General features: G+C 45.1%; 1 protein-coding gene across 3 annotated transcripts; it reads left to right on the top strand.

The window, feature by feature from the left end:
- The first annotated feature begins 39,716 nt into the window (after window positions 1–39,716).
- Window positions 39,717–143,229, top strand: ARID1A (AT-rich interaction domain 1A). Of its 3 annotated transcripts, none has more exons than XM_056557415.1 (20): window positions 39,717–39,792; window positions 123,037–123,237; window positions 125,174–125,578; window positions 125,659–125,775; window positions 127,469–127,709; window positions 128,827–128,916; window positions 129,074–129,241; window positions 129,386–129,668; window positions 129,956–130,095; window positions 130,210–130,319; window positions 134,934–135,143; window positions 135,232–135,436; window positions 135,535–135,667; window positions 136,174–136,328; window positions 136,425–136,560; window positions 136,656–136,772; window positions 136,898–136,985; window positions 137,404–138,295; window positions 138,671–138,801; window positions 138,891–143,229. In XM_056557415.1, exons 2-20 carry the CDS (start codon window positions 123,049–123,051, stop codon window positions 140,547–140,549), a joined length of 5,469 nt encoding a protein of 1,822 aa, XP_056413390.1. In that variant the 5' UTR covers window positions 39,717–39,792; window positions 123,037–123,048; the 3' UTR covers window positions 140,550–143,229. The 3 variants fall into 3 exon arrangements, with proteins under 3 accessions (XP_056413390.1, XP_056413388.1, XP_056413389.1); XM_056557413.1 differs by lacking the exon at window positions 39,717–39,792 and adding an exon at window positions 81,303–82,882; XM_056557414.1 differs by lacking the exon at window positions 39,717–39,792 and adding an exon at window positions 81,304–82,882 and having other exon boundaries at window positions 125,662–125,775.
- The last annotated feature ends 950 nt before the right edge of the window (window positions 143,230–144,179 follow it).

The raw sequence follows: 144,179 nt of genomic DNA, 5'->3' as shown, positions 1-144,179 counted from the left end.
GACGGAGACGGGGATAATATGGATCTATCTGAATCAAAAAAAAAGATCCAAGAGTGGTCCTGCCCTCTCGTCTTCTTCGGGGGATGAGGGGGCAAAAAAGAAGGGAAAACAAAAGTAAAGGGTGTGGCCGTCTAATTTAATCACCCTGTATGGCGGCACTCACCCCATTGACGCTGGCATCTATTAATTGTGCCAGCATAAAGTCGGATACGGCTAGATTCGCAGCCTTTGATTTTCTCGGCCGCGTTGAAGCCGACATTTTCTTTTTACAGGAGACCAGGTTGTCAGATCTAGCCTCTCTGGTAAAAGCCAGAAGAGAGTGGAGGTGCGGGCCCTCCCACTGGTCTCTTGCGGCTGAGCCGTATAGTGGGGTGGCGGTCCTTTTTACCGCTCCTGTTGAATGCTGACGGGTTATTGAATTAGAAATGGGGAAGTGCCTGATCTTAGATGTCTTCATGAAGGGACAAGAGCTCCGGCTCATTAACATCTACGCCCACCGCAAACTAAGCGGGGCCGTAAAGATCTCTTTATGAGGATTAAGCCCTTTCTTTTTACGAGTCGGCAGGTGATCTTTGGAGGGGACTTCAATAATGTCACGAGGTCCCAAGATAGGAGAGGCTCCAATAGTCCGCTGACTTGCGATAGTGTGGCGCTGATTAGCATAGCTAGAGAAGCTCGCCTAGAGGATGCCCACATCCGGAGCCCCTCAGGCCACGCGGGTTTCACCTATCATCAAGGTAGTCGCAGGTCTAGAATAGATAGGTTTTATTTAAAGGAGGAAGCCGTCTCTTCCGCAGTGTCCGTGGTTGAGGTGGAGTTCTCCGATCACTGTATGATTTTGTTTTCCCTGAATGTTTCAGAAACCCCCCGGATGGGAAAAGGTTATTGGAAGCTGAATTCGTCCCTCCTGGAGGAAGCGGAGATAAGACAGTCCTTTGAGGATTTTCTTCAGGGTCAGGTACCTTTACTGGGCCTATGTAGTAGTAAGTCAAAGTGGTGGGAGATATTCAAGAAGCGGGTTGCGGGGTTCTTCCGCCAGCTCTCGAGCCTCAGGTCCCTGAACAGGTATCGCCTGTATCAGGGTCTAAGGAGGAAACTTGAGCTTCTCGTCTCGACTGGAGGTAGCCGAGAGGATATCTCCAGAGTGAAATCCTTGCTGATGAGGTGTCAGTACGATAGGCACGCATCTTTGGTTTTTGAGAGGGATTACGGGAGGTACCGCTCGCCCGACCCTTACAGAAACTGTAAGATGTCAGTGAGTAGTAAAGTCATTTCAGGACTGATTGATAGTACAGGATCTCTGAATCGGTCCAGATCAGGGATCTTGGAGATCGTCAGATCCTTCTACTCTCACCTCTTGGGAAGGAAGGATCTGGATCGGGATGTGATGTCGGGTTTCCCGGCTGAAACCATTCCTGAGCCAGGGGTAGACCCCTCTCTTGGCGTTTTGGCAGAAGAGATCAGAGAAGCGGAAGTGAGACTGGCGATCGAGGGGCTTGCCCCCAAGAAGTCGCCAGGTCCGGATGGCTTAACATCTGAGTGGTACAGGACCTTTAAGGAGTCTTTAGCTCCCCTCTTGACTGAGGTATTCAATGAGTGTCTCTCCTCGGGCACTCTGCCGAAGTCAATGAGGAGGTCAGCCCTGATTCTTCTCTCAAAGGGTTAAGATCCCAGCCGTATTGAGAATTGGAGACCCATAGCTCTTCTCAATACGGACAGGAAGCTTCTGGCCAAGATACTGTTTGATCGGCTGGTGAAGTTTGCACCCCGGCTCCTTTCGGAGGCCCAGCACTGCACTGTTCCAGGCCGAAGCACCTTAAGTGCTGTCCTTAGTGTCAGGGAGGCAGTGGAGCGGAGTAGTGCGGGTTTCTGGAAGGGGTACTTGCTGTCCTTGGATCAGGCCAAAGCATTTGATCGGGTGAACCAGGAGTACCTCTGGTCCGTCCTCCTGAGATATGGCTTACCGAGTACTTTTGTTAATTGGCTTAAGATCTTGTATGCAGGGGCAGAGAGTTTCCCACTGGTGAACGGGTGGTCTGGCCACTCTTTTGGAGTGGGGTCTGGAGTCCGTCAGGGTTGTCCTTTGAGCCCGCTGTTATATGTGTTCGCGATCGATCCCTTCCTTAGGAGGGTGAGTTGCGGACCGTTGGCGGGAGTCGGGATGAGTTTGGAGTAGCCGGGGGCCATCCAGGGGGTAGTGGCGTACGTCGACGATGTCACTATTTTCGTCTCCTCGAGAGAGGGGGTTGATGTGGTGATGTCGGAGGTGGAACGCTACTCGGAGGCATCCGGGTCTAAGATCAACCGGGATAAGTGTGAGAGTCTCTGGCTGGGAGGGGGGATCCCACGTTTGATCTCCCGGACACCCTTCCAGGGCCCCAAGAATCAGCAAAAGTCTTAGGCATCACATTTGGCCAGGATGATTATCCCACCAAAAACTGGGATGGTAAGCTCCAGGATGCCACTCAGAAGGTGGACCAGTGGAAGGGTTGGTCTTTGACCCTCAGGGAAAGGGTACACCTGATCAAATCGTACCTGCTCCCCTTGTTTATCTATCTGGGCAGCGTATGTATCTTGCCAGAGGCTTACTACACTAGGATCTACAGCCTGTTTTTCCAACTGTTATGGGGGAACAGGATGAACCTAGTCAAGAGGGAGGTTACGTACCGCACGAGGAGACTAGGGGGGTTATCTATGGTAAACCCTGTGGTGTTCTTAACGAACACCTTTTTAAAAGCTAACATCTCAAACCTCTGGTCAGAGAGGGCTCCTCCGTGGGTACTCTCCTGCAGGGAATGGTTTCGGCCTTTCTTCCAGGAATGGGAGACAGGAGGGCAAGTGAAGGACCTCCGTACGCCCCATGGATATCTTCCGGCTTACGCTACCCCGACTCTGAAGGTGATACGTCGGTGGGGTCTTGGAGTGTGGGAGATCAGGACCCAGTCAAGGCAGTTCCTTGACAAACGGGTTCTGTTGACCCACTTCCAGAGGCCTCTGGCGCTCAGGGACTGCCCAGGTCGGGATCTGAGGGTGGGGTTGTACCTTTTAAACATGAAAAGGATCCCCCAGAAGTTTTGGGACTTGGCCTGGCGCTGCTTTCAGGGGAAGCTATATGTAAGGGACAACCTGAAGTGCAGGAACTCTGATGACCGGGGATGTCCCCGAGAAGAGTGTGGGGACACGCTGGAAGGCATGGACCACTTCCTGCTTCATTGTCCCTTTAATATAGGGGTTTACAACCGGGTGGGCGCTTCCATCGGCTGGAGTCAACTTGCCGGCCTTACCTATCCGGAGTGGGCTTATGGGGCATTCAGGACACTGGGTGGCCGAGACCGGGGCACTTTATTCTTAGTTAGTTTAGTGGTTAGGTACTACACGTGGAATGCACGGTGTTTAGTGTCGACCCAGCAGAAAATCCTTTCCGAGGTGGAGGTCTGTAGGAATATCACCGGTGACCTCGGGAAGATCAGGTCTTTGGAGTATGGCAGTCTTGGTACCAGTAGGGCTTCTCTCCTGTGGAGAGGGTTTTCTTTTGATGTGCCCTAGGTACTAGATCTTTTGGGTAGAGTACCTTTATTTTGGATAGGGGAAGTGTGATAGGGATAGAGATAGGGAGAATTGTAGGGGGAGTTAGGAAAAGAGTTAAAAATTATTTTGGTGTATCAAGTCTGCCATCCTTCTTCCTGGTGGTGGGCTAATGCATGTGCACGCTAGCTTATTTGTTTTGTTTTAAGCTGATATGGCATGAAGGGCTTACAGGCGACCAAACTTGGGCCTAAAGTGGGTTGTGGTTCAGTGTTGTTAGTTAGTATGTATAAGTTTGTGTATAAGTTTGTTGGGTGGAGTGCTTGGTGGGGAGGGTGTATTTGTGGGTGGTGGTGTGTTTTCGTGTTTTTGGGGGACCTGACATGGTTCAGTTAAGAACAGAACTTTGTAAACTGTAGAGGAACGGTATGGACTCTCACCCATGTGCAGGAGGGGTGGTGTGGGTGAGGGCACAGTTCTAGTGTAGGGATTTCCTGTTTTTTTTTTTTTTGTAGGTTTCTGTAAATAGGGTGCATATATTTATGTTTATATACTATATTTTATTAATTTCTATTAGTGATTTTGTATCTATTTGGTTTTGTATCTACATTGTTTTGTATTGTCTCATATTATAGTTATGGCAGTCGGACCAGTTGTTGTGTTATGTGTTTTTGTTTATTTATTTATATTTTTAATTTTTATATTTTTAATTTATTTATTTTCCCCTTTTGTTTTGTTTCCCGAGTATGGATGGTTTTGAGTCACAGCCGGGTAGTGCTAATTTTATGTTTATGTTTAAGCCAAATTGTGCTTTTATTTTTATTTATTTTTATAATTATTATTATTATTATTATTATTATTTTTTTTTTTTTTTTCTTTACCACGGAAATATATTGCTCCAGGATGACGACTCGGTTTACAGAGTACGACCGCTGTGGGAAAGAACTAAAGGCAGCCAGGGAGAATTTGCGCCTGGCCCTAAACCTGGCTGACAGGGGTCCCAAGAAAAAAACGACTCGAGCTGAGGGTGAGAATACAAGCCCGGAAAACAGAGATTAAGGCGTGGGAAGAAAGGAGAAAGGTCCTTTTGGAAGGCAGTGGACTCTTCCGAGAAAAATTGCTAAACAAGGACAGATTCACCGCCATGAAATCCCCAGGTAAGGAGGTGGTGGATGATGGGGAGAGTAGTGGCGGTGAGGAGGAGGAGGTGGAACAGTCAGAGATTGTCGGAGAGGCTGAGGGGAGGGTGGAGAGTGTGGTGTTGGATGGTGGGGCCCCTGCTGTCTGTGTCACCCCTAACCCCCCCCCCCCCCCCTCAGTGAAGACCACCTTGCTGCTGCTCAAATGGTGGCCTTACCTGTGTCATCTGCTGATGAGAGCGAGGAGGACAGTGATGGCGGGGTGCTCAGGGCCATCATCCTGCAGGAATCCCCCACTCACTTCCAGAACTTTTCTTTTGGTGATGATCTGGGCCCTGAAGGAGGGAAGAAGAAAGGGCAGAGGAGCAAAAAGAAGAGGAAAGTGGGAGAAGTCACCCGTTTTGTATTTAGTCCTTTCCAGCAGTCTGGGCCAGCTGAGAAGTCGGTACAGGCTGCTGGGCCCCCCACTCTGCAAGACCCCACTTCTGAGGTGGAGCGGGGCCAGCACGGGGGGTACAGTGTGAAATCCAAGATGGCGGAGGGAGATGCTGAGAAGCCCTCCTGTCCTGTCGGTAGGGAAGGGCAGGACAGGATTGCAGTGGGAGGCGGTCCCCTTTGCATTGCTGGTGCTGCAGGGCACTCCCCTGTGAGGGGGGGGGGAGTGTCCGGGCATCAGCTGGACAGTCCATGCGGTCGTTCAGTGCAAGTGCTGACATAATGGAAACTTCCCCTCTGAGGGAGGGGATTTCCTACACGTCACATGGTGAAGGAGGAGGGGCGGCCCTGCTCATGGAAGTGACGTCAGGAGATGGAACTAGTGACATCAGTGGCAGAGATGTGATGCCAGAGGCAGAGTTAGTGACATCGGCACCAGCAGTCTGTCTCAAGCCAGCAACATTACAGTCTATCCCGGCCAGCTCAGCCAAAAGTAAGAGTGAAAAAGTTACTGCACTAAAAGGGTTTAGTAATACCTGTGTGGATGAGAGTAGTGATAGTACTGTGGATGAGAGGAGTAGTGCCGTGAATGGGAAGAGTGGTAGTGCTGTGAATGGGAGGAGTGGAAGTACTGTGGATGAGAGGAGTAGTGGTGTGAATGGGAGGAGTGGTAGTGCTGTGAATGGGAGGAGTGGAAGTACTTTGGATGAGAGGAGTAGTGGTGTGAATGGGAGGAGTGGTAGTGCTGTGAATGGGAGGAGTGGGAGTACTGTGGATGAGAGGAGTAGTGGTGTGAATGGGAGGAGTGGTAGTGCTGTGAATGGGAGGAGTGGAAGTACTGTGGATGAGAGGGGTAGTGGTGTGAATGGGAGGAGTGGTAGTTCTGTGAATGGGAGGAGTGGAAGTACTGTGGATGAGAGGAGTAGTGGTGTGAATGGGAGGAGTGGTAGTGCTGTGGATGAGAGGAATGGGAGGAGTGGAAGTGCTGTGGATGAGAGGAGTGGTGCTGTGAATGGGAGGAGTGGTAGTGGTGCAGATGGGAGGAGTGGTAGTGCTTTGGATGAGAGGAATGGTAGTGGTATGAATAGGAGGAGTGTCATGGATGGGAGGAATGATTGTGGTGTAAGTGCTGGTGGCTCTGGTGTCTCGGGGTCTGGTCCGGCTGCCCCCCCAGTCGCCAGGAGTTATGCAAGTGTGGCGGCTGGGGGTTCGGGAGGTTCAGGGAGTACTTTACCTTTGGAATCTGGAAATGGTCACTTGCAGCGGCGCCTCCTGGAGGCGCTTAGGAGAGGAGAGAGGACGCTCCAGGTAGAGGGTAAGGAGGTGGACCTGTCTTTTTGGGTGGAGAGACATGGTCTTGGAGCGTTCCGAGAAAAAGATGGGGAGATCGTATGGTCCCTCCATACACCCGGGCAGGAGGCTGGCCGCAGGAATGTGGCCCGTTTGGTGTGGACTGGCAAAGATGCGTGCCCCCAAAGGGGCAAGGTGGTGGAGCTTCTGCTCCAGATGGGTTTCAGGGCTAGGGACATCTTTGCCCTGATTCACCCCTTCGGCTCCTCCGAGTTTGACGTCAGCTTTGTCAGGCCAGAGGGACTTGATCTTTTCTGGTCTAATTATGAGCTGATGAAGAACAAGCCCGGATGGCGTGATTTTGCTGCAAAAGCGGTATCCCGCCAAAGCATGCTGAAGAAGGTGACCGTATTAACCCGTAATGAGTCACTTTCATGCTACGATATCATGACCTGGCTGGGCAGGTACGGGGAGGTGACGGACGTCCCCCGAAAGAATTTTGATGAACACGGGATCTGGTCTGGGGCCTGGACGTTTTCCGTCCGTCTCAGGCGTTCAGGGAACACAGTCACCCACATCCCTTCGGCCACCTTCCTTGGACACGACAGGATTCAGGTCTTCTACCAAGGGCAGCCGAAGCTGTGTCACAGGTGTGGTGACCCCAACCATTTTAGTGCAAACTGCACTCAGCAGATATGCGCCCTCTGCTGTGGGGTGGGTCACCTGGCAGTCACCTGTGGGCAGATTAGGTGTAACTTGTGTGGTGACTTAGGTCACCCTTTCAGCCGGTGTCCGCGCTCCTTTTCCTATGCTGCGACCACTCCTGCTGGGGAGAGCCTGTCGGTTGCCTCAGTGGGGGAGGGGACCAGCCATGGAGAAGGGGCACCAAAACCAGTGAGGGAGAAGCACAAGACCTCCTCTCAGCTGAGGCGAGAGGAGAAGTGCAGGTTGGAGAGGGTCCAGGAGAATTCCCAGGTGCCAGGGGTAGCTCTGGGTCCCTCTCCAGGCACGGGCTCAGTTGGTCAGCAATCTGAGATTTTGGGTGAGACTGAGTTGGATGAGGAGGTCGGGAGAATTCGCAGAGAGGAGGGTGAGATTGCCCTCTCCTCCAGTTCTTCCCAATACGAAACAGTGGATGAGGAGGAGGAGGAGGGAGGGCAGAAACTAAATGGTGACCGTAAAAAGAAGAGGAGGAGGAAAAGGGGAAAAAGTAAGGAGGTTCTGTTCCCCTCTTCTGTTACAGCCCCAGACCTGAAAAGGAACATCCCAGTCTCCGACCCTCTGATCGTCCTCTCGAATCGGTATGAGGCCCTCGGGGATAATATCTCGCCTCCTCCTCTTGAGGGGGAGGAAGAGGGGCGGGAAGTGGTGCAGCCTCAAGGGGGCGCCGAGCCTTCCACCCCTGAGGTGGTTTCCTCAAGGGGAAAGGCAACTCTGGATTCCAAAGGTAAAGATCCTGGGATGGATTTATCCCACAGCCTTAAAAGGGGTAAGGGGTCTTCCTCTGACTCAGATGGGGGTGGGGGAAAGGAGAGGAAGAAGGTGTAAGGGATAGAAGGCCGTCTAACTCAATCACCCTGTATGGCGGCACTCACCCCATTGACGCTGGCATCTATTAATTGTGCCAGCATAAAGTCTGATACGGCTAGATTCGCAGCCTTTGATTTTCTCGGCCGTGTTGAAGCCGACATTTTCTTTTTACAGGAGACCAGGTTGTCAGATCTAGCCTCTCTGGTAAAAGCCAGGAGAGAGTGGAGGCGCGGTCCCTCCCACTGGTCTCTTGCGGCTGAGCCGTATAGTGGGGTGGCGGTCCTTTTTACCACTCCTGTTGAAAGCCGACGGGTTATTGAATTAGAAATGGGGAGGTGCCTGATCTTAGATGTCCTCATGAAGGGGCAGGAGCTCCGGCTCATTAACATCTACGCCCCGCAAACTAAGCAGGGCCGTAAAGATCTCTTTATGAGGATTAAGCCCTTTCTTTTTACGAGTTTGGCAGGTGATCTTTGGAGGGGACTTCAATAATGTCACGAGGTCCCAAGATAGGAGAGGCTCCAATAGTCCGCTGACTTGCGATAGTGTGGCACTGATTAGCATAGCTAGAGAAGCTAGAGGATGCCCACATCCGGAACCCCTCGGGCCACGCGGGTTTCACCTATCATCAAGGTAGTCACAGGTCTAGAATAGATAGGTTTTATTTAAAGGAGGAAGCCGTCTCTTCCACAGTGTCTGTGGTTGAGGTGGAGTTCTCCGATCACTGTATGATTTTGTTTTCCCTGAATGTTTCAGAGACCCCCCGGATGGGTAAAGGTTACTGGAAGCTGAATTCGTCCCTCCTGGAGGAAGCGGAGGTAAGACAGTCCTTTGAGGATTTTCTTCAGAGTCTGGTACCTTTACTGGGCCTATGTAGTAGTAAGTCAGAGTGGTGGGAGATATTCAAGAAGCGGGCTGCGAGGTTCTTCCGCCAGCTCTCGAGCCTCAGGTCCCTGAACAGGTATCGCTTGTATCAGGGTCTGAGGAGGAAACCCGAGCTTCTCGTCTCAACTGGAGGTAGACGAGAGGATATCTCAAGAGTGAAATCCTTGCTGATGAGGTGTCAGTATGATAGGCACGCATCTTTGGTTTTTGAGAGGGATTACGGGAGGTACCGCTCGCCTGACCCTTACAGAAACTGTAAGATGTCAGTGAGTAGTAAAGTCATTTCAGGACTGATTGATAGTACAGGATCTCTGAATCGGTCCAGATCAGGGATCTTGGAGGTCGTCAGATCCTTCTACTCGCACCTCTTGGGGAGGAAGGATCTAGATCGAGACAAGATGTCGGCTTTCCTGACTGAAACCATTCCTGAGCCAGGGGTAGACCCCTCTCTTGATGTTTTGGCAGAAGAAATCAGGGAAGAGGAAGTGAGACTGGCGATCGAGGGGCTTGCCCCCAAGAAGTCGCCAGGTCCGGATGGCTTAACATCCGAGTGGTACAGGACCTTTAAGGAGTCTTTAGCTCCCCTCTTGACTGAGGTATTCAATGAGTGTCTCCCCTCGGGCACTCTGCCGAAGTCAATGAGGAGGTCAGCCCTGATTCTTCTCTCAAAGGGTAAAGATCCTAGCCGTATTGAGAATTGGAGACCCATAGCTCTTCTCAATACGGACAGGAAGCTTCTGGCCAAGATACTGTTCAATCGGCTGGTGAAGTTTGCACCCCGGCTGCTTTCGGCAGCTCAGCACTGCTCTGTTCCAGGCCGAAGCACCTTAAGTGCGGTCCTTAGTGTCAGGGAGGCAGTGGAGCGGAGTAGTGCGGGTTTCTGGAAGGGGTACTTGCTGTCCCTGGATCAGGCCAAAGCGTTTGATCGGGTGAACCACGAGTACCTCTGGTCCGTCCTCCTGAGGTATGGCTTACCGAGTACTTTTGTTAATTGGCTTAAGATCTTGTATGCAGGGGCAGAGAGTTTCCCACTGGTGAACGGTTGGTCTGGCCGCTCTTTTGAGGTGGGGTCCGGAGTCCGTCAGGGTTGTCCTTTGAGCCCGCTTTTATACGTGTTCGCAATCGATCCCTTTGTCCGGAGGGTAGATTGTGGGCCGTTGGCGGGAGTCGGGATGAGTCTGGCGGAGCTGGATGTCGCCCAGAGAGTGGTGGCGTACGCTGACGATGTCACCATTTTCGTGTCCTCGCGAGAGGAGGTCGATGTGGTGATGTCGGAAGTGGACTGCTACTCTGAGGCATCCGGGTCTAAGATCAACCGGGATAAGTGTGAGAGTCTCTGGCTGGGAGGGGGAGATCCCACGTTTGATTTCCCGGACACCCTTCCAGGGCCCCAAGAGTCAGCAAAAGTTTTGGGCATCATATTCGGCCAGGATGATTATCCCACCAAAAACTGGGATGGTAAGCTCCAGGATGCCGCTCAGAAGGTGGACCAGTGGAAGGGTTGGTCTATGACCCTCAGGGAAAGGGTACACCTGATCAAATCATACCTGCTCCCTTGTTTATCTATCTGGGCAGTGTATGTATCTTGCCAGATGCTTACTACACTAGGGTCTACAGCCTGTTTTTCCAACTGTTATGGGGAAACAGGATGAACCTAGTCAAGAGGGAGGTTACGTACCGCACAAGGAGACTAGGGGGTTATCTATGGTAAACCCTGTGGTGTTCTTAACCAACACCTTCTTGGTTTCGGCCTTTCTTCCAGGAATGGGAGACAGGAGGGCAAGTGAAGGACCACCGTACGCCCCATGGATATCTTCCGGCTTACGCTACCCCGACTCTGAAGGCGATACGTCAGTGGGGTCTGGGAGTGTGGGAGATCAGGACCCAGTCAAGGCAGTTCCTTGACAAACGGGTTCTGTTGACCCACTTCCAGAAGCCTCTGGCTCTCAGGGACTGCCCAGATCGGGATCTGAGGGTGGGGTTGTACCTTTTAAACATGAAAAGGATCCCCCAGAAGTTTTGGGACTTGGCCTGGCGCTGCTTTCAGGGGAAGCTATATGTGAGGGACAATTTGAAGTGTAGGAACTCTGATGACCGGGGATGTCCCCGAGAAGAGTGCGGGGACACGCTGGAAAGCATGGACCATTTCCTGCTTCATTGTCCCTTTTAATATAGGGGTTTACAACAGGGTGGGTGCTTCCATCGGCTGGAGTCAACTTGCCGGCCTTACCTATCAGGAGTGGGCTTATGGGGCATTCAGGAACCTGGGTGGCCGAGATCGGGGCACTTTATTCTTAGTCAGTTTAGTGGTTAGGAACTACACGTGGAATGCACGGTGATTAGTGTCTACCCAACAGAAAATCCTCTCCGAGGTGGAGGTCTGTAGGAACATCACCGGTGACCTCGGGAAGATCAGGTCTTTGGAGTATGGCAGTCTTGGTAACAGTAGGACTTCTCTCCTATGGAGAGGGTTTTCTTTTGATGTGCCCTAGGTACTAGACCTTTTAGGTAGAGTACCTTTATTTTGGTTAGGGACAGTGTTATAGGGATAGAGAGAGGATGAGAACAGGGTTAGTTTGAATGGAGGGATAGGATTAGGGAGAATTGTAGGGGGAGTTAGGGAAAGAGTGTAAAATTATTTTGAATGTATCAAGTCTGCCATCCTTCTCCCTGGTGGTGGGCTGATGCATGTGCACGCTAGCTTTTTGTTTTGTTTTTAAGCTGATATGGTATGAAGGACTTACAGGCGACCAAACTTGGGCCTAAAGTGGTTTGTGGTTCAGTGTGTATAAGTTTGTGTATAAGTTGGTTGGGAGGAGTGCTAGGTGGGGAGGGTGTGCTTGTGGGTGGTGGTGTTCATCTTTGGGGGACCTGACATGGGTCAGTTAAAGACTGGACTTTGTGAACTGTAAGAACGGTATGGACTCTGACCCATGTACAGGAGGGGTGGTGTGGGTGAGGGTACAGTTTTAGTGTAGGGTTTTTCCTAGGGTTTTCTATTGATTTTGTAGGTGTTTTCTGTAGTGCATATATTTTGTTTATATTATATTTTATTTATATAGTATATTTAGTAATTTTGTACCTATATTGTGCTATATCTTTATTGTTTCATATTGTTTCATGTTATAGCGTTATGGTAGCTGGACCAGTTGTTGTGTTGATATGTGATTTATTTCGTTTATTTCAGTTATTTGGTCTGTTTTATGTTTTCTTTGGTATTTTCATTAGTCCCGGATAGAGGATCCAGTTAATTTGGACGTTTTATAAGTGAATGTATGTGTGATATGATTATTTTGATTACTATTATTACTATTTATAAAAAAAAAAATAATAATAATATTTTTATTTTTTTGTTTATAAAATATATATATATATATATATATATGTATATATATATATATTTATATATATAAAGATTAAAAAAATATAAAAAATGTAAAAAAAAAGAAAAATATATAAAAAAAATGTAAAAAAACATAAATTTTTTTTTTTTTTTAGGTGTTTTTTGAGGTTTCTGTTTAGTTTTCTTGTTGCGTGTTCCCAAGTATGGATGGTTTTGAGTTATAATCGAGTAATGATAACTTTTATGTTTATATTTTGACAAGCCAAGTTGTGCTATTTTATTTATTTTTCTTATGTTCATTTTCGGTAAGCATGTGAGTGTTTGATTAGATATTTTGGGCATATTTTAATATCTTAGTATTTTAGTATCTTAGTAAAGCTGGGCTGGCCGGTTAGGCAGGGTTTTGTTTATGAGGTTTTGTTTCTGGTTCTAGAGTATTTCTTATTTATGTTATAGCTGGTTAAGCTTGCTTTGTGTTTTGTATTTGATAAGTTTTGTATTTTTCTAATAAAAAGAGTGTCAGCAGAGAGTACCGTGGACAGACAGAAAATACGTTCAAAGTACTAGGATTAAGATTTTTTTATAGAAGTAATTTACAAATCTGTATAACTTTCTGGCACCAGTTGATTTTAAATAAATTATTTTCCACTGGAGTACCCCTTTAACAGCATCATGGGCCTGGTGCTGAGGATTTTGTTGAGCATTTTTATGAAAATATATATAAAATAATGAATAAATTCATACCCCAGACTTCTCAATAAATTGCAGATAGTCACAGCAGGTCTACAGCAATATCTAGAAGTCACAACAATACTACCCCCTAAGGCTAGAGTTACATATATAAGGCATCTGGCTCCGGCGAAACTTGTTACAACAGTAGGCATCAGTTGTGTATCATCCCGCATACATTGTTTGTGATCGCCGATGGGGGAAAGCAGCAAGATGCGTTCCCTTGTCTGTGCCAGTCCGGCGAGTCCAATAATCCGGTGTCCAAACTGAGATGCTGGATGATTGTGAACTGTCCCATTCAAATGAATTTTCCCTCTGGTGCATTTTCTGCAACTAAATTTTGCAGTCATCTCCAGTCTCTATAGCAACACTAATAAATACATACCACAGACCCCAATAAAAATTCATACCCCCAACCCCTAAATATATTTATATCCCCAAACCCCCAAATACATTTATATCCACAGACCCCCAAATACATTCATATCCCCAGACATCTATATACTTCTGCCTCCTTAATTTAGGACTCTGCTTAATCTCCATGCAGCCAGGGTTATTAACAAAATAACATTAATGCTTATGAAGAAATATAAAATCTCATCCCTTCCCCAATATCGCGCCACACCCCTACCCCTTAATTCCCTGGTTGAACTTGATGGACATATGTCTTTTTTCGACCGTACTAACTATGTAACTATGTAACTATGTTAGGCTCACTTTTTCCGTGGGACATTCCTGTTTTTGGGGTCATGTCCCGCCCTCCCGGAACGGCCCCCTCATGTCCCGTTTTTACTCACATAATGATTGTAAGGAGATCTGATCTTATCTAAGTACCCTGGTACCGAACTTCGGTGGTTAGCTTGATTTAAGTCTTTATCTGGATCCAGGAGAATGAATCTACCAGAAATAACACGTAACAACAGTTTGTCCGGTCAAATTCACTCTAGTTTATTCAGTAGTCCGTAAGCACATAATATAGGGGGGGGGTGCACCCCTCCTTCCGTCACTCAAATATTTGGTATAATCTCTAGCCTATAATATTAGGTATACGGAGGTTTCTGAGAGAATTCATGGGAGAGACAGATGATCGAGAAAGCCATAACACATGTAAGAATAGGAAGTCCTAATATGGTTAATTAACCTTCGCGGCTACATTCCTAGAAAAGAGATAACATTAAATGCTGACAGGATAAAGACACTGTGTGATGGATACATACAATACAGTAACCCCTTCAATGATGGCCAACGGGGGTCCGCTGGGGCTGGTGGTATGCCGGGATGTAGTGTAGTGGGACGTGCAGTGCGCAGGCACATCCCGTGCTATGTACAGAGGTGTCAGGAAAAGCAGCGGTGGGACAGCTGGAGGACGAGGAGTCTCGCCGGCCCTGCGCAGGCCCCAAAATAGATTTGGCCACCTCCCCACTAGGTAAAAAATGACATGGCAATCGGCAACATAAGAAGACAGTGTCGGCAGCAGCCACAGCAGGGTGGTCTGAGACTGCGGTTACTGGGTTATTAGGATTGCAGAGGATTCACGCTCACGTCACATCACTGACATGTGGCATCAGCTGCTCTCACTGCCTCCTCTACACCCTGTTCCAAATTATTATGCAAATGATATTTAAAGAGTACCTGTCACCAAATAAAACTTTTAATATAGTGTTCCTTGTGCCGACCGGACCAGCTTGGGTGTCATGACTTGGGAACGTTCCTGCTCCGCCCACCCCATTGTGCTTCCCCCGGGTGTGGAAGAATGGAGAGAGGAGAGCCTTGGTCCTGGGATCCTTGACAAGGGATAACCTTGCTGGCTGGGAGAAGACCTTCTTTGACACCAGGGGCCTGTGGAGTGGAAGACAGTTTCATAATCTATTCATGTTTCCTGGCTGCGGGGGCTGGAGCTCTGGAGGTCGGTGCTGTCTGTGTCCCGGGGCGGCTGGAATCTTGCGTTCGCAGCGGTGGGCAGTGAGACCCGCCCCAGGGGAGAAGCCTGAGAGATGACTTGTGACACGCGCCGGGAACTCCGTCACCTGACCTGCCATAGTGTGGCATGGCATGAGGGGATGCGGCTGGCTGTCGGGAGTGTGAGGTGGCCGGATCTTACACCTGACTGAGGAAGGAGACCCAGTGAAGGGAGGGAAATGCTTCATCCCCACAAGACCTCAAACATTTCGGATATTATAAATTGCTTCTGTAACTGTGTTGGGCTTAAATTCCCTATGTCCCTGTATAAAGCACCCTGTAGAGGCTCTCAGAAGTAATATGGCACGCAAACTCAATTCATGAAGATCCACTTTACCCAAAGCCCAAGGAGCAGCAAAAATAGAAAAATCCCTGAAACCTTCTCCTAATACTAATGCACGGGATCCCGTTTCTCTGTCCTGAAGGAGGATGCGAGGGCCGAGGAGGAAGACCCCTTACAACATGACCAGCAACTATTGGAGTCAATTCTATCAGCAATTAAAACATGTAATAAATCACATCATCAGATGGGAGGACTGTCATCAGATATGGCTATTTTTTAGGGAAGAGATGAGTAAAGTGTGGGAAAGGGTAGGAGTAACGGAGGTAAAATGAAATCTATGGATGAAAATGTTAACAGAATGGAAAAAGAAATGTTACTTTTGAAAGCTAAGACTTTAGAACTGGAAGATCGCTCCAGAAGAAACAATGATAGAATTTTGGGAATGCCAGAAGGGGTGGAGGGGGAAGATATGAGATCCTTTTGTCATAATTGGATTAGTGAGAACTTTGGGATAAAACATTTCTCATCATCCTTTGCTATAGAGAGGGCCCACAGAGTGCCAGGAAAGAAAAATCCCCGATGTGGCACCAAGAACTATAATACTGAAATTGTTATCATATATTGATCACAATATTTTATTAAGGAAAGCAAGGGAAGCTGGGAAAATTAAATATCAAGGCGAAAAAAATCGCATTATACTCAGATTATGTCAGGGACACTCGGCGGAAACATGCCTCTTTTCGGGAAGCTGAGAAAAAGCTGGCTGCTGTAAAAATCCAGTAATCGCTTCTTTTTCCTGCCAAATTAAGGGTGGTGTTTAAGGATCAGTGCTCTTTTTTACATACGTAGAAGCGATTTAGCATTGGTTAGAAAAGGAATCTATTGCATAATATAAGTTTACATGTTGAATTTCGGGGGGCGGTCATGAGGGGGTGGGGGGTCCTGTGATGCAGTTAGAGGTCAATTACAGGTTTGTTCCTTGGTGTTGCCCAAGATCGGGGTTGGAGGGGTCAGGTTTGAGGGGGTGTGGATGCAGACAGGAGAGGGGACTTCCTTCTTTTCTTTTTTTCCTTCCTTTAACCCCTTAAGGACCCAGCCATTTTACACCTTAGGACCCGGCCAATTTTTGAACATCTGACCACTGTCATCTGACCACTGTCAATATGTCACATTAATAACTCTGGAATGCTTTTAGTTATCATTCTGATTCCGAGATTGTTTTTTTGTGACATATTCTACTTTAACATAGTGGTAAGATTTTTTGGTAACTTGCATCCTTTCTTGGTGAAAAATCCCCAAATTTGATGAAAAATGTGAAGCTCTCTGCTTGTAAGGAAAATGGATATTCCAAATATTTTTTTTATTTTATTCACATATACAATATGTCTACTTTATGTTTGCATCATAAAATTGACGTGTTTTTACTTTTGGCCCAGAGGGCTTCAAAGTTCAGCAGCAATTTTCCAATTTTTCACAAAATTTTCAAACTCACTATTTTTAAGGGACCAGTTCAGGTTTGAAGTGGATTTGAAGGGTCTTCATATTAGAAATACCCCACAAAAGACCCCATTATAAAAACTGCACCCCCAAAGTATTCAAAATGACATTCAGTCAGCATTTTAACCGTTTAGGTGTTTCACAGGAATAGCAGCAAAGTGAAGGAGAAAATTCACAATCTTCATTTTTTACACTCGCATTTTCTTGTAGACCCAATTTTTGAATTTTTACAAGGGGTAAAAGGAGAAAATTTATACTTGTATTTGTAGCCCAACTTCTCTCGAGTAAGCACATACGTCATATGTCTATGTAAAGTGTTCGGCGGGCGCAGTAAAGGGCTCAGAAGCGAAGGAGCGACAAGGGGATTTTGGAGAGTACGTTTTTCAGAAATGGTTTTTGGGGGGCATGTTGCATTTAGGAAGCCCCTATGGTGTCAGAACAGCAAAAAACCCCACATGGCATACCATTTTGAAAACTAGACGCCTTGAGGAACGTAACAAGGAATTAAGTGAGCCTTAATACCCCAGAGGTGTTTCACGACTTTTGCATATGTAAAAAAAAAAATGTTTTCACTAAAATGTGTGTTTCCCCCCAAATTTCTAATTTTTGCAAGGGTTAATAGCAGAAAATACCCCCAAAAAATTGTAACCCCATCTCTTCTGAGTATGGAGGCACCCCATAAGTTGACCTGAAGTGCACTACGGGCGAACTACAATGCTCAGAAGAGAAGGAGTCATATTTGGCTTTTTGAGAGCAAATTTTGCTCGGGGGCATGTCGCATTTAGGAAGTCCCTCTGGTACCAGGACAGCAAAAAAAAAAACACATGGCATACCATTTTGGAAACTAGACCCCTTGAGGAACGTAACAAGGGGTACAGTGAGCATTTACCCCCACTGGTGTCTGTCAGATCTTTGGAACAGTGGGCTGTACAAAAATTTTTATTTGCACAGCCCATTGTTCCAAAGATCTGTCAGACACCAGTGGGGTGTAAATTCTCACTGCACCCCTCATTACATTCCGTGAGAGGTGTAGTTTCCAAAATGGGGTCACATGTGGGGTTTTGTTTTTTTTGCGTTTGTCAAAACCGCTGTAACAATCAGCCACCCCTGTGCAAATCACCTCAAATGTACATGGTGCACTCTCCCTTTTGGGCCTTGTTGTGTGCCCCCAGAGCACTTTGCGCCCACATATGGGGTATCTCCGTAGTCAGGAGAAACTGCATTACAAATTCTGGGGGGCTTTTTTCCCCTTTTACCTCTTGTCAAAATGAAAAGTATAGGGCAACACCAGCATGTTAGTGTAAAAATTTTTATTTTTTACACTAAGATGCTGGTGTAGACCCCAACCTCCCCTTTTTATAAGGGGTGAAAGGAGAAAAAGCCCCCCCAAACTTTGTTAGGCAATTTCTCCCGAGAACGGCGATACCCCATATGTGGCCCTAAACTGTTGCCTTGAAATACGACAGGACTCTGAAGTGAGTGAGTGCCATGCGCATTTGAGGCCTGAATTAGGGATTTGCATAGGAGTGGACATAGGGGTATTCTACGCCAGCGATTCCCAAACAGGGTGCCTCCAGCTGTTGCAAAACTCCCAGCATGCTTGGACAGTCAACGGCTGTCCGGCAATACTGGGAGTTGTTGTTTTGGAAACAGTGGCGTACCAGACGTTTTTCATTTTTATTGGGGAGGGGGGCTGTGTAGGGGTATGTGTATATGTAGTGTTTTTTACTTATTTTATTTTGTGGTAGTGTAGTGTAGTGTTTTTAGGGTACAGTCACACGGGCAGGGGATTACAGCGAGTTTCCCGCTGCGAGTTTGAGCTGCCGCGCAAAATTTGCTGCATCGCAAACTTGCAGCCTGATACTCACTGTAAGCCCCCTGCCCATTTGAATGTACCCTGTACATTCACAGGGGGGGGGAACCTCCAGCTGTTGCAAAACTACAACTCCCAGCATGCACAGTCTATCAGTGCATGCTGGTAGTTATAGTTCTGCAACAGCTGGAGGCACACGGGTTGGGAAACAATGTGTTAGGAAACAGACAATGTTTCCCAACCAGTGTGCCTCCAGTTGTTGCAAAACCACAACTCCATGCATGCCCAGGCAGCTGAAGGGCATATTGGGAGTAGTGGTTACACAACAGCTGGAGAACAGTTTGGGGACCACTGTGTAGTGGTGTCTAAGCTGTAGCCCTCAAGATGTTGCAAAACTACAACTCCCAGTATGCCAAAACTGTCCAGGCATGCTGGGAGTTGTAGTTCTGCAACATCTGAAAGGCCAGATGTTACAGAACTACAACTCCCAGCATGCCTGGACAGTAAGGGCATGCTGAAGATGTGTAGTTTTGCAACATCTGGAAGGGCACAGTGGTCTCCAAACTGTGGACCTCCAGATGTTGCAAAACTGCACCTCCCAGCATGCCCAGACGCCAAGGGCTGTCTGGGCATGCTGGGAGTTGTAGTTTACAGGGTCCCATTACAGCAATGCATGTCGCTTTACAGCGACGTGCATTGCTGTAAAGGGCCCGACCACGGCTGAAGATCCACTCACCTGTCGCTGCCGCCGCCGTCTTCATCGCAGGGATCCGGGTCTTCAGGGACGAGGTAAGTACTGGGGCCGGTCCCCAGCACTCCCCCGCCGCGTCCTCCGGTCTTCCTCCCGTCCTCTCCGGACTTCCAAGGGCCGGGCAGGAGGAAGTAACCCCCCCCCCCCCCCTGCGATTGGTCGGTTAACTAACCGACGGATCACAGGGAATAGGAGGAGGTGTCAGGTTTGCCACCTCGCTCCTATACTCCAGCATGGTCCTGGCTGTCTGTGACAACCGGAATCATGCAAAATTACCGGGCGGTCAGGTCCCAGAGACCCGATCAGCCCGGTATCGCCGCAGATCGCAAGGGCGATTTCCCTACATGGCCCCCCTCGGCGTTTGCCCTGGATGCCTGCTGAAGCATTTCAGCAGGCATCCGCTTCCAATCTCTGCCCGGGGCGCAGCCGAGACCGGAGAAACACCAGGACGTACTAGTACGTCCTGGGTCCTTAAAGCCCAGGGTGCCAGGACGTTCTAGTACGTCCTGGGTCCTTAAGGGGTTAATAGAAAACGATGGTTAAGATCATATGTTGGAACGTGAGGGGAATGGGGGAAAGGGAAAAGAGGTGCACTATTTTTTACCAAATTGGAAAGCATCTTCCAGCCATTGTTTGTCTTATAGAGACACATGCCAATAGTGGAAGCGTACATAGAATTAAAAAGAACTGGGCTGCACAACAGTTTCATGCAGCGTACTCTTCATATACATCGGGAGTATCTGTATATATACATGCAAGCGTAAACTTACAAAAAAAAAATCTACTATTAGAATCAATTTGCGATTTTATCACTTGTATGTACAAATTTACCAGATTAAGCTGGTTTTGGCTTTCCTCTATATCTGATCATACTCCTAACCAAAGTCACTGACGATCTTCTGACGGCCAAATCAAATGGCAATTTCTCTTTACTGATTCTCTTGGACCTGTCTGCGGCTTTTGACACTGTGGATCACCAACTCCTCCTCAGTCTCCGCTCCATCGGTCTCAAGGACTCTGCTCTCACCTGGTTTTCTTCCTATCTCTCTGGCTGCTCCTTTAGCGTCTCGTTTTCTGGCTCTACTTCTTCTCCTCTTCCCCTTTCTGTCGGGGTTCCCCAGGGATCGGTCCTGGGTCCTCTACTCTTTTTACTCTACACATCCCCCATTGGAAAAACAATCAGTAGATTTGGTTTCCAGTACCACCTCTATACTGATGACACCCAACTCTATACCTCTTCCTCCAACATCAACCCTGCATTCCTACAGAATACCAGTGACTGTCTCTCTGCCGTCTCAGACATCATGTCCTCTATATATCTGAAACCAAATCTTTCTAAAACAAAACTTCTTGTTTTTTCTCCATCAACTGATACTGTACCTAACCCTGACATTTCCATCTCGGTATGTGGCACTACCATAACTCCCGGGCAGCAGGCTTGCTGTCTTGGAGTTATACTTGACTCTGATCTGTCTTTCACTCCCCATATTCAGTCCCTTTCACATTCTTGTCACCTGCATCTCGAAAACATTTCCAGAATCCGCCCGTTTCTCACTACTGAAACTGCTAAAACTTAATTATTGCTTTGATTCACTCCCTCCTCGACTACTGTAACTCTTTACTAATAGGCCTTCCTTTCTCCAAACTCTCTCCCCTCCAGTCCATCCTTAATGCCGCAGCCAGACTAATCTTCCTCTCCAGCTGCTACACCGACGCCTCCTCCCTGTGCCAGTCACCACACTGGTTACCAATTCAGTCCAGAATACAGTACAAAATCCTCAGTCTCACACACAAAGCTCTCCACAATGCTGCACATCCCTACATCTCCTCTCTCATCTCTGTCTACCATCCTACACGTTCTTTCCGATCTGCTTATGATCTCACACTAACATCTTCTATAATCCGAACTTCTCACTCCCGTCTCCAAGACTTCACTCGTGCTGTACCGTTCTCTGGAATGCTATCCCTCAATCCCTCAGACTCAACAACAACATCCATAGTTTCAAACGTGGCCTAAAAACACATCTCTTCAGACAGGCCTATTGTTACGCCGAGCGCTCCGGGTCCCCGCTCCTCCCCGGAGCGCTCGCAACATCCTCGCTACGGCAGCGCCCCGGTCGGATCCACTGACCGGGTGCGCTGCGATACCGCCTCCAGCCGGGATGCGATTCGCGATGCGGGTGGCGCCCGCTCGCGATGCGCACCCCGGCTCCCGTACCTGACTCGCTCTCCGTCGGTCCTGTCCCGGCGCGCGCGGCCCCGCTCCCTAGGGCGCGCGCGCGCCGGGTCTCTGCGATTTAAAGGGCCACTGCGCCACTGATTGGCGCAGTGGTTCTAATTAGTGTGTTCACCTGTGCACTCCCTATGTCTACCTCACTTCCCCTGCACTCCCTCGCCGGATCTTGTTGCCATCGTGCCAGTGAAAGCGTTTCCTTGTGTGTTCCTAGCCTGTGTTCCAGACCTCCTGCCGTTGCCCCTGACTACGATCCTTGCTGCCTGCCCCGACCTTCTGCTACGTCAGACCTTGCTCTTGCCTACTCCCTTGTACCGCGCCTATCTTCAGCAGTCAGAGAGGTTGAGCCGTTGCTAGTGGATACGACCTGGTTACTACCGCCGCTGCAAGACCATCCCGCTTTGCGGCGGGCTCTGGTGAAAACCAGTAGTAACTTAGAACCGGTCCACTAGCACGGTCCACGCCAATCCCTCTCTGGCACAGAGGATCCACCTCTTGCCAGCCGAATCGTGACAGTAGATCCGGCCATGGATCCCGATGAAGTTCCTTTGCCAGTTGTCGCCGACCTCACCACGGTGGTCGCCCAGCAGTCACAACAGATAGCGCAACAAGGCCATCAGCTGTCTCAACTGACCGTGATGCTACAGCAGCTTCTACCACAGCTACAGCAATCATCTCCTCCGCCAGCTCCTGCACCTCCTCCGCAGCGAGTGGCCGCCTCCGGCCTACGACTATCCCTGCCGGATAAATTTGATGGGGACTCTAAGTTTTGCCGTGGCTTTCTTTCACAATGTTCCCTGCACTTGGAGATGATGTCGGACCAGTTTCCTACTGAAAGGTCTAAGGTGGCTTTCGTAGTCAGCCTTCTGTCTGGGAAAGCTCTGTCATGGGCCACACCGCTCTGGGACCGCAATGACCCCGTCACTGCCTCTGTACACTCCTTCTTCTCGGAAATTCGAAGTGTCTTTGAGGAACCTGCCCGAGCCTCTTCTGCTGAGACTGCCCTACTGAACCTGGTCCAGGGTAATTCTTCCGTTGGCAAGTACGCCATACAATTCCGTACTCTTGCTTACGAACTATCCTGGAATAATGAGGCCCTCTGCGCGACCTTTAAAAAAGGCCTATCCAGCAACATTAAAGATGTTCTGGCCGCACGAGAAATTCCTGCTAACCTACATGAACTCATTCATCTAGCCACTCGCATTGACATGCGTTTTTCCGAAAGGCGTCAGGAGCTCCGCCAGGATATGGACTTTGTTCGCACGAGGCGTTTTTTCTCCCCGGCTCCTCTCTCCTCTGGTCCTCTGCAATCCGTTCCTGTGCCTCCCGCCGTGGAGGCTATGCAAGTTGACCGGTCTCGCCTGACACCTCAAGAGAGGACACGACGCCGCATGGAGAATCTCTGCCTGTACTGTGCCGGTACCGAACACTTCCTGAAGGATTGTCCTATCCGTCCTCCCCACCTGGAAAGACGTACGCTGACTCCGCACAAAGGTGAGACAGTCCTTGATGTCAACTCTGCTTCTCCACGTCTTACTGTGCCTGTGCGGATATCGGCCTCTACCTTCTCCTTCTCTACTATGGCCTTCTTGGATTCCGGATCTGCAGGAAATTTTATTTTGGCCTCTCTCATCAACAGGTTCAACATCCCGGTGACCAGTCTCGCCAGACCCCTCTACATCAATTGTGTTAACAATGAAAGATTGGACTGTACCATACGTTTCCGCACGGAGCCCCTCCTAATGTGCATCGGTCCTCATCACGAAAAAATTGAGTTTTTGGTCCTCCCCAATTGCACTTCCGAAATTCTCCTTGGACTACCATGGCTTCAACACCATTCCCCAACCCTTGATTGGTCCACAGGGGAGATCAAGAGCTGGGGTACCTCTTGTTTCAAGGACTGCCTTAAACCGGTTCCCAGTACTCCCTGCCGTGACCCTGTGGTTCCCCCTGTAACCGGTCTCCCTAAGGCCTATATGGACTATGCTGACGTATTTTGCAAAAAACAAGCTGAGACTTTACCTCCTCACAGGCCTTATGACTGTCCTATTGACCTCCTCCCGGGCACTACTCCTCCCCGGGGCAGAATTTATCCTCTGTCCGCCCCAGAGACTCTTGCTATGTCCGAATACATCCAGGAAAATTTAAAAAAGGGGTTTATCCGCAAATCCTCCTCTCCTGCCGGAGCTGGATTTTTCTTTGAGTCCAAAAAAGATGGCTCCCTACGTCCTTGCATTGACTACCGCGGACTTAATAAAATCACGGTAAAGAACCGCTACCCCCTTCCTCTTATCTCTGAACTCTTTGATCGCCTTCAAGGTGCCCACATCTTTACCAAACTGGACTTAAGAGGTGCTTATAACCTCATCCGCATCAGGGAGGGGGACGAATGGAAAACTGCATTTAACACTAGAGATGGACACTTTGAGTATCTGGTCATGCCCTTTGGCCTGTGCAACGCCCCTGCCGTCTTCCAAGACTTTGTTAATGAAATTTTTCGTGATCTCTTATATTCCTGTGTTGTTGTGTATCTGGACGATATTCTGATTTTTTCTGCCAACTTAGAAGAACACCGCCAGCATGTCCGCATGGTTCTTCAGAGACTTCGAGACAATCAACTTTATGCCAAAATGGAGAAATGTCTGTTTGAATGTCAATCTCTTCCTTTCCTAGGATACTTGGTCTCTGGCCAGGGACTACAAATGGACCCAGATAAACTCTCTGCCGTCTTAGATTGGCCACGCCCCTCCGGACTCCGTGCTATCCAACGTTTTTTGGGGTTCGCCAATTATTACAGGCAATTTATTCCACATTTTTCCACCATTGTGGCTCCTATCGTGGCTTTAACCAAGAAGAATGCCAATCCTAAGTCATGGCCTCCTCAAGCGGAAGACGCTTTTAAACGGCTCAAGTCTGCCTTTTCTTCTGCCCCCGTGCTCTCCAGACCTGACCCATCTAAACCCTTACTATTGGAGGTTGATGCCTCCTCAGTGGGAGCTGGAGCGGTCCTTCTACAAAAAAATTCTTCCGGGCATGCTGTTACTTGTGGGTTTTTTTTCTAGGACCTTCTCTCCGGCGGAGAGGAACTACTCCATCGGGGATCGAGAGTTACTGGCCATTAAATTAGCACTTGAGGAATGGAGGCATCTGCTGGAGGGATCAAAATTTCCAGTTATTATTTACACCGATCACAAGAATCTCTCCTATCTCCAGTCTGCCCAACGGCTGAATCCTCGCCAGGCCAGGTGGTCTCTGTTCTTTGCCCGGTTTAATTTTGAAATTCATTTTCGCCCTGCCGACAAGAACATTAGGGCCGATGCTCTCTCTCGTTCCTCGGATGCCTCGGAAGTAGAGCTCTCTCCGCAACACATCATTCCTCCTGACTGCCTGATCTCCACTTCTCCAGCCTCCATCAGGCAAACTCCTCCAGGGAAGACCTTCATCTCTCCACGCCAACGCCTCGGAATCCTCAAATGGGGTCACTCCTCCCACCTCGCAGGCCATGCGGGCATCAAAAAATCCTTGCAACTCATCTCTCGTTTTTATTGGTGGCCGACTCTGGAGACGGATGTTGTTGATTTTGTGCGGGCCTGCACTGTCTGTGCCCGAGATAAGACTCCTCGCCAGAAGCCTGCTGGTCTCCTTCATCCTCTGCCTGTCCCCGAACAGCCTTGGTCTCTGATTGGTATGGACTTTATTACAGACTTACCCCCATCCCGTGGCAACACTGTTGTTTGGGTGGTCGTTGATCGATTTTCCAAGATGGCACATTTTATTCCTCTTCCTGGTCTTCCTTCAGCACCTCAGTTGGCAAAACAATTTTTTGTACACATTTTTCGTCTTCACGGTTTACCTACGCAGATCGTCTCGGATAGAGGCGTCCAATTCGTGTCAAAATTCTGGAGGGCTCTCTGTAAACAACTCAAGATTAAATTAAACTTTTCTTCTGCCTATCATCCTCAATCCAATGGGCAAGTAGAAAGAATTAACCAAGTCCTGGGTGACTATTTACGGCATTTTGTTTCCTCCCGCCAGGATGACTGGGCGGATCTTCTACCATGGGCCGAATTCTCGTACAACTTCAGAGTCTCTGAATCTTCTTCCAAATCCCCATTTTTCGTGGTGTACGGCCGTCACCCTCTTCCCCCCCCCTCCCTACTCCCTTGCCCTCTGGCTTGCCCGCTGTGGATGAAATAACTCGTGATCTTTCCACCATATGGAAAGAGACCCAAAATTCTCTCTTACAGGCATCTTCACGCATGAAAAAGTTTGCCGATAAGAAAAGAAGAGCTCCCACCATCTTCTCTCCCGGAGACAAGGTATGGCTCTCCGCTAAATATGTCCGCTTCCGTGTCCCCAGGTACAAATTGGGACCACGCTATCTTGGTCCTTTCAAAATCTTGTGCCAAATTAATCCTGTCTCTTACAAACTTCTTCTTCCTCCTTCTCTTCGTATTCCTAATGCCTTTCATGTCTCTCTTCTTAAACCACTCATCATCAACCGTTTCTCTCCCAAACTTGTTTCTCCCACTCCTGTTTCCGGTTCTTCTGACATCTTTTCTGTAAAGGAGATACTGGCCTCCAAAAAGGTCAGAGGAAAAACTTTTTTTTTGGTTGACTGGGAGGGCTGTGGTCCTGAAGAGAGATCCTGGGAACCTGAGGACAATATCCTAGATAAAAGTCTGGTCCTCAGGTTCTCCGGTTCCAAGAAGAGGGGGAGACCCAAGGGGGGGGGGTACTGTTACGCCGAGCGCTCCGGGTCCCCGCTCCTCCCCGGAGCGCTCGCAACATCCTCGCTACGGCAGCGCCCCGGTTGGATCCACTGACCGGGTGCGCTGCGATACCGCCTCCAGCCGGGATGCGATTCGCGATGCGGGTGGCGCCCGCTCGCGATGCGCACCCTGGCTCCCGTACCTGACTCGCTCTCCTTCGGTCCTGTCCCGGCGCGCGCGGCCCCGCTCCCTAGGGCGCGCGCGCGCCGGGTCTCTGCGATTTAAAGGGCCACTGCGCCACTGATTGGCGCAGTGGTTCTAATTAGTGTGTTCACCTGTGCACTCCCTATGTCTACCTCACTTCCCCTGCACTCCCTCGCCGGATCTTGTTGCCATCGTGCCAGTGAAAGCGTTTCCTTGTGTGTTCCTAGCCTGTGTTCCAGACCTCCTGCCGTTGCCCCTGACTACGATCCTTGCTGCCTGCCCCGACCTTCTGCTACGTCCGACCTTGCTCTTGCCTACTCCCTTGTACCGCGCCTATCTTCAGCAGTCAGAGAGGTTGAGCCGTTGCTAGTGGATACGACCTGGTTACTACCGCCGCTGCAAGACCATCCCGCTTTGCGGCGGGCTCTGGTGAAAACCAGTAGTAACTTAGAACCGGTCCACTAGCACGGTCCACGCCAATCCCTCTCTGGCACAGAGGATCCACCTCTTGCCAGCCGAATCGTGACACCTATAACATTCTTTAATTGGCCTCAACATATCCTCAACATATCCCCACACCTGTTGTTTGAATAGTTATTGTGTAATATTATGTCTGATACTTGTCTTTGTTTGTACCCCATAATTGTAAGCGCTGCGGAATCTGTAGGCGCTATATAAATAAATAAAATAAAATTAAAATAATATAATAAATGTACCTATTACGATGTTGTTAAATATTAATGATGGGGACGGGCACCTAGCCCTGGCTTTAGATTTAATCCTTATTGGCTGAATATTATACCGGATAAAAAAAATACATTAAGTATAAATAATGCAATTCTGGGCCGATAACGAGGGTTCTACTAGTACACTTGTAATATGGGACACTATGAAGGCCTTTATTAGGGGTATTCTTTTTAAAGAAATAGTAAATCAAAAAAGGTTATTTAAGAAAGAGGAGAACAAACTAATTGAAAGTGTTAATCAGAAAGAAGTTGAGTATATTAATAAACCATCACAGTCAACATTTTTGTCCTTGGATAAAGCCCAGGAAGAGTATTAGTTCTTTATTAATAAGAAAATTCAACAAAAATTATTCTTTAAAAAGCAAAAGAAATTTGTAGAGAACGGTAGGGCTTATAGCAACCCTGCCAGATTAATAAACTCTCAAAATGATACTAAAATAATAGGTGAAATTAGATTAGCAGAGGGAAAAAATCGTAAATGAATCAGTGGCAATTTGACACAAAACAATTATACGCCAAAAAAGCGTTCGACAGGGTGGAGTGGGGATTCCTGTGGAGGACATGTCGGTATATGGGTTTGTGAGGGTGGTTTTTACACTGGTTGAAACTACTGTATTGTAATCCCTCGGCCAGAATACGGATAATTGGTGAGTTATCCAATTCATTCCCCCTTAGTAGAGGCACGAGACAAGGATGCCCCCTTTCCCCCCTTCTCTTCGCCATATATATTGAACCCCTTGAGGGGGCCATTAAGTTCAGGGAAGATATTTGTGGGTTTGGTCAAGAAGTCTTTTTAATAAAATAAGGTTATATGCTATGCGGATGATGCAATTATGCTTCTAGCGGATCCTTTGAACTCTTTAGACAAGGTGATGGAGTTGGCAGGGGAGTTCGGGTTTAATTGGGAGAAATCTTCCCTGCTGCCGTTGCATAGGAGTGGACAGGATCTACCAGGTGATGGTAGGATAGTGAGAGATGGGGAATTTATGGAATACCTGGGGGTAAAAATCTCAGCTTATTTAGAGGATTTAATTTTACTCAATATTAACCTGCTGTTTAAGAAAATTAAAGGGGTAGTCCGGCCCTGAAACATCTTATCCCCTATACAAAGGATAGGGGATAAGATGTCTCACCGCGGGGGTCCCGCCGCTGGGAACCCCTGCAATCTTGTGCTCGCCACCCACCTGTTTGAGCTGCACGCCGCGGTGTCAGCTCACAAACAGCCAGGTGGCGACCACGAGGCCAGAGTATGGTGACGTCACGACTCCGCCCCCGTGTACTACACTGTGGGAAGATGTACACTATAAAGAAATTTAATTTAAAGAAAAGTTAAATGTGAGAAATTTTTGGAGGAGCAAGGGAGTAAGAAAAATTGGAGACTTGTTCTCCAATGGTAGTGTAGATTTTGAGGCGGTGAAATTGAGATTTAAAGGGGTACTCTGGTGGACAACGTGTTTTTCCGTTTTTGACTTACCCTATTTGTTTTGTTTCATTTCTATTCTTGTTGTTTAGCCTTCTCTATTTCCATTCTTTGTTGTCTTTTTATCCCCCACTTTGTGTTCCTATCTTTGCTTCTATTTCCTGTTTCTTTCTGTGCTGAAAACTACAAATCCCAGCATGCCACATGCCTTGCTGGTTTGGGGCGGCTCCTTTTTTGTTTGTTCCGCCCTTTACCCATCCTACTATTTTCCCGGGTCAGCCCCCTTATACACAGCACACTAATATAATCAGCCCTGGTTGGGATACACTGGCATACACACACAAAAGGGACTACAACTCCCAGCATGTGTCATTCAGGAGTCTTCAGTCTGTGGTATAACACCAGCATGCTGCTTCTGTAATCTCCTGGGGGTTGTAGTTCACCACACCTCTATAGGGCATACACCAGTGTTTCCCAACCAGGGTGCCTCCAGCTGTTGCAAATCTACAACTCCCAGCATTCCCAAAGTCTGTCAGGGCATACTGGGAGTTGTAGTTTAGCAACAGCTGGAGGCACACTGGTTTGTAAACACTAGCATACACACACACACACACACACACAACAGGGACTACAACTCCCAGCATGTGTCTTTCAGGAGTCCCCCCCTCCCCCTTCACATATAGGGGGAGATTTATCAAAACCTGTGCAGAGGAAAACTTGCCCAGTTGCCCATAGCAACCAATCAGCTTGCTGCTTTCATTTTTATGAAGGCCTGTGAAAAATGAAAGAAGCAATCTGATTGGTTGCTATGGGCAACTGAGCAAGTTTTCCTCCGCACAGGTTTTGATAAATCTCCCCCATAGAGATCATTCCCAGTATGCCCTGCAGTCCATTATTCCTCTCATGCAGACAAAGAAGAAAAAAAAGCTGTGGCATCTTGTCCACAACAGACTCAGAACTGTGGACAACAGTAAAAGAAAACCCTCTGAACTACAGAACTTCCTGCCCAACAAACAGGTAAGGAAAACACATACATGCTGCCAAAATATATAACACATGTATATTGCAAAAAAAAAAGAACTTACAAAGAAGATGCCATATAGTTTAAAAAATTAACCACCAGAGTACCCCTTTAATATAACACAAGCACAAGAATTTTGGTATTGGGAGATTAAACAAATATTTAAAATAAAATGGGTGATAACCTATTCGCAATAGAGATACATGAGGTATTTGATTTTATTTTTAACACATCATTAGATAGGAAACTTTTGAGAAATATATATATATATATATATATATATATATATATATATATATATATATGGATGTTGCAGGGCCGGTTTTAGGCTTAGCGTGGCCCTAGGCAAAATCAAAAGTGGGGCCCCAAGAGTCGTAGTAGTGCACTAACCAGATTTGCAAATTTTTGGTCACTTCAAATACCATAAAAAAAGATCTAAAAAGTAATTGAAAAGTCTCATCAAAACAAAAATGGTACCATTAAAAACTACAAATCACAGCGCAAAAAATGACCCTCATACATCCCCATATACAGAAAAATAAGAGTTATAGGGATATGAATAGTACAATTTTATATTTTTGTATAGTTCCCCCACATTAGGTTGGCTGTATAGTCCCCTCACTTTAGGTTGGCCGTATAGTTCCCCCCCCCCCCCCCCACATTAGGTTGGCAGTATAGTTCCCCCCCCCCCCCACATTAGGTTGGCAGTATAGTTCTCCCCACATTAGGTTGGCAGTGTAGTTCTCCCCACATTAGGTTGGCCGTATAATTCCCCCCACATTAGGTTGGCCGTATAGTTCCCCCCACATTAGGTTGGCAGTATAGTTCCCCCCACATTTGGTTGGCAGTATAGTTCCCCTCATATTAGGTTGGCAGTATAGTTCCTCCCACATTAGGTTGGCAATATAGTTCTCCCCACATAAGGTTGGCAGTATAGTTCCCCCCACATTAGGTTGGCAGTATAGTTCCCCCCACATTAGGTTGGCAGTATAGTTCCCCCACATTAGGTTGGCAGTATAGTTCCCACCATTAGGTTGGCAGTATAGTTCCCCCCACATTAGGTTGGCAGTATAGTTCCCCCCACATTAGGTTGGCAGTATAGTTCCCCCCACATTAGGTTGGCAGTATAGTTCCCCCCACATTGGGTTGGCAGTATAGTTCCCCCACATTAGGTTGGCAGTATAGTTCCCACCATTAGGTTGGCAGTATAGTTCCCCCCACATTAGGTTGGCAGTATAGTTCCCCCCACATTAGGTTGGCAGTATAGTTCCCACCATTAGGTTGGCAGTATAGTTCCCCCCACATTAGGTTGGCAGTATAGTTCCCCCCACATTAGGTTGGCAGTATAGTTACCCCCACATTAGGTTGGCAGTATATTCCCCCACAGTTGGTTGGCAGTATAGTTCCCCCCACAGTAAGTTGGCAGTATAGTTCCCCCACATTAGGTCCCCACTCTCCCCCTGCTTTTTGTATTACTGTATAAAGATTTCCTTACCTGGCCGCGCTCCAGCTCAGGTAATGCGGTCTTGTGGGCTGTGGGGATATGACGAGTCCTGCCTCACACCAGCTCCTCTGCACGGCAGACGTCACTCATTATTTCCTGGAGCCACGTCCGGACTGCTACAAGCAGCCGGTGTAATGAAGAAAACGGTGTCTTGAAGCGTTCTGTGTCCCGAACAGCTGATGAAAGTGCTTATCAGCTGTTTGAGACACAGATTGCTTCAAGACACAGTTTTCTTCATTACACCGGCACTGCAGGGAACGAGGAGTGACGTCCGCCACGCAGAGGAGCCGGTGTGAGGCAGGAAACGTCACTCAGTGTTTCCCAAACAGGGTGCCTCCAGCAGTTGCAAAACTACAGCTCCCAGCATGCCCAGACAGCCGATGCTGGGAGTTGTAGTTTTGCAAGAGCTGGAGGCACCCTGGTTGGGAAACACTGATATACAGGATGGATGACAAATTTACCATAAACAGCTCATCTTATTCACATCACACTCCGTGTCGGTGCTGGGCAGGAGGCGCTGAGCTGTCATGGTGCCCAATCTCCCCTATACACTCTGCACTAATAAACAAGCCCAGGAGCAATGAATAGACGGGCGCACAAGACCCAACGCATTACCTGAGCCGGAGCGTGGCCAAGTAAGGAAATATGAATTATACAAAAAGCAGGAGAAGGAGTGTCTGGGCCCGCAGGACCCACCATTGGTCACTGTTTTAAAGTGGCCGCAGCATGGCGGCTGATCTTTAACAAGTAGCCGTCGCTGCGGCCACTTTAAAACAGCTGCTACTGAGCTCTGGGGGATGGGGGCCCTAGGCAATTGCCTGGTTTGCCCCGCCCTAACGCCGGCTGTATGTTGAAAGGAACACCAAAAGTATCGATAAGTGGCAAAAGGATCATATTACATCAAATGAGGCATTTAAAAACTGTCTAGAATCAATAGGTAGGGAGTTTAGGAATTTGTCGTTTCGTCTTATCTAGCTCAAAATATTATATAGAGTCTATTACTCCCCGATGAAATTGTTTAAAATTGGGTGTAGAGAATCTTCTAATTGTCCAAAGTGTGGGAGGGAAGGTGCGAACTTGGTCCACATGTTGTGGCAAAGTGAGCCATACAGAAATTTTAGGAGATCAATAAAAATTTTCAAGGACATATGGGGGATTCTGACTTTAATTTAGATATATCAATGGTGTTCGGTTTAATCAGTGGGGCCGGAGAGTATCAATTTTTGATTAGTAAGCTGTTGGCCTTGGCTAAGGAGATAATATCAAGAACATGGTTCGATCACCCGGGTGCAAGAATAGAAAGTTGGTGAGGACTAGTAAGGAAAAGTCAAGCGTAAGAATTTGACACTGCAAAAAAAGCTCAAAAAAGGGATTACACAGTTCAATCATTGTTTTAAGAATTGGTCATCGGGAATGGATTGAGGGGGAATTTTTTTTCCCTCTCCCTCTCTCTCTCTCTCTGTCTGCTGGGAGGTGGTGGAGGGAGGGGGTGGGGATGATATATTAAAACTTTTTTTTTATTGTATTGTAACATCCTCCAGCATGACCAGTTTGGCAGTGGGTCAGTAATGGTGTGGGGTGGCATTTCTATGGGGGGGCCGCACAGCCCTCCATGTGCTTGCCAGAGGTAGCCTGACTGCCATTAGGTACCAAAATGAAATCCTCAGACCCCTTGTGAGACCATATGCTGGTGCGGTTGTGCGGTTGGCCCTGGGTTCCTCCTAATGCAAGACAGTGCTAGACCTCATGTAGCTGGAGTGTGTCAGCAGTTCCTGCAAGAGGAAAGTATTGATGCTATGGACTGGCCCGCCCGTTCCCCAGACCTGAATCCGATTGAGCACATCTGGGACATCATGTCTTGCTCCATCCACCAATGTTGCACCACAGACTGTCCAGGAGTTGGCAGATGCTTTAGTCCAGGTCTGGGAGGAAATCCCTCAGGAGACCATCCGCCACCTCATCAGGAGCATGCCCAGGCATTGTAGGGAGGTCATATCTGCATGTGGAGGCCACACACATTACTGAGCCTCATTTTGACTTGTTTTAAGGACATTACATTAAAGTTGGATCAGCCTGTAGTGTCAGGATCCAGGAACTGTGAGGATACTGGTGGTGGATCCTCTGTGTCAGTGGGGTGATGACGTGGGCCGTACCAGGGAACGGAGTCTAAGGGGTTACTGGTTTTCACCAGAGCCCACCGCAAAGCGGAATGGACTTGCTGCGGCAGGTAACCCCCAGGTCATTCCACCCGATATCGACTCAACTCCAACTGACGGCTGAGATAGGCGCGGTACAAGGGATTAGGCAAGAGCAAGGTCGGACGTAGCAGAAGGTCAGGGCAGGCAGCAAGGATCGGAGTCGGGGCAACGGCAGAAGGTCTGGAACACTGGCTTGGGACATACAAGGAAACGCTTTCACTGGCACAAGGGCAACAAGATCCGGCGATGCTGGGAAGGGGAAGTGAGGTAATATAGGCTAGGGCACAGGTGAAAGAACTAATTGGGCCAGGCGCCAATCAGTGGCGCACTGGAACTTTAAATTGCAGAGAGCCGGCGCGCGTGCGCCCTAGGGAGCGGGGCCGCGTGCGCCGGGACTGAACAAACGGGGAACAGGTCAGGTAAGAAGGCTGGGATGCGAACCACGAGCGGGCGCGTCCCGCATCGCGGGTCGCATCCACCCCAGAGACACTAGCGCAGCGCTCCCGGTCAGCGGGTCTGACCGGGACGCTGCGACAAGGTAAACGCTGCGAGCGCTCCGGGGAGGAACGGGGACCCGGAGCGCTCGGCGTAACAGTACCCCCCCCCCTTTGGTCTCCCGCTCTTTTTGGAACCCGAGAACTTGTGAATGAGGTCCTTGTCGAGGATGTTATCCTCGGGTTCCCAAGACCTCTCCTCAGGTCCACAATTCTCCCAATCTACGAGAATTTTTTTTTTTTTACCTCTGACTGTCTTAGAAGCCAGAATCTCTTTAACAGTGAAGACATCGGAGGAGCCAGAGACAGGAGCTGGAGCGACAACCTTGGGAGAGAAGCGGTTAAGGACAAGCGGTTTAAGGAGAGAAACATGAAAAGCGTTAGGAATACGGAGAGAAGGGGGAAGAAGGAGTTTGTAGGAGACAGGATTGATTTGACTCTTGATTTTAAAGCGTCCAAGATAACATGGTCCCAGCTTATAACTGGGGAGACGGAAGAGGATATACTTGGCAGAGAGCCACACTTTGTCTCCAGGAGCAAAGAAAGGAGGAGTTCTTCTCTTTTTGTCGGCATGCTTCTTCATCCGGGATGAGGCCAGTAGGAGGGATTTTTGAGTTTCCTTCCAGATGGTGGAGAAGTCCCGGGTAACTTCATCAACAGCAGGCAAACCAGAAGAAGTGGGAGTGGGGAGGGGGGGGGGGCAGAGGGTGACGGCCGTACACCACAAAGAACGGGGATTTGGCGGAGGATTCAGAGTCCTTGAAATTGTACGAGAATTCAGCCCAGGGTAGAAGATCGACCCAATCGTCCTGGCGGGAGGAAACAAAATGTCGCAAATAGTCACCAAGGATCTGGTTAACTCTCTCTACTTGCCCATTGGATGGGGGATGAGAGGAGGACGAGAATAGGAGGACGAGAAATTTAATTTGATTTTTTATTGATTACAGAGAGCTCTCCAAAATTTCTATACAAATTGAACGCCTCCGAGACGATATGCGTGGGAAGCCCGTGAAGGCGAAAAATGTGCACAAAAAATTGCTTCGCCAACTGTGGCGCAGAAGGAAGACCTGGAAGTGGAGTAAAATGTGCCATCTTGGAGAAATGATCAACGACCACCCAGATGACTGTGTTGCCATGGGATGAAGGCAGATCCGTAATAAAATCCATCCATGGTGACTCAGGAACAGGCAAAGGATGAAGGAGTCCAGCAGGCTTCTGGCAAGGAGTCTTGTCCCTGGCACAAACTGTACAGGCCCGAACGAAATCAGCGACATCTGCCTCCAGGGTAGGCCACCAATATAAACGAGAGATGAGTTGGATGGACTTCTTGACGCCAGCATGGCCGGCGAGGTGCGAGGAGTGTCCCCACCTGAGGATCTTGAGGCGCTGGCGTGGAGGGACGAAACTCTTTCCAGGAGGAGTTTGTCTGATAGAAGCTGGAGCAGAGGAGATCAGACACTCAGGAGGTACAATGTGTTGCAGGGGGGCTTCCGATTCGGAAGCATCAGAGGAACGAGAAAAGGCGTCAGCCCTGATGTTTTTGTCAGCAGGGCGAAAATGAATCTCAAAGTTAAAACAGGCAAAAAACAACGACCGCCTAGCCTGGCGTGGGTTCAGACGTTGGGCAGACTGGAGATAGGAGAGATTCTTGTGATCCGTGTAGATGACAATCGGGTATTTGGAACCTTCCAGCAGGTGCCTCCATTCTTCGAGGGCTAGTTTAATGGCCAGAAGTTCACGATCACCAATGGAGTACTTTTTTTCCGCCGGAGAGAAGGTTTTAGAAAAGAAACCACAAGTAATGTTATGTCCGGTAGAGTTTTTTTGTAGGAGTACGGCTCCGGCTCAAACCGAGGAGGCGTCCACTTCCAGCAAGAAGGGTTTTGATGGATCGGGTCTGGAGAGTACGGGAGCAGAAGCAAAGGCAGTTTTGAGGCGATTGAATGCCACATCCACTTGGGGAGGCCAGGACTTAGGGTTGGCATTCTTCTTGGTTAGGGCCACAATCGGAGCCACAATGGTGGAAAAATGCGGAATAAACTGTTGGTAGTAATTGGCAAATCCCAAGAAGCGTTGGATAGCTCGGAGTCCAGAGGGGCGTGGCCAATCTAAAACGGCTGACAGTTTGTCTGGGTCCATTTGAAGTCTCTGGCCAGAGACTGGATAACCTAGAAAGGTAAGAGATTGGCATTCAAAGAGACATTTCTCCATCTTGGCATATAATTGATTTTCACGGAGTCTCTGGAGCACTAGGCGGACATGGCGGCAGTGTTCTTCGAGGCTAGAGGAAAAAATCAAAATGTTGTCCAGGTAAACCACAACACAGGTATATAACAAATCCCGAAATATTTCATTCACGAAGTCCTGGAAGACAGCGGGGGCGTTGCAGAGCCCAAGGGGCATAACCAGATATTCAAAATGTCCGTCTCTGGTATTAAATGCGGTTTTCCACTCATCCCCTTTTCTGATGCGGATGAGATTATATGCACCTCTCAAGTACAATTTGGTGAAGATGTTAGCGCCACGAAGGCGGTCAAAGAGTTCCGAGATAAGAGGCAGGGGATAGCGTTTTTTGACAGTGATTTTATTTAAACTGCGGTAATCAATGCACGGCCGTAAGGAACCGTCTTTTTTGAGACAAAGAAGAACCCCGCTCTGGCAGCGGATGAAGACTTGCGGATGAATCCACTCTTTAAATTTTCTTGGATGTAGTCCGACATGGCTTGAGTCTCAGGAGCGGACAGAGGATAGATCCTGCCCCGGGGTGGAGTAGTACCAGGAAGGAGGTCAATAGGGCAGTCATAAGGCCTGTGAGGTGGCAAAGTCTCTGCTTGTTTTTTGCAAAAAACATCGGCATAGTCCTGATAGGCCTTGGGAAGACCTGGTATAGGAGGAGCCACAGGGGTTTGACTGACGGAGCTGGGAGCAGACGTGAGGCATTTTTTGTGGCAAGAAGAACCCCAGCTCTTGATCTCCCCGGTGGTCCAGTCAAGGGTAGGAGAATGACGTTGGAGCCAAGGCAAGCCGAGGAAAATTTCAGAAGTGCAGTTGGGGAGGACCAGAAATTAAATTTTTTCGTGATGTAGTCCAATGCACATTAACAGGGGTTCTGTGCGGTAACGCACAGTACAGTCCAATTTTTCTCCACGTGGAGAAGCAGAGTTCACACCTAGAGATGTCTCACCTTTATGCGGAATCGGAGTGTGTCTTTCCTGACGCGGAGGACGGATAGGACAATCCTTCAGGAAGTGTTCGGTACTGGCACAGTACAGGCATAGATTCTCATTGCGGCGGCGTGTCCTCTCTTGTAGGGTCAGGCGAGACCGGTCTACCTGCATAGCCTCCACGGCAGAAGGCACAGGAACAGATTGCAGTGGACTTGAGAAGAGAGGAGCCGGGGAGAGGAATCGCCTGGTGCGAACAAAGTCCATATCCTGACGGAGCTCCTGGCGTCTTTCGGAAAAACGCATGTCAATGCGGGTGGCCAAATGGATGAGTTCATGCAGGTTGGCAGGAATTTCTCACGCGGCCAGCACATCCTTGATGTTGCTGGATAGGCCTTTTTTGAAGGTCGCGCAGAGGGCCTCAAGAGGCGAGGGTACAAAATTGGATGGCGTATTCGCCCACAGAAGAATTTCCTTGGACAAGGTTCAACAAGGCAGTTTCGGCAGAAGAGGCTCGGGCTGGTTCCTCGAAGACACTACGAACCTCAGCGAAGAAGGACTGAACAGTGGCAGTGACAGGATCATTGCGGTCCCAGAGAGGTGTGGCGCATGACAAGGCCTTCCCAGACAGGAGACTAACCATGAAAGCCACCTATGACCGTTCAGTGGGAAATTGGTCCGACATCATCTCCAAATGCAGGGAACATTGCAAGAGAAAACCACGGCATTGTTTAGAGTCCCCATCAAATTTGTACGGCAGAGACAAGCGGAGGCTGGACGCGGCCACTCGCTGCGGAGGAGGTGCAGGAGCTGGCGGAGGAGATGGTTGCTGAAGCTGTGGTAAAAGTTGTTGCAGCATAACAGTCAGTTGAGACAGTTGATGTCCTTGTTGCGCTATCTGTTGAGACTACTGGGCGACCACCGTGGTAAGGTCAGCGACAACTGGCAGCGGGACCTCAGCGGGATCCATGGCCGGATCTACTGTCAGGATCCGGGTACTGTGAGGATACTGGTGGTGGATCCTCTGTGTCAGTGGGGTGATGACGTGGGCCGTACCAGGGTAACGGAGTCTAAGGGGTTACTGGTTTTCACCAGAGCCCGCCGCAAAGCGGGATGGACTTGCTGCGGCAGGTAACCCCCAGGTCGTTCCACCCGATATCGACTCAACCCCAATTTACGGCTGAGATAGGCGCGGTACAAGGGATTAGGCAAGAGCAAGGTCGGACGTGGCAGAAGGTCAGGGCAGGCAGCAAGGATCGTAGTCGGGGCAACGGCAGAAGGTCTGGAACACTGGCTTGGGACATACAAGGAAACGCTTTCACTGGCACAAGGGCAACAAGATCCGGCGATGTTGGGAAGGGAAAGTGAGGTAATATAGGCTAGGGCACAGGTGAAAGTACTAATTGGGCCAGGCGCCAATCAGTGGCGCACTGGCCCTTTAAATCGCAGAGAGCCGGCACGCGCCCTAGGGAGTGGGGCCGCGCGTGCCGGGACTGAACAAACGGGGAACAGGTTGGGTAAGAAGGCTGGGATGCGAACCGAGAGCGGGCAAGTCCCGCATCGCGAGTCGCATCCCCGCCAGAGACACTAGCGCAGTGCTCCCGGTCAGCGGGTCTGACCGGGACGCTGCGACAAGGTAAACGCTGCGAACGCTCCGGGGAGGAGCGGGGACCCGGAGCGCTCGGCGTAACATGTAGTATGGTTTTCTACTTTGATGTTGTGGGTAACTCCATATCCAGACCTCCATGCGTTGATAAATTTGATTTCCATTGATAATTTTTGTGTGATTTTGTTGGACAAGGTATAAAAACACTAGATATTTCATGAAAACTTAAGCATCGCACTATTAAGAGATTTGTGGCTGATTCAGAGCACAGATGGGTTTGTGCAGATAAAGGCACATTGAGGAATATTTCTGCCAGATCCATGCATCGGATCAAGAGAGCAGCTGCTAAAATACCATTACATAGCAGCACACAGATGTTTGAAGCTGCTGGTGCCTCTGGAGTCCCACGGACATCAAGGTGTACAGTCCCCCAGAATCTTGCAACCGTGTCACCACTAACCAATGCTCACAAGCAGAAACAGCTACAATGGGCAGAAAACCGTCCTGTTCACTGATGAGTGCCGTGCAACCCTGGATGATCCAGATGAATGGAGTAGTGGATGGTTGGTGGACGGCCACCCTGTTCCAACAAGGCTGCAACGTCAGAAAGGCAGTGGTGGAGTCATGTTTTGGGCATGGGAAGAGAGCTGGTCGGCACCTTTACGGTCCAAGAAGGTGTAAAGATGACCTCTGCAAAGTATGTGGAGTTTCTGACTGACCACTTTCTTTCCTGGTACAGAAAGAAGAACTATGCTTTCTGTAATAAAATCATCTTCATGCATGACAATGCACCTCATGCTGCAAAGAATACCTCTGCATCAATGGCTGCTATGGGGATAAAAGGAGAGAAAGTCATGGTGTGGCCTCCTATTGAGAACCTTTGGAGCATCCTCAAGAAAAAGATCTATGATGGTTGGAGGCTGTTTACATCCAAACAGCAGCTCTGACATCTTGCAAACAAATTCAAGCAGAAACTGTCCAAAAACTAACAAGTTGAATAGATGCAAGACTTGTGAAGCTGCTATCAAATAAGGGGTCCTATGTTCAAATGTAACGTGACCTGTTAAAATTTTTAAAAAGTTAAAATGTTGTTAGAAATTTGATTGAAACTGCTTTTGATTTCAGTAAATATGCTGCAAACACAACAAATGACAATTTTCAGTTCTTTACAACCTACTGTATAAAGTGCTTTGAAACTTACTGTGTGTAATAATTTGGAACAGTGCAGGTTCTGATGACCTCAGCTGGATGGAGCAGAAAAAGTAAATTGAGAGACTCCAATCAGCAAAGACGTCACCTGTGTCACAAGATGTAAGTAAGTAAACACTTATATGGTTTGTAGTGGTAATGATGGGGGTTGTTGTCAGTCACCTGATATAGCTGTATGTTATCACTTATGGTCTGTAGTGGTAATGATGGGGGTTGTAGTCAGTCACCTGTGTATGGAAGGGCCTCCTAAACTCAGATGACAGACTGACATTATTACTGTTAAATAGGTATTCCCATTCCGCATGTGCAGGTGTGGTTAGGGTGTGTGGCTTAAGGTGCAGTCAGGGGCATGGCTTGTCCCTATTTTCTCTTAGCAAAAGTTGGGAGGTATGCTTTATGGCCCCTCGTCACTGACCAAAAAGGCGGGGTATGAGAGGGAGGAACCAGCACTGCACACACACTAGAGCTTCAGGGAGAAAGAGAAGGCTGTGCAGGCAATTGAAGAAGTAGACTGCACACAGAGACAAAGGACAGGACCTGTGTTGTGTGTGTCGGTGTCACTGTGAGCTCCTGTCACAGTATGGCATCCTATTTAGCCTGGTCTTATTTTCAGGACGGGGTCTGGAGCTACAGCTCCATCAGCCCCTAATTTATAGGAGATATCATTGTGGAAACGTAACCCCTATCCAGGAGTCCGACCACTGGAATCTCACCGCAATCTCCTGCACGGGCATCGGCTCTCCCCGTGAGTGGGGAATGCCGACCTCTGCACATTCCGCAGCCGATATGCCCCCTCTATATATCTCTATGTGAGAGTCATTCGGCTATCCTTGGCTCTCCCATATAAATATATGGAGGGGGTGTTTCGGCCACTGCTTTGTGCAGGGGTCGTGACGCTCTGTTCCCAGGGAGAACCGGGGCCCTGTGCTGGAGATCACAGGGAGTCCCAGTGGTCTGACCCCTGTGATCTAAAACTGATCCCCTATCCTTTCGATAAGTTTTTCAGCTTGATATTTCTCCTTTAATCCGGCCCTGTTTAGGATGAGGTTTTGGTGTTTTGTGTGGTGATATTTTCCTCCAAACATAGAATCTGCTTGTTGTACATTGTCTCATCGGTATATAGAACATTTTCCCAGAAACACTGTGGAATATTCTGCTGGTTTTCGTTAATGAGATGTATTTTTTACACAGTAGCAGCTAAGTGGTGTCCTTTCATAAACATGATATTTATATATAGTATTTTTCTAATATTGGACAGCTATACAAAGATTTAGGAAATTTGTTGTTTTTGTGTTTTTTTTTTACTGTAACCCAGTGGGAAAAAATGACTCCCTATCCACAAGGTAGGGGTTAAGTGTCTGTACATGAGGGGTCTCAGCGGCCGGTGATTGGCTTGGCAGGCCTTTACTCTTGCTTGTCTACAAAGTTATGGATTGGATCGCTCAATAGAATGGTAGGTTGAGTGCTGAGCCCCCTTACAGGAGACATGTTTCCCCTATTTGTTGATAGGGTATAAGCTTTAATTTCAGGATAACTCCTTTAAGGGTAGGGTCACACGTAACGGATCAACAGCGTATTTTACACTGTAGATCTGCCGGTAACCTGACCCTATAGTGTGCCTCCAGCTGTTCCCCCTGTCCTGCCCACAGCAGCAATCTGCCACCACACAGGGATGAGCGAGCCGCTGCGCGCATGAACAGTGTGCTCGCACATCGTGGCCCCTCCATGATGTCTGAGTACAAAAGACTGTGACTGCTTGCAACGACTCGCAGGTCCCTGTGTTGCTGCTCGTAGCGGCAGATTGCAGGAAACAGTTGGAGGTATATCATAGGGTCGGGTCACTGACAGACCGACGTATTTTACACTGCGGATACATTACGTGTGTTCCTAGCCTAAGGGTGTGTTTTTTTGTTACAATTTTTGGAACAAAAGCCAGAAGTGGATTCAGATCATAGGTTTAGTCAGATCAGAGAATCTTGTTTCTCACAGTCACAGTTTATTAGGTTTCTCTAGACTTTTTTCTGGCCATGCTTTTTTTTTTTTTTTTTTATAAAGCTTAGGTTAGTAAAGTGCTGTAGTGATTGTTTACCTGCTGGTCATTTATCCACTTAGCCTACAGGATACTTAGTTTGGAAGGGCAGCTCAAGAAAGAGTCCTGGTTGTTCGAATCATGTTCCATTTTTAAAAGTTATAAAGTAGATTAAACTGACGTTTTCATTATGTTCAAACATATGTTATGATTTTATTTGTTTTATACTGTTTTCTTTTTGGTCATAATGTTGCAATGGCTTTGTGTATTGTATTGTAAAATTTCTTGAAAAAAATCAATAAAAACCATTTGATCATAAAAAATTATAATATTTAAAACATCAAGGAAGGACTTCTTCTGCCTGCTAGATCAACTTTGGCTGAAAAAAACTGCAATTATATATTTCCAAAAACTTTATTGATTATCATTTGCCGGCTGCATGTCCCTTATTACACAGGGAAATGTGCAGCGGACAAATGAAGATTTGTAAACATTCTGCAATAAGTCACCTGTACCTGCTGCACATGCTTCAATAAAGAATCTTGGTCTTATGTGGCTAGTGCAACCTTCTATATTCCATTCCTCCTTTTATAATGTTTTAAACATTCTGCAATAAGTGTTTGCTTGTCTGCTGATCGCTGGTTCTAATACTCAAGGCGATTACTGATAATTGACCTGTGTAATAGCCACGACACTCTAAGCCACTAGCTGAACTTGAGGTCAATAGGAAGAGAAAAAACATTGTTTTCTCTTCCAGATTCATATAAGACCTTTTTTTCAGGTGCTAGACAGGCTGACAAAAAGATGTAATAAGGCTCTCACATCTTGATCTTATAGTTTGAAAAGCAGCAAAGGAACGTGGGTAGCTTCAAAATATGATTATGGATGCTGCTGTCCATTGTGGTAAACATAAAGAATACCAAAATGAACCTGTGGCAAATATTCATAATTTAATTATTCTATGTTCATCAAATGATAGTGTAACATTCATGTTTCTGAAGACAGGAACCCTGGTGGATGTGGATCTGCTGGACCTGTGTGGCAGATGACTCAGACCATAACAGGGAGTGAAGTCTAAGGTGCTGCTGGTTTTCACCAGAGCCCGCTGCAAAGTGGGATGGACTTGCTGCGGCAGGCGGCACCCAGGTCACTACCCCTGGCATGGCTCGACCACACAGGCGGCTGAGGAGATGCAAGGCACAGGAGGGATAAGGCAGCTCATAGTCTGGATAGCAGAAGGTCAGGGCAGGCGGCACAGTAGCGTAGTCAAAGCGAAGCAGGAGTTCACAATAGGAGCAACCAAGGATGAAAAATGTGGGATAAACTGACAATAATAGTTAGCGAATCCCAGAAAGCATTGAATAGCACGTAGGCCCGACAGACAAGGCCAATCCAATACTGCAGACAACTTATCTGGATCCATCTGTAGGCCCTGATGAGAGACAATGTAGCCAAGAAACGGAAGACTAGATTTCTCGAACAGGCATTTCTCCAGTTTGGCGTAGAGATGATTCTTCCGTAGTCGCTGAAGAACCAGACGAACATGAGTACGATGCTCCTCTAGGTTGGAAGAGAAGATCAGGATGTCATCTAGGTACACAACAACACAGGTGTAGAGAAGATCACGGAAGATATCATTGACGAATGTAACGCCGAGCGCTCCGGGCCCCGCTTCCCCTCCGGAGCGCTCGCGGCGTTACTCTCTTGCCTGCAGCGCCCGCGGATCGCATCCCGTATCACTCACCGGTCCCGTCCTTCTGCTCAGTCCCGGCGCACGCGCCGTGTCTCTCAGATTTAAAGGGCCAGTGCACCATTAATTGGTGCCTGGCCCAATTAGTTCCTAGCACTCCCTACACTATTTAAACCCACTTCCCTTCCTGTCCTTGCCGGATCTTGTTGCCTTGTGCCCTGAGAAAGCGTTTCTGTGTGTTCCATTGCCTGTGTATCCAGACCCTTGCCGTTGCACCTGACTCCAAAAAGTTGCTGCCTGCCCAGACCTTCTGCTCTGTCCGACCTTGCTCTTGCCTTGTCCTTCTGTACCGTGCCTGTCTCAGCTGTCAGTGAGGTTGAGTCACTATCGGGTGGAATGACCTGGGGGTTACCTGCCGCTGCAAGTCCATCCCGCTTTGCGGCGGGCTCTGGTGAAAACCAGTAACCCCTTAGATTCCGCTCCCCTGGTACGGCCCACGTCATCACCTCACTGACACAGAGGATCCACCACTCATGTCCTCCCCGCTTACCAGCCCGGATCCTGACAACGAACTCTTGAAAAACAGCTGGAGCATTGCAGAGAACAAAAGGCATTACAAGATATTCAAAATGTCCATCACGAGTATTGAAGGCCATTTTCCATTCATCTCCCTTGCGGATACAAACGAGGTTATACGCACCGCGTATGTCCAACTTGGAGAAGACCTTGGCACCACGTAGACAGTCAAAAAGTTCTGAGATAAGAGGTAGAGGGTAATGGTTCTTGACCGTGATTTTGTTAAGCCCCCTGTAGTCAATATATGGATGAAGTGAGCCATCCTTCTTCCCTACAAAGAAGAAACCTACTCCAGCAGGAGAAGAGGACTTACGGATAAATCCCTTTTGGAGATTCACCTGGATATACTCAGCCATGGCTTTGGTCTCAGGAACTGATAGAGGGTATATCCTCCCATGTGGAGGAGTGGTAAAAGGCAGAAGATCAATAGGGCAGTCGTAAGGACAATGTGGAGGCAGAGACTCAGCCTGTTTCTTGCAGAAAACGTCAGAGAAATCTTGGTAAGGTGGCGGCAGGCCAGGTAAAGGAGGAAGACGAGAAACAACTTTACGCAGAACAGGTTGGAGGCAAAAATTTTGACAGGATTGTCCACAGCTAATTATTTCTCCAGTTCTCAAATCCAGTTGCGGGGAATGGCGTTGCAGCCAAGGAAGGACAAGAAGAATCTCAGAAGTGCAGTGTGGCAGAACATAGAATTAAATTTTTTCTTTATGCAATACTCCTACTTGCATGACGAGAGATTCAGTATGGAAGTGAACCTTAAAGTCCAGATTTTGTCCATTAACAGAGGAGATGAACAAGGGCTTGGCAAGCCGAGTAAGGGGAAAATGATACTTGTGGACTAAAAAAGCATCAATAAAGTCACCTACTGATCCAGAATCCAAAAATGCTGTAGCGCTGAAGGAAGACTTGGCTGAAGCGAAGACTTGTACAAGAATAGTTAAGCGTGGAGAGGTAGTATTCACACCCAGGGACACCTCTCCCACGTACCCTAGGTGCGGGCAAACTGTACAGTCCTTGACGGGTGTCAGGGGGGCAGGTTCCCTCTCTATGCGTAATTCCTCATGTCTCTCGGCATAATGCACATCAATGCTCGTGGCCAAGTTCTGTCAAAGAAGATGGAGGATCACGTGCTGCAAGGGCATCTTTAATCCTGCTTGACAGTCCTTTTTTGAATGTGGCACACAAGGCCTCAACATTCCAGGCAAGTTCAGAGGCTAGAATGCGGACCTAAACCGTGTAGTCACCAACTGTTGAATTTTCTTGACAGAGGTTCCAGCAACACTGTCTCAGCTGAAGAGGCATGTGCGGGTTCCTCAAAGACACTGCGAAATTCTGCAAAGAATGCCGACAAATTGGAGGATATTGGATCACCACAGTCCCAAAGGGGTGTAGCCCAAGCCAGGGCTTTTCCAGACAGTAGACTAATGACACAGGCCACCTTAGTACGTTCCGTCGGAAACAGTTCAAACATGAGCTCCAAGTGCATGGAGCACTGTGTAACAAAGCCTCTGCATGACTTGGAATCCCCACCATACTTGGAAGGCAAAGGTAGGCGCAGTTGGGAGCCAGAAGACACTGCAGGAGCTGGAGGTGGGCCAGATTGTGATACCTCCTGCTGTTGCAAGGCCAAAAGCTGTTGCATCATGGCTGAAAGTTGAGAAAATTGCTGCACCTGTCAGGCCAACTGCTGTGACTGACGTACCACAACGGAGGGAAGATCTGCGACTTCAGGCAGGGGTACCTCAGCGGGATCCATGGCCGGATTTTATGGTAACACTCATGTTTCTGAAGACAGGAACACCGGTGGATGTAGATCCACTGGACTTGTGTGGCAGATGACTCGGACCGTACCAGGGAGTGGAGTCTAAGGTGCCGCTGGTTTTCACCAGAGCCCGCCACAATGCGGGATGGACTTGCTGCGATAGGCGGCACCCAGGCACGGCTCGACCACACAGGTGGCTGAGGAGATGCGAGGCACAGGAGGCATAAGGCAGCTTGTAGTCTGGATTGCGGAAGGTCAGGGCAGGCAGCACAGTAGCGTAGTCAAAGTGAAGCAGGAGTTCAGTAGGCAGGCGGCAGAGGAGCAAGGTCAAGTCACAAGAGATCTGATACACGGCAAGGTAATACTGAGGAATGCTTTCTCAAAGGCACAAGGCAACAAAGATCTGGCAGGGAGGGTGGAGGAATTTATAAATGAGCCACAGGTGGATTACACTAATGAGCGTACTAGCCCTTTAAACCTTAAAGCTCCGGGGCGCACGCGCCCTAGGGGACGGGGACGCGCAGCGGAGCAGAGAGGCAGGAGAAACACCCGGAGAGTGACGGACTGGGGCTCGCATGCGGGCGTGATGCGAGTCCCAGCCCCGTCGGCAGCAGAAGGTAAGGGGACCATGCGCTCACGGCCAGCGTGTGTGGCCGGAGCGCATAATGTAACAGATAGTAGTTATTATAGTAGTATTACAGTTAGTATGGTAGTTATTTTGTTTCAATGCCTTGCCAAGGCCATACCAGAATCTAAAAGTCTTTTTTTTTTTTTATTATTATTATTTATATGAAAACAAGTACAATTAATGAAAAAAATAAGTTTACAGAAAACATCTGGGTGCTATCGAGCAAGGCTGCATGTAAGAGAAGTTCTGTCCCGGTATAATGAAGAAAACTGTGTCCCTATAGTGGAATGTGACCTTCCCCACAGGAACACAATTTCAGCTTGACAGCCCATTTCCTCTCATTCCATTCCTGCTACCCTCTCTCAGGGGGAACAGGAACACAGTTTCTCTGCACATCTCCCAGCTCTTTTTGTTCTGTGCTCACACAATATTTCCCAAGCACTGTGAATAAATTCAACCTGCAAATTCAACCTGCCCTTGACAAGTGATTTTTAAATACTTTAATTACATGGACAAAAGTACTGCTCCAAGCATTTAAGAAATTTATGGAGAGGCTGGTGATTACAGGCCATAAGTTGCTCCTCTTTGCCGATTACTCGGCAGATGTTGCAGGCCGAAGAGAGTCTTTGCACAAATTTGCTCCAAGTGAGTTCAAATGAAGATGAAATTCTATTTGCTGTTTCCTGCTGTATTGCAGGTACACTTGGGTGATGATACCGAGGCAACATTTGCCACCTTGGATGCAGCTACTGAGTTCTGAACCTAAACAAGATATACTGAAGCCCCGTAGGACAGAGAGTCCTTATGTGCAAGAGGAGGAAGTTATGTAGTGAAGTGAAGAGGACTACTTGAAAGTTGTTTTGTTGCTTGCCAGAGCAGGATGGTGAACGGTACCTCCATGGTTTTTAGTGGAGTAGTGGATGGTTCAATGGTTCTTATGCCATACTGTTATGTTACCCTGATTACCTGATGTCCCCCTCCCTCTTGGGCTTCCTGAGAGAGGAGGAGGGCATTCTCCCTGTTTCTAGTGGTCTTTAGAGGAGACCCAACAGTGGGGTGGTGATGTTCAGAGAAGGATGTGGTGGATATTTGCACAGTTTTAATTTTGCAATTGGGGTAGTGAGTGGCTCCCTAGTAGGTTTCGTCAAAAAAAGTGAGTTCCACAAACTCTTTTCACTCATACTTCTATTATTTTATACTGCGTTTCTACTGCTTTAGTTAGTGTGTCCTGAATTTTTTGTATATTAGGCTTGGTTTTCACATTGGGTGAAGGTGGGCCTTCTCCGAATTTCTATGTGGGTGATCCTACCTTCGGACCTGGCCGCGATATAATTATTTTTTCAGAGGCCTTTTAAAAAATGAAAGAAGTAAGCCGATTGGTTTGCTATGGGCAACTTTTCAACTTTTCCTCTGCAAAGTTTTTGATAAATCTCCTCCACAACACTATAATCAACCTAATTTGAAGTGGACACATTCTTGCGTATGTTACTTCTATGAAACATAAAACGATTAAAGCCTAAAGGGATGCCAGTGATAAACTTATGTAGGCTTACACATCATATCAGCTACATTTGACAGACTCTACTAAAACGGTTTGGATGGAGGCTAAGGCAGAGTTTGAGCTCGAGAAAAATTTAAGAGACAGATTTCTATAGGCATAGGAATAAGGGGATGCTATATTAGCTTGTATGGCGGGAGGTAGGATGGTCCCAATGCATATTTCTGCCCTTACAAATAACCAGGGTACGATAGTGAGGGAGCTGAAAACAGTAAAGGAGGTTCTTATTTCCAATTTTTAATACGACACGACATGTGCAGTAGACGGTAAGGAGTTTCTTGATGCTTTTAAACTGTGAATCCAGTTGTATGAATCCGATCTCCTCATCCTTAAAGCTCCTGTAATGGCTGATGAAGTCCTGGTAGTCATTAACCCCTTAAGAACCAAGGGCGTACCCATACATCCCTGTTTTAGAGTCCTTAAATGGGCACGGTCATGAAATCTAAAAATTGATATGTTGTAGTACTTAAGTACTACAACATACCTCTTATATACTTTAATTTAAAAAAAAGTGATTTTAAACCAGTTTAAAATCACTTTTAAATTCGGCCACTAGGGGTCGCCCTCCTAGTGGCCGAATGCATTCGGCAGTGACGTCTCTACTGAATTTTGACTCATTTAAGCATGGCAATGAGTCGAAATTGAGTCACTGCGGTGCTCGCTCCCGCCTGTCTATCAGCGAGCGCTTTGAAGGAAGTGGATGCGCGCAGGCTCCCGGGGACAAGGTAAAGTGTTATGCCGGGGGGGTTGCGTGTTCACCTATACAGTATGCCTCCAGTTTCCCCACTACTACTCCCAGCATGCCCTGACAGCCAATAGATGTCAGGGCAAGCTGGGAGTTGTAGTGGGGAAACAGCTGGAGGGACACTGAATAGGTGAACTAAGGGGGGTGGGGAGGGGGAGAGGGTTGAGCGAAGCGGCGGGGCCGGGGGGTTGCGGGCTGCGCGGCCGGGGAGGGGGTACTCTGATTGGGTGAACTAAGGGGGAGTGGGAGTGAGTTGAGCGGCGCGACAGTATGTGCGGCCATCACAGATCCGGTGTTCACCTATACAGGGTGCCTCCAGTTGTTTCCCCACTACAACTCTCAGCATGCCCTGACAGCCAATAGATGTCAGGGCAGGCTGGGAGTTGCAATGGGGAAACAGCTGGAGGTGCCCTGTATAGGTGAACTACAGGCAGAAGTGTCGGCCCCAGCAGGCATCAGTGATGTGGTGCCTGCTGGGGAAGTCTGCCTGGTAGTGAGCACACTACCAGGCAGGCAAAAAGGCATTTTTAATATGTAAAAAAATAAATAATTTAAGGCAGGGAGGGGGTTAGGGATAGATGGGTAATAGGCAGGGACAGAAAAAAGAAAAAAAGTGATGGTGGGAGCTATCCTTTAAGGACTGAGGGCCTATGGGTACACCCATGGGACTTTCGGTACCCGCCGCTAGCTGGTCGGGGACCGGACCGGGATACCTGCTGAAATTATTCAGCAGGCATCCGGTGACAACCCCTGAGGGGTCCCAAGACCCCAGATTGTCGATTTGCAGCGATTCCGGGCTGATCGGGTCTCTGATGACCGACAGCCCGGAAAAAAAGAGATGATCGGACATGTCAGAGACATCCCCAATCATTCTGAAGGATAGGAGCGAGGTGGCAGTGGTGCCACCTCCTCCTATCCCCTGCCATTGGTCGGTTAGGACTAACCGACTAATGACAGTTGGGGGAGGGGTTAAAGTTAAAATCCTGGGTTAAAGTTAAAATCCCTTTTTTGACATCCAGGGGTGGGCAGAGCGGGGAGAAGATGAAGGCGGGTACCGGAGTGCTTGAGGAGGAGGCGGCGGCGGGACCGGCGATTGTGGCAGACAGCGGTGGGATCGGCGGCAGTGGTGGAGGCAGCAGTGAAGATCAGTGGTAAGTGATCTTCACTGCTGCCTTCTAGGAGTTGCCAAGCTACAACTCCCAGCATAAGGCTCTCTGGGCATGCTGGGAGTTGTAGTTTTGCAACATTTGGAGGGCCACAGTTTGGAGACCACTATACAGGGGTGCCCAAGCTGCAGCCCTCCAGATGTTGCAAAACTACAACTCCAAGCATGCCCAGACTGACCAGGCATGCTGGGAGTTGTAGTTCTGTAACATCTGGCCCTTCAACTCCCAGCATTCCTGGACAGTCTCAGCATGCTGGGAGTTGTAGTTTGGCAACATCTGGAGGGCTGCAGCTTGGGCACCACTGTATAGTGGTCTCCAAACTGTGGCCCTCCAGATGTTGCAAATCTACAACTCCCAGCATACCTGGACAGTCTCAGCATGCTGGGAGTTGTAGTTTTGCAACATCTGGAAGAGCACAGTTTGGAGACCACTATACAGTGGTGTCCAAACTGTAGTGCTCCAGATGTTGCAAAACTAGAACTCCAAGCATGCCCAGACTGCGCAGGCATGCTGGGAGTTGTAGTACGGCGACATCTGGCCCTTCTCCTCCAGTTGTTGCATAACTACAACTCCCAACATGCCCTTCGGCTGTCTGGGCTTGCTGGGAGCTGTAGTTTTGCAACAACTGGAGGCACACTGGTTGGGAAACATTGCCTGTTTCCTAACTCAGTGTTTCCCAACCTGTGTGCCTCCAGTTGTTGAAAAATTATAACTCTCAGTATGCATGGACAGCTAACGGGCATGCTGGGAGTTGTAGTTTTGAAACAGCTGGATGTTTGTACATTCACACGGGTTTGAGATGCAGCAAATTTTCCGCTGCAGCTCAAACTCCCAGCCGGAAACTCGCTGTGAGCGCCCGCCCGTGTGAATGTACCCTAAACACACTGGCACCCTGTTTGGGAAACACTGCCATAGGGTAATTTTGGTATCGGAGGCAAGTGTAATTCTTGCTTCCGGGTCCGTCCATATGCAAATCCCTAATTCAGGCATCAAATGCGCATGGCACTCTCTCACTTCATAGCCTTGTTGTATTTCAAGGCAATAGTTTAGGGCCACATATGGGGTATTTCCGTACTCGGGAGAAATTGCTTAACAAATTTTGAAGGTCTTTTTCTCCTTTTACCCCTTACTCCAGCATGTTATTGTAAAAAAAAAAAATTTTTTTACACTAACATGCTAGTGTTGCCCCATACTTTACATTTTCACAAGAAGTAAAAGGAAAAAAAGACCCCAAAATTTGTAACGCAATTTCTTCTGAGTACGGAAATACCCATTATGTGGACGTAAAATGCTCTGCGGGCGCACAACAAGGCTCAGGAGTGAGAGCACCATGTACATTTGAGGTGATTTGCACAGGGGTGGCTGATAGTTACAGTGGTTCTGACAAACGCCCACATGCGACCCCATTTTGGAAACTACACCGCTCACGGAACATAACAAAGGGTAAAGTAAGCCTTAATGCCCCACGGGTGTTTGAAGAATTTTCGTAAAAGTTGGACGAGAAAATGATAATTTTATATTTTTTTCCAAAATGTTTCATTTTCACAAGGGGTAATAGAAAAAAGCCCCCCAAAATGTGTAACCCCATTTCTTCTGAGTATGGAAATGCCCCATATGTGGATGTAAAGTGCTCTGTGGGCGAACTACAATGCTCAGAAGAGGAGCGCCATTGAGCTTTTGGAGAGAGAATGTGTCTGGAATTGAAGGCCATGTGTGTTTACAAAGCCCCCCGTGAAGCCCGAACAGTGCCCCCCCCACATGTGACCCCATTTTGGAAACTACACCCCTCAAGGAATGTAATAAAGGGTGCAGGGAGCATTTACACCCCACAGGTGTCTGACAGATTTTTTGAACAGTGGTCTGTGAAAATGAAAAATGTAATTTTTCATTTGCACAGTCCACTGTTCCAAAGATCTGTCAAACACCAGTGGGGTGTAAATGCTCACTGCACCCCTTATTAAATTCTGTGAGGGGTGTAGTTTCCAAAATGGTGTCACATGTTAGGGTTTATGCTGTTCTGGTATCATGGGAGGTTTGTAAATGCACACGGCCCCCGACTTCAATTTCAGCAAAATTCTCTCTCCAAAAGTCCAATGGCACTCCTTCTGTTCTGAGACCTGTAGTGCGCCAGCAGAGCACTTAACGTCCACTTATGGGGTGTTTTCTTAATCGGGAGAAATTGGGCTTCAAATTTTGTGGTCTATTTTCTCCTATTACCCCTTGTGATAAAGAAGAATTTGGGGTATTTTGGGTAACACCATCATTTTAGTGTTAAAAAGCCTCTTTCAAAAAGCCAAATTTTGCTCCTTCTATTCTGAGCATTGTACTGCGCCAGCAGAGCACTTAACGTCCACATATGGGGCGTTTTCTTAATCGGGAGAAATTGGGATTTAAATTTTGGGGTCCATTTTCTCCTATTATCCCTTGTGAAAAAGAGAAATTTGGGGTAACACCATCATTTTAATGTTAAAAATAAAATTTTCCATTTTCACGTCCAACTTCAACGCAAAGTCGTCAAACACCTGTGAGGTGTTAAGGCTCAATATGCCCCTTGTTACGTTTCTTGAGGGGTGTAGTTTCCAAAATAGTATGCCATGTGGGGGTTATTTTGCTGTTCTGGCACCATGGGGGCTTCCTAAACACAACATGGCCCCCAAAAACCATGACGGCAAAATTCGTTTTAAAAAATCCCACAGTTTCCCTTTCTCTCTTGAGCCCGCAGAGCACTTTATGTCAACATATGAGTTATTTCCATACTCGAGAGAAATTGGGCAAAAAATTTGGGGGGGGCTTTTTCTACTTATACCACTTTTAAAAATGAAAAAAAATGGGGCTACAAGAACATGTTAGTGTAAAAAATGCAGATTTAGATTTTTCTCCTCCACTTTGATGCTATTCTTGTGAAACACCTAGAGGGTTAACAAACTTTCTGAATGTCAGTTTGAATACTTTGAGGGGTGTAGTTTCTATAATGGGGTCATTTATGGGGTACTTCTCACAGAAAGGCCCCTCAAATGCACTTAAAACTTAACTGGTCCCTGAAAAACTTAGATTTTGAAATTTTCGTGAAAATTTTGAAAATTGCTGCTAAATAGCTAATTCTGCCTCTTTTATTTATCATCTCAATTTTTTTACAGTTTTGCTCGAAATAGTCAGGGAGCTGTAGTGATGGTAAACTCTACCAAAATGTTTTATCTTTGCCCAAAATTTTTAGCTTTGCACGTCTAGTTTTATCCCCTGCAGCCAATCCTACTTATTAAACATGTAAATTACCAAAAGCTACATTCTGCTTTTCATGCTTTCTTGTGGATGAAGAAAAGATCTTATGTTGCATACAAGTTAGCCCTTCCAAGAGCACAGGTTGTATCCAATTACCTCTTCTTCTGTGTTATCATTTGGCAGCTCTTTTTAGGCATTTTAGGGATTGGATCCATAGTAAATCCAATTTTTCTAATCTCCCTCTAGAACAAGCTCTGGCCTGTGATTTTAGTTTACCCTCCTTATTGCACTGTAAAATTGCAACTTCATGGCTTATCTTTTTGTATTTCTAACTTTATACCATTGTGGGTTTCCTCCCTTTGTAGTGAGGCATTTGGTTTCTTTTTTACGTTAACGCCATTTACCGTACTAGATATAAAATGTAACTTTTTAATAGTCCAGACAATTACGTACGTGACAATACCAAATGTTTACTTTTATTATGTTTACATATTTTTTATATGGAAAAGAGGGGTAATATGAACTTTTAATATGGAAGGGGTTAATGGGTGTTTTAAATCTTTTATAAAACTTTCTTTTTTTTAAATAAACTTTTTTAGGAGGAATCACTTAGATTCCTCGAACAGATCAATGCAGTTCTATTGCTCAAGGCATGCTCAATCAAATGCAGATCTATGGGGACAACCATGAATGCAGAGGTAGGCCCTCCGGCTACCTCCACAGGGGTTCGATCTCCGCGATCGAGCTGCGGGGGGGTGTTCGATCCACCCCGCTAGACCACCAGGGATAGTTAAAACATCCCTTTAGACATCGCTGTTAACTTTGACAGCAGTGATCTAAAGGATTATAAGACCGCCAGCTGCATGCTGGGCTATTAGCGGTGGCCCCCGGCTACTAAAATCAGCCGGTGGCTGCCGAGTATGGGGCAGGCTCGAGTCAGGAGCCGGCTCCATACACCCTGAGCGCCAGTGTGAGGTGCAGACTTTTGTCCCATGCAAGTCTGTATCTGCTCCTGCACCTCACACCCGCATTATTAAAAAAAATAAAAAAATAAAAAAGGAGGAAGTCGATCTGGCCCTGTTTGCCTGATACAGGGCTAAAGCTATGAAAAATTCACCTGCCCGGCGCCCGGAACTAAATGTCCTGGGCGTCGGGCGATAGGATTTCCACATCCCTGCCTACAATACCTCCAGTTGGACACTTATTGTAAATCTCTAGAGACAGATGTGAGCAGGGCTGAAATGGGGGACTTTGATACTCTTCTAGGGCAGAGCTCTTGATATGACTCCTTATTACATATGCATATTGACTTACATAAACGTCTTTTAGAGGGAGTGTTAGAGGATTGCTTCCAAAAATGGGAAACAGAATTAAGTGACTCTAATGTCTATCATTCTATACTGCAGGGTTGTTTTACAGTTATGCCCTGACCCACTATTTGCGAGCATGTCCTAAATGTTCCCTAAATAGGAAAAAACACAAGAAAAACACAAAAAAAACACACAAAAAAAGGTGAGCTCTTAGTGTGGACGGTTATGGTGATGGGCTTCAATGTGTGCAAAAATAGGAGGATTACCGGATTATGTTGTGCTCAGAGCACAACACCTCAGCAGGCATATAGACTCGCAGGATGGAATGGAGGTCAGCAGCCACGGTTTCCTTTCCAGGTTCCTCTCGGTCACTGGATGGATAGTTGAAAGCAATGGATATAATCCAAGAAAACAGGAATTACCATACGGCGCTTCTCCTCCTGTACGTGATAAGCAAAAACCAGAGGCCAGTGGGCAATTACAGCAGCATTAGGCCGACTCCCAGTTGCCTCCAGTGTGACTGAGCACACATACAATGTATGTGTGCTCAGCCACACTGGAGGCAACTGGGAGCAGGCTGGGAGTCGGCCTAATGCTGCTGTAATTGCCCACTGGCCCCTGGTTTTTGCTTATCACGCACAGGAGGTGAAGCGCTGTATGGTAATTCCTGTTTTCTTGGATTATATCCATTGCTTTCTAAGTGTTCTCTAGACAGAGCTAAAGTGTTACATGAAATATGGTCTTAGTTTGGTCCACGATTATACCTCTCTGCCCCAATAAACATAATTTCTCCTTGGAACACTTCAATTTACACCTAGGTAAGACTGGAGTTAAAATATTACAGTATTTCTAGTTGCTCAAAAATGAAAACTGATACATTGGCTCGTCCATACTGTCCTGACTATGACGGAGGTTTTGGCTACACTCAATATACTTTTTCTGTATGATAAGCTAGAAACTGAACGTCATAAAGAGAAAGAGGTGAAAATGTTTTCTTTTTCTCTAAATAGAGGGTGTTTATTAAATATATGTACCCTCTATGTCCACATCTTCCTCTTTTTTTAGAGGCCCCAGGCTATGGCCTGAGAGAGAAGAAAACAGGATAACATAAAACCATATCATTAATTTATCAAACAGGGTACTGACACAAGCAGAAACATCGATCCTGTCTAAAGGGTTATCCTTTGTACCAGTGGGTAGATTCAATGTTTTGTACCAGTGGGTAGATTCAATGTTCAAGGACTTGCATTAATTTTTTTTAAATTAAGATGGCACAAGTACTTTTGCATACAGGGAGAGGTAGAAAGTACCCAACTTGCCATATCCAGGTCAGAACAGGAAGATGTAAGGACACTGGCTGGTTTGGATGAAATGAGGGCTGAAGAGTCAGGGATAGGTCCATTTACAACTCTAAAATTAAAAAGTCACAGAATGCCCCCGCCAGTAGACTCACCAGCCATTGACATCTTCCAGAAAATAGTAGAGGAGGAATTGGAAAAGTTGGGTCAGAAACAACTTCATTTTGACAACAATTATACCACTCTTGAAGTGCAGGCCCTTGACTCCCTTGAAAAAGATTCAAGTATAGTCCTTAAACCATTGGACAAGGGGGGTAACCTGGTTATTCTCCCCTATGATCAGTATAGAGATATGTGTCTGGACATCCTAAATGACAGAAAGGGGTATACCATCCTTCCATCAGACCCAACAGAACAATATATGGGTGAACTTGAGAGCATGTTGGTGGAGGCTTTGGATACAAGAGTCAAAGACAGAGATGAGTTTACCGTAGATTCTTGTTACCCAAAAAAAAAACAGATAGCTACCTTCTATGCATTGCCAAGGTGCACAAGGGGCTGAGTCCCCTGAAGGGATGCCCAATAGTGTTGAGGGTTTTATCAGTAACACAAAATTGTGGAATCTATATTGATTAGGTAATAAGGGATTTTGTGACTGTTTTACCCTCATATATTCGCGACACTTTTGATTTGTTGCAAAAACTTGATGGTATTACGGTAGATGCAGAGGTCCTTCTATCTTCAGTGGATGTGGAGGCATTATATAGCAGCATCTCCCATAAGTGGGGCTTATAGGCTGCTGAGCATTATCTCCACTCACAAGGTACCGCTTGTAAGGCACATAATAAATTTGTGCTCTCTCTTCTTTGTTATGTACTCTATCATAATTATTTTTTATTTGATCGCCGATTCTACCACCAGCTCAGGGGCACAGCGATGGGAAGCCCCTGTGCCCCCACATACGCCAACGTGACCTTGGGCTGGTGGGAGAACAATATTGTTTTTTGTGATGAAGAGGACCAGTGGACATCTAACATTCTTTATTGGGGTCGTTATATAGACGATGTGTTAATTCTGTGGAATGGCACAATGGTGTAATTTAAGGAATTTGTAACATCATTGAATGACAACCCCATTGGGTTGCGATTTACGTCAGAGTGTAGTTTTGAGTCTTTACCATTCCTTGATGTGATGATTAGAATGGATGGTCAGGGTGGATTAGCGACAAGCATCTTCAGAAAACCAACGGCCACAAATAATTTGCTTACATGGGAAAGTCACCATCTCATTCCCCTCAAAGAGGACATCCCAAAGGGCCAATATCTGCGCCTGAGGCATAATTGCTCAGGCGTGGAGGACTTTAAGCAGGCTGTAGACCTGAGACAGAGGTTTCAAGAGAGGGGATACCCTCTCTTGAAGAGATATATCCTGGGTCGGTCTTAGAACATCCTGAGATCAGACCCTCATCTTAAAGAGGTGCTAACTGAACATGCCTCTGTGACATTTCGTAAAGGGAGGTCCTTAAGGGATTGACTAGTACACAGTCATGTTCTGTCCCCCACTCCATCAGGGTCATGATTGAATAGAAAACCACTAGGGGCATATAGGTGTGGAGGAGATTGTGTAGCTTGCCCTTATATTAACAGTAGCAAGACCTTCTGGAGTGAACATACCAAAGCTGAATTTGAGATCCGTGACGTTGCCAACTGTAAGACCTCATTGATCGTCTATCTATGTAAATGCATGTGTGCACAGAGCTATGTGGGGAAGACCATACGCTAACTCAGGAGGCCGATAAGGGAACATTTCAGCGATATCCACCATAGACGAGAAACTCCTATAGCAAGACGTGTGGGAGAAACATGGTGGGGACCCCAAAGTGTTTATTGAATAATTTAGTAATATGATTTAATCTAGTCATGGTTCATAGTCTTCCGGGGAAAATGTAAATATCAGTGGATTATCGACATTGCCCCCTTTCCCCCCCCCCCCTTCTGTTTTACAAATAGGGGGTGACATCTGAGGTATATCAGTAATTATTAATTATTGTATATTGGTCCAGAATTTCCTATTCAAAATGTAGATTTGAGGCCCTGCTTGTGAGATTTGCGATGGCGGGGGACCATGTTTGTCATACGTGAGGATAACTTTGATATTTCTATCCCTGCCTTTTTCTAGTTATTACTGTAGGTCCCTCAGTTAGTGTAGGGAATGTCACCCTGGGTGAGGCCATCCTATTAAGGAGGTGGGTCCCTCAAAAAGCAGTGAGAGAGGGTGGGATACAGAAATAGGGGGCACATCTGTCTCCTGCTTTTCCTTCTATTCTTAACTAGTAACAAGATCTAACTGTATTACATATAAAGCTCCTTGATTAAGAAGAGTGATCGCATATTAGGGTTAATTAGTTCCTCTGGTATAACAACCTGTATATAACCTATTAGTAATACTTGTTAGTTATGTATAAAATGTGTAATAGCTTTGTTTCATCAATTAGCATACACTCAATGTTTTAGTGTTTATCATATCTGCTAGCTTCTATAAGTAATATACTAGAGGAATCTGACAATCCATTTTCTCATTTCCAAGGGTGGTCCCGTTGCCATCTCGAGTATCACAATGTAGAGGCCTAGTGAACTCTAAATGACATTGTTGCACATTACCTTTCACAAGGTGCCCATCCCTCCCCTTAATATTGTTCATGTTCTCTATCCCCCAGTAAATTATTTATGTGATCTATTTACCTTAGTCCAGTCATGAGACGGCTATAAGGATCATGTGATTTAGAATGTTTACTAGGGGGAGTATATTATTGAATGGAGAACAGGGTGAATCACATGACAAGGTAGATCACGTGATCGGAAGCGACCGTGTCAGACTTAGTTCCTGGAAGTATGTACCATCTGGTGCTGCAGGAAACTATAAGACGGTGCTCCTGATGACACCTGATGTGCATGTCGGTATGTGTGATAGCGCTACTTCGAAGCGGGCACCACAGGATGTAATCAGTGTGCATCTTATACCAGGGTAAGGTGGCATCTGCATCAGTTTGATGAGGGTGTTTGACATGTCTGATACATTGTTACTCATTGTATATATGTTTCCACATAGGCATGTGTTAATCCATGGTTGGGCACCAATTGCTGACACCAGCTGATAGCGACGATCTTAAGGGACCTTTTAACCATCCTTGCTGGTCTAGTGGGGTCTAGTTCAACATAACTTCATTGATCTGTATGAGGAATATGCTGATCTGTATGAGGCTGTTGCTGTTGATATTTTTTTTTCTGTCCTGTTTTGTCAGCCATTTTGTGTTTGTCAGCCATTTTGCGTTGTGGGGATTTATCTTTTAATTAAACAACTTCACTATTACATTTTGAAAAATGTGCAAGTTGGCACCTGCATGTGCTCAGAAAATGGAATTTGTTCCTAGTATTTGTCTCTTATATTTGGTCTTATGTAAAATACTACTGGCTTCCGTTTTGGGTGATTTAATAAATGGGCACTGTAATTTGCAAAAACCTATTATATAATATAGATAATAACATTATATGTATATTTGTAATATAAATTGGTTACAAAATGTGAGGGAAAATCAGGGCTCTGTGACACACCCTTGGCTCACACAGCGGTCTGACTAACAAGCCAGGAGCCTGCACAGAGCCCTGGTTGTCCCACCCACACTTTATTTGGTCTCTGCACTAGGCAATAGTTGCAGGGACAAGACACTATCCTTTTACCCAAAAATATACACTTTTTTTTACACCAATGTATGTTACAAATATACATATAGGGGGGTATTTAATAAAGGATTTATGTGTCTTTTTAACGTAACTTTGGCGCAATACTTTGTTGCAGTGTCTTTTTGCGCCAAAGTTTGGCGCATCTTCTCCACTGTCATTTTTACAACTTTTCTCTTTTTACAACTTTACAACTGTCGCTTGCTGATATACTGCAGGAGGGACTCCGAAATGGCTGCTCTACAGGGTAAAATACGCGTCCTCTGCGGTGGTAACTTCTGTGTAAAAGGCGCTGTGAACAGCTGATTTCAACATTTGAGCCAAAATTACTAACAACTTGCACCAAATGATCAATTTGGTGCATGTCCACGAAAACCAAAGTGAAAAAAAAGGGTAAAAAGAAACTGTCAACAGGCAAAATTGATAAATACCCCCCATAATGTTATTACAGTGGGGCAGAAAAGTACTTAGTCAGCGACCAAAAGTTCTCCCACTTTAAAAGATGAAAGGACTGTAATTTTTATCATAGGTACACTTCACCTATGAGAGACAGATTATGGGGGGGGGGGGGGCGAAGAATACAGGGAATCATGTTGTAGGATTTCTAATGACTTAATTGGTAAATTCCTCTGTAAAATAAGTATTTGGTCACCTACAAACAAGCAAGATTTCTGGCTCTCACAGACCTGTAACTTCTTCTTTAAGAGTCTCCTCTGTCCTCCTTACCTGTATTAATGGCACCTGTTTGAACTTGTTATCAGTAAAAAATACACCTGTCCACAACCTCAAACAGTCACACTCAAAACATCCACTATGGCCAAGACCAAAGAGCTGTCGAAGGACACCAGAAACAAAATTGTAGACCTGCACCAGGCTGGGAAGACTGAATCTGCAATAAACAAGCAGCTTGGTGTTAAGAAATCAACTGTGGGAGCAATTATTAGAAAATGGAAGACATACAGGACCACTGATAATCTCCCTCGATCTGAGGCTCCATGCAAGTTCTCACCCCGCGGTGTCAAAATGATCACCAGAACGGTGAGCAAAAATCCCAGAACCACATGGGGGGGACCAAGTGAATGACCTGCAGAGAGCTGGGACCAAAGTAACAAAGGCTACCATCAGTAATACACTACGCCTCCAGGGACTCAAATCATGCAGTGCCAGACGTGTCCCCTGCTTAAGCCAGTACATGTCCGGCTCATCTGAAGTTTGCTAGAGAGCATTTGGATGATCCAGAAGAGTATTAGGAGAATGTTGTATGGTCAGATGAAACCAAAGTAGAACTTTTTGATAAAAACTCAACTCATTGTGTTTGGAAGAGAAAGAATGCTGAGCTGCATCCAAAGAACACCATGAAGTATGGGGGTGGAAACATCATGCTTTGGGGTTGTTTTTCAGCAAAGGGACCAGAACGACTTTCCGTGTAAACGGAAGAATGAATGGGGTCATGTATCGTGATATTTTGAGTGAAAACCTCCTTCTATCAGCAAGGGCATTGAAGATGAAACATGGCTGGGTCTCTCAGCTTGACAATGATCCCAACCAAACCGCCCGGGCAACGGAGTGGCTTTGTAAGAAGAATTTCAAGGTCCTGGAGTGGCCTAGCCAGTCTCCAGATCTCAATCCCATAGAAAACCTTTGGAGGGAGTTGAAAGTTTGTGTTGCTCAGCGATAGCCCAAAATAACAGCAACAGTGTGTGAAATCCTTGTGAAGACTTACAGAAAACATTTGACCTCTGTCATTGTCAACAAAGAGTATATAACAAAGTATTGAGATGAACTTTTGTTATTAACCAAATACTTATTTTCCACCATAATTTGCAAATAAATTCTTTAAAACAGTGATTTTATGGATTTTTTTTCTCATTATGTCTCTCATTATGTTGAGGTATACCTATGATGAAAATTACAGGCCTCTCTCATCTTTTTAAGTGGAAGAACTTGCACAATTGGTGGCTGACTAAATCCCTTTTTTGGCCCACTGTATCTACATTATATAAAAAGTTTCTGCAAATGACAGGCATGCTAGTGCTTTTTTTAATAAATCAGGAAGCAAATTCAAAAGAAGAGTAAAATGTTGAACTCACCCAGTTAGTTAAAGCAAAAAATTCAGATTTTATTGTAACATGGTAGATGAACAACAGGGATACGTTAGTGCGGGGAGTATAAGCCCATGAGGAAACCAGTTTCGAATCACAAAGATGCTGCTGCCATGAAACAATGACATTGAAATTTCTGCTTTAACCAATTGGGTGATTGCCATGTTTTTTCCCCTATTCTTCTGAATAAGCTCCATGAACTCATCTGTTTTCATACTTACAGTCATGGCCATAAATGTTGGCACCCCTGAAAATGAAGTATTTCTCACAGAAAAGGATTGCAGTAACACATGTTTTGCTATACACATGTTTATTCCCTTTGTGTGTATTGGAACTAAATAAAAAAAAGGGAGGAAAAAAGCTAACTGGACATAATGTCACACCAAACTCCAAAAATGGGCTGGACAAAATTATTGGCACCCTTAACTTAATATTTGGTTGCACACCCCTTGGAAAAAATAACTTAAATCAGTTGCTTCCTATAACCATCAATAAGCTTCTTACACCTCTCAGCCGGAATGTTGGACCACTCTTCCTTTGCAAACTGCTCCAGGTCTCTCTTATTGGAAGGGCGCCTTTTCCCAACAGAAATTTTAAGATCTCTCCACAGGTGTTCAAAGACATTTAGATCTGGACTCATTGCTGGCCACTCCAGAACTCTCCAGTGCTTTGTTGCCATCCATTCCTGGGTGCTTTTTGACGTATGTTTGGGGTTCATTGTCCTGCTGGAAGATCTTAGACACAAACCCAGCTTTCTGACACTGGGCTGTACAGTATGACCCTAAATCCATTGGTAATCCTCAGATTTCAAGATGCCTTGCACATATTCAAGGCACCCAGTGCCAGAGGCAGCAAAACAACCCCAAAACATCATTGAACATCCACCATATTTCACTGTAGGTACTGTGTTCTTTTCTTTGTAGGCTTCATTTTGTTTTCGGTAAACAGTAGAATGATTTGCTTTACCAAAAAGCTCTATCTTGGTCTCATCTGTCCACAAGATGTTTTCCCAGAAGGATTTTGGCTTACTCAAGTTCATTTTGGCAAAATGTAGTCTTGCTTTTTTTAGGTCTCTGTGTCAGCAGTGGGGTCCTCCTGGGTCTCCTGCCATAGCATTTAATTTCATTTAAATGTTGACTGATAGTTCACGCTGAGACTGATGCTCCTTGGAACTTGTTTGGGGCTGCTTATCCACCATCCGGACTATCCTGCGTTGACACCTTTTCATCAATTTTGCTCTTCAGTCCACGCCCAGGGAGATTAGCTACAGTGCCATGGGTTGCAAATAATTGACAATGTTGCGCACTGTGGACAAAGGCAAATCTAGCTCTCTGGAGATGGACTTATAACCTTGAGATTGTTGATATTTTCCACAATTTGGTTCTCAAGTCCTCTGACATTTCTCTTCTCCTCTTTCTGTTGTCCATACTTAGCATGGCACACTCAGACACACAGTACAAAAGACTAAGTGAACTTTTCTCCTTTTTATCTGCTTTTAGGTGTAATTTTTATATTGCCCATACCTGTTACTTGCCCCATGTGAGTTTAAAGGAGCATCACATGCTTGAAACAATCTTATTTTTCCTCAATTTTGAAAGGGTGACAATAATTTTGTCCAGCCCATTTTTGGAGTTTGGTGTGACATTATGTCCAATTTGCTTTTTTTCCTCCCTTTTTGGTTTAGTTCCAATACACACAAATGGAATAAATATGTGTATAGCAAAACATGTGTCACTTCAATCCTTTTCTGTGAGAAATACTTAATTTTCTTGAAAAATTTCAGGGGTGCAAACATTTACGGCCATCAGGGCCGGATCATCATTGGCGCTCATGGAGCACCTGCTCCAGGCCCCGTGCCCGCAGGAGGCCCCGTCACATTCGGGACATCCCTGCGGGCTGCTCAGTAGCGGATCGGGGCCCCCCGATAGCCCGGCCGCGGCCACTTTAAAACAGTGACCAGCGGCAGCTCCTTTGGGCCCGCCCCGGACTCCTGCTTTTTCTATATTTTATATTTCCTTACCTGGCCGCGCTCGGCAGGCTCAGGTGATGCGTCGGGTCATGTGGGCTGTGACGTCTCCTGCGGCTCTTCTGCACAGCGTCAGGGGCGTCACTCATCATTTCCTGCAGGGCACAGTTTTCTTCATTACACCCCAGCGCTGCAGGAAATGACGAGTGAAGTCCCTGACACTGTGCAGAGGAGCCGCAGGAGACGTCACTCTCACAGCCCACAAGACCCGACACATCACCTGAGCCTGCCGAGCGCGGCCAGGTAAGGAAATATGAAAAATAGAAAAAGGAGGAAGAGGGGGGGGGGGGGGGGCAATGATGGGGGGAATGATTGGCAAGGGGGAATGATGAGCGGGGGGGGGTTGGGGGGGGTAATGATGAGAGCAGGGGGGGGTTAATGATGAGCAGGGGGGGTTCATGATGAGCAGGGGGGTTAACGATGAGCGGGGGGGTCAATCATGAGCAGGGGGGTTAATGATGAGCAGGGGGGTTAATGATGAGCAGGGGGGTAATGATGAGCAGGGGGGTAATAATGAGCAGGGGGGAATGATGAGCAAGGGGGGAAAGATAAGCAAGGCTCTGACTGAGTCTAGCTGAAGCTGGGTCTGTATTCTAAAGTGTTGTATTATTAAGTGTTACATTTGAGAAGTTTTATAAGCAGAAGTTCATGTGCTGAGTATACTGTGGATCATTGTTTTCCAAACAGGGTGTCTCCAGCGGTTGCATAGCCCTTGCATTTTTTTTTTCTCCTCCTGTCTGTAGCACACCTGGGGGAGGGGTTAATTGATTAACTGCTCTCAGGTGTATAAAACTAACTGGGAAACTCTGTGAGCCCTGCTCTGACTGAGTCTAGCTGAAGCTGGGTCTGTATTCTAAAGTTTTGTATTATTAAGTGTTACATTTGAGAAGTTTTATAAGCAGAAGTTTAAAAAGCAGGAGTTGTAAGCAGGACCCACTGTAACTGTACGTATTACACTCCCTTGATAAAAGTAGTTTTTCTTAATAGTTAATAACAGCTGTTTGTCACCAAGGATATGGACAGCAGGATTGGAGGTTTTCTTCAGTGCACATTGTGCCACATGTATACATCTCTGGAGCAGCAGCTTCAGGGTGAATACCGCTGTGACAAATGTGAGCATGTTGCCCACCTGGAAGCTCGTATTAGAGATCTAGAGGAGCAAAATGCAACATTGAGGGCGATTGACAATCTTACAGAGCAAGCAGTTAGTGGGGTAGAAATGGAGGTTGGAGAAACTAGCCAGGAGGCCCAAGTAGGGAGCTGGGTTAATGTAGTTAGAGGGACTGGAAAGGGGGCAAGGAAAAGCAAGGTCACTTCTGCTTCTGATCTCCCAAGTAAAATTGCCAAGTTGGGCGATGATGCGAGGGCCTCAGTATCAGAGATGGCAACCCTAGTGGATACTGGTCTACCTAACAGCCGGGGGAACAGCTCAACTAGTAGTGTGGGGGATGGTAACGCAGGTAGGCCAAGACAGTTAGTTGTGGTAGGGGATTCTATAATCAGGAAGACGGATAGAATAATTTGTCGCCAAGACCACCTCAACCGAATGGTTTGCTGTCTCCCTGGTGCCAGGGTTCGGCATGTGGTGGAAAGGGTGGACAAATTACTAGGGGGGGCTGGGGATGACCCAGCTGTCGTGGTCCATGTGGGAACCAACGACAGAATACATGGTAGGTGGAGGTCCTTGAAGAATAATTACAAGGAACTAGGTGCCAAGCTGAAGGGAAGGACCTCTAAGGTTGTGTTCTCTGGAATACTTCCTGTGCCATGTGCATCGCAGGAAAGACAGCGGGAGCTTAGGGAGTTAAATGCATGGCTTAAGTCGTGGTGTGAGGGGGAAGGGTTTGGGTTTTTAGAGCACTGGGCTGACTTTTCATTGGGGTACAAACTCTATTCTACGGATAATTTGCACCTGAATTGAAGGGGGTCTGCTGTGCTGGGGGAGAGAATCCTGGAAGGGGTGGCTGAGTATTTAAACTAGGTGAGTGGGGGGAGGATAATAAAGCAAAGAAAGCAGACAGTGGGATGGATAGGTTAGAGAGGGGTCAGGACATAATGGTGGGTGGAGAGGAGTCCTGTGGGGGGAGGTTAAGAGCAGTGGATAAGGAGATTCATGCGTTACAAACCAGCTGTAAAAATAAATGTAGCCCGAAAAATTGTAATCCCAATAATTCAAAAAATTCCATTAGCCCCAATAACTCAATAACTACAATAAGCCCCGTTAACTAAAAAAATACCGTTAGCCCCAATAACTTAAATAACAACGTTAGACGCAATAACGCAAAAAATCACATTAGACCCAATAACTTAAATAATAACGTTAGACCCAATAACTCAAAAAAATCCCATTAGCCCCAATAACTTAAATAGTACAATTAGCCCTTATAACTCAAAAAATGACATTAACCCCAATAACTCTGAAAATCCCATTAGTGAGACTATATGTGTAAAACTTAATGGAAATGTAAAGTGTATGTTCACAAATGCCAGAAGCCTAGCAAATAAAATGGGGGAGCTTGAGGCCTTGATACTGGAGGAACATATTGATATAGTTGGGGTCACTGAGACATGGCTGGACTCCTCGCATGACTGGGCTGTCAATCTGCAGGGGTTTACATTGTTTCGCAAGGATAGAATGAACAGAAAAGGTGGTGGAGTCTGTCTGTATGTTAGAAGTAGTATGAAAGTCAGTGTGAACGATGCCATAGTGTGTGATGATTCTGAGGATGTGGAATCACTGTGGGTAGAATTACAAAAGGAGGGAAATACTGAAAAAATAATATTTGGTGTAATCTACAGACCCCCTAATATCACTGAAGAGATAGAAGGTCGGCTGTATAAACAAATAGAGAGGGCCGCCCGGGCAGGTACAGTGGTAATAATGGGTGATTTTAACTATCCAGATATAGATTGGGGCCGGGGGTTGGCTAAAACTACAACAACGCAGAGCTGGTTGGTAATGTAACTGTGAGGGAAAACCTTGGTAATGGCGACCACAATATAGTTACTTTTGACTTAAAATGTAGAAAACAAAGACAGACGGGGAAAGCAAAAACATATAACTTTAAAAAGGCAAACTTCCCTGGGCTGAGGGCTGCACTACAGGACATAGACTGGGGGGAGGTGTTCTCAAATACTGATACAGAAGGTAAATGGGACATCTTTAAATTAACTGTAAATAACTATACAGCTAAATATATACCAAAGGGAAACAAATATAAACGATTAAAACTAAATCCTACATGGCTGACAAATGAGGTTAAAAGAGCAATAAACAACAAAAAAAATAGCCTTCAAAAAATACAAATCTGATGGGTCAGCTATAACATTTAAACAGTACAAGGAGCTTAATAAAATCTGTAAAAATTTAATAAAAACAGCAAAAATTCAAAATGAGACAGGTGGCCAAAGAAAGCAAAACTAATCCTAAATATTTTTTTAGATATATAAATACAAAAAAACCAAGGACAGAGCATGTAGGACCCCTTAATAATGATAATGGGGAGGATGTCACGGGCGATCAAGAGAAGGCGGAGCTACTGAATGGGTTCTTTAGTTCTGTATATACTATGGAAGAAGGAGCTGACATTGGCCAGGTCAGTGCTGGTAACACATCATATAATGTACTGAACTGGCTTAATGTAGAGATGGTACAAGGTAAGTTAGGTAAAGTAAATGTAAGCAAATCTCCAGGGCCGGATGGACTACACCCAAGAGTTCTTAGAGAGGTAAGTTCAGTAATATCTGTACCCTTGTTCATGATATTTAGAGATTCTCTGGTGTCTGGTATTGTGCCAAGGGACTGGCGCAAGGCTAATGTGGTGCCAATCTTCAAGAAGGGCTCTAGGTCTTCGCCAGGCAATTATAGACCGGTAAGTCTAACGTGCATTGTGGGTAAATTGTTTGAAGGACTTATAAGGGATTACATACAGGAATACATAGGGGATAATTTTATTATAAGTGATAACCAGCATGGGTTTACTAAGGATAGAAGTTGTCAAACCAATCTAATTTGCTTTTATGAAGAGGTGAGTAGAAGCCTTGACAGAGGAATGGCTGTGGATATAGTGTTTCTGGATTTTGCCAAAGCGTTTGATACTGTCCCTCACAGACGTCTGACAGGTAAGTTAAGGTCCTTGGGCTTGGAAACTTTAGTTTGTAACTGGATTGTGCCCAGAGAGTGGTGGTCAATGATTCGTACTCTGATTGGTCCCCGGTTATTAGTGGTGTACCCCAAGGTTCAGTACTGGGCCCGCTGCTGTTTAATTTTTTCATCAATGATATAGAGGATGGTATTAACAGCTCTGTTTCTATCTTTGCAGATGACACCAAGCTTTGTAGCACGGTACAGTCTATAGAGGATGTGCATAAGTTACAAGATGACTTGGATAGACTAAGTGTCTGGGCATCCACTTGGCAAATGAGGTTCAATGTGGATAAATGTAAAGTTATGCATCTGGGTACTAATAACCTGCATGTCTCGTATGTCTTAGGGGGGATTAAACTGGCAGAGTCACTGGTAGAGAAGGATCTGGGTGTACTTGTAGATCACAGACTACAAAATAGCATGCAATGTCAGGCTGCTGCTTCCAAAGCCGGCAGGATATTGTCATGTATCAAAAGAGGCATGGATTCAAGGGACAGGGACATAATACTCCCCCTTTATAAAGCATTGGTACGGCCTCACCTGGAATATGCTGTTCAGTTTTGGTCGCCTGTTCATAAAAGGGACACTGCGGAGTTGGAAAGGTTGCAGAGACGCGCGACTAAACTAATATGGGGCATGGAACATCTTAGCTATGAGGAGCGATTAAAGGAGTTACAATTGTTTAGTCTTGAGAAGAGACGTTTAAGGGGGGATATGATAAACGTATATAAGTATATAAATGGCCCATACAAAAAATATGGAGAAAAACTGTTCCAGGTTAAACCCCCCCAAAGGACGAGGGGGCACTCCCTCCGTCTGGAGAAGAAAAGGTTTAGTCTAAAGGGGCGACACGCCTTCTTTACCGTGGGGACTGTGAATTTATGGAACGGTCTACCTCAGGAACTGGTCACAGCAGGAACAATTAACAGCTTTAAAACAGGGTTAGATACATTCCTGGAACAAAATAACATTAATGCTTATGCAGAATTATAAAACTACATCCCTTTCCCTTATCCCCTTACACCCTTCCCTTCAATCCCCTGGTTGGACGTATGTCTTTTTTCAACCATACTAACTATGTAAGGGGGGGAGAATGATGAGCAGGGGGGGTAATGATGAGCAGGGGGGGTAATGATGAGCAGGGGGGGTAATAATGAGCAAGGGGGTAATGATGAGCAGGGGGGTTAATGATGAGCAGGGGGGTAGTGATGAGCAGGGGGGGTAGTGATGAGCAGGGGGGGGTAGTGATGAGCAGGGGGAGAGTGATGAGCAGGGGGGGTAGTGATGAGCAGGGGGAGAGTGATGAGCAGGGGGGAGAATGATGAGCAGGGGGGGGAGAATGATGAGCAGGGGGGGAGAATGATGAGCAGGGGGGGGTAATGATGAGCAGGGGGGGGTAATGATGAGCAGGGGGGGTAATGATGAGCAAGGGGCGAGAATGATGAGCAGGCGGGAATGATGAGTAGGGGGGGATGATGAGCAGGAGGGTGGGGAGAATGATGAGCAGGGGAAAACATGGGAAAGGAGACGGGGGGGGGGTTAAATATGGCACAGAGGCTGATAAAAGGGGGAGGAAGGAGGGGGGGAAAACTGAGGATCAAGGGGAATCAAAGTTGGGGGGATGATGAGGCATATAGTTCAGAGCTATAGTCATTTATTTTACTTTTTTTTTTCCCCCCTCAAATTTTCCTGTGAAAATGAGGGTACGTGTTATAGGCCAGTGTGTGTTATACGCAGATAAATACTGTAATTCCCCCTCCCCCCCCCCTCACATTCAGCAGGACCTCCCTGTGTCTTGAAAGATCTTTTCGGGACACAAGGATGTCCCGGTTACCTTTCTGTGGCTCCGCAATAACTTTAAAAACGCAGGGAGGTGGCGCACGCAGGGACATCCCTGACATCCAGTGTGTGCGCCCATAGGAGCGGAGCAGCGAGGATGCACGCATGGTAAGTTACCTACACGTCATCTTCAGTGCTCCGACCACCGCTCCTCCGGTCCCGGGACCTGTTGTTATGGCCCCTAGGCCATTGCAGTAGATCATGACCCCGGACCAGAGGAGCGGTGGTCGGAGCACTGAAGTGGGGCAGTACACAGACATACAGCCTCCAGCCATACACTGTATATGACTGGAGGCTGTATGTCTGTGGGGGACACTGCCAACGTAATGTGGGGGGGACTACAACCTAATGCGGGGGAACTGCAACCTACTGTGGGGGAGCTACAACCTAATGTGGGGGAACTGGGGTTGGTGAAGAAAAGTGTAGTGGAGAAGGACCAGGAGGGCATGGGGGGCTGAAGTGAGGTTGTTTGGGAGGTGGGGTGGGGTAAGGTAAGTGTGGGTTTGGTAAAGGGGGCAGAGGAGTGTGAAGGGGACTGAGGGGGTGTAGAAAAGTGGAATAGTGGAGAAGGACCAGGAGTGTTGAAGGGGGGGGGACTTAAAGTGGTACTCCACCCCTAGACATCTTATCCCCTATCCTTTGGATAGGGGATAAGATGTCTAGGGGTGGAGTACCCCTTTAAGGACCAGGGGAGGACTAAGGCTAAGTTTCCAGAGAAGGCAAAAGCACAAGAAAAAAATGCCAAAAAATTACCATAACACAGGAAAAAGCAGTAGCAGTTTTTCTGTGTTTTTGCAGGTAAAAAAAAGGGGGAGTCTGGAGGAGGACTTAGGGGTCTGGGGGGGCAGAGGTGTCTGGGGGGGATTAGGGCTCGTCCACACTACAAACTTCCGCCAGCAGAATTTCGCTTGTTTTCAATGGGATGCTGCTGCTCTGTGCACACTACGGAAGACACAATGTGTGGTAGTATTGTTTTTAGAGGGCATGATGTTTGGCAGTATAATATACAGGGTACACAGGGTTTGGCAATATAATATACAGGGTACACAGGGTTTGGCAGTATAATATACAGGGTACACAGGGTTTGGCAGTATAATATACAGGATACACAGGGTTTGGCAGTATTATATTTAGGAAGCACAGTCTCTTGAAGGGTTTTAATGTCTTCATACAGAGGATGAGGAGCGGCTGGCAGAGTGAGGAACCAATGATGTCCAGGTGTCAAACTTTACAGAGGAAGATGGAGCTAGAAGAAGACCTGGCGTCTGGACCAGATGAAGAAGAAAAGGAAAGACAACAGAGAAGACGTCTCCTGTAAGTCATTTTATGTTTGTGTATTCTCCTGACTGTCCCATTAGGTCTCTCGTCACTTCTAAGTTTTGCAGTAATAATGGATGAAACTGTACCCCAATTTGAGGCTCCAGCTGTTACAAAACTACAACTCCTATAATGCCTGAAGCTCTCCAGACATAACGGGTGTTGTAGCTTTGCAACAGCTGGAAAGAGTGACTTGAACTGAAGTGATTTTAGACCATGCAGCCCATTTTATTTTAACGGGGCCTGACTCCTGTGACACCCACCAAAAAAATAAAAGGGGACATAGTCTAATATACCCAGGCCTATTTTTGGTCTCAGTCTGTTCCTTACGTGACAGGCCCGCAACAGGTCTCAGTGGAAGGGAAGGGGGACAATCGGGGGGGGGGGGGGGGGGCATCATAATCATGTTCTCCGTCTCCCAGGCAGTCTCAATCTGGCCCTGACTATGGGAGCACCCTCTTGGATTTCTAGATACTGCTAATTTGTACTACCTATCTGATTGAATTGTTGTTCTTGTGCACCTGCTCTAAACTAGTATAGAATTAAACCTCAATTTATGCTACCTCTCTAGTGTCAATTGTAATAAATTGTTGCTGAGGTCACGCCTCTTTATTACCCACTTTATGGTAAGTCCTCTCTATCAGCGATTTGCATGAAAATTTGCACTTTTTTTTTTTTAATGGGCACTGTCAGATACAAAAACTTTTGATATGTTGTAAAGCATTTATAACCAATAGGTTTTGCAATTGCTTTCATTAGAAAATTTTCAGTATTTCATACTGAAAAAGCCAAACAACTGCCCCCTCTGCCTACTTGGACACACATTAGTCCTGCTGTGTCCATGCATAATCACCTATGTCATGGACACACTTCCTTGATTGACAGCTGTGAGTGCAGGGTAGAGATGAGCGAATTTACAGTAAATTTGATTCCTCTCAAACGTCTCGGCTCGGCAGTTGATGACTTATCCTGCATAAATTAGTTCAGCTTTCAGGTGCTCCCGTTGGCTGGAAAAGGTGGATACAGTCCTAGGAGACTCTTTTCTAGGACTGTATCCACCTTTTCCAGCCCACCGGAGCACCTGAAAGCTTAACTAAGTTATGCAGGATAAGTCATCAACTGCCGAGCCGAGAAGTTCGTGACGAATCGAATTTACTGTAAATTCGCTCATCTGTAGTGCAGGGCTCAAAGCTAGAGGAAAAATCCTCCCACTGTCAGCGGACAAGCTGTGAGGACAAGCTGGGAGTTGTAGTTTTGCTAATGCTAGGGGAGATATGAGCAGACAGCATACTGAGGGAGGGGGCAGAGACCTGCACAGTGAGGCCACGCCCCCTCCCTTTGAGAGGAATTCAGACTAGTGAGCTAAATTAAAAGTGTAATAAAAAAAATTCATAAAGGTGCTAGACACATAAAAATTATATGTACATGGTCAGGATTAGGTACTGAGTGATATATTAAAAAAAATGTTGGTTCTGACAGATACACTTTAAAGCCTGACATCAGATGTACTGGGTCCATAAATTCCCCCATGGTGCTAATTTAGCCCTTGGATCCAGCCACATTTGTTGGCAATTGAGAATACATACAAAAAAGCTTTATGACCCTGTCACCAAGCCAAAATCTAAACCAACACCTTTATAAAGTGCTGAAGGGGTAGGTATATGGAGATGATCACTTATGTATTGCAATGTATTATGCTTTAACCATGAGCCTCATGAGCTTTCATGCATGAAAAAAAAATGGAAGTCATTGCTAGGCCATTACTCTTGCCAATTAAACTGCATTTTGGAGCCTGGTAGGTTTCCAAAGTAAGTTAGAATAAACTAGTTCCTTTTCTCTCTCCATGTATGGAAAGCAAAGTTTATATTGCCAACTGTATCCTTTCAGAAATGGCAGGTAATTTTCTTTCACCACCCAGTCTACTCTCAGAGGTTCTAAGTAACAAAGTGCACAACCTGATCTTCATATTAGAGCAATCATCATAATGCTTATACAGTGGTCCCTCAACATACGATGGTAATTTGTTCCAAACGACCCATCGTTTGTTGAATCCATCGTATGTTGAGGGATTCGTGCAATGTAAAAGTGCATTAAATACTCACCTGTCCCCGCCGCTCCGGACCACGTCCTCACCGCTCCCAATGGTCTCCCAGGGACTTCCGATGGGGTCCCGCTGCTCCGGCGTCTTCTTCTGGGTCCTCCGGCGTCTTCTGCATCTCCACCGGGGTCCAGGCCTTGCTTTCTGGTGACGTTATTACGTTGTTGCGCCGGGACGGTGTGCGCAGCTACGTAATAACGACGCCGGATAGCGCGGCCCGGACCCCGGAGAGGACCCGGAGCAGCAGGGATAGGTGAGTGAACCTGCTGGGGCACATTACACTGCTATACGACAGCAGCTTAAGCATTTTGCGCTGTCGGATAGCAGTTAATGCGATGGCCCCGACATATAAAAGCATCGTATGTCGATGCTGACATCAACATGCGATGGCCTCTGAGAGGCCATCGTATGTCGATTTGATCATATGTCGGGGCCATCGCATGTCGGGGGGGTCACTGTACATATACATTTACAGGTGTCACACCAATGTGCAGCCCGACCTAGGTTATGCCCCAACAGCTTATTTTGGCCTTCTTGTCTCACCACTGGATCAGGCTGCTTCTCTGTAACTCCTTACTGCAGCTCTGCTCCTCAGACTAGCTGCTCTGTGTATACATAAATCCATCACAAAGCAAGAAGAACCAATTTCCATTTCAGCAAGAGTAGAAGGATTCTAAAGTACAGATTAGTAAACTACCACAAAGCCAGATAAGGCTGGGTTCACACCACGTATTTCAAATACGTTTCCCGTATACGTTTTGAACATTAAAAACGTATGTAACCGTATTGAAAACCATATACATAGACAAATAATTGAAAACCGTATGCACCCGGATGCATCCAGTTGCGTACGGTTTGCTTGCAATATGTTTTTTCACGTACTCAAAACCGTGGTTGATCACGGTTTTGTCTCTGGTTCAAAAACCGTACTGCAACCGCATACGTTTTTTTTTTAACATAGACGTCAATGGGAATTGCACATGTATATGGTTCCATACGGGAAACCGTATACGGTTTTTATTTTGCACATGCAAATTCAAAATTGACAACATTTTAAAAAAAAAATAAAAAACAGACGGAACCGTCCCATACTTTTTCCCATACGGTGACTCCGGTCGGCTCACTTTTGACCCGTATCCGGTTTTGTGACAGGACATAAAAACCGTAGTATACTACGGTTTTAGATCCGGACAGGAAACCACATACGAGTCAAAAATGAGATGACTGGAGTCCCCGTTTGACTCCGGTCGGCTCATTAAAGTATATGGATTTCAGTGCCGGTCCGGCTGGGGTATGTGAGTGCCTGGTATTCCCCTCCCCCAGCCGGATCCGGCAACCGTAGGCTGAAAACTAGGTGTGATTGCAGCCTAAAGCGAAACTTGAGAATTTATCAGAGACATAATTTATCAGAGAGAGTATGTGCTGCAGCCCTTTTGTTCTAGTAAACGGAGGGGGATCATGGATCACCCCTTGTGAGAAATTGAGATGTGTTTATGAGAAATATAATTTGGAAGACACTTTTGTGACCCTTTAAATGCAGCTTATAAAACCTTCAGCAGCCTGTTATCTAAATGTGTTTTTTGTTTAGGTCAATTTAAACTAAATTGTCCCAGCGGCAGTGCCCCGCGATCAGAGATGTTATCCCCTATCCTTTGAATAGGGGATAACATGTATTGGGGCAGAGTACCCCTTTAAAGGGGTTGTCCAGGATTAGAAAAACGCTGCTTCTTTCTTGCAAAAAAAAAGTACCACTCCTGCACATAGGTTGTGTCTGGTGAATGACTGAGTTGCAGTACTACATACAACCTGTGGACAGGAGTGGTGCTGTTTTTGCAAAAAAGAAGCAGTATTTTTCTAATTCTGCACAAACCCTTTAATAGGTTTTGTACACACCACTCTGTTAGTTTTATATGTTAGGCAGCCTCCATCATAGATGACACCCTGTTTTTTCTGGTGTGTTCATTCCGTTTACTTCTATAAAAAAAGACAAGGAAACGGTGGCTTTGAATAGAAACAGTACTATTTACATGTTTTCTTTTGCAGCAAGGCAGTGAACCATTGCCTAGCGTGGAGATGGTCCCACTACCTTGCTGCAAACAAAAACATGTAAATAGTACTGTTTCTATCCAAAGCCACCACGTTTCTTGTCTTTTTTACATAAATAAATGGGAATAAACACACCAGAAATATGTGCTTGCATGCTACAGTATGTACAAAACAATGCATGTATTATGCAACAAAAGTGCAGTTAAAGGGGTTTTCCAACAAGGAGCATATGGTTTAGACTTGATTGTTAAGTATCTAGTTGCTGGGATCCCATTTAAATAAAAAAAAAGGGGGGGGGGGCTGTGGTGTTCAGTATAGTGGAACAGCAAATATCCATCATAGTACTTGATCGGGATTTTTACTGTTATGTAAAACAGCTGATGGGACCACAGACCCATTACTTTAGGCATCAGGATCCCAATATCATAGATTGACGGCTTATTTTCTGAATAAGCCACCAATGTTTATAATGCAAAAAACCTTTGACAAGGCCTAAAGGATTGTAATAGCAAGGCATTGACAATTCAATATGTAATTTCCCCAATATAAAAGTGTGGCACAATGGGCAATCATGCCATTATGGTTAGGTAATAGGGAGATGGGTTCTCTCTGGCAGCACTTATCTCATCAGTGTACAAAAGATTGGCCATGTTAAGGTGCCCATACACATAAGACCTTAATCGCTGATTTAAAGGGGTACTCCGGTTAAAACCTTTTTTCTTTTAAATCAACTGGTGCCAGAAAGTTAAACATATTTGTAAATGACTTCTATTAAAAAATCTTAATCCTTCCAGTACTTATTAGCTGCTGAATGCTACAGAGGAAATTCCTTTCTTTTTGGAACACTGATGACATCACGAGCACAGTGCTCTTTGCTGACCTCTCTGTCCATTTTAGCAACTGTGCATAGCAGATATATGCAAAGGGCAGCATGGTGGCTCAGTGGTTAGCACTGCTGCCTTGCAGTGCTGGGGCCTTGGGTTCAAATCCCACTAAGGACAACAATAAATAAAGAGTTGTTACATAGTTAGTATGGTTGAAAAAAGACATACGTCCATCAAGTCCAACCAGGGAATTGAAGGGAAGGGGATAAGGGAAAGGGATGTAGTTTTATAATTCTGCATAAGCATTAATGTTATTTTGTAGACCGTTTCATAAATTCACAGTCCTCACGGTAAAGAAGGCGTGTCGCCCCTTTAGACTAAACCTTTTCTTCTCCAGACGGAGGGAGTGCCCCCTCGTCCTTGGGGGGGGGGGGGGGGGGTTTAACCTGGAACAGTTTTTCTCCATATTTTTTGTATGGGCCATTTATATACTTATATACATTTATCATATCCCCCCTTAAACGTCTCTTCTCAAGACTAAACAATTGTAACTCCTTTAATCGCTCCTCATAGCTAAGATGTTCCATGCCCCATATTAGTTTAGTCGCGTGTCTCTGCACCCTTTCCAACTCCGCAGTGTCCCTTTTATGAACAGGCGACCAAAACTGAACAGCATATTCCAGGTGAGGCCGTACCAATGCTTTATAAAGGGGGAGTATTATGTCCCTGTCCCTTGAGTCCATGCCTCTTTGGATACATGACAATATGCTGCCGGCCTTGGAAGCAGCAGCCTGACATTGCATGCTATTCTGTAGTCTGTGATCTAAAAGTCCAGATCCTTCTCTACCAGTGACTCTGCCAGTTTAATCCCCCCTAAGACATACGATGCATGCATGTTCTTAGTACCCAGATGCATAACTTTACATTTATCCACATTGAACCTCATTTGCCAAGTGGATGCGCAGACACTTAGTCTATCCAAGTCATCTTGTAACCTATACACATCCTCTATAGACTGTACTGTGCTACAAAGCTTGGTGTCATCTGCAAAGATAGAAACAGAGCTGTTAATGCCATCCTCTATATCATTGATAAATAAATTAAACTACAGCGGTCCCAGTACTGAACCTTGGGGTACACCACTAATAACCGGGGACCAATCAGAGTACGAATCATTGACCACCACTCTCTGGGTACGATCCATGAGCCAGTGTTCAATCCAGTTACAAACTAAAATTTCCAAGCCCAAGGACCTTAACTTACCTGTCAGACGTCTATGAGGGACAATATCAAATGCTTTAGCAAAATCCAGAAATACTATATCCACAGCCATTCCTCTGTCAAGGCTTCTACTCACATCTTCATAAAAGCAAATTAGATTGGTTTGACAACTTCTATCCTTAGTAAACCCATGCTGGCTATCACTTATAATACAATTATCCCCTATGTATTCCTGTATGTAATCCCTTATAAATCCTTCAAACAATTTACCCACAATGCACGTTAGACTTACCGGTCTATAATTGCCTGGCGAAGACCTAGAGCCCTTCTTGAAGATTGGTACCACATTAGCCTTGCGCCAGTCCCTTGGCACAATACCAGACACCAGAGAATCTCTAAATATCATGAACAGGGGTACAGATATTACTGAACTTACCTCTCTAAGAACTCTTGGGTGTAATCCATCCGGCCCTGGAGATTTGCTTACATTTACTTTACCTAACTTACCTTGTACCATCTCTACATTAAGCCAGTTCAGTACATTACATGATGTGTTACCAGCACTGACCTGGCCAATGTCAGCTCCTTCTTCCTTAGTGTATACAGAACTAAAGAACCCATTCAGTAGCTCCGCCTTCTCTTGATCGCCCGTGACAACCTCCCCATTATCATTATTAAGGGGTCCTACATGCTCTGTCCTTGTTTTTTTTGTATTTATATATCTAAAAAAATATTTAGGATTAGTTTTGCTTTCTTTGGCCACCTGTCTCTCATTTTGAATTTTTGCTGTTTTTATTACATTTTTACAGATTTTGTTAAGCTCCTTGTACTGTTTAAATGTTATCGCTGACCCATCAGATTTGTATTTTTTGAAGGCTATTTTTTTGTTGTTTATTGCTCTTTTAACATCATGTGTCAGCCATGTAGGATTTAGTTTTAATCATTTATATTTGTTCCCCTTTGGTATATATTTAGCTGTATAGTTATTTAGAGTTGATTTAAAGATGTCCCATTTACCTTCTGTATCAGTATTTGACAACACCTCCCCCCAGTCTATGTCCTGTAGTGCAGCCCTCAGCCCAGGGAAGTTTGCCTTTTTAAAGTTATATGTTTTTGCCTTCCCCGCCTGTCTTTGTTTTCTACATTTTAAGTCAAAAGTAACTATATTGTGGTCGCTATTACCAAGGTTTTCCCTCACAGTTACATTACCAACCAGCTCTGCGTTGTTGGAAATGATCAGATCCAACAAGGCATCACTTCTTGTTGGGTCCTCCACAAACTGGCCCATAAAATTATCCTGCAATAAATTTAGGAATTGTCGCCCCTTTGTAGTTTTAGCCAACCCCCGACCCCAATCTATATCTGGATAGTTAAAATCTCCCATTATTACCACTGTACCTTCCCGGGCGGCCCTCTCTATTTGTTTATACAGCTGACCTTCTATCTCCTCAGATATGTTAGGGGTCTGTAGATTACACCCAAATATTATTTTTTCAGTATTTCCCTCCTTTTGTAATTCTACCCACAGTGATTCCACATCCTCAGAATCATCACACACTATGGCATCGTTCACACTGGCTTTCATACCACTTCTTACATACAGACAGACTCCACCACCTTTTCTGTTCATTCTATCCTTGCGAAACAATGTAAACCCCTGCAGATTGACAGCCCAGTCATGCGAGGAGTCCAGCCATGTCTCAGTGACCCCAACTATATCAATATATTCCTCCAGTATCAAGGCCTCAAGCTCCCCCATTTTATTTGCTAGGCTTCCGGCATTTGTGAACATACACTTTACATTTCCATTAAGTTTTACACATATAGTCTCACTAATGGGATTTTCAGAGTTATTGGGGTTAATGTTATTTTTTGAGTTATAAGGGCTAATTGTACTATTTAAGTTATTGGGTCTAACGGGAGTTTTTGAGTTATTGGGTCTAACGTTATTATTTAAGTTATTGGGGCTAATGGGATTTTTTGCGTTAATGGGTCTAACGTTGTTATTTAAGTTATTGGGGCTAACGGTATTTTTTGAGTTAATGGGGCTTATTGTAGTTATTGAGTTATTGGGGCTAATGGAATTTTTTGAATTATTGAGATTACAATTTTTCGGGCTACATTTATTTTTACGGCTGATTTGTAACCCATGGATCTCCTTATCCACTGCTCTTAACCTCCCCCCACAGGACTCCTCTCCACCCACCATTATGTCCATTATGTTATTATTATTATAATGACGTCAGCAGAGAGAACTGTGCTCGTGATGTCATCAGAGAGAATTCCAAAAAGAAAAGAATTTCCTCTGTAGTATTCAGCAGCTAATAAGTACAGGAAGGATTAAGATTATTTAATAGAAGTAATTTACAAATATGTTTAACTTTCTGGCACCAGTTGATTTAAAAGAAAAACGGTTTTCACCGGAGTACCCCTTTAAGTGGGTCCAGCCAACTACGTTATGAGTATGGGGTGGGCAGACCAACTTTCAAAAGATATCTCGGAAGATAAGCTGCCAACAGAGGTCAACAGGAACACTCTGAAGGACAACTGTGAAGCCAACAGTTATATTCGAGGTGTACCTTTAAAATCTACCTGAAGACAATGGAGGAGTATGGTGCTGCTTCCATTCTGGTTGCTGTCATATTCTGTAGACATTTGGCAGTCTGGGCATGCTGGGAGTTGTAGTTTTGCCACAGCTAGAGGCACCCTGGTTGGGAATCACTGCTGTAGGCACTAGATCTGTTGACAGTTATCCTGTTTATGCCCTGTGTAAGAGTCTATCTCAGTGTTTCCCAACCAGGGTGCCTCCAGATGTTGCAAAGCTACAACTCCCAGCATGCCTGGACAGCCTTTGGCTGTCCAGGCATGCTGGGAGTTGTAGTTTTGCAACACCTGGAGGCAACTTGGTTGGGAAACAGTGGTCTATCTCATAGATGGTCTTTTTCTAAAGAACCTTTCCATGGCTTGGCATTCCTGCAGGTATGGCTGCATGAATGATCACTGGATTGTGTGGCCCTTCACATGAATTCACTGATGGCCACACATGCAGTTTACAATGGGCAATGTGCAGCTATCTTTAATTTTTTTTTTTTTTTTTTTACCTGCTAAAATCATGTGATCAGGCTGGCTTTGCACATTCATTGTACTTTCCATTGTTCTACTCTTGAAAGAGAACAATGAAAAATTAAAGAAGAAAAAAACTGCTCCAGAGATTTGCTTACATACATGCCAATCCTGAAGAAAACCTAATGGACCCCGTTGACTTTAATCGGGTCTGTTGAGTTCCTCATTGACTTTAATGGGGTCTGCTGAGTTTTTAGCTATTTACCTGAAAAATAGTGCAGGATGCTATCTTGTTGAACATTTTTGAGGGACCATCTGATGTAGGTGTGAGCCCAGGCTTGGTACACCTACATGTCCCCAAAATAGTAGGTTTGTAAAGTATGTTTACATGCAGGATATGCACTGTGGATTTCATACTGTATTATTAATGTATTCTTCTCGTCTAATTGAGCACAGCATAGCATAAAATCAGCAGTGCATACACCATGTGTGAACACACCCCTAAAATGTGAGGTCTGTCCCCAAGTATTCCTCCCAGTTCAGTAGATCACACTGCAGTACCATGTAGAAGATGTGAGATAAGAAGATTACTCTTCCCTCAATCTTGATGCTGTGACAGAAATGACAGCTCATGATGAGCGGCATGATCCGCACTGTACACACGGCAGCATTGTGTACATACAGCGGAGCACATGTGTAAGCAGAGACATGTGATCGAAGTGAAGTCCACTAATGTGGCTCCTGCACTCCTGGCTTAGGCAGCCTCCTCCCTCCTTTGTCTGGAGCCGCACATTACCGCCCTCCACTCCCCTCTCTGACGCGCCGGGTTTTGTGAGCAGCTCTAGCGCAATGCATTATGGGGCAGCCCGGCCAGTCAGTGTGATTAAGAATGAAGATCCGGGGACTGGCGCCCCTCCCCCCGGGCCGGCGCTCCGAGCTCTTTGTGCCGGAGTCTGGGGGTCACTGGAGCGCCCGTACGAATGGCTGCAGCCGTCACACTGACATGGCGGCAGTGTGCGCGCTACCTAAATGCTGAGGACTTCTGACAAGTCCCTTATGAGAGTGCCGCTCATCGCCCACACAGACATATATCAGCGCTCTATACACGTTAGCGCTGCCGCGCACACACGTCGCCATGTGACCACGTTCATATATGTGCACAATGCTCAGGGCGCCTCACGTTACTTGGTTATAACACAATGAAGATCAGTCCTGAGCACACACACACCTTGTGACGTAGCGACGTAGCTAGACGCTCTCACGTGACCCACCTCCCCTTGGGTTCCCGCGCTCCGCCCCCGGGTCTTACTGCCCGGATCGAGTTGGTTGTCAGTTAATAGGAGGCGATCGGACGAGTCCGGATCTCATCTCCAGGTCCAGGTCTTACTGTCCGGTGTGTAAGCCTATAGGAATCAGAGGGCTCATTGTGGGCGATCTCCCTTCTCATTGTGCCACTGCACCTGTACTCACTCCAGATTCCGGGCTTTGCGGAGCCAATGAAAGCGCTGCGCTGCCATTTTGGATCCAGCTCCGTGTTTTACCCCAGTGTCTGTTCTGTAGCCCCGGCTCCCCTTTCCCCCTCGTTGCCGTCCCCATGTGACAGAGTGGCCCATCATCTCGGCGGCTATGTGAGAGCTCCAGTGCACCAGTGCTCCCCTCGTAGCCATAGCATGCCGGGCCGCTCCGGAGCTTACACCGCTTGTGCTGTGCCTGTGTGACAGCGCTCCCGATCCTGCGCCCACTCCAGCTCCGGGACTTGCAGCCTTCCTCCCCGGGCTCCGAAGACTCTCGCAGGCAGTGGCCGGGCCGTGCCTCCCGTCCAGTGCTCCGGCCCGGGCTTTCCTCGGGGGGCGATTCTTGTGCAGGAAGCTGCCAGCCCGGCTCCCTCCTCGTGTTCCAGCTGCCGGGTCTTGCGGCCTCAGCCTCCCCAGTCCAGGACTCCCAGCTCCGCGCTTTGCGGCCTGTCTCTCCTCCTCCTCTCTCGGTAAAATGGCCTCTCCTCCTCCTCCTCTCCACCGCCTCGTGTCCGACTGAACGGCTCCCCTCCCCTCCTGCCCGCAACCAGCCCGACACCCGGGGGGGGAGGCCACCTCCATCCCCACCCCTCTCATAGCGCTCCATGGCCGCTCAGGTGGCACCGGCCTCCGGCCCCAGCCTCGGAGGAACCCCGCCCGCCGCCGCCGGTCCCGAATTGAAGAAGAGCCCCGGGGACCCCCCTCCTTCTGCTGAACCTCAGACCGAGGCCCCGGCCCAGGCCTCCGCGGACTCAGACGCACCTGAAGCGGCCAACGGGACCCGAGCGGCGTCCAGCTCTTCACTCCAGGAGCCAGGAGAGGCGCCTGCGGCCTCCTCCGCCTCATCGCACCCGCCCGGGGGATTCGGCTTCTCCTCTTACAACCGGGGAGTCTTCCAATCTGGCCCAGGCCTGGACTACCCGCCTCCCAGCGAGGCCTACAATTCCTATCCGGCCTACCCAAATCGGGCCTACCAGCCGGGATACCCCCCGCCTCGCCCGACTGCTTCCACGGGCAAGCCCCCGGCTCCGGCCTACCCTCCTCCTCCGCCGCGGTTCGGCCCCGCGCAACCGGCAGCAGCCACCCCGACTCTAAACCAGCTCCTGACTGCGCCCAGCCCGGGGCGGGGGTTCCCGGCCTACTCAGGAGGAGACTACTCGGAGCAGCACAAAGGACCCGAAGGCTATGCAGCTGGCTGGGCCGCAGGTCAAAGAGGGGTGCACCCGCCCGGGAGCCCTGGCAGCAGCGGGCAGACCATACCCAGGAGCACGCAGGTAATGACGGCCACCTGGAGGGAAGCTTATTTGTGTGTGAGGAACATGGGGTGATCGGGCCACATTGTGTGAGGGTCATCTGTCTGCAGACAATGGGGCCACAATGTGGGCCCTCAGCATAGACACTGGGTGGCAAGGTTAGCTAGTATTTGGGGCACACTAGAGAGGCCCATTTGGTCACAGTATGTACAATGCACATAGCACACCTGAAATCCTATACACTCTAGATGCCAGTCCTCAAGAACCCAGAATGTCTCCCATTAATTTCCCATTGTGCCCTGTTCTCATCTGCCAGTAGCCAGTGTACCTGGGGATATGCCAGTAATACTTGATATTTACTATAGAAGGGTCAAGCTGTGGCCTGGTGTCTTCCTACATGTCCTTTCATTGATATTCCGGAGTTGGGATGAATGACACTTAAGGTGGTTTTATTTACCTACGGTATTGAGGCTGTTAGCTTAGGATGCCCCACTGACATGTCACTAGTAGGTGTCCCCATCCTTAGCTTTCACATTACACACAATGGCCCAGACTGATCTGCCTATAATAACCAATCACAGCTCAGCTTTTACGTCTTAACCTGCTTTAGTAAAATGAAAGCTGAGCTGTGGTTGGTTTGGTATAGTCAAACTAGACAGTTTATTATTTCCTATTGATAAACCTGGGCCTCTGGTTGAATAGTCATTGAAGATGGGATAATTCTTTATAAAAGTATGGTGCCAGTCTTGCATGTAACTTTAGATACGTTTTGACTATGTGGCTTGGTTTGCTCACATCCTATGAGTACATATTACAGAAATCTGGTGAGGGTTGGTTACCTCCCAAAACACTGTGCTTTAGTCTTCTAAAATCTCTGGTGCCTCGTGATACTCTCCCGAATGCAGATAAACGAACCCAACTAGCAATATTTTCCTTTCACAGAAGTGTATATCCTTTATATTAGACAGTTGATAGCTTCCATTGGATAGTTCTGTAATTTAGAATGGGCCAGTGGACTAACTGGTAAAAATCTTGCTTATCTTATGTACATGGCTTTTCTATAACTATGGGACAAATATCCACCAGTTTGTGATAATTTTTGAGTTGCACGTACATTCTAACGGTAGTGTTATCCCCGTTAGATTAGAGTACAATGTGATGAGCAGTAGTTGGCGGTAAGTCACGCAGTTATATCAAGTCTGTAATTTTATAGGGAAATATCTGCTTGGTAAAGTCATGAATGTGACTGTTAATAATGCGGAATTGCTGTGTGTGGCACCATGTTCTCCCCCAGAAGCAATGTACAGACCTAGGATAGCGCTACTATACATCCATTCGCATGACCCTTTTTTTTTCCAGTAAAAGAGAATACTAAAACATAACATGGTCTCAATGCACTTTTTGTCATGCGTTTTCCTAGCCAGGTATTGTCTACTACCTTCTGTCATTGCTAGTTACCTGTTGAGTCTACAGAACCCTGGAGATGACAATAGTACCTCAAGGCTCTTAAAATGACCATATTAAGAAATGGGGCCTACAAGTGCCTGTACATGTTAGAGTTCATACCATGGTTTTCATGGTCATTTATCTTATTGTGCCTTTGGATGGTCTCGGTGGTCATCATAAATGTTGTGAATGCTTATACTGGAATCGGCATGACAAGCATCTTTGCTATAAACATTGGGGGAGATTTATCAAAACCTATAGCAACCAATCAGATCGCTTCATTTTTCACAGGCCTTTTTAAAAATGAAAGCAATCTGCTTGCTATAGGCAACTCAGCAAATTTTCCCCTGGGCAGGTTCTGATCTCCCCCATTATACTTAACTGCATCCTAAGAAGTCACTGTGGATGCCACATTTCTTTGCATATATGTACTTTTAGGGTAGCATATTTGCTAATGTTGCTTGTTTTTAGCCTGAATTGTAGTGAGCCATAGCCTGTAATTTCTAAATAATAAATAAAATCACTGTGCACTGAGGAATATGCTGCAATAACTGATGCCAATCTGTATCTCCTGTAGCGTACCCCCAGTTTTGTTAGTATGTTAGTTGTGGATAATGTTTGACTTCCCAAGCTATGGAAAATAAATGGTGCTCAGCCATAATTAAAATTGCTACTAGAAAAACCTAGTAGTAACTACTGTATTCAATTTTTTTGCAGTGCCACCACAGGGGAAATTAAGCATTAGGCTGGGTTCGCACTACATTTTGGCAATACGGGACTGGATCCAGCCTATATCTCATTCTTTTGAATGAGCCAACCAACCGAAGTCAGTGACTCCGGTCGGCTCATTTTTGCCTCGTATCCGGTTTTCTAGCTGGACCTAAAACCGTGGCATGAGATAGGCGGGGTCCAGTTAGGATGCGGCTGCGCCCGTTTGGTTCCGACCAGCTTCAGGGTCCATTTTGCTCAAGGAAAAAAGAGCTGAACAGATCCTGAGTGGGATAAAACAGTCAGTTTGAACCTAGCCTTATAGTCTGTTTCTTTCACTAAGTGTGAATGACACAAAGTAAGGGAAGGTATGGACATTTATTTTTTATTAGTGCTGTAAAGAGGCTAACTTCTTCAGCCATTGCCCCCAATGGGATCCACAACCGAATATTTCTTTCTTGAATGCACATATATCCAAGGTCTAACAATAGGATGTCAGTTTGCCTTTTTTTTTCCTCCTAGCATCTTGCTGACATACATGTCATGGGCACCTTTTTAGACTACGATAGGAGGTGGACTATATTGATAAACGACAATCTTGGATGTTACCACCTTTCTTATGTCAATGACTAGGATTGTGTTTTCTTCAATAATTGACATGTCCATTCTTGAAGCACAAAATATTCCTTGTCAGGAACTTTTGACATGAGGGACTTTGATTCCACAAGGACTCCAGGCAGATTATGCATCAGAATCCACATGGAAATCCACCTCATTACTTGTGACCCACTCACACTACAGAATCTCTAAGCAGAGATTCCGTCTGCAGCAGGCACTAGGACTCTGGCGCTAGGACCGCATGGTCTATCACGATTGATGGGAATGTAGTCTGCATGGTAAACTCCAAAAGAATGTACATGTCCGGAATATTAATTTTTGCTGCGGAAATTCTGTAGCGTGCAGCAGAAACTCCATTGAAGTCAATGGCAGGGTGCTGCACTGGAAATCTGATGTAAATGGACCTTTAGGCTAAGTTTCTACTTGTTTTTTTGTCCTGTGACTTTTATTTAAATTATTTTTTATTTTTTTTACTGGCGTTTTTTTCATTAGTGTGGAAATTGCATTTTTGGCCTTTGTATTTTTTTTTTTTTTTTTTTTTTTGTACCCAGAATTTGTTGGGTACAAAAAAAAAAAGGACTCGGTAGTGATGGAAAAATGTATAACGAAATTGAATATTTTTTACAACGAAATGTTCTTTGTTTCCCTTTTTTTTTTAAATATTTTATATTTATTTATTTTTTTGTAGTACTACTACTCCCAGCATGATGGGAGTAGTAGTACCTGTACTAATAGACATATCGCCCAATGGGATCGTCCATAATAAAAAGATGTGGAGTGGCTCTATACAGCGCTCGCATCTCTGCACTATACTCCGTCCAGTGATGTGAATACAACATCCCTCATTCATATTTTCTGCCCAGAGAGGTGATTGGCCAGATGGTTGCAGCCAATCACAGCTCTTAGCAGGAAATACGAATGAGGGATATTCTATTCATATCACTGGCCGGAGTATAGTGCAGAGATGTGAGCGCTGGATAGGGCCGCTCCACATCTCTGCAATAGAATGGACGATCACAGCAAATGTCGTTCCTCACACCCACTGTGATCCTCCTGTATAACTTCTAGATCCGGACATCCGCTCTTCTATGGTCCCCTGCACTGATGTGTATATATACATCTATTTGTATTTCCCACAGAGTTGTGATTGGCTGAAACCATCTGGCCAATCACGGCTCTCTGCGGGAAATATGAATAGGTGTAAATATACGGCAGTGCAGGAGACCATAGAAGAATGGCCGGCCGCATCTATAAATTATACGGGAGGATCACAATGGACCCAGGGGTGATCTGTCAGTTAGCACAGGTACTAAAACTCCCATCATGGAACAGTGTATTTCAGGCTGGCAGTAGTATTACCACCTAAAAAATAAATAAAAGGTAAAAAACACACACAACCTACATTTTTATTGTCGGCTACATTTTTAGTGCCCTGCCCGCCCACATAAATTAATAAAAATTGTTATAAAAAAGATAAATTTCATAAAAATACTATTTTTTTTTTTTTCCATCACTAGTGTATCTTATTTTTTTAATGGTACCCTACAAAATGTTATCTCCATCTTTTTTTTAATTTAATTTAATTTATTTTTTTTGGTTCGCTACAGTCCAAAAGAGAATAACCCCCTGAGAAAATGCCAAAGTGCCCACATGTCGTTTTTCTTGGCTTTTTTACTCCATTAGACTTCTATGGGAGAAAAACGCCACGATTTCAGGGGAAAAAACACCAATGGCTCAAAATGCTGGGATTTTGCAAAACCACCAAGGAGCTGAAAAAACGCCAAAAGGATTAAATAAAAAACGCCAAACTGAAATGCGTGGAAAAAGAATTTTGCGATTTACAGCTAACATCTGGCTGCAACGTTTTTTGGTCAAAAAAAAGCCATGCGGCAGAATTGGCATTTTTCTTGGCGTCCCCCCCAAAAAAAAAAAACTTAGCCATAGGGCAGGATTCATCAATATGTCTGTGTGCAGCCACTTCAGCCTTAAGAACCTTAAGCTGGGTTCGCACTACAGAACTTTTTCGGATTTCCACTTTGAAAGTATGCTCTGAAATTGACAATGGGACTATGCTGCATTAACAATCGTATTCTGCCACACAGTGCACACAATGGAGTTTTAGCAGCAACGCTTTCTGCCTCTGAATTCATATAGCAAAATTAGTCATTCTTGACCTAATGCATTGCAATCTATGGTGATCGGCAATGTCTGCATGGTCCTAGCACTGACCTGACTCAGACGTTGCTGGCCGCCCTCAGAAGTCTGAACCCAGCCTTATGGAGACTCGCTGCTCTTTAAGGTTCAGAATAAAATGGAAAGTCTGCTCATGCACAGCTACCACTCTTCTATATGGCGAGTTAAATTATCACAGATAAAACTTTATATGGGCACTCTGATACAGAAACTTTATGTTTTACATCTTGGCAAAACTAACCTTTTCTCCTTTCTAATATACTTCATAAGAAAATGTTATTTCCCTTTTATAGAACTGATGGCTTTGTCCAAGCTTAAACACAGGCATGGACAAAGTCCAGTAAGTGAGAGTTGGCTAGTGCACCTCTGTGCTCTCTCCTGTCAGGGGAGAGAGCACAGAGGAGTGCCAGACCGGTGAGAGCACAGAGGAGTGCCTGCCCACTCACTTACTGGACTTTGTCCATGCCTGTGCTTCAGCGTGGACAAAGCCATGATTTTATCAGACATGATTTTTTATGAAAAGGAAATAAAATTGTTAAAGTATATTGAAAGGTTAATGTTTTGCTAAGATGTACAACGCATAAAGTTTTTGTATCTGACACTGACCTTACTTATTGATATACTAAAAACCTTTTGTGTAGGGATCGACCGATATCGTTTTTTTTAGGGCTACTACCGATACCAATAATCCGTGAAGGTTAGGGCCGATAGCTGATAACTTATACCGGAATATCGGTATGAGTTATCTGCTATTTATCCCCCCGCGACACCGCTGCAGTGCATTGATTTAAAGGCCGATGATATCGGACAAACCGATAATCGGTCAATCCCTACTTTTGTGCATTTGTTTTCACCAAAGAGCCAAATTTGGTTGGATGCACTATATAGAGCACTTATATCTTTGGGTCTGAAATCTGGTGCTGCCCCACAATGTTATCTACTGAAAGCGTGGATCTTCTGGCCTGTGCATTTATTTCATTCCTGTATGAACAAACACCACAGCATCTGCATGAGTTAGCATTTTAAAATGACTTTGCCCCAGAGTTGAGATTTTATGGGCACTGGCTGTTTATGGACAGGACTGAAGGCCAATGAAAACAAAGAATTTTGTGATGGCACCCAGGTTTTTAGGGGAGAGGACACTATGACACGGGCGAGGGTGGGTGGGTTAAGATGATTGGAAACTGAGACACACGAGTAGACAATATTGACTGATCACGTTGCATAGTTAGGTGATGTGTGCCATCCTGAATCCTAAAAGAACTTTTTAAAGCATTAATTTACCTGAAGTCCCCGCCGATATTAAAGGACATTACTTGACATTATATTCATTAGAATATCCACGGGCACTACATGTCAAGTAATGCTCTAAAAGTTCTTAAAGCACAGTGGCCCAGATTTATCAGAAAAAATTGAGTTATATTCACACAGCAGCCAATCACAGCTCAGATTTTACTTTAACCAGAGCTCGTTAGCTGAGCTGTGATTGACTGCTGTGGGAAAAATCACTTACCCGTATTTATCGGCGTATAACACACATTTTTTAGGCTAAAAATTTTAGCCTAAAGTCTGTGTGTTATACGACAATAAGCCGCTGCAGTTCAATGATTTTAAAGCGGGTGCTTTAAATCAATGAACTGCAGTGGCTTTTGCAGGCCCAGAGACCTGCAGTCGCTGCCCGACTCTCTGCCCCTGCCTGTCCTGGGGTCCAGAGACTGCCGGCGCTGCTGCCTCTGCCCCATTGCCTTCCCCATCCCCGGTTTTTCTGACCTCACAGAAGCCCCCAGGAAAGGCAGGAGAAGAGAGGCCGTCGCTGCCCGCTTCTCTCCCCCTGCCTTTCCTGGGGTCTAGAGCCCTGCTGCCGCCACTTCTCTACCCCTGGCTATCGGCGCCGCTGCCCCATTGCCTCCCCCCCATCCCTGGTTTTATAATTACCTGTTGCCGGGGTCGGATCCGCGCTGCTTCTGACTCCGGTGTGGCGTCCCCTGCGTCGCTATGTGCTTCGAGACGCAATGACGAGTGACTTCTTCAACGTGACCTCACTCGTCATTGCGCAGCGCATAGCAACGACGCAGGGGACGCCACACCGGAGCAAGAAGCAGCGCGGACCCGATCCCGGCAACAGGTAATCATAAAACCGGGGATGGGGGGGGGGGGGGGAGGCAATGGGGCACCGGCGCAGATAGCCAGGGGGAGAGAAGCAGCGCCAGCAGGGCTCTAGACCACAGGAAAGGCAGGGGATGAGAAGCGGGCAGCGACGGCCTCTCTCCCCCTGCCTTTCCTGGGGGCTTCTGCAGGGTCAGAAACAGTGCATCAGGGTATACACATGCGTACACACGCACCCTCATTTTACCAAGGATATTTGGGTAAAAAAACTTTTTTTTTACCCAAATATCCTTGGTAAAATGAGGGTGCGTATTATAGGCCGGTGCGTGGTATACCCCGATAAATTACGGTATTTTTTTTCTCAGTTTAATAAATCTTTGCCAGTGAGTCTCACTCATGCTTTGTCGGCTGATATCGGGTTCACATTTTTAGGATTTTTTTTATTTTATCTGACCGGTACAAAATAGAAATATACATATCATCATGGTTGTGGATGTAAAGTTATTACCATTTTAGGGCTTTTTTTTTACATTTTTACTGGTTTAATCATTATATGAATGTGACAGAATTACAACTTTGCATCATTGGTTGCGCCCCTGTGACGTTATTTTGGCGCCAAGTAGAGAGGGGTTATAAACACAGTGTAAGGGTGTAGTGTTTTACTCTTTTTATTTAGTGTAGTGTTTTTAGGGTACATTCACACGGGAGGGGGTTTACAGAGAGTTTCCAGTTGCAGCGTAAAATTTGCCGCATCTCAAACTTGAAGCGGGAAACATTCTGTAAACTCCCGCCCATGTGAATGTACCCTGTACATTCACGTGGGGGAGGGTGCAAAAATACAACTACCAGCATGCACTGACAGACCATGCATGCTGGGAGTTGTAGTTATGCAACAGCTGGAGGCACACTGGTTGCGATTGGGAAACACTGAGTTAGGAAACAGACAGTGGTGCAGAAACACTGCGGTAGTCTGTTACCTAACTCAGGGTTTCCCAATCCCAACCAGTGTGCCTCCAGCTGTTGCATAACTATAACTCCCAGCATGCATGGTCTGTCAGTGCATGCTGGTAGTTGTATTTTTCCCGCCTCCCCCACGTGAATGTACAGGGTACATTCATTCGGGGGTTTACAGCAAGTTTCCCACTTCAAGTTTGAGATGCGGCAAATTTTCTGCTGCAGCGGGAAACTCTCTGTAAACCCTCTAAAGAGTAAAACACTACATATACACTGCACCCTTACACTGTTGCGCGCGCCCCCCCCCCCCAATAAAAAAAAAAAAATCTTGTACGTCAGTTTGTCCAAAACAGATCCTCCACCTGTTGCAAACTCCCAGTATAGCTGGACAGCCATTTACTGTTCTGGCATGTTGGGAGTTTTGCAACAGCTGGAGGCACCCTGTTTGGGGAAAACTGCCATACAGTATTTTTGGTGGAGGAGGCAAGTGTAACGCTTGCATCGGGTACACCTATGAAAATCCCTAATTTAAGCCTCTCACTTTGGAGCACTGTCGTATTTCAAGGCAACAGTTTAGGGTCACACATGGGGTATCTCCGTACTCGGGAGAAATTGCGCTACAAATTTTGTGTGGCTTTTTCTCCTTTTTACCTCTTATCCCTTATGAAAAGGTAAAGTAGGGGTCTACACCAGCCTGTTAGTGTTTAAAATTTGTTTTATTTATTATTTTTTTTGCATGCTGGTGTTGCCCCATTCTTTTCATTTTCATAAACGGTAAAAGAAAAAGACCCCCAAAATTTGTAACACACGGAAATACCCCATATGTGTACATAAAATGCTTTGCAAGGCGCACAACATGGCTCAGGAGAGAGCGTCATGTACATTTGAGGCTTAAAACTGGTGATTTGCACTAGGGTGGCTGCTGGTTACAGCGGTTCTGACATAAACGCAAAATAAATACCCACATGTGACCCCATTTTAGAAACGACACCCCTCACGGTGACTGACAAATTTTTGAAACAGTGGTCCGTGAAAATGAAGAATGTAACTTTTCATTTGCACAGCCCACTGTTACAAAGATCTGTCAAATGCCAGTGAGGTGTAAATTAGGGCTGGGCGGTATACTGGTTCATACCGAATACTGAAATTTTTGTCCCGCATGATATGAATTTTTCGCCATACCGCAATACTGGTTGGGCCCCTCCCCCTCCAGAATTTATGAATTTTCAGCCCAGCGCTATCCCCCACATCGGGGAACAAATCATGTGACCCGCGAGTGCTGTTCTGATTGATTTTGGGGGGGGGAGGAGGAGAATAGTTATATACTGTGGAACCGCCATAAGTTACAAAAATACTGTGATACACATTTGGTCATACCACCCAGCCCTAGTTTAAATGCTCACTGCATCTCTTGTTACATTCCTTGAGGGGTGTAGTTTCCCAAATAGTGCCAAATAGGGGTGTTTTTCGCTGTTCTGGCTCAATGGGGGCTTCCTAAATGTGACATGCCCCCCAAAAACCATTTCAGTAAAATTCGCTCTCCAAAATCCCATTGTCGCTCCTTCTCTTCTGAGCCCCCTAGTGCACCCGCAGATCTCTTTACATCCACATATGAGAGATTTCCTTACTCAAGAGAAATTGGCTTACATATTTTGGGGGCTTTCTCCTTTTACCCCTTGTAAAAATAAAAAATATGGGTCTACAAGAACATGTTGGTGTAAAAAAATTAAGATTTTGACTTTCTGCCTCCACTTTGCTGCTATTCCTGGGAAACACCTAAAGGGTTAACAAACTTTTTGAATACATTGAGGGGTGCAGTTTTCATAACGGGGTCCGTTATGGGGTATTTCTAACACAAAGACCCTTAGATTCACTTCAAAACTGAACTGCTCCCTGAAAAATTCAGATTATTTTTTTATTTACTTGGAAAATTGCTGCTGAACTTTGAAGCCCTCTGGTGTCTCCAAAAAGTAAAAACATGTCACCTTTATGATGCAAACATATGGTATATGTGAATCAATATAGAATTTATTTGGAATGTCTATTTTCCTTACAAGCAGAGAGCTTCAAAGTTAGAAAAATTTAACATTTTCAAATTTTTCATGACATTTTGGAATTTTTCACCAAGAAATGATGCAAGTACTGCTGAAAATTTACCACTTTTATATTCTACGAAGTTGAATGTCACGAAAAAACAATCTCTGAATCAAATCCATAAGTACAAGCATCCCAGAGTTATTAATGCTTAAAGTGACAGTGGTCAGAATTGCGAAAAGTCTCGGGTCCTTAGGGTCAAAATGGGCTCCGTCCCCAAGATGTTAAACTACATAAACGCATGTATGCGCAAAACATCTTTTAGTCTGAGAACAGTTTTGATAAAATGGTCTGTTCAAAATCATGCCATGAGGAGAGCTGCTGCTTACGCAGGCTGCAATAGTACTTGTGCAGTCAGCTTCACTGTCTATCACAGGCAGGCCTTTGGGTTTGTTAGGAGAGGAACCGATTCACCTAGAGCAGCACTATTCTACCCATACTCAATTACTGATGCAACACTCTATTCCTGCTATTCTGTATTTCTGTTGATCCCCCTCTCCTTCATTGTCAGCTCCTATACACACATGAACATTTCTTTACATTAAGTGATGCTAAATGTATGGAAATTTTTAGAACAGTTTTACAATTTGGCAACGCTTTCTCTTTTCTCTCCTTTTTTGTGTGCTTTTATTTTTGATGCAGCTGACAGGTAAGGCAGAGGCTGTCCAAATGGGTGCAAGGAATATTTGTACGTAATATGATATACAGTGGGGATCAAAAGTTTGGGCACCCCAGGTAAACATTTGTATTAATGTGCATTAAGAAGCCAAGGAAAGATGGAAAAATCTTCAAAAGGCATCAAAATACAGATTAGACATTCTTAGAATATGTCAACAAAAGTTAGATTTTATTTCCATCATTTATACTTTCAAAATAACAGAAAACAAAAAAATGGCATCTGCAAAAGTTTGGGCACCCTACAGAATTTATAGCATGCACTGCCCCCTTTGCAAAGCTGAGACCTGCCAGTGTCATGGATTGTTCTCAATCATCTGGGAAGACCAGGTGATGTCAATCTCAAAGGTTTTAAATGCCCAGACTCATCTGACCTTGCCCCAACAATCGGCCTCATGGGTTCTTCTAAGCAGTTGTCTAGAAATCTGAAACAAAATAGTTGACGCTCACAAAGCTGAAGAAGGCTTGAAGAAGATAGCAAAACGTTTTCAGATGTCAATATCCTCTGTTTGGAATGTAATTAAGAAATGGCAGTCATCAGGAACAGTGGAAGTTAAAGCAAGATCTGGAAGACCAAGAAAAATATCAGAACAGCTCGCAGGATTGTGAGAAAAACTACTCAAAACCCACGTTTGACTGCACAATCCCCCCAGAAAGATCTGGCAGACCTGGAGTTGTGGTACATTATTCCACTATAGAGATACTTGTGGAAATATGGTCTTCATGGAAGTCATCAGAAGATAACCTCTTCTACGTCCTCAGAACAAAAATCAGTGTTTGAACTTTGCAAATGAACATATAGACAAGCCTGATGCATTTTGGAAACAAGTTCTGTGGACCGATGAGGTTAAAATTGAACTTTTTGGCCGGAATGAGCAAAGGTACATCTGGAGAAGGGGAACAGAATTTAATGAAAATAACCTCTGTCCAACTGTTAAGCATGGGGGTGGATCAATCATGTTTTGGGGTTGTATTGCAGCCAGTGGCACGGAACATCTCACGAGTAGAAGGAAGAATGCATTCAATGAAATTTCAGCACATTTTGGATGGTAACTTGATGCCATCTGTGAAAAAGATGAAGTTAAAGAGAGGATGGCTTCTACAAATGGATAATGATCCTAAACACACCTTGAAATCCGTAAACTGAAGGTTTTGCCATGGCTTTCACAATCTCCTGACCGCAACATAATTGAAAATCTATGGATAGACCTTAAAAGAGCAGTGCGTGACAGCCCAGAAATCTGAAAGAACTGGAAGACTTTTGTAAGGAAGAATGGGCAAAGATACCTCAAACAAGAATTGAAAGACTCTCTTGGCTGGCTACAAAAAGTGTTAACAAGCTGTGATACTTGCCAAAGGGGGCAGTACAAGATATTAACTCTGCAGGGTGCCCAAACTTTTGCAGATGACATTTTTTTGTTTTGTTATTTTGAAAGTGTAAATGATGGAAATAAAATCTAACTTGTTGACATATTATTATAAGAATGTCTAATCTGTAATTTGATGCATTTATGATATTTTTCCATCTTTCCTTGGCTTCTTTATGCACATTAATACAAATTTTTGCCTGGGGTGCCCAAACTTTTGAACCCCACTGTACATAGTATGCAGGTATCAAGTGCTGTTGACACATTTGAAGCATCATGGTTCCAGGCATGATATTGTAGATGATATTCACAGAAGGTTCATTATTTCCAGAGATGTTGATGTTTCTCACTGGGTGAGTCTTGCCTAACAAATGTCAACGAAGGGTCCATTCACACATAATGTATCTGTGGAATTGATGCTGGGTTCAACTATTTGTATAAGATTTTACAGCATGGAAAACACCACAGATGAGCAAATCTGCAGCATGTGAATGTACCCTTAGGGTATATAACCATGGACTGACCTGCTGTGGATGCTTTCTTCAGCAGATCCGCACAACACATGCATTAAATTATGCAGCTTTTACCTTCTCCATTGACTTTTCAGAGGATGATCTGCAACCTAAATTTAGGTGACTAAAATCTGCCGGGGTGGGGTCCCTGAGACAACCCGACCAATGGCAGTTTGGGGTGGGTTAAAGTTTATTTCTACCCCCTCCCCTCTCCCCACTGATGAAAATCCAGGCAGAGCGGGGAGAAGTGCGGCGAGGGGGAGCATGGCCGACTCACTGGAGCGGCGGCACAGGCGTCGATCGGCGGCAGAGACTGCAGGCCGGAAACTACGAAGGAGGCTGCAGTGAAGATCGCTGGTAAGTTATTTTCACTGTGGCCATCTAGAAGTTGCAAAACTACAACTCCCAGAATGCCCAGACAGTCAAAGGCCGTAGTGGTCTTCAAACTGAGGTCCTCTAGATGTCGCAAAACTACAACTCTCAGCATGCCCAGAAAGTCTGGGAATACTGGGAGTTGTAGTTTTGCAACATCTAGAGGACCACAGTTTGGAAACCACTACACAGACTTTTCTTCTTCAGTTGTTGCAGAACTACAACTCCTAGCATGCCTTTCGACTGTCAGTGCATGCTGGGAGTTGTAGTTTTGCAACAGCTGTAGGCACACTGGTTGGGAAACGCTGAGCTAGTCTTTCCAAACCTGTGTGCCTCCAGCTGTTGCAAAACAACTCCCAGAAGTCACTGACACTGTACATGCCGGAAGTTGTACTTTTGCAACAGCTGGAGGTACACAGATTGGGAAACAGTGAGCTAGAGTCTGTTTCCTAACTCGGTGGTTCCCCACCAGTGTGCCTACAGCTGTGGCAAAACTACAACTCCCAACATGTGCATTCTGGGAGTTGGTCTTGCAACAGCTGGATGTTTTCCGCCACAGCTCAAACTCCCAGCCAGAAACTCACTGTGAACCCCCGCCCATGTGAATGTACCCTAAAAACACTACACTACAAAATGAAAAGGGAAACACTACATACACCTCCTTATGCTCGCCCTAAATGGAGCTTCCAGCTGTTGCAAAACAACTCCCAGCATTGCTGGGCAGCCATTGAATGTACTGGCATGCTGGGAGATTTGCACCCTGTTTGAGAAACACTGCCCTAGGGTATTTTTGGTGGAAGCATGCATCATGCTTATATCAGGGTCTGCCCCTGGACCCCCCCCCCACATGTGACCCCCATTTTGGAAACTACACCCCTCACAGATTGTAACACGGGGTGGAGTGAGCATTTACACCCCACAGGTGTCTGACAGATTTTATGAACAGTTGTCCGTAAAAAAGAATAATTAAATTTTATTTGCACAGCCCACTGTTCCAAAGATCTGTCATTACCACAGTGCTCTCTGCTGACATCTGTCCATTTTAAGAACTGTTCAGAGTAGGAGAAAATCCCATAGAAAACATATGCTGCTATGGACAGAGATGTCAGTAGAGAGCACTGTGCTCGTCATGTCAGCAGAGTTCCAAAAAAGAAAACCCACATTTCCTCTGTAGTATTCAGCAACTAATAGAAGATAAAGATTTTTTTCAATAGAAGTAATTTACAAATCTAATCAAAAAATGTAGTAGGAATGGGGAGAGCACACAGGAAGAAACTTCACCTTCCATGACCTGTAATTACCTCGGCGATGTATATCAATGTCTCCTGCGGGGTGCACATACAAATGTATGAAGAATCAATATAGGATAAACAAAGGGGCACGTACGTGCACTCACCACACAACGGAGATAGTTGCGTCTGGAAGGCCAGTAAACAGGATGCCGGGTCATGGCATAGGCGCAGGTGTATGGCGCTCTGAGGCTACGTCGGCAGTTTTGCACATAAGTGCGTGCTTCTGGCTGGAAGAAGCACGCACTTACGTGCGAAACTGCCGGTGTAGCGTCCGAGCACTATACACCTGCGCCTATGCCGTGATCTGGCATCCTATTACCGGACTTCCAGACGCAACTATCTCCGTTGAGCGGTGAGTGCACGTACGTGCCCCTTTTGTTTATCCTAATTTATAAATCTGTTTAACTTTCTGGCACCAGTTGATTTAAAAAAATAAATAAAATGGCAAAGGGTCTTTAGAACTCAAGGCTGTTTGGAATTTCATTTTTTATAGTTACGTTATAGAAGCACAAGACTGAATTAAGTGATAACGCACAACTAACACCGGTTGACACCTGCTTTAATAGGACCTATCATTATGTATGTAGGTGTTTGTCACCAATTTTCTCACTAAATATATTTTCACAGGTACTATTGACACACAAATTCACCAGATGTTGGTAACAACCCAAGTAAAACATACATACAAAGACGCTCAGACATCAAGTTGTGTAATGTTTAATGGCACAGAGAAAAAGTATTGAACATACATACTGATATTTAATACTTTGTACAAAAGCCTTTGTTGGTAATGACAACTGCATGGAAAAAGTATGGAATTAGTATGCATTTCTCTGCAGGGTTTTTTGCCCGTTCTTCCAATAAAAACCTTGAAGGTTCAGTGGGCCTCTTCTATAAATCATTAGTTCTGTTCTTTTTATTCAGCAGTGGAGTCTTGTATAGTGATTGTGCATACAAGCCTTGGGGTAGAGTGCATTTCTTACTGTTGTCTTTGAGACAATATCTGCTAATTCCAGATCTTTTTGAAGCTCATCACAACTGGTCCTTTACTCCTGCATGAAATTCTGCATGAATTTACAGCCAATAAACTTCAACGGGATTCCACTGTCCCATTCAAACAGCAGAATTTCTGCTGTAAAATTTCCGCTGCAGGAATTCCATTGAAGTCGGGTCTTCACTGCAAACTGCGGATGCCCACTGCTACAGTCAGCCGAAATCTGATTGCTCCAATGTCAGTCATGTAACTAACTGTATAAACACTTGATCTCAGCATTTGAACTCCCATCCATGGGGTCTAGTGCCCTGTCACAAGAACGGCCATTAAAGTCACACAAAAAAGACTCAACGGCCATTCTTGACGGGGAGCCATGGCAGTGTGAAAGGGGCCATAGTGGAAAGATAAGTTAGAGGTCAGAACACAGCAATAAACAGTTTAATGTTTTTCCCACGTGAGAGGTATAGAGAATTTTTTGTATTTATTTTTTTTTTTATCATAAAATAAATTATCAAAGTTCAAAATTATTGGAATGGTACTGACCCATAGAATACCATTAGCATGTCAGTTTAATACCTCAACAACCACAGACGTAAATGTACGTCCTGGTGCGATGGTACTTCGCACACCAGGATGTACATTTATGTCCTGTACATGACCGCGAGCATCGGAGCAGTCATCTAAGATGGCGGACGGAGGTCCCCTCAGCCGTCTCCTAGATCTTCTGCTCTTGTCTGGGATCGAGCAGACCAGAAGATCACTGAAAACACTGATCAGTGCTATGCCTGTGCATAGCACTGAACAGTATTAGCAGTCAAATGAGTGCTATAGATAGTTCCCAATGGGGACATAATTTGAAAAAGCCCCTCCCACAATAAGTGTAAATGGTCCCTCCCCCCCCCCCCCCAATTTTCCCCTTAAAAAAAAATGTATAAACATATTTATCGGCACGTGCGTAAATATCCGAACTATCAAAATGTTAATCATCGCGTACGGTGAACGGCATAAACGGAAGTCCAAAATGCTGCTGCTTTTTAAAAAGTGATTTAAAAATGTCATATATGCAAATGTGGCATTGATAAGTACAGATCACGGCACAAAAAAGGAGCCCTCATACAGCCGCGTGTACAGAAAAATGAAAAAGTGGTCAAAATAGGGTGATTTTAAACACTTGATTCTTTTTTTTTGTTTTTTTAAAGCAGTATAACAGAAAAGTATGTAAAGATGGGTATTTTACCATTGAACCACAGAATAAAGCACATGTTATTTTTACCGTAAAGTGTACAGTGTGAAAATGAAACCCTACAAAATTTGCTAAATTGTGGTTTTCATTTAAATATCCTCACTAACATAAAAAATGTTGGAGTTTGTCGTACATTTTATGGTAAAATAAGGTGTCATTAAAAAGTACAATTGGTCAAGCAAAAATCAAGCCCTTATGGGTCTGTGGATGGAAATATAAGTTATGGATTTTAGAAGGCGAGGAGGAAAAAAAACGCAAAAATAAAATTGGTCTGGTCCTTAACCCCTTAAAGGAGAACTCCAGAACATAAAAATTGACCCCCATAGTGCCGGCAGTAAAAAAAAAAAAAAAATGTACATACCTTCCTCCGCGCCTCCGGTAACCGGCTTCGGTCTCCGCCACGATCCACTTCCTGGTTACCGGTGGTCGGATGAGTCATACTGCGCTCAGCCAATCACCGGCTGCAGTGAAGTCCTGACTCGGCCGACGATAGGCTGAGCGGCAGTGTGACGTTTTCGGCCGCAGGTGCCGGTGTAGTGAAGAATTGTGTGTCCTGAAGCATTTTTCACACTGCCGCTCAGCCTATCGCCGGCCGAGTCTGACTTTGCTGCAGCTGGTGATTGGCTGAGCGCAGTATGACTCATCCGACCACCGGCAACTAGGAAGTGGATCGCGGTGGAGACCGGAGCCGGTTACCGGAGGCCCCGGGGGAGCGGAGGAATGTATGTACATCTTTATTTTTTTTTTTTTTTTTTTTTTACTGCCGGCAGTTTGGGCCACAATTTTTATATTTCGGAGTTCTCCTTTAAGGACCTGGGGTGTATGGGTACGCCCTGGTACTTAAGGACCCAGGGCGTACCTGTACGGCGGGGACCGGACCTGGATGACTCTGCTTATATCTATCAGCAGACATCCCATGCAAATCCCCAGGGGGCTCCTTAGGCCCCCCCCATGTCGGCAATTAATTCACACCGGCGATGCCGGGTCTCCGGTGACCCGGAAAATAAGGGGGATCGGGGTTGTCTAAGGTGGCAGGGGTTCCACCACTCCTATCCCTGCTATTTTGGCATTCAGAAGTGACGACAAATAGCGGGGGGGGGGGAGGGCGTTTAACGTTCGGTTCTACCCACCCACAGTAGTGTGGGAAGAACGGGGGAACCGTTGGTGACCGGCGCCGGAGGTCAGTTACCACCAGTGGCGGCGGCTGACGTGCAGCTGGCTCCATGGTGCTGATGACTACGGAAGCCGGTGAGTTGCCTAGCAACATCTGGAGGGCCACAGTTTAGAGATCACTGTGTGGTGGTTTCTAAACCGTGGCCCTCTAAATCTTTCAAAACTACAACTCTCAGCATGCACGAACAGCAAACTGCTTTCTCGCCATGCTGGGAGTTGTAGTTGCGTACCACCAGCTGTTGCATGACTACAACTCCCAGCATGCATGGTCTGAGAGTTGTAGTTTTTCAACAACTGGAGATTTGTCCCCCAAGTGAAGATACAGGGTACATTCACAGGGGCCGATTTACAGTGAGTTCCCTGCTCCAAGATTGAGCTGCAGCGCGCATACTCCTAGAGGGAAACTCACTGTAAACCCCCGTGTGAATGTACCCTAAAAACACTACACTAACACAAAATAAAGGGTAAAACCTCACACATACACCCCCAAATAAAAATGAAAACGCATTATATGGCAGTGTTTCCAAAACGGAGCCTCCAGCTGTTGCAAAACTCCCAGCATTTCCGGACAGCTGGAGGCACCCTGTTTGGGGTATTCTACGCAAGTGATTCCCAATGTCCACCCCTATGCAATCCCTATTTTAGTCCTCAAATGCGCATGGTGCTCTCTCACTTTGGAGCCCTGTTGTATTTCAAGGAAACAGTTTAGGGCCACATATGGGGTATCTCCGTACTCAGGAGAAATTGCACTACAAATATTGTGGGGGGGGGGGGGGCTTTTACCCCTTATAAAAAGGAAAAGTTGGTGTCTTTTACACTAAAATGCTGGTGTTGCCCCATTTTTTTTTTTTCACAAGAGGTAAAAGGGGAAAAAGGCCGCCAAAATGTGTAACGAAATTTTTTCCCTAGTGCGGAAATACCCCATATGTGGGCATAAAATGCTCTGCGGGCGCACAACATGGCTCAGGAGAGAGAGCGCACTAAGTACATTTGAGGCTGAAATTGGTGATTTGCACAGGGGTGGATGATTTTACAGCGGTTCTGACATAAACGCAAAAATACCCACATGTGACCTCATTTTGGAAACAGCACCTCTCACAGAACGTGACAAGGGGTATAGTGAGCCTTAACACCACAGGTCTAGTTTTGCAACAGCTGGAGGCACACTGGTTGCGAAAGTGTTACTTAAAGGAGTACTCCGGCGCGCACTTTTTTCCTTTTATCCCGTCCGGGCTGCAAAATAAAAGAAAACACACTTTCTCTTACCTGCCAACGAGCAGGTACAGGTGTTCGGTCCCCGGGCTGTATTCTTCTTCCTGTTAGCCCAGCACGTCACACGGAGCTTCAGCCTATCACTGGCCGAGGCGGGACATCGCTGCGGCCGGTGATAGGTTGAAGCTCCGTGTGACGTGCCGGGCTAACAGGAAGTAAGAAGAATACAGCCCGGGGACCGAACACCTGCACCGGGGGAGCGTCTGCAGGTAAGAGTGTTTTTTATTTTGCAGCCCGGACGGGATAAAAGGAAAAAAGTGCGCGCCGGAGTACCCCTTTAACTCAATGTGCCTCCAGCTGTTGCTTAACTACAACTCCCAGCATGTTTGGTCTGTCAGTGCATGCTAGGAGTTGTAGTTTTGCAACAGCTGGAGCCACCCTGTTTGGGAGACGCTGTCGTAGGGTATTTTGGTGGCCGATGCAAATCCCCAAAATAGGCCACAAATGCGCATGGCGCTTTCTCGCTTTGGAGCCCTGTCGTATTTCAAGGCAACAGTTTAGTGCCACAAATGGGGTAGTTTCGTACTTGGGAGAAATTGCATTACAAATTTTGGGGGGGCCTTTTCTCCTATTTCTAATATGAAGGCCCACTTCAATTGCTTCTGAACTTTGAAGCCCTCTGTCTTCCAAAAGTAAAAAGATGTCAACTTTATGATGCAAATATAAAGTAGACATATTAGCCCTCATTTACTAATGTCAACCTGACACTTTTTGTCGGGTTGTGCGACCAAATTTGTGTCGCATAGCCCATGCGACACAAATTTGGTCGCACAACCAGACAAAATATATCATCACTCCGAGTGTTTTTTAAACCCATCAAAATGGGCGTGGTTATCACAAAAAGGGCGTGTTCCTGACAAAAAAGAAGAAACACTCTGAGTATGAGGAAAAACTCACAGGAAAACCTGTGAATTTTTCTTCACCAAAACCCGACAGCTCTGAGCTGTCGGGAAATGACTCAAAACTGACTAAATCCTACTCCCATCATGGAACAGGATCGGTTCCATGTTGGGGGTAGTAGTAGTACAGGGGCAAAGGGGTTGATCGCATCTGGTCTAACTTCTGAGACCTGATCAAAAGTTATAAAGCAGGGGAGCGTTATCTGGTCCCCACTTCGCTTCTATACAGAATCCTCCGGAGTACAAACGCCACAGCTGCCCCATTGCTTCCCCCATCCCCGGTGTTCTAATTACCTGTTCCCGAGGTCCGCGATCTTTCTGGCTCCGGCGCTGTCACTGTGCGATGCGCAATGACCAATGCCCAATGCGACGTCACCGTCAGTGCGCACAGTGACAGCGCCGGAGCCAGAAGAAGCGTGGACCTCGAACAGGTAATTAGAACACCGGGGATGGGGGAAGCGATGGGGCAGCTGTGGTGTTTGTACTCCGGAGGATTGTGTATAGAAGCGAAGTGGGGACCAGATAATGCTATATGGTCCTCACTTTGCTTCTATACACATGCCTGTGAAGCGCTATCACTCAAAAGCGGAGCATTAGCAGAGCGTCGGGCAGCGGCTTCCCGGAGAGATGCTCTGCTAATAAAATGCTTGTCAATGATAGAGCTACCGGGAGGTTATGATTGTGCTGTGTGGGGGACATATACAGTATAACATGCGCTGTGCGGGGGACATATACAGTATAACATGCGCTGTGCGGGGGACATATACAGTATAACATGCGCTGTGCGGGGGGACATATACAGTATAACATGCGCTGTGCGGGGGGACATATACAGTATAACATGCGCTGTGCGGGGGGACATATACAGTATAACATGCGCTGTGCGGGGGGACATATACAGTATAACATGCGCTGTGCGGGGGGACATATACAGTATAACATGCGCTGTGCGGGGGGACATATACAGTATAACATGCGCTGTGCGGGGGGACATATACAGTATAACATGCGCTGTGCGGGGGGACATATACAGTATAACATGCGCTGTGCGGGGGGACATATACAGTATAACATGCGCTGTGCGGGGGGACATATACAGTATAACATGCGCTGTGCGGGGGGACATATACAGTATAACATGCGCTGTGCGGGGGGACATATACAGTAAAACATGTGCTGTGCGGGGAACATGTATACAATTTACCGTGCGACACAATTTTTTTTTCCCATGCGACACATTAGTAAATCAGGGAGAAAAATACAGAGTAAATGAGGAAACACTCAGAGATAAACCCGACACTGATAGTAAATGAGGGCTATTGTGTATATGAATATATAATTTGTGTTGTCTATTTTCCTTATAAGCAGAGGGTTTCAAAGTAAAAAATAAAAATGCTAAACTTTAGACAAAAATTTACCACGGACATAAAGTAGAATGTTACAAAAAATCTCAGAATCAGAATGAAAAGTCCCAGCATCCCAGAGTTATTAATGCTTAAAGTGACAGTGGTCAGATGTGCAAAAAAAAATGCCCATGGGCCTTAGGGGAAAATGGGCTGGGTCCTTAAGGGATTAAGGTCAAAATTGTCTTGGTCCTTAAGGGCTTAACTGTATTTTAAACAGAGAAAATAATTGCCCCACAAATCTACGCAATTCTATCTTGATTTTTTTTCCTTGTTTTGTCCAACAAATAATTTCCTGGTTGCGTAATACATTATATAGTAATGTGTGCCAATCAAAAGTGCATCTTCCACAAAAAATAAGCCATAATGTATCTTAGGTGGGGAGGAAAAAAACATAAGCCAGAAAATCGAAAGGAAGGGTAGAGGTTAAACTTAGATCAGGGGGAGGGGGTAGCTGATCGCATGGGTTTTGGGGTTCGGACTCTGGAAAATCTCCTCCCCCCCACAAATCTCTAGAACGGAGCCTTATTTCTCCTCGCTGCATGGAGCGCAGGGTTGACACATGCTGTATGCATTTTTCATGGGATAATGCACTAGTACAGTGCATGTGTATCTCCCGCGCTCCATCAGATCATGGGGGTTGGCATCTGCTGCCCATAGCAACCAGTCACAGCAATGCTTTCATTTTTAAAGAATAAAAACCGCTGCACAGTGACTGGTTGCTATGAGCAACAGTGATGCTCTATGGTATGCCTGTATGATCTATTGCAATCAAATCGTTATTGTCTTGTGATGTTTGGATTTGGTCCCTAGGAAAACTAAGCAATTCCCAGCAGCGGCTTGTCCCGACTTCCTATGCCCAATCTGGCGTGCAGCTGCTGATGTAGCAGCCTGACCCTGCTTCCCACATCCCAGGGGCATGTGTCTGAATGTTTCTCCATCCCAGCAGTGCCTAGTGCTGGGAGAAAGTACTTAAAGGGGTATTCCAGGATTTTTTTTTTGACTGTCACAGGGGCTGTAAAGTTAGTGTAGTCCATAATATAGTGTCTGTACCTGTGTGTGATGATTTTCTCACAATTCTTCTGTGATTTTCACTCCAATATTTATTTTTATCAGCATACAAAATGACTCAGATTTTTCCCAGGTTGCAATGCGGCCGAGACCTGAATCACTAGTCAGCTGATGACCGGGAGCCTGTCTGCTTCAATGGGTGGAGGGATCGCTTGGTGGGAGAGATATCAATCTGCAACTAATGCAACAGCTGTAGGCACCCTGATTGAAAACACCAGGTCTGCAGCTCATTTATGTTTCAATGGGTGGGGTGGCTGTGTGCGATGGAGGAAAGTGGAATTATGGGATTTGTAGTAAAAAAAAATAATAAATTAAACAGGAAATACCAGTTTACCATTACACTGTGGCTAGCTTTTTGTGATCTCACAACGTAGCCATTTAGCCCCAAGCCAAGTGCAGATCCTTCCTAAGCATGTCCATTACGGTCTGCCAGACACATACTAAAATCACCTTATGGTGGATAACACCTTAAGGACCAGGCCCATTTTGGCCTTAAAGGAGAACTCCAGAATATAAAAATCGTCCCCCCATACTGCTGGCAGTAAAAAAATGAAGATGTACACACCTTCCTTCGCTCCCCGAGGCCTCCGGCAACTGGCTTCAGTCTCTGCCAAGATCCTCTTCCTGATTGCTGGTGGTCAGCCTATTGCTGGCCAAGCCGGGACTTTGCTGCGGCCGGTGATTGGCTGAGTGCAGCATGACTCGCCGACCACCAGGAAGAGGATCGCGGCAGAGACCGGAGTCGGTTATCGGAGGCCCCGGGGGAGCGAAAGGTGGTGTACATCTTTATTTTCTTTACTGCCGGCAGTATGGGGGACAATTTTTATATTCTGGAGTTCTCCTTTAACCCCTTAAGGACGCAGGAGGTAAATGTACGTCCTGGTGCGGTGGTACTTAACGCACCAGGACGTACATTTACGTCCTGTGCATAAGCGCGGGCATCGGAGCGATGCCCGTGTCATGCGCGGCTGATCGCAGCCAGGGACCCGCCGGCAATGGCCGACGCCCGCGATCTCTCGGGCGTCCGCCATTAACCCCTTAGGTGCCGGGATCAATACAGATCCCGGCATCGGCGGCAGTGCGCGATTTGAATGAATGATCGGATCGCCCGCAGCCCTGCTGCGGGGATCCGATCATTCAGAATGCCGCACGGAGGTCCCCTCCCCTTCCGGCTCCCGGCGTCTCCTGGTCTGAGATCGAGCAGACCAGAGCAGAAGATCGCCGATAACACTGATCTGTTCTATGTCCTATACATAGAACAGATCAGTATTAGCAATCATGGTATTGCTATGAATAGTCCCCTATGGGGACTATTCAAGTGTGGAAAAAAAATGTAAAAGTGAAAAATCCCCTCCCCCAATAAAAAGTAAAACGTCCGTTTTTTCCAATTTTACCCCCAAAAAGCGTAAAAAATAAATTTTATAGACATATTTGGTATCGCCGCGTGCGTAAATGTCCGAACTATTAAAATAAAATGTTAATGATCCCGTACGGTGAACGGCGTGAACGAAAAAAAAGTATTAAAGTAGCAATTTTGGACATTTTATTTAAGAAAAATTATAAAAAATGTATTAAGTTTTTTATATGCAAATGTGGTATAAAAAAAAGTACAGATCATGGTGCAAAAAATTAGCCCCCATACCGCCGCTTATACGTAAAAATAAAAAAGTTAGAGGTCATCAAAATAAAGGGATTATAAACGTACTAATTTGGTTAAAAAGTTTGTGTTTTTTTTAGGCACAACAATAATAGAAAAGTATGTAATAATGGGTATCATTTTAATCGTATTGACCCTCAGAATAAAGAACACATGTCATTTTTACCATAAATTGTACGGCGTGAAAACCTTCCAAAATTAGCAAAATTGCGTTTTTCTTTTTAATTTCCCCACAAAAAGTGTAATGACATAACTCATATCATAAAATGTATGGCGCAACCAAAAAACAAAGTACAACTGGTCAGGCAAAAAACAAGCCCTCATACTAGTCTGTGGATGAAAATATAAGAGTTATGATTTTTAGAAGGCGAGGAGGAAAGAATGAAAACGTAAAAATTAAGACCAAAATGGGCTGAGTCCTTAAGGGGTTAAAGACCAGACCAATTTTTTTTTTTGTATTTGTTTTTTCCTCCTCGCCTATTAAAAATCATAACTTTTATATTTCCATCCACAGACCAATTTGAAGGCTTGTTTTTTGCGTCACCAATAATTGTACTTTGTAATTACATCATTTATTTTACCATAAAATGTACGGCGCAACCAAACATTATTTATGTGGGGAAATTAAAAAGAAAACCGCAATTTAGCTAATTTTGGAAATTTTTTTTTTTTTATTCACGCTGTACACTTTGCTGTAAAAATGACGTTTTCTGTGGGTCAATATGATTTAAATGATACCCATGTTATACTTTTCTATAATTGTACTGATTAAAAGAAAAAATCTCAAACCATTTTAACAAAATTAGTATGTCTTGAAATTGCCCTATTTTGACCACCTATAGCTTTCTCATTTTTCTGTATATGGGCAGAATGAGGGCTCCTTTTTTAAGCCATGATCTGTAGTTTTTAGCAGTACAACTTTTGCTTATGTTTTACTTTTTTAGAAGTAAAATTTTTGGGGGAATAAAATGTGACAAAGCATCAATTTTGGACTTTTATTTTATTTTACATTTACGCCGTTCACCGTACAGGATAATTTTAGAACTGGGCGGTATAACCAAATATGTGTATCACGGTATTTTTGTAACTCATGGCGGTTCCACGGTATATAACTGTATTTAGTTCTGCTCCCCCCCCCCCCCCAACTATCAGCCCAATGGGGTACTACTCACAAATGTCACCCGCAATAACTGCCCTCCTCCACTTTGTTGGGGGGCGCTGGAACTCGCTGCACGCCAGTGGTCTCCAACCTGCGGACCGCCAGCTGTTGGCTGTCCGGCCATGCTGGGAGTTGTAGTTTTGCAACAGCTGGAGGTCGGCAGGTTTGGGACCACTGGTGTGCAGGGAGTTCCAGGGCCGGTGGCCCCTAACAAGGAGGTGTTGTGATTAGTTACCCGATGTGGGGGCCGTGCTGGGCTGATATTTCATTCCCAAGGGGGAGGGGCCCAACCGGTATTGCGGTATGGGAAAAATTCATATCGTGCAGCCCAAAAACTTCGGTATTTGGTATGAACCGCTATACCGCCCAGCCCTAGGATAATGAACAATATATTTTAATAGTTCAGACTTTTACGCACGGGGCGAATGTGTTTTTTATTTTTATGCTTTTTTGGGGGGGGTAAAATGGGAAAAACTGACGTTTAACTTTTTTATTGTGGGATGGCATTTTTCAATTTTCTTTACTTTTTTATTTGACTTTTTTTTTTTTTTTTTTTTTTTTTTTTTTTTAATAAACTTTAATAGTCCCCATAGGGGACTATTTATAGCAATAATTTGATAATACTGTTCAGTGCTATGCATAGAGCAGTTATCAGTGTTATCGGTCATCTTCTGGTCTGCTCGATCTCAGACCAGAGCAGAAGACCCCGGGAGCCAGGTGAGGGGACCTCCAGCTGCCATGCTGGATGATCAGATCCAGGCAGCAGAGCTGCGGGCGATCCGATCATCCAATCAAAGTACAGCACTGCCGCAGATGCCGTGATCTGTATTGATCACTGCATCTGAGGGGTTAATGGCAGACATCCGCGCGATCGCATGATGCGAGCGCTCGCGGTCATGGTGGCGCTTAAGTGTACATCATGGTGCGTTAAGTACCACGGCACCATGACGTACATTTACTACCGTTGTGGTTAAGGGGTTAATAGTCACTTCCTCACAAGCTCTATGGTGCAGTGCAGCAGTGTGGGAGGTAGCAGCAATGCAGGCCAGGTGTATGAAATGAAGAGGAAGAATTTGTGACTGTCTCCCCATTTTATATTTAATCAATGCACATGAAATGGCTATATGAATTTCAAATGGCCTGTTCCCTCTTATATAGACTGTCCCAGCCCCCCCTTCATTTCATTATATTGTATGGCTGTATGAAATGGGGGAGGGGGGGGGATTGGACATGGTGGGATTTCACAATTTGTTTATTATATCGCAATCATGTTTCAGAATCGCAAGATTTACCTTCTTAACCCCTTAAGTACGGATCGACATATTATCGGCCCATATTCACGATTTTGGACGTTATCGGCAATTACCTTGGCAAAAATCTGATAATGCACCGCCCGGCCTCTGCCCCATTGCCTCCTCCATCCCCGGTTTTATAATTACCTGGGCCCGGGGTCCGCGCTACTTCTGGCTCCTGTGACATTGTCAACGCGACGTCACAGTCAGTGCGCACAGTGACAGCTCAGGACGCCGCTGGAGCCAGAAGTAATGCGGCCCCTGGGAACAGATAATTATAAAATCGGGGATGGGGGAGGCAATGGGGCAGCGGCGGTGGTTGGACTAAGGACCGGCAGGGGGAAGAGAAGCGGGCGGCGGCGGTCTCTGGTCCCGCAAAGCCGCTGCAGTTCATTGATTTAAAGCGCCCGCTTTAAATCAATGATCTGCAGCCGCTTCTTCGGCTGGACAGATTATCGGTATCTGCCCTAAAAAGTCTATCGGTCGATCCCTACCCTTAAGGACCCAGACCATTTTTTGTACATCTGGCCACTGTCATTTTAAATATTAAGAACTCTGGGATGCTTTTTTGATTTTCGTTCTGATTCTGAGATTGTTTTTTTGGTGACTTAATGTTAGTATTACATTTTTGTCGATACTTCTCATTTCTTGGTGAAAAATTCAAACCTTTTATGAAAAAATTTGAACATTTTGCATTTTTATTTTTTTTACTTTGAAACTCTCTGCTTATAAGGAAAATGGACATCCCAAATGATATATTGATTCACATATACAATATGTCTACTGGATGTTGGCATCATAAAGTTGACATGTTTTTACTTTTGGAAGACATCAGAGGGCTTCAAATATCAGCAGCAATTTTCCAGTTGGGACTTCATATTAGAAAAAACACATAAATGACTCCATTATAAAAATGGTACCCTTCAAAGTGACATTTTGCTGAAATGGTTTTTGTGGGGCATGTCGCATTTAGGAAGCCTCTATGGTGCCAGAACAGCAAAAAAAAAAATACCACATGGCATACTATTTTGGAAAATACTCCCCTCAAGGATCGTAACAAGGGGGTACAGTGAGCCTTTATAACAAATCTATCCTGCTCTGGACAGTTTATGACATGGACAGAGGTGTCAGCAGAGAGCACTGGTCAGACAAAATTTAAAAAGATTGTGGAGCATACAGTAGTTAAAGGAGATGTCCAGTGGTGAAAAACGTATCCCCTAACCTAAGGATAGGGGATAAGTTTCAGATCGCGGGGGGTCCGACCACTGGGGCCCCAACAGCCCGCGGGAAGGGGGCGTGTTGACCACCGCACGAAGCTGCGGCTGACACGCCCCTTAAATACAACTCTATGGCAGAGCCGGAGCGCTCTCCGGCTCTGCCATAGAGATGTATTGAGGGGGCGTGTCGGCTGCCGCTTCGTGCGGTGGTCAACACGCACGATCTGGCCAGCGAGACTGGGCCCTGCGCAGGAGATCGCGGGTGGCCCCAGCGGTCGGACCCCCTGCGATCTGAAACTTATCCCCTATCCTAAGGATAGGGGATAAAAGTTTTTCACAATTGGACTACCCCTTTAAGTACTGGAAGGATTAAGATTTTTAAATAGAAGTAATTTACAAATCCTGGAGCCAGTTGATTACGCCTATGACATAAGAGTAATTGTAAAAAAATGTGAGGGTCTAAAAACTTTCAGAATTCATTGTATAGGAGAGGGGTCTCTCTGGCAGTTTTGTTGCTCTTCTCTTATCACAAAGCAGCAAATCAAAATTGATGTATGTTTGGCCTCCAACTGCCCCATAATGGCAAAAATTGCAAGAAATGAAGATCATGCACGTTAGCCTTCAGCATGCCTTATCCTTAAAGGGGTACTCCGGTGCTTAGACTTCTTATGCCCTATCCAAAGGATAGGGGATACGATTCCTGATCGCAGGAGTCCAGCTGTCACGCTCCCTCCCGTAGGCTTGCATCACACGGGGGCGGAGGTGTGACGTCACACGCAGTCGGCCCTGTGGTCACCAGTAATCAGACCCGTAGTGAACACGTTCCGGGGACTGATTACAAACGGGATTACCAGCGGCGGGACTCCCGCGATCAGGCATCTTATCCCCTATCCTTTGGATAGGTGATAAGATGTCTAAGCACTGGAGAACCCCTTTAACGTTGTTGAAAGAGAAGTCGTATCTAAATTGTCTGGCTTTGTCTACCTCTTCTGAGTAGAAATGCACACTCGGCAAAGCCTAGTGCATGTTAAGCTCTGGGTTTATAACTGCTGGCCATACATGTTGGCTGTCATTACAGACCATGCAAATTTCCATAAAATATTAACTTTTTATATTGATTTCCAGTAAAAATAAATAGGCAACTTACAAACACTGAAAGGTTTACTGTTAGTGAATCTGTCCTAGTGCAGTATGCATCTTGATGCAAGCCTAAGGGGTATGCATACTGAGTAGCATTGTTTTAGTTTGCTAAAGCTGGATTCACACCACATTTTTGCAATACAGTTCCCGTATAAGTTTTCAATTTGAAAACCGTACGGAACCGTATTGAAAACCATATGATTGACTCTCCATTGAAAACCATATGCCAAAAGATGCATCAGATTGTGTCAGTTTTGCATCCTGTACAGTTGTGTTTCTCTTTATTTTTTTTTCCCCCTGTACCCCAAACCGTAGCCTGACGCAGCTTTTGGTCCAGGTGAAAAACTGTTTTGAAACGTATTATTTATTATTATTTATTATTATTTATTATTATTATATATATTTTTTTTAACATGGAAGTCAATGGGATCCGTACAGAACCGTATGTGCGTACGGTTTTTGACTTTGCAGTTATTTTTCTTGCAATTTCAATCAAATGAGTGAAACTTTATTCATAATGGAAGAAAAAGTTAAAAAGGTAAGTTAAAAAGTTTTTATTGTCACACGGATTCAGCTGGACATAATTTTTTCAAAAAGTATATGGTTTTAAACCATATACGGATTGAAATTTGTATACACGTTTTGATACAGTTTAGTCCGGTTTTGAGGAATCCGTTTTTTTTTTTTTTTTAAAATCAAAAACCTGATATGGGAACTGTATGACACAAACGTGGTGTGAACACAGCCTAAATAGCATTTAGTTTTTCTCATAAATTGTTTGGTAATAAACTTTGTAATATCTTATTACAGAAAGTGTTGCGGTCTTTATCGGACTCCTATCGCCACCTCCCGCAAAAGTCGAGGTGTATTCACACTAGGGATCGACAATTTTTCGGTATGGCCAATATTATCGGCCGATAATCACGATTTTGGGCATTATCGGTATCGACAATTTCCTTGCCGATAATGCCCCGCCGCACCGCGACCATCCCCCGTAGTGCTGGCCGGTATACCGGTATGGATTTTTGCCCATACCGCTTTACCGGTCGGGCCCCTCCCCCACCCTCCGAGTCAATAAAAAAAAATTAAACTTACCCGTAATGGGGGTGGTCCGGGCCATCCATCCTTCCTTCCTGTAGTGTCCGGCGGCATTCCGGGTGGAGGGTGAACCGGTCCGGGCTGTCCTTCTCCGTGGGTCCTCTTCTCCACTCCGGGCAGGCTCCGGCCTAGTGACGCTGCATAGACGCCGTACAGAAAGGATGGATGGCCCGGACCACCCTGACAGGTAGGGTGAGAGAAGCGGGTGGCTGCAGCGGCGGCCTATGGCACCGCAAAAGCCACTGCAGTGCATTGATTTAAAGCGCCCACTTTAAATCAATGATCTGCAGCGGTGTCGCGGGGGGATACATAGCCGATAACTTATGTCGGTATTAGGGATCGACCGATATCATTTTTTTTAGGGCCGATACCGATAATCGGTGCAGGTTAGGGCCGATAACTTATACCGATATTCCGGTATAAGTTATCGTCTGTTTAACCCCCTGCGACACCGCTGCAGATAATTGATATAAAGCGGGCGCTTTAAATCAATGATCTGCAGTGGCTTTTGCGGGGCCATAGACCGCCGCCGCCGCCACCACCCGCTTCTCTCCCCTACCTGTCAGGGTGGTCTGGGCCATCCATCGTTCATGTAGTGTCCAGGGGCGTTCCGGGTGGAGGGTGGTCCGGTCCGGGCTGTCCTTCTTCTCCGGCGGTCATCTTCTCCACTCCGGGCAGGCTCCGGCCTAGTACGCTGCATAGACGTCGCTGCGCAGTAACGCCCATGCGCAGCGACGCACCTGACGTTGCGGCGTCTATGCAGCGTACTAGGCCGGAGCCTGCCCGGAGTGGAGAAGACCGTGGGAGAAGGACAGCCCGGACCGGACCACCCGGAACGCCCCCGGACACTACATGAAGGAAGGATGGCCTGGACCACCCCCATTACGGGTAAGTTTAATTTTTTTTTATTGACTCGGAGGGTGGGGGAGGGGCCCGACCGGTATAGCGGTATGGGAAAAAATCCATACCGGTATACCGCCTAGCATCACGGTGGGTCGGGGGTGGGGGGCGGGGCATTATCGGTTTATCGGCAAGATAATTGCCGATACCGATAATGCCCAAAATCGTGATTATCGGCCGATAATATCGGCCATACCGATAATCGGTCGATCCCTAATCGGTATAAGTTATCGGCTATTGGCCCTAACCTCCACCGATTATCGGTATCGGCCCTAAAAAAACTATATCGGTCGATCCCTAATTCACACCATGTTTCAGAGATCCGATGCCAGAGCTCATTCATTTAAATCCGCTGACCAGAGTCACGTAGTGACTCCTGTCTACTCATTTTTTCCCCGTATCCGGTGTGGTGGCCGGACTGAACTGGGGCATACCACAGTTTTTTTGTCCGGCCACAAAACCGGATACGGGGCAAAAATGAGCCAATCGGAGTCACTATCTGACTCCGGTGCATTTAAAAGAGATTCAGCGCCAGTCTGCCTAGGATACGGCAGCAGCTGGCCTTGAAATTTTCCCAGCCGGATCGCCGAGATGTGGTGTGAATGCATCCTGTAGTACAGTCAGTATACTGAGAGTTCAGGATAGATTTGCAGCCCGTAGAAGCCTTTGGAGAAGGGGAAGAAGAGGTAAAAATGCTCTGCTTCAACTTCAGCTGCTTTACCCTCTCTATATATTCACAGTGGCCCAGATCAAACTGTGTGAGAGATTATCCCACAGCAGCCAATCGCAGCTCAGCTAACAAGCTCTGGTAAAGTGAAAGCTGAACTGTGATTGGCTGCTGTGGGAAAAATCACTCCCTTTTTTTCTCAGTTTGATTAAATCTGGGCCAGTGACTGCTCAGTATGGTTGTATGTCTCCATATTTCTGCTTTTGAGGGCATGCCTCAGTTAGGAGAGCAGGATCCCCTCTTCTGTGAACTTCAATAGCAGCTAATCTCTGTCCACTCTGGACCTGAGCCCTTGAAGGATTCACCTGGGTTCACCTCTATTATGGCATCTGTTCTGAATTGATCCATTCATGTAGATGAATGGATTCTAGTAAAAACGTATCACAAACTTGATGCAAATGGAACTCTCTTCCGTTTACATCCATCACCATAGACTTATGTAACATTTTTAACTGGTTATTTTTTCTGATGTATGAATGGATCAGACAAACATAGCAGCAGAGAACACTGAAAATATGTGAACACATCCTTGTTTCAGCAAGTATTTTCCCCAGCAGAATGGAGGCCAGAGTGAAACTCCTGATGCATAAGACAAATGTGTACCAAAATGGGATTTTGAAATTGCTTAAAGGGGTACTCTGCTGAGAAAACCTTTTATTTAAAAAAAAAAAACTGGTGCCAGAAAGTTTACTGATTTGTAAATGACTTCTATTTAACCCCTTAAGGACAAGCCCATTTTCACCTTAAGGACCAGGCCAATTTTATTTTTGCATTTTCATTTTTTCCTTCTAAAATCCATAGCTCTCTTATATTTCCATCTAAAGACCCATATAAGGGCGTGTTTTTTTGTACTTTGTAATGAAACCTCTCATTTTACCATAAAATGTACGGCGAACCCAAAAAAATATATTTTTTTAGGGAATAAATTTTAATGAAAACCACAATTTTGCACATTTTGGAATTTTGGAAGGTTTTGTTTTCACACTGTACACTTTACAGTAGAAATTACGTGTTCTTTATTCTGTGGGTCAATACGATTTAAAATGATACTCATGGCTATATACTTTTATATTTTTGTACCGCCTAAAGGGTAGCTCCCACCATCATGTTTTTTTTGGTTTTTTTTTTTCTGTCCCTGCCTATTGCCCTTCTATCCCTAACACCCTCCCTGCCTTTATTTTTATTTTTTTACTATTTTAAAAATGGCATTTAATCTGCCTGGTAGTGTGCTCACTACCAGACAGACTTCCCCAGCAGGCACCACGTCACTGATGCCTGCTGGGGGGGGCCAACTTCCGCCCTTAGTTCTAACAGGGTGCCTCCAGCTGTTTCACCACTACAACTCCCAGCATGCCCTGACATCTATTGGCTGTCAGGGCATGCTGGGACTTGTAGTGGTAAAACAACTGGAGGCACTCAGGACAGGAGCTTCATGGGGGAAGGAGTGAGCCGGGAGCCGATGCGGGAGGGACGCGTGCGGGGGAGCCTCTTCCTGCTGCTCGGCGAGTAACACCCCCCCCCCCTCCCCGTTCCTTGCAGCAGCGCCAAAATCCCTATAGAAAACCTATCCTGCTCTGGACAGTTTCTGACAGAGGTGTCGGCAGAGCACTGTGGTCAGACAGAAAGGAAATTCAAAAAGAGCTTCCTGTGAAGCATACAGCTACTGAGAAGTACTGAAAGATTAACATTTTTGAATAGAAGTAATTTACAAATGTTTTAAGTTTCTGGTATCAGTTGCGGGCAATCCGATCATCCATTTTAGTGACTGTAGCGCTGCAGATGCCGTGGTCTGTATTGATTACGTCATCTGAGAGGTTAAATGCGATTGCGGATGTTGGCCATTACTGGCGGGTTTATAGTCGACGGAGCTGCCGTGCACTTCACCAGCTTAACTTGCAGTTGTTTCAGGTCTTGGGACTGACAATTGGTGTAATGTAAACTGAACGTGTGTGTGTGTGTGTGTGTGTGTGTGTGTGTGTGTGTGTGTGTGTGTGTTAACCGGTATGCTTTAACCCCTTAAGGGTTTTTCAGTTTTTGCACTTTAGTTTTTTTCCTCATTACCTTTTTAAAAATCATAACCCTTTCATAATCATAACCATTTTGCAGCTAAAATTCCATATTATGGCTTGTTTTTTTCGCCACCAATTCTATTTTGCAGTGACCTTACTCATTTTGCCAAAAAAATCCACGGTGGAAGGGGAAAAATATTTATTGTGCGATAAAATTGAAGAAAAAATTCCATTTTGTAATGTCTGGGGGGCTTCCGTTACTAGGAGCAAAATCCCCCAAATTTATAACCCCAGTATGGCAATACCCCATATGTTGATGTAAAGTGCTCTGCGGGCGCACTAGGAGACAAAGAGCAAAGTAGTTTTTGAGAGAGAATTTGGAAGGCATTGAAGGCCATGTGTGTTTACAAAGCCCCCATGCTGCCAGAACAGTGAAGCCCCCCCCCCACCCACATGTGACCCAATTTTGGAAACTACACCCCACACAGAATGTAATAAAGGGTGCAGTGAGCATTTACACCCCACAGGTTGTCTGACAGATTTTTTTTTTTTTTTTTGAACAGTTGTCCATAAAAATGAAAAATGTAATTTTTCATTTGCACTGCCCACTGTTCCAAAGATGTCAAACGCGAGTGGGTTGTAAATGCTCACTGCACCCCTTATTACGTTCCGTGAGGGGTGCAGATTCCGAAATGGGGTCACGTGTGGGGGGGACCTCTCCTAGGACTGTATCCATCTTTTCCAGCCCACCGGAGCACCTGAAAGCTGAACTAATTTATGCAGGCTAAAGTCAGCAACTGCCGAGCCGGGAAGTTTGTGACGATTAGAATCACTGTAACTTCGCTCATCTCTAAACATGTTAGTGTAAAATGATGATTTAGAATTTTCTCATCCAATTAGCTGCTATTCCTTTGAAACACCTAAAGGGTTAATATGAAAATTGGGTGAACATAAAAATTGTCCCCCATTGTGCCGGCAGTAAAAAAATAAAGATGTACATACCTTCCCCCGGGACCTCCTGTAACCGGCTCCGGTCTCTGCCGCAATCCACTTCCTGGTTGCCGGTGGTCGGATAAATCGGCCCATCACCAGCCGCAGCGCAATCCGACTCGGCCGGCGATAGGCTGAGCGGCAATGTGAAAACGCTTCAGGACACAAAATTCTTCACTACACCGGCACCTGCGGCCGGGGCCAAAAACGTCACACTGCCACTCAGCCTATCGTCGGCCTAGTCGGACTGCGCTGTGGCTGGTGATTGGCTGATTCATCCGGCAACCAGGAAGTGGATTGCGGCGGAGACGGTTACCGGAGGCCCCGGGGGAGCGGAGGAAGGTATGTAAATCTTTATATATTTTTTACTGCTGGCACTATAAGGGACAATTTTTATGGTCTGGAGTTCTCCTTTAACAATACTTTTAGGGGTGAATTTTTCATGGAGTCCATTATGAGGTATTTCTAACATAAAAACCTTCACATTCACTTCAAATTAGGGTTGTGAATCGCCAAGAATTTGGCGATACGATTCGAATCGCGATACCAATGTGGCGATTCGATATATCGCGATACCTTCTAGGTGACGATACATCGCGATATATCCCGATACATCGCCCACCAGGGAGCATTCACAGATCCCTTTAGACGCCGCTGTCAGCTTTGACAGTGGCGATCTAGTAGTCCGACGCGCACTTTTCTCATTTTATCCCGTCCGGGCTGCAAAATAAAAGAAAACACACTTCATCTTACCTGCCAACGAGCCCCCGGAGCTCCGGTACAGGCGTTTGGTCCCCGAGCTGTATTCTTCTTCCTGTTAGCCCGGCACGTCACACGGATCTTCAGCCTATCACCAGCTGAAGCTCCGTGTGAAGTGCCGGGCTAACAGGAAGTAATAAGAATACAGCCCGGGGACCGAACAACTGTACCGGAGCTCCGGGGGCTCGTTGGCAGGTAAGAGGAAGTTTTTCTTTTATTTTGCAGCCCGGACGGGATAAAATGAGATAAGTGCGCGCCGGACTACTCCTTTTAATAGCCAGCCGCGGCGATCGCCGCGTGCTGGCTATTAGCGGCGGCCCCCGGCTACTGAGAACAGCCGGGGGCTGCAGAGTATGGAGCGGGCACGAGTCCGGAGCCCGTTCCATACGCAATGCAGAGCACCGCATGCTGGATATTAGCGGCGGTGATGCATCAGCGGCCCCCGGCTCCGGTCGGAGCCCGCTCCGTACACCCAGAAAGCCGCTGCGTCAGATCCGGCCTGCCCGGCTCCACAAATGTGGAACTTGTATCTCCTGATGCCTGAGACATGCTGTTCCGGGCGTCAGGAGATACAAATTCCACATCCCTAAAAGAATCGATTCAGTATCGCCAAATGAAAAAATCGCGATAATCGTGCGAATTATTATTTTTTTCTTACATCCCTACTTCAAATCATAACTGCTCCCTGAAAAAAATCAGTTTTTAAAATTTTTCCGGAAAAATTGCATAAGTCTGGAGAGGAAAAAATGGCAGAGCTCCTCATGGAACAAGTATCGTTTGATACACAGTGTGTTATCAAGCAAGTGGTGTGCAGTGGGTGTTAGTGAACCACTCACCTTGCTTAGTTGTGTATAAAGACACAACTACAAAAATGCGCTTGGGTGATCATGCAGGTGGTGCAGCCTCCTGGTCCCGGATCTAGGAGTGCTCCTGGCCGGTAGGTACAGTGGTAAATATGAGTAAAAATTTACCAGGTATTCGGCGCAATCCACCAAGGATGGGTCAGAGTTTCTTCAAAGGAATTTTTATTTGCCAAAGAAACTTTGGCAAATAAAAATTCCTTTGAAGAAACTCTGACCCATCCTTGGTGGATTGCGCCGAATACCTGGTAAATTTTTACTCTCATATTTACTCCTGAAAAATTGGAAATTGCTGCTAAACTTTGAAGTCCTCTAATGTCTTTAAAATGTAAAAACATGTCAACTTTATGATGCCAACATAAAGTAGACATATTGTATTTGTGAAGCAATATATAATGTATTTGGTATGACCATTTTCCTTACAAGCAGAGAGTTGCAAAGCTACTAAATGCTAAATTTACAAAATTTTCATGACCCTTTTTTTTTTCACCAAGAAATGATGCAAGTATCGACAAAAAATTACGAAAAAACAATCTCTGAATCAAATTCGTAAATAAAAGCATCCCAGAGTTATTAATGCATAAAGTGACAATGGTCAGATGTGCAAAAAATGCTCTGGTCCTTAACCCCTTAACGATGCTGGACGTAAATGTACGTCCTGGTGAGCTGGTACTTAACGCACCAGGACATATATTACCGTCCTATGCATATCCGTGAGCATTTGAGTGATGCTCTGGTCATGCGCGGCAGGTCCCGGCTGCAGCCAGGGACCCGGCGGTAATGGCGGACATCCGCGATCGTGCAGATGTCCTCCATTAACTCCTCAGATGCCGTGATCAATACAGATCACGGCATCTGCAGCATTGCGGTCACTAAAATGGATGATCGGATCGCCCGCAGCGGCGATCCGATCATCCAGAACAGCAGACTGAGGTCCTCTCACCTGCCTCCGCTGCCTTCCACGGGTCTTCTGCCGCGATCAAGCAGACCAGAGCAGAAGATGACCGATAATACTGATCAGTGCTCTGTCCTATGCATAGCACTGAACAGTATTAGCAATCGAATGATTGCTATAAATAGTCCCCTATGGGACTATTAAAGTGTAAAAATAAGTGAAAAAAAGTGAAAACCCCCTCCCCAATAAAAACGTAAATTGTCCCATTTTCTCTATTTCACCCCCCCCCCCCCAAAAAAAAATAAATGTATATAAATATTTGGTATCGCCGCGTGCGTAAATATATGAATTATTAAAATAAAATAGCTGCATTTTTATAACATTTATTCCCCCAAAAATTTATAAAAAATGTATTTAAAGTTCTATATAAGCAAATATGGTATTAATAAAATAAAGATCACAGTGCCAAAAATTAGCCCTCATACCGCCGCTTATACGGAAAAATGAAAGTTATAGGCCTTCAAAATAGGGGGATTATGTTATCATGGGTATCATTTTAATCGTATTGACCCAAAGAATAAAGAACACATGTCATTTTTACCGTAAATTGTACGGCGTGAAAACGAAACCTTCCAAAATTTGCAAAATTGTGGTTTTCTTTTTAATTTCCCCACACAAATAGTAGTATTTTTTGGTTTGCGCCATACATTTTATGGTTAAGTGAGTGATGGCATTACAACGGACAACAGGTCACGCAAAAAACAAGCCCTCATACTAGTCTGTGGATGAAAATATGATATGTTATATGATATGATTTTTTGAAGGCGAGGAGGAAAAAACGAAAATGTAAAAATAAAATTGTCTGAGTCCTTAAGGCCCAAATTGACCTTAAGGGGTTAAAGGGGTACTCCGGTGGTAAACTTTTTTTTTTATTTTTTTTAAATCAACTGGTGCCAGAAAGTTAAACAGATTTGTAAATCACTTCTATTAAAAAATCTTAATCCTTCTAGTACTTATTAGCTGCTGAATACTACAGAGGAAATTCTTTTCTTTTTTGGAACACAGAGCTCTCTGCTTGCTGACATCATGACCACAGTGCTCTCTGCTGGCATTTCTGTCCATTTTAGGAACTGTCCAGAGCAACATATGTTTGCTATGGGGATTTTCTCCTACTCTGCTGACACATCTGTCCATTTTAGGAACTGCCCAGAGAGCACTGTGGTCATGATGTCAGCAGAGAGCTCTGTGTTCCAAGAAAAGAATTTCCTCTGCATTATTCAGCAGCTAATAAGTACTGAAAGGATTAAGATTTTAATAGAAGTTATTTACAAATCTGCTTAACTGTCTGGCACCAGTTGATTTAAAAAAAAAAAAAATTCACTGGAGTACCCCTTTAAGGTCAAAATGGGCTCCGTCCCCAAGGGGTTAAGGAATAGTGTTCTTACTCCTGTTAGGCTGGGTTCACACTACGATTTGAACTACGGTTCCCGTATACGGCTGGTGGGCGGGGCTTAATCGCGGCGCCCGCACTCAGCCGTATTCGGGAACCGTAGTTAATGTATGTCTAAGCCGACCGGAGTGAACCTCAGCCTCCAGTCAGCTGCTTTTTCGGCCGTATGCGGTTTCCCCCATCTCATTCATATAGAATTAATTTTTTTTCTTCTTCCAAATGTACATGTTAGACCAAACCCAAAATGGTGCCACAAATTAATTTTTGTCCCACAAAACAAGCCTTTTATAAATCTATCAAATTAGTTATTAATAAAAAGTTAAGGCTCTTAGAATGAAACAAAAACACACACTTCTTTGTTAATTAGGCCCAAAATGGGCCCACCATAAAGGAGTTAGTAATGGGAGCGAGGAGGCAGGCTATTAATAATTGTAATTTCCTTTTTGTATGCAGTCTTGTATGTAGTGCTCTCCTCTGCAGTTCAGTAACCGGTGACCTTAAAAGGAAAGCACTCATTTGTTAATGGGGGCTCCATGTAAAGACTTAGGCTGGTTTCACAGGGGAGTAATGTGGCCACATTTTGGCACCCGTATTATCACTGTACGTCCCTGCCTGACCACAGATATGATGACCAGTGGGGATAATGTATGTCCAGATCCACTTTGTTGGAAGTAAAATATAGAAAGCAGATGCTAATGTGAAATTCACATGAACAGTAACTGAACATGGCTTAATACTACTTCTTGTGAAATGGGTAAAGACACTTATTGGGGAGCATTGCGATCTCTCCGTTACCTAGTAAAGCTACCGTAAATAATCCCTTCAGATTCCGAGCACTTGGGAGTCACATGAGATTGATTTGTTTTTAGACCAAATTCAGATCTGATGTTGTTGTGATGGGGACTATGAAACTATTGCAAGTTTAGAATTTGAAATAAGGATTGTTCCTGTGGGATGAATACGTTAGAGCTTTTGAATGTTCTTTGTTTTTCACAATTGTTCTTGGCAGCAATGCAAATTAGCCATGTGTCCAACTCTAAAGCGCCAAAGCCCCTCCCTCCATCTTCTATTATTCCTTATGTGCAGGGGATGGGTTGGGTGTGGCTGGTTCAGAAAGGCAGAATTTAAAGTTTTAAGTAATGGGCTCCCCTCCCTCTTTCTACCTCGTGTCCCCGGAGCACAGATCCTGTCATTCATTCCCTGCCAGCACTCAACACCAGACAGCTAGCTCTTGGCTGCACTTCAGATGGGTGTACAGCTGGGACCTGTTACACTTCGGCTGTTTGCCCTTCCAGTTATAAATAGCTCTTACCGCCAGCCTTAATCAGAGCAGTCCCAGAGGTAATAAGCAGGTTAATTACTGTGGGAACACTGGCAATCAATGTATTCGCCCTCCATCGCTCCCTACACAACCCTTCACAACATTTTGCAATGCTGCAGTAGTCATATGAAGGATTATCACAGGTTCTTAGAAAGTCTGCAAAATACAAAGGGATTGCATGCCAAAACTTACAAGTTGGGGAAACTTACTGGTGAAGGCTGTGTGAATGTGTGTTGGGATGAAACGTATATAGATTTTTTCAGAAACTTTCTTCATGAATTCACTAGTGTGTAAATGTTTGCTTTACAGCCTGGCAGTCCCATGGATCAAATGGGAAAGATGAGACCGCAGCCATATGGCTCTAATAACCCATACAGCCAACAGCCTGGTCCTCAACAAGGGCATTCTGGTTATCCAGTACAGCCTTATTCTTCTCAAACGCCACAGAGATACCCAATGGCCATGCAGGGTCGACCTCAAGGAACAATGAGTATGCAGTATGGACAACAGGTACTTTTTTAAGTAAAAATAAAATAAAAATAATAATAATCTCAGTGTATGTGCGCTTGAGACCTTATTCTGGTAGGTGTATTGTAACTGTATTTACCAGTCCATTTTCCTAATGTAAACTGGAACTTCTTTAGTTGTTCTACATTTAATTTATCAGGGGATTCAAATGGAATAAGTGTGAACCGCTAATGGTCTTATGGTTCTGGCCAAGCCTTATCTGGTAATAGGTAGTGTCCAAAAAGCTTTAGTAGGTAAAAAATTAGCAGGACTCATTTTGCAGATCTGAATGCATCATTTTTGTGCATAGCTTGCAGTGCTAGTATTACCCTCCTAATTCAAAGGAATCTGTCACTTACCAGGTTTATACTTTGCTATGTGAGGGCAGCATAAACCACTTTCTCCAGTGCTGTATCTCACAACCACTATTTACAATGTCTCATGCTTGACCGCGGAACGTCTAACTTTGCAGTATAAGGGAGTCCCTTAAAGTGATCGGCACAGTGGCTATGCATGCACAGTGCTGCTCTGTTCACCTGAGGTTTTTTGCATTATGATTTTTTTTTCTCTATTGTTTCCAATTTGGCATAAATTAGTCTTAATCGCCAATTAAAAAATGTGGTGTGCAAAATTTTTTATTTTTTTCAGGCATTTGGTTCAGGCAATTCTCATGTGGTAATTAAAAAAAAAAAAATTTGGAAAAAAGCAGGATGATTTACACTTACTATATAATAGGTTAATATAGATTTGTAAAAAATGAGTGGCAATTATTATTTTTTGACACTTTAATAGTCTGGCAGCCGGAGAAGCCTAGGTAAACCCTAGGGCTGCTGTGGTTACAGGTAAGCCCCCTGTGAAGTGATTGTGGTGATCTGACAGACTGTTTTAACAGCCTTTTAGAGATCACTGACAACTTGACCAGCTTGCATCTAGAGGTTTAATAGCCGTCCGTGGTAATTACTGCACACCGGCTATTAGTGGTAGCCTCTGGTTACTGGGCAGTAACAAGTAGAGTAGGCTCCGCCCACTTGATACATTCTTATTGGTGCCATGACATGCACATACATGTACGTCATGGGGTGTTAAGGGGGTAATTGTAGGGTAACTACTTTAATTTGCCTCTTTTTATATTAAACACATTTTTAGATTTGCTTGTTCCGATAAAATGTAACACCACTGAGGAAAGTCTTGCACATGGTAGTCCAGAAGAGACAGTTTAAACTTAATGGTCCTGATTTATCAATCTGTCTAATATGAAAACAGGAGAGATTTGTTCAGAGCAGCCAATCGCAGCTAAACCTCACTGGTAAAGTTAAAGCTGTGATTGGTTGTTTTAAACTTCTGCTAGTTGATACTATTTAACGTTGTCATGCACCATTAGCTACATGCAGAACTTTATTTTTCTGTGCTGTTGGGATTACTGATCTGCATCAACACTGTACCCTTACGTAGGGCTGCATATTCAGCTGACAAATACACTTTTGTGATTGGCTATGCTTTTTATGTAGGAGTCATATCTGACTAGGAAATACTCACAAAGACAGCAAGTTGGTAATTCTAAGTGTTTCTCTGTTTCCTATAGTCGCTATAAGGGCCAATTCCGGCAGTGGACAATCTGCCGTGAAAAAAGTTCTGGCTGCACTTTAAATCAGTGCCTATGACGCACGTTATCAGTCTGAGCTAGACCATACACGGTATTGCATGCCCAAGCGGATTGCGTTGAAAGAATGAACATTTTCAGAATCCCATTGGAGGCAGCTGTTCTTGAATTATTCAGCTGGATTCTGTCTGGAAATTCCAACGTGTGAATGAGCCCTAACTAGTGCATTAACATCTAAGCGATAAGACATGTAGAAGCACCAATGTTGTCTTGACAGTTCATGGAAAACTTCCTAGATTTGCTTCTTTTTATTTATTCTTTCCCTGTTTCTATTTCCAGATGACGTCCTATGCGCAACAAGGCCCTGGATCCTATTCTCAGCAGACCCAGTCACCATACTATAACCAGCAGAGCCTCCACCCTCCACAGCAGCAAACTACACCGCCACAAACCCAGTATTCTCAGCAACAGTCAGCTCCTCAGTCCTACACACAACAGACTTCCTCTTCTCAGCCTCCTTCTAGCCAGCCTGTTCAGCCCACCTTCCCTCAACAGCAACAATCGCCATCTCCATCACCCTATACACAACAGCAGCAGGGCCCCCCAACAAGTTCACAAAGCCAGTCACCATACACCCAGCAAGCTCCACAGTATCCCACCTCACAGCAGCAAGGCTCATCCTATTCCACATCTGGAGCACAGCAGGGGAGTACCTACTCTCAGCAACGCTTCCCTCCACCACAGGTATGGCAGAACTCTTGTTTTGTCTTGGTTATTGTGTTTCTCTCTCTCTCTCTCGCATCTCATTTTAATATTTTATTTAGCAGGAGCTCTCTCAGGATTCCTTTACTTCCCAGGCCTCATCTACCCCTTCTCTGGGTTCCAGCAAAGGACAGGAGGATCTCAGCTTGGGCATGCAACCACGGCCCTCTAGCCTTCCGGTGAGTTTTCTTTATTAAATCAATAAGTGGACTAAAAGAGGAACATTTTTTTTTTTTTTGTAAATGTGTTTTTTTTTTTTTTTTGTTTTTTTTTTTTTTAATAGACAAGATTTTTATTCAACATTTTGTGCAAGATGTTTGTCTGCATTTAATTTATGGGAACTTAAATCTGTTCAACTTATTTCAGTGTTTTTGAGTTTGAGTTATTTGACTTTTTCAAGAAGCAGCATGCATTGCAGGTGTAGTTTGTGAGGGCTTTGGGCTTTTTCTATAGTACCAGACTGGTGCATTTTATTTAACCCACTTGAGTATTCATGATTTTTATTTTATTTTTCCTCCTCCTCTTCTAATAATCATAACACTTTCAATTTTCTACCTAATGACCCATGAGTGCTTGTTTTTGTACTTGGGGGGGAGATTTATCACACATTGGGGGAGGTTTATCAGAACCTGTGCCGACGCAAAGTTGACTAGTTGCCCATAGCAATCAGATCTCCTCTTCAATTTTTAAAAAGGCCTCTGATAAATAAAATGGGCAATCTGGTTGCTATGTGCAACTGGTCAACTTTTCCCCTGTACAAGTTTTGATTCCCCCCCCCCCCCCCCCCAAATTATCAATATACTATTTAGGTCCTTACGCTTACGACTGTACCCTATTTTCCAGTTTTATTTTGTTTTACTAGTTTTTTTTTTCTCTTCCGTATGAGGATCTATAAAGTAGTTTTTATTTTTATTTTTGAGCCGTGATTGCAGGGTTTTTTATTTTTTATATAACCAGTACCGTGTTTTCCGGCGTATAAGATGATTTTTAAACCTGGTAAAATGTTCTCAAAAGTTGGGGGTCATTTTATATGCCTGGTGCTGCAGTCGTCTGGGACGCTCGTGGTATGGATTATCCATACCCCGGGAGTCCCGGCCGAGATTAATTTCCCCTGTCACATTCGGGACATCCCTGTGTCCTGAAAGATCTTTTTGGGACAAAAGAATGTCCCGGTTACCTTTCTGCGGCCCCGCGTTAACTTTAAAAATGCATAGAAACAGCGGAGCAGCGAGTACACGTGCACATGGTAAGTTACCAGTGGCATGTGCTCTGAGGTGAGGCAGTACAAAGACATACAGCCTCCAGCCATACTGTGTATGGCTGAAGGCTGTATGTCTGTGGGGGGCCACTGCCAACCTAATGTGAGGGAACAATGGTAAGGTACCGTACATCGCGGCAGAGGGGTAGTCTTTTATACGGCGAGTATATACCACACTCTATTTTAACTGTAAAAATTGGGGGTCATCTGATATGCCAGAAAATAGCAAGCACACAGCCATCACGCCCTCCTCCAATAGAGCCCCAGTGTTCATGAACGCCGCAGTGCCAGCCTGGAGATGGTGGGGAATGGGGCTCCAGCGGCCAGACCCCCAGCGGTCAGACATGTTATCCCCTTTTGTATAGGGTACAACATGTCTAGGGGTGGATCAGTCATGTCCGGCATTAGCCATGGGTCTCGGCTGCTGATAGCCGTTGGGACCATCACGCTACGATGCACGCTCAGCTACTTTAAAATGTTAAAAGGGTAATTAAGAAAAAAAAAGAATTTTAATTTAAAATATATATTTTTAACAGAACGTATAGTAGTCTACAGTAACGTTAGTAAGAAAATTATATATTTGCTTTTTGTGAAATGTTAATTCATCTTAACAGGATCTCTCTGGTTCAATTGATGACCTCCCAATGGGTGCTGAGGGTGCTCTAAGTCCAGGTGTCAGCACTTCTGGGATCTCCAGCAGTCAGGGCGAACAGAGCAATCCAGCTCAGTCACCTTTTTCACCCCATACATCACCCCATTTGCCTGGGATCAGGGGGCCTTCACCCTCCCCAGTTGGCTCTCCAGCCAGTGTGGCTCCTTCTCGTTCTGGTCCCCTGTCACCAACATCTGTACCAGGTAAGTGCATTAACCCCTTTCCTTTTTGTCGATTTTTCATTTTTGCACTATTGATTTTTCCTCCTCACCTTCTAAAAATCATAACCCTTTCAATTTTCCACCTAAAAATCCATGAGAAGGCTTGTTCTTTGTGCCAACAATTTTACTTAGTAATAAAATTAATAATGTTACCACAAAATCTACGGCGAAACCAAAAAATAATAATTTGTGGGGGCAAAATTGGGAAAAAAAGCAATTTTTTTTATTTTTAGTGGCTTCTGTTTCTATGCAGTACAGGTTTTTGGTAAAAATTGCAACTTATATTTATTCTGTAAGTCCACACGGTCCCAAGGATACCCAATTTTATATAGGTTTGATTTTAATTTACTACAAAAAAAACTAAATGCACCAAAATTGTTAACCAAACACTAAGGTAGGTCCAAGTACTGACACTGTACTATCCTTACTGACTAATTGTAGACACCATGTAATGTGACCTCCTATTATTAAATACCCCAAAGAAAGAAGCAATTGGAGTCACTTTATCATGTAATATAATATTTATTGATATACATTAAAAATAAAAGTTAAGGGGGGGGGGGGGGCGGGGTATATGACTAACAAAAGTGCATGCTATGTAGATAGGAGCATTATGGAACAACATTTGTGCAACAATTAATCATAATGTAATAGTACAGTGAAAGTGCCATATGCATAAAGTGCCTTAAACATGAGAAAACTACATCAGTGCAATAACATGATACATATCAATACCCACAAAAGAAAGATGCAGAGCAGGGATGGCACCACTCCTACGCACATTTCGGCACACTGACCTTCGTCCGGGACTCCTGGATGAATGTCAGCGTGCCGAAACGCACGTAGTAGTGGCGCCATCCCGGTCTCTGCTCAGCAGGGATCCTCCTCGTGTCCTGCAGACTGTTCGGGATGCCATGATTTAACAGTGGCGGTCCCGAACAGTCCATTTGCGGAAAGGGGTTATGATCCATGTTTTTCCCCATTGTTTGTCCCGTTATTCTAGGATTCTGTGTTGTGCGTTTGGTTTACTGAAGCTTTAGTGGTTAGTGTTGTCAAGACTGTTCTTCTGACTTTTTTTTTTCTTTTCCCCTCCCCGCAGGAACACAAATGCCACCACGTCCTCCTAGTGGGCAGTCGGATGGTTTAATTCACCCTACCATGAACCAGGCTAGTCTTGCGCAAGAGAGAGGTGAGATGTGATAATTTTTAGTTAAGTAATTCAAGTCTTGTACTGTACTATGCTGATTTTTATTTTTTTCCCACTCATTCAAAATATAATGTATCCTTGTAAACTGACATTAAAAGTGACTGTTTCAGTAGGTAACTTTAGTATCTGCCTCCCATAGGGTACATGCAGAGGAATACTCAAATACCTCAGTATGGATCTCCACAGCCTGGTCAAGCACTTTCTCCACGCCAATCATCTGGAGGCCAGATGCATCCCGGAATGGGACCCTATCAACAGAACTCTATGAGTAGTTACGGACCTCAGGGAGGACAATATGGTCCCCAAGGTGTGTTCTTTTGATGCAGATAGAAAACCCTTGCGAAGTCTATGTACTGTTGTGTTTTTTATTTTCTTTTTTTGTGTTGCTGTCTAATGAAAAAAACAAATGTTCAATGCATACTAGTAATAACTTGTCTTTTCCTCTTCCCAGGGGGATACCCCAGGCAGCCGAATTATAATACCATGGCAAATGCAGGATATTCAGGCAGTGGCATGGCTCCTCTTGTTGCAGGTGGGCAGATGCATGGTCAAGGAGGCATGCCACAGTATGGAGGACGTATGGCTCATTCAGCAATGGGCAATAGACCGTACGGTCCAAATATGGGGAACATGCCACCACAAGTTGGAAGTGGGATGTGTCCACCTCCTGGTATGAATCGTAAAGCACAAGAAGCTGCTGGATTGCATGGCACTGCCAACTCCATACCGAGCAGGTAAAAATTCGAGCCCCCCTTTTCCTTCTCCATTTGAGTTTTTGTTTACTGATTATATATATATATATAATATATATATATATATATTTATAATATTATTATTATTATATTATTATTATTATATTATTATAATATTATTATAATATTATTATAATATTATTATTATTATAATATTATTATAATATTATTATTATAATATTATTATTATAATATTATTATTATAATATTATTATTATAATATTATTATTATAATATTTTTTTTAAATGTACAAACTCTTCCTTTTCAGGTCACCTGGGTACCCAAACATGAATCAAGCTGGGATGATGGGAGCTGGACCTCCGTATGGTCAAGGAATGAACAGCATGGCTGCCATGATGAATACACAGGGACCTCCCTATATGGGAGGTGGCATGGCCAACAACTCAGGTGGGCTTTAACATTTTGATAGTACTTTTTGTTTTTTCAGTTTATGGTGTTGCTTTTATGATCAACTATATCATTTTCATTTTATTTTTATTTTTTTCATTTTTGTTTTCACAGGCATGGCTGGGAGTCCAGAACTTATGGGTCTCTCTGATGTTAAACTGACCCCAACTCCCAAGATGAATAATAAAGCAGATGGAACACCCAAAGCAGAGCCCAAGTCAAAGGTACTTTGAAAGTGTAATTAGTATAAAAAATTTTTTCTCTATTGGCTCCATTGGGGGTGACACAGAACCTTGGGTATATGCTGCTGTCTCTAGGAGGCTTGACACTATGGTAACCAAAAAGTCGGCTCCACCCAGCAGGATATACCCGCCTCCATGCCACTGAGCAATTCAGTTTTTGCTTAGTGTCTTAAGGAGGTGGACACTGGTCTGGTGATATCCAGACCGGGTCTCATATTTTATTTTTTAGGATTAGGAACCTTTGTTTCTCGGCCCATCCAATGGACGGCTTTGGTACGTCCCAAGGTTCTGTGTCCCCCAATGGAACCGATAGAGAAAAGGAGATTTTTTTTATACTCTCTGTAAAATCTTTCTCGAAGGATCCATTGGGGGACACAGCTCCCGCCCTTTTCTGGAGTTCCTTTTCGGTTATCTGTCCAAGGGTGTGTTCAGTTAATTTTTCTTCTGGTTCTCGGACAGTTCATGGTTTTTCCTTTTAACTTGTCGTTCTCCTCCTATTGCTCTGGGACTAAAACTGAATTGCTCAGTGGCCTGGAGGTGGGTATAGCCTGCTGGGAGGAGCTGACTTTTTGGTTGCCATAGTGTCAAGCCTCCTAGAGACAGCAGCATATACCCAAGGTTCTGTGTCCCCCAATGGATCCTTCGAGAAAGAGATTTTACGGTAAGTCTAAAAAATCTCCTTATCTTATGAGTCCAAATTTACAATTTTATGCCCTGCTATCTGACACTTAAAATCAGATTATATATATTTATTTAAAAGTTTTATATAACAATATAGTAATACAATGATACATACTCACATTGGATTAGATTTATCACAACCTGTGCTGAGGAAAAGTGCACTAGTTGCTCACAGAAAGCAATCAAATTAAAACTTTAACCCCTTGCCACAAAACACAGTTTATAAACTGTGCTGCAGCAGGGTTATGAAGCGCTCTCATCATACCTGCACGGTCACGGCTGCTAGCAGCAGCCAGGACCCGTGGCTAATGCTGGAGATTGCCGTTCAGGCAGCTATCCGGCATTAACTCTTTAGACGCGGCGATCAAAGTTAATCGCCCCGGTGAAAGCGAAAGCTTCCCGGCTGCTCAGTTGGGCTGATCGGGACAATCGCGGTGAAAACGTGATGTCCCGATCTGCTAGGACGCATCAGGAGGGTGCCTTACCTTCCTCCTGTGTGTCCGATTGGCAATTGATTGCTCCAAGCCTGAAATCCAAGCTCGAGCAATCGACCGCCGATAACACTGATCAATGCAATGGCATTGATCAGAGTATTGAATCAGTGTACTGCATGTTATAGTCCCATATGAGGGCTATAACATTGCAAAAAAAGTGAAAAGTTGATAAAGATGATTTAACCCCTTCCGTAATAAGTCTGAATGACCCCCCTTTTCCCATTAAAAAATCTAAAAAAATAAACATGTGGTATTGCTGCATGTAAATGTCTGAACTATAAAAATATATCTTTAACTAAACCGCACGGTCAATGGTGTAGGCACAAAGTCCAAAATAGCGTATTTTTGGTCACTTTTTATACCATAAAATTAATCAAAAGTGATCAAAACAAATTATACCGATTAAAATGCTCCGATCACAGCGCAAAAAATGAGCCCTCACACTGCTCTGTATGTGGAAAAATAAAAAAGTTATAGGGGTCAGAAGATGACTATTTTAAACGTATTCATTTTCGTGCATGTAGTTATGATTTTTTTCCAGAAGTACGACAAAATCAAACTTGTATAAGTAGGGGATCATTTTAATCAGGGGCCCTCAAACTTTTTAAACAGGGGGCCAGTTCACGGTCCCTCAGACCGTTGGAGGGCCAGAGTTAACAAAAAAAAACAATGCAAAAATTCCTATGCACACTGCATATATCTTATTTTGAAGTGAAGAAACAAAACTGGAATAAATACAATATTTAAAATGAAGAGCAAGTAAAGTTAAATCAACAAACTTACCAGTACTTCAATGGGAGCTGGGTAGTCGTCCCCCCCCCCCCCCCCCCCCACATTAGGTGCAATATAGTACCCCCTCACATTAGGTGCAATATAGTAGCCCCCCCCAATTAGGCTGGCTGTATGTTCCCCCACATTAGGTGCAATATAGTCCCCCACATTAGGCTGGCAGTACGTTCCCCCACATTAGGCTGGCAGTACGTTCCCCCCACATTAGGTGCAATGCAGTCCCCCATATTAAGCTGGCATTATGTTCCCCCACATTAGGCTGGCAGTATAGTCCCCCACATTAGGTGCAATATAGTCCCCCAAATTACGTTGGCACTATAGCTCCCCAAATTACGTTGGCAGTATGTTCCCCCACAGGCATACAGCCTCCAGCGATACAGTATGGCTGAAGGCTGTATGCCTGTGTACTGCCCCATTTCAGTGTTCCGACCACCGCTCCGGCCATAGCAGGATCGGCGGTAAGAACACCGAAGGGACGTGCCGTGCCGCTGGTTAAAACTTACCTCCAGCGCGCGTCCTTGCTTCTTCTCTGCTTCTCCGCTCGGTTGCCATGGGCGCACGCATGGGACGTCGGTGACGTCGCTGCGTGCGCCTGTTCACGGCGGTCTCCGCGTTTTTAAAGTAAATGCGGGCCGCAGGGACTTAACAGAGGCATCCTTGTGTTCCAAAAGCATCTTTTGGAACACATGGATGTCCTGAGTCAAAAATGTGGCCCGCTGGCTGTAGTTTGAGGACCCCTGATTTTAATCGTATGGAACTACAGAATAAAGATAAGGTGTCATTTTTACCGAAAAATGTACTGTGTAGAAACGGGAGCGCCCAAAAGTTACAATGTCATTTTTTTTGTTCCTTAAATTTTTTTGCACTGTTGTCATTACAAAGTAGAATTGGTGGCGCAAAAAAATAAGCTATCATATGGATTTTTATTTATTTATTTTTTTGTTCAAAATTGAGAGGGTTATGATTATTAAAAGTTAAGGAGGAAAAATGAAAGTGCAAAAAAACGCTTGTTAAGGGGTTAAAAATGTTTGGTGGGTTGGCCACGGGTCAAGTAGCATTATCATTAAATAGCCTAGAAGCCCTGATCACTCCTTTCTACAGTTACTTAATATGCCGTTCTGTTCCAGAAATAAGGGTTCATAATTTGACAATTCAGGGAATCTGTCAAATAAGTGAGAACTTTTAATAATCAGATGATCAAGGGGGTGTGTATAAAGCAGCAAGACCTTTGTAACTTGACCCTGAAAAATACAGACAATTTCATTCATTGCTTTGGGCGACTGGTCAACTTTTTCATTTGCACAGGTTTTGATATATTCCCCCCCCCCCCCCCCTTGTTGTCTCCTAGTTTAGACATCATTCTAAACGTAAAAAGGGTCGCCTATAAACGGAGTATGGCCTCAAACACTATGGGGGAGATTTATCAAATCCTGTGCAGAGGAAAAGTTGCCCATAGCAACAATCAGATCGCTTCTTTCATTTTTAAAAGGGCCTCTCAAAAATGAAAGAAGCTAACTGGTTGCTATGGGCAACAGGTCACCTTTTACTCTACACAGGATTTGTACAGCTGCATCCATATTGGGGTAGATTTATCAATTTGGGGAGTTTTTGTAATATCCTGCCTGCTTGCCACTTTGTATGTCAGATCATATTTTAAGAGATCTTTTGGCCTTAAGCACACCCACCATATATGCAAAAATAGTCCCCTCAGATAAACCTCTTCAACAGTACATCCAAATGAAGGATAAGCTTTGTAATAAGGACATGTTAAATGTACTACATTTAAGTTAGCTTTTGTAGCTCCTTGCTCCATATGCTAAGAACGTTCTATGAGAAAGTATAAATACTGTATCCCACTCTGAGCCAGAAATGACAAACTCCATTTCCCAGGACCCAGTATAGGAGGGCGTGCTATGGGTAATTGCCTCAAAAAGGGAAAATACTTATAAAATAATTACAAAATGACTTAAACTCTTTAAATGCAAATAATGCTAACAATTTAGTGGGTTATGTTAGAATTCTGTTGCTCACATTGCTGTTTGGACCCAAAATACACAACTGGACTGTGTAAACATGACATAAGCTCTGAAGTTTCTGGGCTGAGCATGGAATCTGTGTACAGTATATCTGTAGTTAGACCCACTTGGATGGATACAGCTGAAACTCAGTGGTAGCCTGACCCTATCTGAGTAGGTGTTGTTATGCAACTACATTGTTTCTGATCTAACATAAACATTGGCAAATGACTAGAACAAAAATAAAGTCTCATCACAAAATGTAAAGGACAGATATACCCATGAAAAATATAAATGTCTGGCCACAACATCTCAGATATAAAGATAGTGGTAACAAAACTTCCAGAGAGACAGACTCTCTGCATACATGTAGGGGGTGACACGCTGCGGCCGACACGCCTCCTGTACGGGAGAGCCGCAGCAGAGGTCCCAGCGTTCGGACCCCCCGTGATCAGACACTTATCCCCGATCCTGCAGATACGGGATAGGTGTTTAGGGCTGCAGATCTCCTTTAAATCTCAAATGATGAGGATTAATATTACGGTAATCATGCATTTCCAACAATTGTTCATATTAATTGTAATCCTTTTTTATGTTTTGCTTACTTTTTGCCACAGAAATCCAGCTCCTCTACCACTACAAATGAAAAAATCACAAAATTGTATGAATTGGGGGGTGAACCAGAGAGGAAAATGTGGGTGGATCGCTACCTATCTTTCACAGAAGAGAAGGCAATGGGCATGACTAATCTACCTGCTGTTGGGAGAAAGCCCTTAGATTTGTACCGTCTCTACATGTCTGTCAAGGATATTGGTGGACTCACCCAGGTCTGTTATAACTTAAAACAAGAAATATTTTCTTTATGGAGAAAAAAAATCCCCAAATTCTCTATTTTTTTTTTCTATTTTAATACAGGTAAATAAGAACAAGAAGTGGAGAGAGCTTGCAACAAACCTCAATGTGGGCACATCAAGCAGTGCAGCTAGCTCTCTAAAGAAACAGTACATACAGTGTCTGTATGCATTTGAGTGCAAAATAGAAAGGGGAGAAGACCCACCACCCGATATCTTTGCATCTGCGGAAGCAAAAAAACAAGCAAAAATCCAACCACCATCACCGGGTATGATACACTTTTACATGCATGTGAAGATTACTACAGTGGTAATAGTTGTTCTTGTGTGTGGTAAATTGATTTTCCTTTATGTTCCACAAACTTAGCTGGCTCAGGCTCCATGCAGGGACCGCAGACACCTCAGTCCACAAGTAGCTCTATGGCCGAAGGAGGGGATCTAAAGCCCCCTACACCAGCATCCACCCCACACAGCCAGATGCCTCCCATGCCAGGCATGAGGTGAGCTACATCTTTAAAAGTAGTAAGTTTCTTTCTCACGAAAAAGGAAAAATTGTTACATAAAGGCAGGTTTACATAATCCTCAAATTTTAACCTGCCAGAAAAGCAAAATAACCTTTAGGGTATGCTCACACGTACTGCATTTTTCTGCGCATTTGCTGCTAGGTATTTTCCTACCCATTGAAGTCCCATTTGTGTTTTTATGTATAATTTTCTATTTTTTAAATTACCACTTGGTGTTAGTAAAGCCATCCTATACAGTGTGCCATGCACTTACAGCAGTTAAATAAAGTCTGCAGTGTTTGAAACAAACACACACTATATAATAACTTTATAATTTGCATAACAATCCTTCCGAAATTGGGAGCACCCCTTAAACATTTGTTGTGTTTGAGGGCTTATTACTCTTACCTCTGGTCTGCACTTGTCCTATACTTCATTTTTCGTTTTTTTTTTTTTATTTTATTTTTTTTAAACTGTTCCTTTCTTTAATGTTTTGCATAAAGGAATAACTCTGTGGGACTCCAGGATGCATATGACGGTTCAGATCCTCCTTATCAGAAACGAAATTCCATGACTCCCAATCCTGGGTACCAATCAGACATGATGGGAAGAATGCCTTATGATGCTAGCAAGGATCCATACGGTGGTATGAGGAAAGGTAAACATTGAAGTTTGCCAGTGTTATAGGATCTAACACTGAAGGTTTAAACAATATTGCGTTATTCATAAACTCAATCTCCTTTGTCTTGTTCAGGTGCTGATCCTTTCATGTCTTCAGGTCAGGGACCCAGTGGGACAATGGGAGACCCTTATAGTAGGGCTGCAGGCCCAGGTATGCCAAATATGGCTCAGCGTCAGCATTACTCTTATGGCGGTTACGACAGAGTGAGGTAACTATACCACAAGTTTTAAAATGTTTATTGAAATAGTAAACATTACACTGCCTAAATTTAACAAATTTACACTGGTTTGTCTTATTCTTAAGGCCAGAGCCTAGCCTTGGTCCAGAAGGAAGCATGGGAAGCGGTGGCACTCAGCCAAATATGATGCCTTCCAACACAGATAGTGGCATGTACTCACCAGGGCGCTATCCACAACAAAGGTAACAGTTGTTGAAGCATATGTGAAGGAAGACTTGTGCATGTTTACTTTACAATAGAGAGCCAGCGACTGCCTATGAAAATGGACAGGGGTTTAATAGCTCTATTCTTATAACTTTTGTTCAAGGCACGACTCCTACAGCAATCAGTACCCTACGCAAGGTACATCAGGTAGTCCTTATCAAGGTCAACAGAATCCATTGTATCAACAACAGGTAAGATCTTTGAATGTGTGGGAGGTATTTTTCCCCTCTACATTTTCCTTCTCCCCCTCTTATGTAGAAGTTTTGTCTTCTGTCATCAGTTTGTTAGAATTGTTGTCCATTTATACACAGATCTTTTCTATTAGCTCTCAGCAAACATGTAAAGGCGCTATCAGGATCACAAAAACATAGCTGATTTCCTCCAGATACCACACCAATCTTGGAACTAATTTTGTTTATGGTATTGTGTGTCCGTTCCATTTGAATTGTATGGAGCAGAGTTGTAATGCCACACACAACCTGAGGACAGGTGTGATGCTGTTTTTAGAAGTAGCTATGTTTTTTTATTTTTTCCAATCTTGGATAACCCTATTAAGAATTTGATTTCTTATTCTATAAGTGCTTATTTTACAAACTTTCTTATTTTTAGAACTACAAGCGTCCAATGGATGGTAGTTATGGCCCATCTTCTAAACGTCATGAAGGAGAAATATACAATGCTCCTTATGCTGGGGCACAGAGTGGACAAGGTCAACAACAGCCACAACCTCAACAGCAGCAGACACCTGGGTCAGGGGTGCAACCTCCTACTGGACAGCCTTCTCCTGCCCCAAATTCACAGCCTACTCAAGACCCTTATGGTCAATATGGTAGTGGTTATCCTCAAAGTGCTGGGGAGCGCAGGCCTGCACCCACAGGGCAGAATCAGTTTCCTTTTCAGTTTGGGCGTGAGCGGGTGTCATCTACTCCAGGGAACAACACACAGTCGCCTCTGCCACCTAGTGGTATGGGTGGCTCTACAGAAGGAACCCAACCTGGAGCCATGTGGCAAGGTCGAGGAGATATAGGCTACAATTATCAGGGGAGGTCTGTTCCTCCTCCAGCCAGTACACAAGGACCTAGTTATCATTCTGGGCCACCTCGTGCAGATGATATGGTGCATTCAGACCAGCGACTTAGCCACGAGGGCCAGTGGCCACCTCATGTTAACAGGCAACAGCCCCCCTATGTGCCTGCCCCTGGCCCACCTTTGAGCAGAGCTCCTCCACAGCCTGGATACCAAGCCTCCTCAAGCATGCCTAACCATCTGCCTCAGGTAGCTAGTCCAGCCACCCCTCGGCCACTGGAAGCCCACACCTCACCCAGCAAATCCCCATTCCTGAAGATGCAGAAAGCTGGACCCCCTGTGCCTGCATCACATATTGTGCCCAGTCCTGCCCAGCCTCCTCTTATTCGCAGGGACATAACCTTCCCTCCAGGGTCAGTGGAAGCTACGCAACCTATACTGAAGCCACGGAGACGCCTAACGGCAAAAGAAATTGGTATGTTGCTGGAGGGTAAAATGCAGTGTACGTTTTGTTGAAGTTTTCCAGTTATTACATTTACACAATAGGTACGATACAGTGAAAACAAAAAGATAAAATTATTAGCCTATGATGCCTCATGATAGTCTAGGTGCTAATGCTGTAAGCATTCCTAGATATCTCAAAAAAATATTAATTTTCTAAACAGGAAAGTAAGGATATGTAACCAAATGCTCAAAATAAATGTGTAAAATGTGTTAAGCAGTTCTTAGAGGAATTCTTTAAATTTAAGGGTCGGTGCATTGGTGTACAGAATGTTATTAAAGGATTGCCTTTTTTCTAAAAACTTGTAAAATGGATGGCCTTTTCATATTTTTTTATCTCCTTTCTTAGGTACTCCTGAGGCTTGGCGTGTTATGATGTCATTGAAATCTGGCCTCCTTGCAGAAAGCACCTGGGCACTGGACACAATCAACATTCTTCTTTATGACGATAACAGTATCATGACATTTAATCTCAGTCAGGTAAGGTTATACAAGTAACTGTTCAGCTTTTGTGGATCTTTTCCTTATAATTCCATGACAGCAAGTGACTATTTTGTTTGCTCTTGCAGCTCCCTGGGTTACTGGAGCTGTTGGTGGAATATTTCAGACGATGCCTGATTGAAATCTTTGGGATACTCCGGGAGTATGAGGTTGGAGAGCCTGCACAAAAGACCCTACTTAACCCTTCCACTCATTGCTCTCACAGCCCACTTATGGGTGATGCACAGTCCAGTGATGAGGACTGCCAACCGTTGACAGATGGTGATACCCAAAGTGAGGATGAGGGTGAAGAGGAAAGGAAGGCCTATTTAGCTCCATGTAATTCAAGTGAAGAAACTCTGCAGCATACCAGCAAGTTTGACAAACTTCCTGTAAAAATAATTCAACGGGAAGATGCCTTTGTGTTGGACTGTTCGCACCAGTTGGGTCGTCGGCAAGAATTTGATAGTGGCCTCTTACACTGGCGAATAGGAGGGGGTGACACAACTGAGCACATCCAGACTCACTTTGAAAGGCGTCCTGAGTCCTCTTTTCGTAAACGTCCTCAAACGAAGCGCCGTTCAAAGGAACAGCAAGTTCCTATTGCAGAGGATACAGCAGCTACCATAGATGATGTTTTGTGTTCCCGGTCCAGTTCTTTGCCACCAGATTCAGGAGGAATTGCTGAAGATGGCTCCGAATTTCAGTTAGGTGGTGGTCCTCCACCACGCAACAGACATGGTCTTAAAATCCTTGAGGATGAACCACGCAGCAAAGATGAAACCCCACTGTGCACACTGGAAGATTGGCAAGATGCTCTCTCTCGCCGTTGTGTGTGCATATCCAATATCTTGCGTAGCTTGTCTTTTGTGCCAGGCAATGACTTGGAAATGTCAAAGCACCCAGGACTGTTACTGCTCCTTGGGAAACTTGTGCTGCTCCATCACAAGCACCCAGAAAGGAAACAAGCACCCCTCACCTATGAAAAAGAGGAGGACAGAGACCAAGGAGTTAGTAGCAATAAGGCTGAATGGTGGTGGGACTGTTTGGAAATGTTGCGTGAGAACACACTGGTCACCCTTGCCAATATATCTGGTCAGCTAGATCTTTCCCCATACCCTGAAAGCATTTGTTTGCCCATCCTTGATGGTCTTCTACACTGGGCAGTGTGTCCATCAGCTGAGGCTCAGGATCCGTTTCTAACATTGGGTCCCAATGCAGTACTTTCTCCGCAGAGACTGGTGTTGGAGGCCCTTAGCAAACTGAGCATTCAAGATAGCAATGTGGACCTAATACTCGCCACACCACCTTTCAGTCGTCTCGAAAAGCTGTATGGGACATTGGTGAGGTTCCTAAGTGACAGAAAAAACCATGTGTGTAGGGAAATGGCAGTGGTGCTTCTAGCAAACTTGGCACAGGGCGATAGTTTAGCAGCCAGGGCTATAGCCCTTCAGAAAGGCAGCATTGGGAACCTGCTGGGATTTCTTGAGGATAGTCTGGCAGCCACTCAATTCCAGCAGAGTCAGGCTGCCCATTTACACGGACCCTCTGCTTCATTTGAACCCACAAGTACGGACATGATGCGACGGGCCTCTCGTGCCCTGCTTGCTTTGGCTAAAGTTGAGGAGAACCATTCGGAGTTCACACTGTATGAGGCCCGTCTGCTGGACATCTCAGTGTCTCCACTAATGAACTGCTCCGTGTCACAGGTCATCTGCGATGTTCTCTTCTTGATTGGCCAGTCATGACAGCTGCAGTGGATAACTTCCCAGAATGGTTTGCTCCCTTCACCGTAGAACGGAATCCTCCCTGACTGTTGATTCCTTACCCTCTTCCTTTCCTCCCTTTTTATTTATGCAAAAACTACGTCTCAATCCACTGTCCGCCCCAGAGAGGAACCCTGGTCACCCTTGTGGAATTTCCCACCCACTCATCCTCTCTGTGTTTTGGTGTTAACCAAAGCTACTGTATTTCAGTGAAATATTTTCTTTTTTTTTTTTTTTTTTTTTATTCTAGGGGAAGGGGCTCCACTGTAACTACACTTCCCTCCCCAAGTCTACTGTTAAGCCCACAACAGCCAAGGGATGGGCTCCATATTCTAAGGAGATAAAGACTTCTGAATCTTCAAGGAAGGAGAAGGATTCTCTTCTTTATCTTAAAATTAACTTGCCCTACTCCTCACCTTGCAATCTTTAGACTAGAATTTGTGTGCCCTGAACCTTTAAACAGAAGAAAAAAAAACAAAAAACCTGAAGAGACATTACCTTTTTAACTGTGCTGAGAAACCCCGCAGAATCCAATCGGAGCTGGAAAAACCCACAACCTCAGAGACTCCAGATGTAGGTTTTTAAATGGAGAGCGGCAAAGGTCGCTTTTAGTTTCCGGAGGAGAGAGAGACGCAGAGAAGTCGCTTTTCCCCCAAAGTTTCATGTGAAGCAACACCCTTACCTCTTTAAACTTAGATTGTAATAATCGGAGATCGCCTCTTATAACTGGTTTTAACCTTTAGCTTGTAGGTTGCAAGCTGCGATGTCTGTATATATATGATGATGTACATTAAAGACACACCTCTTGTATTCCCCTCAATATTTCCTCACTTAACCCTCACCACCTTCACAAGCTCTTTCTTGGATCTATGGAAAAATGGAGGAAAGGTCACGGTTACTTTCCCTAAGGCCCTTCCAACCACCTCCTAGAGGAGGAACATCTTATAGATGGTTTGACCCACAGAGCAGCAACCCCACCCATCACTTCTTCCCCCTTTCACCCTTTGTATATCCAGCAATCCTATCAACTTTTACTTTTTTCCATTTCCAATCAAGGTGTGAGTTTTTTTTTTTGTTTTTTTTTTAGTTTCAGTTCCAACAATTTTTTTCCAGCGATTTCTGCATATTTGTAGCTCTGAAAAAATGTAAATTTCAGCCTATTCCTTCTTTTATTTGTTTTATTTTTATTTTTGCTTAATGATATATCATTTATTCAGTATGAAATCTTTATACTCTATGTTCCCGTGTTAAGAATAAATGTACATTAAATCTTGTTAACAGAGTTGTGAAGAGCTTTTCTATGAGTTAAACATTCTGAAAAGTACACAATTATTAATCTTTATTTGTTTCAGCACAGTGGAAATACTTTGGCTTCTGTTTTCCTTCATTACTTTCATGATTCCAGTGCTTATCCATGTAACTTAGATATGAGAATTCTTTATATTAATACAACAACTTTGTTTACACATGATGGATACTCCACAGCGGAAAAATCTAATTGTGCAGATTTGTTGCTGACTTTTTTTTTTTAAGAGGAAAAAAAAAATGTAATTAAATATGCGGTTGCAGAATGTGCTCTGGATTTGCAGCATTCCTACAGAAAAAAAAACTGCAATAATTGTGAATGGATTACTGAATGGACTTTTTGCAGTCAGTAGGAAACATCTGTTCTCAATCGGCAGCATTTTCTTAGCATAAAGTGCAATGCTGTGCATTTGAAAACTTCACTACAGAGCAACTTATGCATTGATTTTTTTTTTTTTTTTTTTTTGTAGATTTCTGTAAATCTGATCCACTGAGTTCCTGTAAATGCTGCAACTTTTCAGTACACTAATCTTTTGTGCATACACCATACCTCCCTTATAATCTGGGTATGGTCCAACATATAGGCATAACGGCTTGGATAATATTTTTAGTTGCTTCCAGTCTGGGTTGGGGAGATACTTTAAAAGGGGTTTCAGATTTTTTTTTATTGGTCATTTGCTAATGTACTGTCTTTAGCTAACATGCTTCTGTTAACACCAGAGGCATTGTCATGTGAACTGCATCCTATCTCTGGCTTGTGGGACGTTGGATACGCATATCACGTGGTTCTTTCCCCCTCCCTGATGAACTTCCAGAAACGGGTGTACATCCTGTACAAGTTTCACATGTTGTGCAACAGCTCTAGTGAGCAGTTGAATAGCTAAGCAGTGTCTGGTAGCAGAGCTTTGTTGTGCATGTTAACAGAGTAATTTCAGCACTACTGTATATATATATATTAGACAGACATATATTAGACATAATGTATATATACATTAAACAGACTGTAACTGACGCAGTGTTTTACAGAAGGTAAGGAATTTTATGACCTGTAGTTCTTTACAAGGTGCCCTGACCACATCAAACAAATGTTCTGTACAGAGATGGGCAACATGATTAACACTGTTGGCATCACTTGGTAAGCATTCACATACATTGATGATCACTTTTCTACATGGGCTTATTTCATGCTTGTCCTGGACCATTAGAGCAGCCTTAGGTGGTTTCATTTTGGATTTTAAGGAACATATTTCAATATATTTATCATTACAATTTACTATGTTTCTGTGATGCTTTCAGGATGTTCTTTGGGAATTTATTTGCCCTCATTACGTCCTGTCATCCATACTGACGCATCATGTTCTAGTGAACTCTGTACAGTAAGTGTACAGTTTTATGTGGGGAGAGGGGGGGGGGGGGGGATACAAGGGTAGTATATTGAAAAGTTGACTTGAACACACACTATTTGATGCTTAAAGCGGGTTCCTCCCTACCTGTACAATGGAGGATCCTGCCTAGCCTTTGTGAATGGAGCAGCATTGTGCTGCACTTTCGCCGTAGTTCCTGTCTGATAGGAATTTGAGGTCTCAAACATTGAGGTATGAATTCATGAAGTACAGTATATAAAGTGTCAAAAGAAACCTTTTTAATGTGGTTGGCCAGATTATAAAATGTGGTTATTTGCTTTTTTGAAATGTACAAAAAACTTCAATAAATATCTTTGAAAATAAAGGAGTTAGTCACTTTATAGTATAATCTGGTCTTAGGCTGCTTTCACACTATATAATGTATCCGCTTTAAAGATCCGTTCAATGTTCTGTTATAAAAAAGAAACTGAAAAACGACCATTAGACTGCAGTTAGAAAATCCCATTATAGTCTATGGGATTTTTGCATTAGCAGTTTTAGCCTGTTATTAACGGACATTATTTTATGACAGAAGATAATTAGCGGGAGAAATAGAGCATGCACACTTTCTTCCGTTCATTCACCAGTCACAAAATAACGTCCGTAATTAATAGCGGGCTAGAACGGGTTAAACCGGAAAATGTAAAATTCCATAGACTATAATGGGATTTTCTAACGGCCGTATGGGATTTTTGAACGCCCGATTTTTCAGGTTTTTTATAACTGAACATTGAACGGATCTTTAAAATGGATACATTTTATAGTGTGAAAGCAGCCTAACTGTATTAAGTTCATTGTGAGGGTCCTCCATAGGCATATACTGGCTCAATGGAGGATCTGAGGGAGGAGCACGGGCACGTGATTCTCAATGCTCAGTCATATTATGGACTGGATTGCTTTTCAC

Source organism: Hyla sarda, chromosome 2 (assembly GCF_029499605.1).
Source record: "Hyla sarda isolate aHylSar1 chromosome 2, aHylSar1.hap1, whole genome shotgun sequence".
Classification (NCBI taxonomy): Eukaryota; Metazoa; Chordata; class Amphibia; order Anura; family Hylidae; genus Hyla; species Hyla sarda.
The sequence above is the reverse complement of the archived record's forward strand: the minus strand, read 5'-3'. Positions and strand labels throughout refer to the sequence as shown.

Coding starts and splice junctions, on each gene's coding strand:
- ARID1A (XM_056557413.1), top strand. CDS start 82,214: ATGGCCGCTCAGGTGGCACCGGCCTCCGGCCCCAGCCTCGGAGGAACC. Junction 128,917..129,073: donor TAGTCTTGCGCAAGAGAGAG/GTGAGATGTGAT, acceptor TGCCTCCCATAG/GGTACATGCAGAGGAATACT. Junction 138,296..138,670: donor CCTAACGGCAAAAGAAATTG/GTATGTTGCTGG, acceptor CTCCTTTCTTAG/GTACTCCTGAGGCTTGGCGT.